Source organism: Saimiri boliviensis, chromosome 2, assembly GCF_048565385.1.
Source record: "Saimiri boliviensis isolate mSaiBol1 chromosome 2, mSaiBol1.pri, whole genome shotgun sequence".
NCBI classification, from domain to species: domain Eukaryota; kingdom Metazoa; phylum Chordata; class Mammalia; order Primates; family Cebidae; genus Saimiri; species Saimiri boliviensis.
The window spans coordinates 234,736,055-234,880,233 of NC_133450.1; the positions used below are offsets into that span (position 1 = coordinate 234,736,055).

A 144,179-nucleotide genomic window follows, 5' to 3' on the forward strand; every position below is an offset into this window, starting at 1 on the left:
GCATGGGCTAAGGTTTTGGGTCCCAGGAAGGACTCCCTGCAGCTAAGTGGGAGCCCACGCCAGGCCGACAGCGAGCCCCGACGAGGGAGAGCGCCTTGCACAGCCGCTTTGTGAGGAGTCAAAGATGCAGAGGAAATGCTGGGAGAAATGAGCACAAGCAGGTCTCTGAGCTGTCGGAATTCTGTGCATCTGGAAGCTGCTTCATCTCCAACTGAGGGAACGCAGTCCACAGAGAATTCCAGAAGTCTCCAACCGGGGAATGCTTTCTCTTCCACTGAGCAGAACGGTGTGGAAAACACCCATGCAAGAACACGGCAGATGCTGAAATGGTCTTGGGGAAGGGGAGAGGGTCCAGCCTCAGCAGGTCTTGCCCTAATGCACAGCACATTAAACCCACCCTGCAAGGCCCACAGCGGGCTGCAGCTGAAAGCTCTTGTATGGGCAACAAAGGACGAACACCCAGGTTGGGTTTGCACCCACCGTCTCTTCCCTCAATGTGGCTTCCTGGGTGCAAGCACATAGCTGGTTGGACCCCCACAGCAGACCTAGGCCAGGTAAGGCAAATGGGTATCCTTAAGCTACACCCCAGGGTCCCTTTCTCTATCTGCAGAGAACAGGTGGTCCTCAGCCATCTGGGAGCAATGGGAAGCCTGGAGCGGGTTCTGTACAGATCATATAAGAACAGGGCCGAGGCACTGCGGACGCTCATTCAGCCCGGGATTCCCAGGATGGGGTTGGGGTGGCGAAGGGCTCTCCATCTACAGGGAAACCTGGGCTGGGCCATGTAACTGCAGGGCATTGCCAGAACCAGGGTCACCATGGGCTGGACACTCAGAGGCTGTTCCGGGTGGGAGTCCACACTCCAGGCCCGGGGCAGTGCCTGCGGCAGAGCAGAAACCCTGCAGATGCTGGTGGTCTGCAGCAGACTTCACAGGGCAGAGCTCAGTAAATGCCTGTCGTCTTCGAATGACTGGACTTGGAGGTTCTACTGTGCATGCTGTCTTTCCAATCACATAGAGAACTTCCATACAGGACTTATTCCCTCACTCATCCTGGCATTCCTCCATTCACGCCCTTGGTTGTTTTATTCTAAGGTACGTCCTTATCCGTAATAAACACATGAAATATGGCCGGAGTAAGACATTCTTCTGCAACAGTCATCGGCATACGGATGGTTCAGAGGTATTTAAAAAGTCAGTGTCGGCTGGGCACAGTGGCTCACGCCTGTAATCCCAGCACTTTGGGAGGCTGTGGTGGGTGGATCATGAGGTCAGGAGTTCAAGACCAGCCTGGCTAACATGGTAAAACCACATCTCTACTAAAAATACAAAAATTAGCCAGCCGTGGTGGCATGTCCCTGTAATCCCAGATACTCAGGAGGCTGAGGCAGTAGAATCACTTGAACCCAGAAGGTGAAGGTTGCAGTGAGGTAAGATCGTGCCACTGCACTCCATCCTGGGCAACAGAGCGAGATTCCATCTCAAAAAAAAAGAAATTAATGTTGATGACCACCACTGTCCTCCCTGCATAGGGTCCCCACTTCACGTGTAGCTATGTACCCTTTAGGAGTCACACCAGAAAGCCATGAGCTCTCCATACTGAGGTAGTTTTGCCTCTCATTCCAAAGGTGGGCTGAGAGGATACCCCTGTACCTTACATGTCACCTGGATGCAAGGTGAGCCTAGAGGGGTTGTGAACTGGAGTTAGGGCACTCATTTTCACCCTGGAAGCCCTCTGGGAAGCCAGCACCCACTGAGGAAGATGGCATCGCTGTTTTCATACTCCACAGTGAATTATACAGCGACTGTGGCTCAGGTGATGTGGAGGGCACAAGGTGGCATGCCTGTGGCCTCACCATAGGTAAGGGCTCAGGTCATCTGGCCACTAACTCCTGTCCTCGTGTATCTGGGTGCTTTGGTCTATGGAACCCATGTCCTGAAGAACCCATATAGAGCTTCCGTCCAGGAAGGTTCCACACCCTGGGCATTGCAAATGGCCATGGAAAAATGGTAGCTGCTGAGAGTTATTATTTCTAGAGCCAAAGTGATGTGCAAATATATAGAAGGCCAGTGTTATTATTATCATCATCAACATCTTGTGCAGAAGAGGAAACCAAAGCTCAGAGAGGCTAAGCAACCTGCTCAGTTTCACACAGAGGGTAAAAAAAAAAAAAAGCATTTTTAAAAGATCCTCAGATTGAGGTGCTCTGGAATCCATGGGCATAGCTCACCTTCCTGTAGCATCTGAAAAGCACTGGATATAATAGGGAGACAATGAAAGTCTGCACTGTCTCCCTCCTCACCCTGTCTTCCTCTCCTTTGACAACTGTGCCCTAACTCCAGCTCAAGTGTCTCCAGTGAGTCCACATCATGACAAAACTGAAAGTTAAAGGTAAAAGCACTAATTACCCTCAAAATAGTTAATTATTATTTCACTGAATTTGTTTAATTTTCCCACTGTTCCGGGGATCTTATGATTTATAAGGAGCTCTACAGATCTAGGAGGAGGTGTGTCCTCTGATCTAGAATCGGAACGAATAGAACATATAGAGATAAGTGAGATTTTATTGTAGGAATTGGCTCATATGATTATGGAGGCAGAGAAGTCCCATGATCTGCCGTCTGCAGGTTGGAGACCCAGGAAGGCAGGTGATGTAACTCACTCCTAGTCCAAAGGCCTAAGAACTGGGCGAGCTGATGGTGTGTCTCAGAATCCAAAGGCTCTAGAACTAGAAGCACCAGTGTCTGAGGGCAGAAGGTGGGTATATCAGCTCAAGCAGAGACAGTGAATTTGCCCTTCTTCTGCCTTTTGGCTCTAACCAGGCCTTCAGCGGATTGGATGGTGCCCACCCACGAGAATGGATCTTCTTTACTTAGTCTACTGATGCAAATGCTCATCTCTTCACAAAGTGCTCTAACACACACACACACACACACACACACACACACACACACACACACAGAGAGAGAGAGAGAGAGAGAGAGAGAGAGAGAGAGAGAAACAATGTTTTACCAGCTATCTGGGCATTCTTTAGCCCAGGCAAGTTGACAAATAAAATTAATCATCCTAAGTCCATTTCTTGTCAACTAAACACCAAAATGTATCTTCTTAAACCATTCTAATCTTCAAATAAAGACAATACCAACGACCTGCTCTCTGCCTAATTATCCTGCATACAATCCAAAACTCACCAATCCCTTCCCCACAGGAGAAGGCACGAGCCTTGAGTGATGTTTACTCTTCTCCTTGATATCTCACAATTTAAATACTGTAATGTAAGACTGACAATACTTCAATATTCATATAAAGGCAATGTATTGTGTGTTACAGGAAAAGGGAATAAGAGAGGAAAGAAAACAAAGGTATTTGCTTAATTTATATACACACAAATGTATTTTTAACAAAACAGGGAGAAAATACTCAGGACAGTTACACTCGCAGTTTCCATGACAGATTAATGGTCACAGTAAGTATAACCACCTTATTCCTTATTCCACTAACTCAGTCTATATTCCCTTTGCCTTCAGCAAGCCCCTCAGGTGGTTATGAGTTTTTACCTGGCGGAGTGACCCAAACCTTCATTCCTGAATTTTCCACTGAGCTTAGTCACAGGGCAGAGTAATACTAACAGATTCCCTAAGGAATTTCCTGTATTCCAGACATAGCCTTCCTTGCTTCCATTGCGGAGCGGCAGTCTAATTTCCCTTTAGTGGTCAGGGTAAATCGCCCCAGCCAGCACCCATCATTCTCTTCCTAGCCTGTTGACTCAGACACAGGAAGAGCCCACATTGGCTGGGTGACAGTCTTCAGTTCCAGTTAAAAGTTAAGGAAGTTGTAGAAATTATGGAATCATTGTTGCGTCTCCTGGTGGGCACATCCTTCCTTCTGGAGTGAAGACATTTAGGCTAGCAGGGCATAAAGTGGGGGGGAACAGGAAGCAAAAATGTTGCCAGTGGGTCACTAGGGGTGATGGTGAGGGGTCTGTCTCTTGTTTCCACTCCCTGATTCCAGGCCGGGTGAGTCCTGGCTATGGGATGAACAGCAGCATCGAGTGGAGGCTGATTAAAGTGTATAGTTTATGTCCCAGAGCCAAATCTCCCTGGACAGGGATGGAAACTGCCCAGAAGAGCCGTGGGGAGCTGGTGATTTCCTACATACAGCCCCATGTTTGGCTTCACGGTGATGTGCCCCAGTCAACCCCTTACCTCTGTTTGGTGCTGTGGATAGGACTCCTTATCCGTTAGCTGAAGGGAGGTGAGAATACACGCGTAGAAACACACAGCTTCTCACCACCCAAGGACTGCGTCACTCCTCTTGACATTCCTCACATTTCTTTTGGATGTGCCAAGAAAGTGGCTCACCTTTGGCTTTGCTTCATGTCTGAAAATCAAGAAAAGCCGTGAACCAGCCTGCAGGGGGATCTGCTCAGGACTGCGGCTGGTGCCCTGTCTGGGAAGGTGCTAGAAGGCTGGGCTGGGACTGCAGTTGAGCTCAGAGGAAAAAAAAAAAAAAAAAAAAAAAAAAAAAAAAAAAAAAAAGGGGGGGGGCGGGGGGATTCCTGCTCTCGGTCCATTGCCGATTTTTAAAAATTAACTGTCCTCACCTGGACAGCAGAGGCTGAATTAGATCTGAGATTCTTTCGTCACCTCTGTGGACCCTACATCCTAAGGTAGGGTCCCTCCACACCATATCGATTCAGTAGTACATACATTCATCACTTTGTTTTCACACCTCCCTTAATCGACGCCTGGACTAGCAGACTAGATTCCCTTCCTGGAGCTAGCCAGCATCCCCACAGCTGGAATGCCTCTGGGGAAAGTGTGATGAGTCCTTCGGTTCCCGCAGCCGAAGGGCTCCAGGCAGGAGACTAGCCGGCCTGAGTGAGGGCTCCCTTCCAGCTAAAGCATGCTACATCCCATCTCCAGGGACCGAAGACTCCAAAATGACCGCATCTCAATGTCAAACTAACAGAAACAAGCCCATACCACGCTGATCTTCAGCGAGAGGAGTTAGAGAAACTCATTCCGACCCCCTCTGCTGGACGACACTGAGATCTCAAAGATTAGAAGTGGCTTCCCTGAATAGACCAGTCATCTGCCAATCACTTATTTTGAATATAAATCACATAAGACATTATTTCTGTGCCTGGTGGTGCCTCTTCTTTCACAAAGGTAGGCATAACCCAGGAGGTCGCCTCCCTTCCCTCCCAGGGGGAGGGCCGGGACCAGCTCGTGCCCGGGTGTAGGCTGCCATCTCGTGGGCACTCGAGGGGTAGCACTGAGCGGCTTTGCCGTCTGAAGCTCTGCTCTCTGGCCCCAAGCGAGCCGTCCCTGTGCAGAGGATCCCCAAGCGGCTCCCTTCCTGCCGCACTCTGGCCAGGCCTTCGCACCCCATACCAGGGACTTGGCTCCATGGCTATTCCCTCACTTCCTGTCCTTTCGCTTTTCTTTCCCTCTGTCTTCCTGGTAATGTTTACCGTTTAAAATTGGCCAGCCAATTTAAATCCCCAAACTAAGGACATGAAGCCCCCAGGGTGAGAGAGTGCAGCAGCAGAGGGCAGGATTTGCCACTACTGCTTACTCTGAGGATCTACCCTGGGGAGGGACCTTCTGTCTGTAAAACCCAGCCCTGGAGGGGTCTACACCGTGAAAAGTGGAGCGCAGGGTTCTTGGTCTTACCTTGAGGTTTCGGGAATAAGCACTCATTAGGGATTGAGATTCACGCCCTGGGTCCAGGAGCTCTGGATGGGAGGCTGTCTTGGATCACGTCAGTCGCTGGTCATTGTAAAAGGGTGCTTAGGGCGCGGCGGTGGGCTGGAACACGGTGGCTTTGAAAGGGCCCACAGCGTGGGAACGCAGGTGCCTTCCTAATCCAGTCACCCAGCTGCCATCCCATGCCCAACAGACCCAGAAATCATGCTGCAGATGTTGCTGGGTGCCTGTGACCTCGGCTGCTGGCCAGAGGGATGGCGCTGGAGTGGGAGACGTGGTGCCACACTGGGCTTCCCCCAGCTTCAGGTTCTGGTCAGATTTCAGGGACAGCATCTCCCTGGCTCCTCCCCACAGCACCAGGAGACATGGATGGAGTGGGACTGAGCAAGGCAGCTCCATCCAGGGGACTTGTGTGGTGGAGGCAGCTCTGGGATTATAGCTGTCCACCCGGGGTGCCCTGGCCTTGCAGGGTTAGAGGGCAAAGCCAGAACATGCTGGCTGGATGTGGCCCGATCTTTCTGCCAGTCTGGCCAGACAAACCCACACAGACAGGCCGGACACCCAGGGAGCGGAAGCTGGTTAAGACATGGCCCTGGGCAGATGGGACCCTCATTCTGTCACTGTTTTTTGAGAGGGGACCTTGCAAACACCAACCTGTGCCTTTCATCTGCCCATTCCCCAAGAACAGTCTCACATTGGGCGTTGTGTGTCATTTTCACAGGGACCATCAGGTTTTGCAGCAGACAGCGGGGCAGCCTCGGAGCCCAGCATTGCCCACCTGGCCTCCCCGGGTCCCAGCTCCATGCCTCCAGGTCAGCGGCTTCATGGGTCCTGTCCCTGAAAAGCCCATGGGGTTTACATGGGGCGGGGCAATCCCCAAGTGGGCAGGGGGAAGAATCTGTCTTCTAGGAGAGATCCCCCATCCCCATCCCGGTGACTTCTGGGCACCTGCCCTAGCCACCGAGGAGAGTAGCTGTGAGGGGCATCCAGGTTGTAAATACAGCTGCTAAGAGATGAAAGTCAGGTGACTTGGATGATCCCAATTATCTGGCTGATGATGGGCACCCTGGGGCCCATGCAGGCTAGAAGTGGGGGCTGAGGGAGAAAACAGGGTCTTGGGCTGTTGGAGGGAAGGACCAGGGTGTCCTGCCACACCAGCTGGGTTGAAAGTCATCAGGAAACACCCACAATAAAACACATTTATTGATGTTAATTAACCACGGCTGAGATTGGCTGCATCAGTCTCTTAATTCAGACATCCTCACCCGTCAGTGTTTCTCAGCGCAGACACCACTAGGCAGGGGTAAACAATGGCAGAGGGACAGAACGCTGCCGGCACAATGATCGTTCCTGGAATCTCCCACCCCCAATGCTGCAATGACCTGGCCAGCTCGCCAGGCCAGAGATGGCCAAGGCTTGGCTGCACATGTGGGGGATGCTCTCCGCACCCTGCAGGCAGAGACCAGGCAGCTGGGGTAACCCAGGAGAGAGTGGCAGGGTGGGCTGCCTAGGCCCCTGGCTCTGAGATCATGCTCTCCAGGGCTCCATTGCTAAGGTGGCTCTGCTGAGCCGCTACTACCAGGACTGACTGGGGTGCAGGGACAGCCAGTTCTGGCTGGGTCCCCTCCCAACATCCCCCACTTACACATCGCTGTCCACAGAGCCAGGGGCTCACTGCCCACCCCTCCTACTTGCTCGTGATTCTGACCCTGCAGGTTTGGGGGTCTGTAGTGGCAGACAGTTGTTCTTCTCCTCTCTTGAGCCTCAGTGTACCCCAAGTGGTGAAGAGAGCAGGAGGGCATGGGGCGGGGTGCCCTCACCGACTGATGGTGGTGTCCTGGAGACAGTTAGGCAGCAGCTATCATTTTCAGTGAGGGCATATGCCCTCTCACCCAGCAAGTCAACACCCAACTGTAACACACAGCACACAGCAGGTGAGCATCCAGCTTCCCCCACATGGCCTCAAGCAGCTTGTGGCGGCTGGTCCTGGGAAGTTGGCTCTGAGAGGCAGTGGAGATGAGGGTTTCATCCAGGACAGCCCCTGGCATGCATGCCTGCCACAGCAGAAGTGAAAAGCAGCTTTGGATACCCTCACAGGAGCTCTGGATCTAATGCGGTCCACAGAATTGCCCCAGGTGGGCCAAGATAAGCACACCTGCACACACCTGCACACACCTGCACAGCCCCATCTCCAGCAGGAGCACCCCCCTCAACCCCGGCCTCCCGCAGGAAGTCCAGCCTGTGACATGAGGCTGCAAGGTGGTTTAACATCTCACCAGAAGAATTCAGGACCCTAATGATCAGGCACCCCCTTGGGCCCTGCGAGAACCCAGGGACACTTTCCGCTCAGTCTCTAGTGCTCCTCCCAGTAGCCCTGGCTCATAGTTATTGTACAGCTGAAGGCACTCAGGCTGGGGGCCATCTTCCGCTCCTTTCTGGGACATACGTTCACATGACTGTGTATTTGAGAATAAGAGAGGCATTTTGGCCTCGTGCCCTTGAGCCTCAGCCTCTCTCCTGCAGCTTCATGGGTGGTGGTATATCCACATATGTTTATTCTTACAAACGGCTCCAGACTGGAAGAGGTGCAGGACCCACAGAGCTGGAGGTGCTTACCACCTGAACCCCTGAGAGTGTCTCCCTCCTGAAGGCCCTGGGTCTCAAACCAGCTAGCTGCTTATTTGACCTGCCCAGTAGGCTTTAGACAAAGTCAGCTGCCAGGCCACAGCCCAGAACCAGGAGCCAGCCTCCAGGACGTTCACAGCCGAGTCCCCAGTGCCTGTACTCAGGTGGAGCCCATCTGCATTCCCCGAGAGAGATGAGAACCGCAGCCCCCCCAGCCTCCACGGCTGCAGAACCTTTCCTTAGTTCAGCTAAAGACACAGTCCGTGTCCACTGCCATGAAAATTCAGGCTTGCAGATGGTTGGAGAGGTGAGTAAAGCAGGGGTTCACTGGGTAAAAAACAAGACAAAAGGAAAACAGGGAAGACCAGAGTCCCTGCTGGAGAGGCTCCCTGCTGCCGTCCTAATCCCAGGGTCCACACCTGAAGGGGGGGCGGGGCTCCTCCCTGCTGCACAGATCATGAACTTCCTGAGGCTCCACATCAGTAGGCAGGGTGATTGGAGTTTTTCGAGGGACCCCTTCCCACCTGGCTGACTCGTTATAACCCACTGAGGCAGAATCTGCTTTTTAGTAAGATTCCAATCATCGTCAGCCACAGGGAGGTGTGAACTGTGAGCCCCGGAGCCCCTTGCTCCTTTTCGGAGTCTCCCTGTGCACTTACCTCGGGGGTGCGGGGAAGTGGGGGGCACGGCCAGCATGGCGGGGCAGCCGAGCTGGGGCTTCCTGTCAATGCCTGGATTCGCTTCCTGTCAATGCCTGGATTCACTTCCTGGTGGTGGGGACTGGGCAGCTTAAGCTGTAGACGTTGATCGTGTCGCAGTTTGGAAGCTGCGAGTTTCTTCTGAGGCCTCTCTGCTTGGCCTGCAGATGGTGTCTTCCTGTCTCTCTGTGTCCTGCCTACGCAGGTTTCCCCTTCTTCTAAGGACACAGAGTCCTGCTGAATTAGAGGCCACCTTTATGACCTCATCTTAACTTGATCAGAGATAAGTTAGAGGTCTGCAAAGTCTCTATTTCCAAATAAGGCCACATCCACAGGTACTGGGGTTAGGACTTCAACAGCTTTCCAGGGCGCATGGTTCAACACCACTTTACCCAGAATGTCTCAGCATGGGCGGGCCTGTGTGTCCCCTCCTCCTGATGTGCCAGGGCCACCCAAGGCCAAGGACAACGAAGCCAGTCCCCTGAAAGACCCCAGCCTCATTCCAGCTCCCCCCAGGTCTTCAAAAGGCATCTTCACAGCTTGCTGCACAGACCCAGGGTCCGGCTCTGGGGGAACCAACCACCCTCAGTCACTCCCCATCTGCCCCCTTCCACCCCCACCCAGTCACAACTTCCTCTAGCTCTCCCCTGCGCCCTCTTTCTCTCTCTGCCTTCTTATCTCCCTCCCTCCCTCTCCCTCTCTCACTCACTGTCTCACTCAGTCCTCTCTGAGCTAGGAGTGAGGCCTTGATCTGGGTCCACTGGGGGCGTGCCGTTCACAAGCACTTGAGATGAACCAGTGCACAGGACAGGGTCCATCTGCACAGTGTTATGAGCTCAATTACCTCTGCCCGTCACCCCCTGCCAAAATCATACGTTCCAGTCCCAACTCCCAGAACCTCAGAGTGTGACCTTTGCTGATGTCATTCGCTAAGATAAGGTCATACAGGAGTAGCGTGGGACAGAGGGAGGACCACGTGAGGAAGCAGGAGAAAGGCCATTTGCAAGTCAAGAAGAGAGGCCTCAGCAGGAATCAATCCTGCCACACTTTGATCTCAGACTTCCAGCCTCCAGAGCTGAGACCGTAAATGTTTGCTGTCTACACTGCTTTGTCTTGGCAGCCCTATCAGACTACTACTGGCAGAGAGGCAGACAGGGAGTACTGGGTGTCACTGGATCCAGGGGATGCTGGGGACGTGGGGCCGGCATGCAAAACAAGATCTTGAAGCTTGGCCTGATCACCACGCCCAGCTCTATGGAGGTGGAGCAGACATGATCTGAAGAACCCATTTGGGAAAGGCCCATGAGATGTGAGCACAGAGCCGCCGGGCTGGGCCTTATTCTCTGTACCGACTCCAGGGCAGGTGACCCCACATGTCTCTGCCCAGCAGAGTCTCTGCCCTCAAGAACTCAAAGCCTGTTGGAGCCACAGGTGAGACCCCGGGATGCCCAGCAATGTGGGTTCTGCTTCAGCAGGTAGGAGGGGAGTGACGAGGCGCCAGGACCCCTGCTATGAATCTGACCTTGATTCTATCCACAGGTGGCAAGGCCTGGGAAAAAAAGAGGGTGGGAAATGTGTGGGGCCCACAGGGGGCCTTCTGGGAACATGTGGCTGATGATGAACCAGTGGGGGCTAAGCGCCGGGGGTCTCAGCCTGGTGATGCAGAAGGAAGGGCTAAGGATCCAGGTGGAAGTGCTGCTGGGCTCTTCAGAGCATGTCCCTGGCAGGTGACTGCTTTCCTGGTTTTGGTCACTCCCCATCTGCCTCTCTTCCACCTCTACCCAGTCACAACCTTCTCTATCTGTCTCCTGCCCCTCTTTCTCTCTCTGCCTTCTTATCTCCCCCCTCCCTTCCTCCTTCCCTCCCTCTTCTTCTGTCACTCACTGGATTCAAGCGATTTTCCTGCCTCAGCCTCCTGAGTAGCTGGGATTACAGGCACACGCCACTACGCCCAGCTAATTTCTACAGACAAAGTCTCACCATGTTGGCCAGGATGGTCTCGAACTCCTGACCTCTAGTGATCTGCCTTCTTACAGAGAGTCATACTAGCGTAACCATGGATTCCTGATGTCAGCTCAGGCCCCACCCAGCATCCAAGCCCTCTATCTGTGTGACTCTGCAGACAGAGGTGAAAGGATGTGACCAAGCTTCCAGCTCTGTTCCTGGACATGCTGAGCTGACACTCTGGGCGTGGACATGGACCTCTCTGTGCTAAAGATTGGCTGTAGATTCCTGTTCTTTCACAGAATGTAGGTCTCTGAGTCACAGAAAGGAGATGAGGTTTCACAGGGAAAACTACTGATCTGGCTCTTCTACCAGCCAAAAGAATCAGAGACTTTGATCATGTAGCCAGTTTGGAATGTATGGGGCATTCGGTGATCCAGCATTCAAAACTTCAGGCCAAGAATGAAGAAACCCAACCTGCTGGAAGTTAGATCTGGGTCTGACCCTCAATTTCCTATACCAGGGTCCCAAATGGTTCCTCATTCCTAAGGTCCAAGCCCTGAGAGCTGGGAAGAGTAGCAGTGATGGCCTCACATCCTGGTACATTTTTTCTTTTTCTTTTTTTTTTCTGAGACCAAGTCTTGCTCTGTTGTCTAGGCTGCAGTGCAGTGGCACGATCTTGGCTCACTGCCACCTCTGCCTCCTGAGTTCCAGCAATTCTCTCACCTCAGCCTCCTGTGTAGCTGAGATTACAGATGCGTGCCACCAAGCCTGGCTAATTTTTATATTTTAAAGTAGATACAGGATTTTACCATGTTGGCCAAGCTGGTCTCAAACTCCTGAACTGAAGTGATCTGCCTGCCTCAGCCTCCCAAAGCGCTGGGATTAGAGGTGTGAGCCACTGCGCCCAGCCCCAGTACACTTTTAAAGATTTCCTGTGCTTGGTCTCTGGCCCCCGTCCAGACCCATTACACCAGGCTCTGAGGGTACAGGGCCTGGCAACCAGCATTGTTAAGGCTATGTTATGGCGGCTTCTAATGGGCACTTGGGCCTGAGAACCAGTGATGTTCTAGGAAGAAACGGGATCTGCTGCTTCTTTTCGGTGCTGTCTACCAAGTCAGCAGTCAGTCTACTGGCTTTTTCATTTGTAAAATGAGGAGTTAATAATAGCAACTATTTCTAAAGCTGGTTGTTTTTAGACTTAAAATAGAAAATTTACCTGAAAAGGCTTTGTGAGCTGCAAAATATTATGCAAATGCAAGTTCTATTACAGGGTGTTCAAAAATAACATAGCATGCCTCGATTCTATTACAGCAAGCTAAGGCATTTGCATGTGTGAGCAATGTTCTGGGCATTCACATGTTTTGATGTTTTGATTGTAAAGTCATTTACATGTTAGCGATGAGCTGCTGGAGGGTGTTACTGAGCGTACTTTGATCCTTGGGTACTCACCTGGGTGCACTCCAAACGCTGAGAACGGGGAGAGGCAGACAGTGACAGCCAGACTCCAATGTCACTGTCAAGTGACGTGGATGAACAGTCAAACTGGTTTTTCTCCTTCAGAAGCCTGTTCTGGCTTTGAGGCAGCATCTCTAAGAACTGCCAGTGGCCTGAAGCATCAGCCAAAACCTGGGAAGGGTCCCTGCCCCACTAGCCTTCCCAGGAGCCTGGCAGGGCATGGTTTTGAGCCACACTGGGCATTGGCAGCTGCTGACAGTGCTGAGTGCTGGGAGCCATTGGGCTGGCGCCCCTCCTTCAGGCCATGCGGCAGGAGACCAGAGACCGCAGCAGAAGCAAGAGGGATGGAGCCTGTATCGAGGCTCCAAGCCCGCTTTCCTCTTGGCTGCTTCTCACTCCGGGCTGCGGGCAGGGCAGACGCTGTCTGAAGGAGGACAGGCATTCCTGGCAAGTCCAGGTTCCATGAGAAAGCACCCACAGGTGTGAAGAGGGTGTTGCTCAGCACCCTCCCACCCTCTGTGTGCCCCCGAGGGGCAGGGGCAGGGTTCCTTCTTTGGGCAGTGCAGGAGAGGCAGACGTTTCCCTGTGATGGAGGCATTTGGCTCTCAGGAAGGCTTAGGTAAAAGTGTACTGGCCTGTTTGGGCTTCAGGGACCTAAGTCACGACCTCTCCATTCTTTCATTTTCACTGTGATAATGGCGGCATCTATTATAGAGCGAATCGCAGGTGGTCTGAGATGGGAGTAGGGGCATCACGTCCAGATTGCGAGATGGAAACCTGGTTCTGCACACTGTGATCCCAAAGGGGGAAAACGACCAAGCTTGTTAATAATAAAAGGTCATTTTCACGTTGAGAGGAAAGTTGACAGCATAAGAAGATCTGAAAAATAAAAGGACAAAGACATCTGCTTAACAGACACACACACCACACACAGGTACATACACACCCCCCACACAGGTGCACGTACACACACCACACAGGTACATACACACCCCACACACAGGTACACGTACACACACCACACACAGGTACACGTACACACACCACACACAGGTACACGTACACACACCACACACAGGACACATACACACACCACACACAGGTACACGTACACACACCACACACAGGTACATACACACACCACACACAGGTACACGTACACACACCACACACAGGTACATACACAAACCACGCACAGGTACACGTACACACACCACACACAGGTACATACACACACCACGCACAGGTACACGTACACACACCACACACAGGTACATACACACACCACACACAGGTACACGTACACACACCACACACAGGTACACGTACACACACCACACACAGGTACACGTACACACACACCACACACAGGTACACGTACACACACCACACACAGGTACATACACACCCCACACACAGGTGCATGTACACACCCCACACAGGTACATACACACCCCACACACAGGTGCACGTACACACCCCACACACAGGACACATACACACACCACACACAGGTACACGTACACACACCACACACAGGTACACGTACACACACCACACACAGGACACATACACACATACCTGCAGATATACACAGGCATACCCACAAGTACACATATATACCCCACGCACAGATGCACACACATAGACATATGCCACATAAACATGCCACACACACACATACACACCACACACAGACATAAACATGCATATGTACGTATATAGTAGCATCCCTACGTACCACGTGCACACACTACACACAGACACACACATGCCACACATATACAAACACAGATACACCACACACAGCTACACACATAAACACACACCATGTATGCATGCCAACATGGGCGCACATACAGACACTCCCCAAATCACATGCACACACACCACGAACAAATGCACACATACCACAGACAGACACACACACGGACTCCTGGGGGGACATTACAAAAACATACAGGTCCCACCAGCCAACTTCAGACAATGCGTTTTAAAATCCTGACACACGGGAAGTACTGACTCTGAACAGGACGAACTCACCGGCCCATTTGCTTGGCAGGAAATGAAAAAAAGCGTGCTGTAGAAGATTACTATTTAACCCTCAATAGTAAAGAACTGGCTGGGCGCGGTGGCTCGGGCCTGTAATCCCAGCACTTTGGGAGGCTGAGGCGGGTAGATCACGAGGTTGAGAGATCGAGACCATCCTGGTCAACATGGTGAAACCCCATCTCTACTAAAAATACAAAAATTAGCTGGGCATAGTGGCACACGCCTGTAATCCCAGCTACTCAGGAGGCTGAGGCAGGAGAATTGCCTGAACCCAGGAGGCAGAGGTTGCAGTGAGCCGCAGTGAGCCGAGATTGCGCCATTGCACTCCAGCCTGGGTAACAAGAGCGAAACTCCGTCTCAAAAAAAAAAAAAATGTTAAAGAACTAGGGTGGTGCTGAGAAAAACATTCATAGCACAACATTAAGGAATGAATATCTTATTAATTTTAAGAGAAGATTGAATAAGTGTCTACTGTTTTGAATGCAGAAAAATAAGCCAATTAAAATTGCTGTTTATTCACTGCCATACTTTAACTGGGTGACATTTTTCTTTTCATGAATCTCCTCTACTTAAATTCTCTCCATCTTGGAAGGGCTACCTTGTTTCTGAAGTGAGCAAATCCTACTCAGATCCTGGTCCACTGATGTCTGTCCACGGAGTCTTTCTTCACCTCCTTTCTGTTGAGATTCCTGCCATGTACACGGGAGCGTGAGGCATAAAGTCTCAGTAGTTGGGATTGGCTTGACTAAGCATCTTGTTTGTGTGTGTGTGCGTGTGTGTGTGTGTGTGTGTGTGTGTGTGTGTGTGTGTGTATGTGTATGTGTGTGTGTTTGAGACAGAGTCTCCCTCTGCTGCCCAGGCCGGAGTGCAGTGGTGCGATCTCAGCTCACTGCAATCTCTTCCTCCCAGGTTCAATCAATTCTCCTCTCTCAGCTTCCTGAGTAGCTGGGATTACCGGCACATGCCACCACGCCCAGCTAATTTTTTGTATTTTTAGTAGAGATGGGGTTTCATCCTGTTTGTCAGGCTGGTGTCGAACTCCTGACCTTGTGATCCACCCACTTCGGCCTCCCAAACTGCTGGGATTACAGGCGTGAGCCACCGCACCTGGCCTTGTTTTCTTTTTTATTTTGAGGTTGGATAATGAAGGAAGCAAGAAGAGAGGGCAGAGAGGTGATGGATGGAGGCGCACTGGGCAGCTTGTGTCCCTAAATTCTGACCGATGCCCTGAGGGACAGCATGTTGCTGTGTAAGCTGCAGGGAGCTCTCTGGCATCCCCAGGAACACATCCGGTGTCTGGAAAGTGTGCTTTACCAGGCGCTTTTGGTATAAGAGGAACCATTGCTACAGGTGTCACTTTACAACCTCTGGGTTCATCAGGAAATGGAAAAATAATGTCCTGTGCAGTTGGTGAGGCTGACTTGCCTACTCCCATGATGATCACTTTCTTTCTGGCACAATCCACTTGATAAGGATTCTGGAAAAACTGTTTTCTTGATAGGGATGGGCCCTCCATTTCCTAAACTGTTCACTACCCATGGAGGCTGAAGTCTTTCCTCTACTCCTGTTTCAGGGAAGGAAAGAATTGAGGCAGCTGTTTACAAGCAGGGAGGTGTTCACCTCACTGTGTTCCAGCGAGCTTGGTTGACAGAAATTTATGATGTCATTTGATATGGGCTGCAGAGAACAAACAGTATGAGACGTTGGCTCTTTTTTTTTGTGAATGAGAGAGTTATTTATGAACAAACTACGTTTTTCACTCATTGTTCCACAGTTTGATGATAGTCATGGAAAACTGAGTTATTAAAAGACCTGAAAGGTTTGCTGAAGTTTAGTTTTATAACTCATGGCTTTGGTAAAATAATGCTTAATAAGGAAAAATAGCTCCTGGAAACATCCCCAGCTGAGCGGCGTGTGGGCTGTGAGCATCACTTAGCTGTCTAATGCCCCATGAGGGGCAGTGGTGGCAGCGACAGTCTGTGAGGTGGGGGTTCAGGCAAATGCCAGCGTGTGCAGCCATCTGTTGGGATGTGATGGGCACTGAAGTGCAGGCTTGCTGGGTTTGGTGGGAGGGGCCCTGAGAAAACGTTCTTCCTTTCTCCAGCTTAATTTTGCAAAGCTACCAAAATCACAAGTGGCCTTAAAAAACACTCTCTAATGAAATGTGAAATTACATACACTTCTATACCAAGATGCCATCATTTCTTCTTTTTCTTTAGAGGAAAAATTGATTCTATGTGTCCTGGAGAGAGAGAGAGAGAGAGAGAGAGAGCGAGAGCGAGCGTGTGTGTTTATGTGTGTATTTGAGAGAGAGAGAGCGAGAACATATGATTTGTAAACTAACCTTTGAGAATTGACAGGACAGGGCTGGCTTTCCAGTTAATAAGAACACGGGGCTGGGCGCAGTGGCTCACACCTGTAATCCCAGCACTTTGGGAGGCTGAGGTGGGCGGATCACCTGAGGTCAGGAGTTCAAGACCAGCCTGACCAACATGGAGAAACCCCGTCTCTACTAAAAATACAAAATTAGCTGGGCATGGTGGCGTGCACCTGTAATCTCAGCTACTTGGGTGGCAGAGGTTGCAGTGAGCCGATATTGTGCCATTGCACTCCAGCCTGGGCAACAAGAGTGAAACTCCATCTCAAAAAGAAAAAAAAAAAAAGAACACTGATACTTGCTTCCTTGGTGTGATTTCAGGGGACCAAATGACCATGGCCCTTTAGAGATACCTCCCTAATGCTCCATAAGCACATTTCCCAGTGAGTGTGGAGGAACACCACGCTATCATGCTAACAGGTATTGAGCACCTAGTGGTTCTGTGGCCAAAGAAGTCAGTGAAATGTTGAGCTAGAAAAGCTCCGTGAGAAGGTCTTGATTGCAGTGCTCCTTGGAGCTCTTAGGAGGTTAATGAGTGCTGGGAATATGGTTGGCCATGTTTTCCAAGTTATTTAATCAGGGAAACTGCGTGCTGTACAGTGTGTCTCCACCTTCCAGACATTCCTGGAAGACACTTAGTGAAATGTGTTTTTGTGGGTTTCTCCTTGGAAATTTCAGGCCACAGGAGACAGAGCATGGATCAGGAAGGGGTGGGAGGTCCCCAGCACAGAGGTGTTGGCGGGCAGTCTAACACTGGAGGGGAGGTGCTAATTCAGTAGGGTTGCTTGCCCTGAAGCAGGGACAAATGTCCACCCTGAGGCCACCAGCCAGCAACCAAGAGAAGAAAAGAGACATTGCATTGGCAATGATAATTCGAAAACCCAAATCTCCCTTTTTTAAAGTGCTCCCTTCCTCCCCAAAATGAGAGCACATTCATTGACCAGTTCTAAAGTCCCCGGCTAATCTCCGAAGGACAAGCCCGGGGGTTTTAAACCACCTCTCTGCTGCAGCTCAGGCTCGTGGTAAAGCCATCTCACACTGCAGTGCAGTGACACATTATCACAAGAGGTCCCCCTCCCTGGGGTCGAAGCCAAAGTCCAGAGCTATTTCCTGAGCCATCCCGGAGCCTGTGCCGCCTGCTGCCCACAGGATTCCTCCCAGCAGTTGGCCAGTGGCATAACAACGCAAACCATGGCATCTACGGACATTTTTCAAATAAGGCCACTGTGCCGTCACTTACATGTGTCAGTGCAGGCACCCTCATCTGAAATTGTGGTGCTCGGGGGTTCAGTTTATAGGACATGCCCAAGGTCAGCGCTGGAGCCCAGTCTGTTGTGTGCTATGTTCTTCTCTGACTTCAGGGCACTTCACCATCCCACTGTATTTGGAGCAGCCTCCTCCAACCCACTGGGCTATTGGGCAGTCTGTGTCCTTCCCATCTCTCAGCTGACCAAGGGAGCCTCGGCCCGGCCAACTTCATTGTTTCCTCTAAACCTAACTTGGATTGGCAAGAGCAGAGAGGACTGGTGAAGCCAGGATGGAAGATTGTGAGGGAGAGTCCCATACTGCTTGAGCCCGGAGAGGGGCGAAGACGGATACAAACACGAGGGTGTGTCTGCTGCAGGACAACTGTCTCACATGGATTTTTAAGTGGATGTTTGGAGCGGGGTTCAGTATGTGCGGTGCTGTGTGTGTTATGCGTATGTGCTCGTGTGGCGTGTATGTATGGCATAGTATGTATGGCATAGTGTATGTGTGCGGTGTGTGAATTTGTATGTGGCAGGTGTGTTTGGTATATTTGTGTACTGTGTGGTGTATGCATGTTCTGTGTATTTGTGTGCATGTGCGTGTATGTGCGCTCATGCCTGCATATGTGTATGTATGCGTTCATGTGTGTACATGTATGTACATGTGCACACATGTAAATGTTTACGCGTGCATTTGTGCATGTGCTTACATGTGTGGATGCATGTGTGTGTGTTAATGTATGCATGTTCATGCCCATGCATGTGTGTATATGCATGTATGCATTGAGACATATTCATGTGTGCATATGTATGCATGTGGGCATACATGTGTGCATGTGGATATATATGTGTGCATATCTGCGCATGTGTGTAACCTCCTTAGAACAGGCAGAGATTGGGGTTCTGGAACCCTTTGTCTACCCCAGTTCCCTTTAGGCTGTCTTCAGAGAGAAAGGGACAGCTCAAAACCCACAACCCTGCTTTGGCCTGATGGGGGATTTTGGGTCTCCTCAGTCAGCCTTTTATAAAACAGGCCATGGGCTTGAAGGCCCTTGCTGAGTAGATGCTCTGCCCATGAATAAAACATACAGGCAGGACAGGGCCCTCCCGGCTGGGCCTCCCCTTTCTGTGTGGTGGAATCTCACAGACAACTTTGAGTGGCCTGTGCAGATCTACTTTTATTTTTTGGTGATAGGATCTTGTCTGTCACCTGGGCTGGAGTACAGTGACGCCATCAAGGTAGCTCTTCTGAAATGAATGGCAAACACAACACACTGCTAACCCGTGGAGGGAGCTCTTTGCAGGGCTGGGAGGCCTGACAATGCAGCTACCCACTCTGCATCATGGCTTATTTCAGCCTTGACCTCCCAGGTTCGAGTGATCCTCCTGCCTCAGCCTCCCAAGCAGCTGGGACTAAGGAACGCACCACCATGCCCAGCTAATGTTTTCATCTCTGCAGAGGCAAAGTCTTACTATGTTGTCCAGGTTGGTCTCAGACTCCCGGGCTCATGTGTGAGATCCTGCCTTGGCCTCCCAAAGAGTTGGGATTATAGGCATGAGCCACTGCACCCAGCCAACACATTCACTCTTTTAGGACATGGCGGCGACTTCATGTTTTAGAAAATATTCAGCTACTTCTTTGACAACGCTGCTAGCACTGTTTGACAGTGTGACTTATCACATCCTAGTAACTTCCATGAAAATCATCACAAAGCTCGTTTTAAATTTTTATTAAAAATCACAATTTTTAAACATGTCCAGTGACACAATGTAGCTCTTCTGAAATGAGTGGAAAACAGGACACGCTGATAACCAGTGTGGGGGGAGCTCTTTGCGGGGCTGGGAGGCCTGATCATGCAGCTGCTGCCTCTGTATGTAAAAATCCAGGCCGACTTGCAGACGTCCAAGTGAAGTCAGCATCCAGCAACTACAGGCAGGGCTGGGTGACAGGGCGTACAGGAGGACACGCTTAGATGACGACACGCATGCAATGGTTTTCAGCACTGAACACACTGTTTTCTGTCATAGACACATGTGGCCCTGCTGGGGGACAAGAGGTTCATGGCCTCAGCAGCCAACGTGATGGTGCTAGGACAGTCTGTCTGTTCATGATGCTCCTTTGTTCCCCGCTAAAGAAGGACCATAAGGTAAAGGCACCTTACCTTATGCAGTGATCCCAGGCCCCAGGGAAAAGCTTGGTTTGAATAATCCGAGGGGCAGCCTGGGTGTGAGAATCCAGCCCAAGCTAGCTGCTCTAGAAGCCTGGAGACCTTTCCCAGCTTCCCAAATGTAGCCCTTCTCACATGACCAATCCTTCTTCAATTAAGGTGCCTTTCTCTGTTTGCCCTCCTTTGTGGCTACAGGGGAAGGATAATTATTCCCGACCACAGGACACAATTTGCGCTAGAAAAGACTTTCTTGTGTTGGCCACAGTGGGAATTCTGCACACAGGAGCCTGCTCCACCAAGCGGAGCACTCAGGAGATTGTTCGAGGACAGGGAGAGCCGGCTGGGCTCTGTAAGGAGGTGAGGCCCCTGCCCCCTTCTCGCCTCATCACATTCCAGATATTTGGCAACACCAGCCTCCTGGGAGGGGAGAAGTACCGAAAAAGAGGCCAAAAACCACACAGAAAGAAGACAGAAAACTCCACACACTTCCTACATAGGTGCTACTGTATTCCTATGAGCACGGGGCCTGTGTTAAAGACACCCTCAGGAAGTTACAGAAGGAAGCCACCAAGAGTGCAGCCTCACAACCTCTTTCTACGACACGGTCACCACTTTACCAAACCTGGCACATCCAGCCTCTTCTTTCATAATTCTACACCGGTTTGTGGCCTGGCAGACAGATATTTTGTCTTTCTAATTTCAGCGATTCTAAATGTGTTTTGAGAAACTGCTCAGCACTCTCCTCTCAGCACTCAGGGCTTCTTTCTTTAAAAATATGATTAAACCACCAGATAGGGTGATTCAAAAAGTGCATGTGGCTTCTAAAACCTTCTAACCACAAGTTCTGTGAGTGACTCCTGTCTCCTGTGGCTGAGCATGGGAACTGATTGCCTTTCCCCATGCCTGCATCCCCTGTGAGAGGAGAGTCTCCCTTGCTGTCTGTGGCTGTCCATGCACTTTAAAATGTCTCAGGTATAGCTGAAGGCCAGAGGGGTCCAAGTTTATTTATATCTGCTTACATAAGAATAATGGGTAAATTATCTCTTTAACTTTTTTTTTTTTTTTTTTTTTTTTTTTTTTTTTTTTTTTTTTGAGACAGAGTCTTGCTGTGATGTTCAGGCTAGAGTGCAATGGTATGGTCTAGGCTCACTGCAACCTCCGTTTCCCGGGTTCAAGTGATTCTCCTGCCTCAGCCTCCTGAGCAGCTGGGAATACAGGTGCGTGAAACCAGGCCCAGCTAATTGTTGTATTTTTAGTAGAAATGGGGTTTCACCATATTGGCCAGGCTGGTCTTGAACTCCTGACCTCAAGGGATCCAGCCTCCTTGGCCTCCCAAAGTACTGGGATGTCTCTTTAACTTTCAAGAGCTACAGCAAAACTGATATCAATGGGTGATGACTGGTATAAGATCAAACATTAAGTCAAGGATTAGTTAAGACCAGAAAAGAATTCTCTAGTCTTGTGTCTTCAACCCAGACTCACACTCCAAAAGACCTATTTGTGGTGAGGCTCAGCGTCTTTGGCTTGTTATGAATTAACTCTTTCTATGAATTACCACTGTCCCTAGACGCCGGGGAACAGGCCTCCTGCCTCCTCAGTGAGATGCTGGAGGACAGACCTCTAGCCCCTGCTATGCAACCTCCATGCAGAGCTTTATTTACCAGTCACCAGGTCTTCAAGACAGTCTGCAGGAGACAGGATTTCAGGGGAGAAAGTAAACCAAGCCAATTCATTCAAATGGTCCGCGTTTATCACAAACATATGTCTTCCACTTCGTAACGGAGACGGCAAAAGCAGTATCCAGGCATTTTTTTTTTTTTTCCCCTTTCCCTATCTGACTACATGCTTAGAAACTGCACTGGTCAAACTTGATTTTCTTTTTAAAGCCTCAAAACACTTTTATTGTCAGGAAAGCTTTTTCAGTGGCCAAGGATCCGTCTCATGGGCTGTCAGAGCCACGCTGTAGAAGCAGTTAAATTCCTCTGCCTTTACCTTCCCTTCAGGAATCACATGCTAAGGCATCCTTGAGCATCCGGAAAAGGCTGCTTGGGGTGAGAATGCTCTTGGCCACCCTGCAATGCCCCTGGGCCTGCTGAGTAACAAATACACCCCAGGATCCAGAGAAGGGGAAAGACATGAAAGGGATTTGGAAACAGATTGTAAAAATAACCTGTATGAAAATCACGCAGACAAAAAAACCAAACAAATCTACCTAGTCCCTTTGACCCTGCCATCTGCCTTTTCTCCTGGGACGGCCTTTGCTTTGCAGAGTATGGGTCCTGGGACAGGCTTTGGGTGACAAGTCACGGGCATGTTCCATCCAAGGCTGGCTCTCCTGACTGGCAGAAGGAGGTGGCCGACAATCAATTCCTCTGGAGACATTTTCCTGTGATTGCTCCTGTGATCAAAGGCAGCCACCAACAGGTACGGGAGCGGTTAGTTCACCACGTCATAGTAGTAATTGCGCAGCCGCAGTTCCACCGCTGCGAAGCCGGGCCGGTTCTCCACACTGGAAAGGGAAGAGATGCATTATTGTTTGTCAACGTGCTTGTGAAAAAATGCCCATCACAAGCGGGGCCTCTGCAGGCAGAGTGCCAGCAGTGCCACTCCCTGGGGGCTGACTCTAGGGCCTGCAGCTCACAGTGTGGGCCCTGTGTCCCCCACCCCAGGGTGACCAGAGGCTGTCAGAAATACAGTGTCAGCCCACTGCAGACCTACAGAACCCATATCTGCATTTTAACAAGACCGCCAACGATTCACGTCCACCTTGAAGTCGAAGACATATTGCATTACGACGGGCAGCCTTTCAGCTCCAGGTTCAGAGGCTGTCGCTTTGTGATTTAGCAACACAGGTGTCTGAAAATACTTGGCAAATGTACTGCAGATATCGCCAATGTTTGACCATAATCTTAAGAGTAGAAATATAAACACAGCTTTAATTCTCCCTTTCCACGCTCTAATTGATGGCTCTGGAATTTGTGGAAAATGGCTGTTGATGTGGGTTCTTATTAAAACTCAAAACATGTCAGGGCGGAAGCAGAGACCCTGGGCTTGTCTATGATCCACCTTAATGTAGCCAGGTCTTACTGCCACTGCTGGCCAGGGAGGCACCGAGGTCAGTGAACTACAGGCAGACGCGTTAACAATTTGCAGTCTCTAAACAAACACTTACAGACACTTCTGTTTTCTCTTACACAGACGTCCTGCACAGATCAGTTAGAAGCAAGTATTAAAACCCTGATAATCTATCCTCACTTAGAAGTTGTTTTTCTGATTTTGCAAGATTTCTGGATATATTGCAATTGGATGAAGTTGAAATAAAATAAGTGAAAGAGTGAAATAGAATGTGAGGTTAAATTGCATGAAACCATCCACATTCAACCATTCTGACCTATGTCAATGGCAATTTTGTATGGTTCAATGTCAACACAAGAGAACAGCCATAGAAAGTGCATCAGGACGAAGAATCACTCATCATTATAAGAGCAGAGTGGCTTCTACCAATTGTCAAATGGCATCAAAATACATGGTTTTCCCTATAGCTTTCAATAGCAAGCAAAATGATAAAACTGCTCAAATTGATCAGTGTGGTCAACCACCTGTGGTGATGTCTGGGGACACAGGCCTCCCAGGGTGTCACTGAGAGGGGCCTTGTCTCTTGCCACCAAGTGTGTTCCAGGAGGGGATATGGTGGCCAACACTATAGTACAGGAGCATGCAGAGAAACCTGCATCTACCCAGAGGGACAGCCTCTGTCTTCCTCCTGAACGTCTACAGTCAAAGAGAATGTACTTTAGCATCTTTGCAAAACAGGGGGCTCTGCTCCGACTTTGGGGATCCAAATGGCACAAAGTGCCCCTTTGGATCTTGCTCTGGGGGATCACCTGCCCAGCAGCCCTGCAGCAAACAAACGCAAGGAAACAGGAATACAGACTCATCCTCAGGAAAAACACCTGGTCAGGTCTCCTAGGAAATCTCTCCTGTACATCCATGGGAGACGCTGCCTCCAGGAAGCTGGGACACAGCTGTGCTTCAGCAGCAGGAGGGTAATGCAGTGCCCTTGCGTGCCCAGCTTCCTGCCCTTCTCTGGCCTGCCTTTCTGCTTTCGGGCCGGAGTGCAGTTTCTGCTCTGCCCCTCGCGCCCGGCGACCCTCCTCTTCTCCCCTCATCCCTATACACAGTCTCACTTCCCAGCCTGCAGGTCTCAGCTGCAATCCCTCAAGGTGGCCTATCTGGAGCCCCTGCTGGAAGTGTGACCCTCCCTTCCCCATAATTCTCTGTTCTCTTTCAAAGTTCCCAGTGTGTGATTTTATATAAAATATATGATCTTCATCCTGGGTTCCTGGCACAGAGTTCCTAAAACTCTTGGAATTTCCTGAGTGTCAGGCTGAAAGCAACATCTTTTGCTACTCATAATAAACCCCCTTCAATACCTGGGTTCGTGCTGATGAGAGAACTTCTCTCCTTCCCTTCTTCTCTCCCCTCGTCTATCTCCCTCCCGCTCTCTCTGTCTGTCTCTATATCTCACCTTGGAGAAGGTGGCTGTTTACAACTGAGGAAAAAAATGAAACAACAAAGCAAACAAAACAGAGAATACGCTAGGACCACCTGGAGTCCCTTTGCTGAACCCGCACTTTCTAGAAGCTCCAGTTGCTTCTGTGCCACAGGCAACTGAGAAACGACTTCAACACAAGGAGGCTTTGAAAACCCCACGCTTGCGTGTGATAGCCTCCATGCCCCGGTGCCCTCCTTGCTTTGAATTCCCACTGGAATCGTTCTTTTCCTAAGACACACCATAGGACACACTTCTTTTTAGCTTATTGTTTATTGCCTGACTGCCCCAGCCCCAACTATAAGGTCTGATAAGGACAGGATGTGAGGCATCTGGGAGGCTTGCACCTGAGGTGACAGCCTGCACAGCAGGGGCTCCGGCCATGGCCACAGACCATGTGAATGACCCAGTGCTCTCAGAGGACCTGCGGCTCAGAGGAAAGCCTTGGGGCTGCGGCTGTGCAGGGAGCCAGGGCAGATCTCACCAAAGTCCTGAGAACTCATGCTATATCTTGGGTTTATTAGTCTTTAGACAGGAATTTGAGCCACATCTAGATCCTCCCTGACTCTCAGAGAACCTTGAGAGCCCAGGAAGTTTCTCCATTGGGCAGAGGCCCCACTGGAGGGTCAGGACTGTTAGGAGACTGCGTTTTAGGATCAAGAGCACCAACTTCTCTCCATTTGCAAGGCCTTTTCCCACTGGTGTCTTTAATCACCCTGAGCATAACTTGGTTCTGGAAAACACTACAAGGGAAGACTTTTCTGCTTTCCTCGGGGCCAGTGTTTCCCGCCTGGCTTTCACGCTGCCTCCTTGAGTGACCTGCACAGGGCAGAACTCTAATGCTGTCTTTCTCCCTTGCAAAGCGAGAGGGTGAAGGCCTGAGGCCGTGCCATCACCAAATATGCCAGATTGGTATACTGATTATTTTGAGTTGAAAATAGTGGATAAATTGTAGCTTCAGAAAGGACGAGCTGACCTGTGTCTTTGTGCCTGCAGCAAACCACAAAGATTCCTCTGGAAAGGAGATCCTGTACCAGGATGAGAAAATGGCCCTTATCATCAGAGGCTGGGCACTGGAGCTGCAACGGGCCTTAGTAAGCTTATTTAAGAAAGTATCCCTTATCTTCCACTGGCTTTACACCCTCCTCGTATCTCCTAGTGACTTCTCTAGAAAATCTACTCCTTCTAGTCAGATTTCCTTTGTCCTGTCATCTCTTAAATGCGTTCCGTCACTGAGGCTGGGAAGTCCCTTTGAATTCCCTCCAGGACCACACCCTAGAACTGATGACAAGGCCTGCAGTGGGGGACCCCCTGCATCTTCTGGGAGGCCTCAGGCAATAGCCCAGGTTACCAGGACCAGCCCCTGGTGATTCTGAGTTCTCCTTGTGGCCCTGCTCCAAGGAATCTTTTCCTTTTATTCATTCAGCTGCACCTCGTTGAATTTCTTATGTTTAGACAAAGTGATACAGGAGCTAGAAATAAATTATTTAGGCAGATAGTGAGGGTAACAGAGTCCTTGGTATGGTTTACTTTTAATGAAAAGCAGCCCCCAAATCATCTTTTTTCTAACAAAAAACAGCCTGAAAAATCAAGCTGCAAGCATAGATAAGCAAGCTAAAAGCTCGTATAGGTAAATCTCGGCAGCTGTGCCAATAGAAGAGGGATACTTGGAAGCCAGGGAAATTCAACATGGAGGTTCCCATTCCATCTTCCTTGTTGCCCATGTGCAGTAAAAAAGCAGGCAATAGGGCTCCAGCCAAGTAGAGACACCATCTGTGTAATAAAAGATTAGGGTGGGGCAGCCAGTTTCTTTGTGTGCTGTGTAAATGACACACCCGGTCCAACCAATCTTTGGGCCCTATGTAAATCAGACTCAAGCTCCTCTATAAAACCCTGTGCATTTCAACATGGAACCGAAGAACCACTTGGGGGCCCCTACCTCTCTGTGGAAGAGAGAGTTTCCTCTTTTCTCTTGCCTATTAAACCTCTGCTCTTAACCTCACTTCTTGTGTGTCTGAATCTTCCATTTCCTTGGTGTGAGGCAACGAATCCAGGTACTACCCCAGACAAATGCTGCTGCTTCAAAAGTTTCTGAATATCTCCCCACCTCCCCCAACCCTGTGATTTCTAATCTGGGGCACAGGCCATCATCATGATTTCCTTTTGACTGGGGCTTGTGCCCTGTAGCTGACTCCTCTAAGCCTGCAGGACTCACTGAAATATACCCTGGCAGCGTGAACTGGGGTGGGAACCAAGGGGAAAGACATTGCTTGCCTGTGAACCTCATTCACGTTCCATCTTAGATCTCCAGGCTGGAGAATACGTTTTGTAGGAATGCTCTCTTAAGGAGACTGTTCTACTGCTCTGCTTTGCTGTGATTCTGGTGAATATCCAGTGAATATCACAGGAGACGGCTTTCCCCGTTCTCCCCCTGGTGGACCATTCTGGAAATAACAGGTTTGTGCGTCCGTGGAGGACAGAGGTGGGCCCAGCAGCCCCCATCCTGATTCCCTGAGTCTCAAGAAGGCACCACAGCCCAAAGGGTATTCAGCAGCCTCACTGCACCCCTCTGGGAGCCAAGTGGGAGGTGGCTCCCCTGGCTGCACCAGCACCCAGCCCTCTCCCCCGCCACCCTTCACTCCTCACTGTTAAACACGCACCACAAAGAAGAGTCGACAGAAATAAATAGCTCAGCATCCACATTAAATGTAAAACCTCTCCTCCAGCGAGTTCATTTTTAATTTCAAGTTTTTGCATTTGTATCACAATGATTTAATCTCTATCCTCTGCACCCTCTACAGGAAGGGAAGCCTTGCAAAGGGAGCCACAGGGAGGACCAAAGTACACTAGAAGTAAAGGGTCAACGGCCGCCATGTGCCCGAGGGCTGCCCTCCCCAGGTCCAGTACTGCCAATGCCTACCTGCCAATGGTTCTGACCACTCTAGTTTGGGCACTGGGAGAATTAAGCCAAGACTTAGGAATAAACATCACCCTAAATACATGAAGAACATTCCCCTCTTGCTAACACTTTGGTGTCCCTGTAGCACTAACACTTGGGGTTGGAGAAGATGCCCGAGGGCTGAGGCCAGGCCCGTCTCCTGAGCCATGGCAGCAGCAGGGCAGGAGAGCATCTGCCCAGTTTGCCCGCTGCCTTTGTGGCTGCCCCCTGGGTGGTGTCTAGATAGAGATTCTTTCCCTGCCACTCACAATTGTGGTAGAATGATACTCCCAGGGTGGGGAGGGTTGGTCTCAGAATCCCAGGTGGTATCTGCAGCATTTGGAATAGCCCTCAGCTTTCAGGGGCTCTGGCAATGTCAGCTGTATCTGAGGGCAAACCTGATTTCACAAAACATCAAATCCATGGCCAGGATTTGTGATGTCCTCCTGATCACAGGCCACATCAATTCTAAGCAGCACGGGCTCTGTGTGCACCGTTCAGTACCAGGGAGCCGGAGATGGCGGCTTGGGGTGACCGTGCTACACACACACAGGCGGGCTGCTGAGCCTGGGAAAGCTGTACTCCTAATTTTCAGGGGCAGTGCGTTTTCCTTCCCTGCTGAGCTGCCCTGAACGTCGCCTGAGCACTTCCACTTCAAGGACTGGGTAGATTCTAGGGAAGTGCAACCTTAGCCAATCCGTCTGTGAGCTGTCCAGAGTCCAAGGTCACGCCTCACTGCTTATGGTAATCAGAAAGTCAGGAAAGTGTAACATCTCCCACCGAGTACTTCTGCTATCCTCTATGCCAAAAATGGTATCCAGCCCCAACCTCCTACAAACACCTTTTTACTTTAGCCGCCCTTCCCCGTCTCCCCACCTTACTTACGTTTACGTCTGGACACTTGGGTTAGAGCCCCCATCTAGACTTGGCTGTTAGGCACTACCACATGTAAGTGCATGGGCCAGAGAGCAAGGTCTCTTGAAGCAGGACCAGGCCCCACCACTGTTTGTTCAGCAAGGGGGCACATGACTGATTCATGAAAAGATGAACTTTCTGCTTCTTTTAGATGCCCAGCCATTTCACCTGTCTCCGGAGCATTCGAGCACATCACAGACAGTGTCAGGTACTCACTCGTACGTCCAGCACAGGTTCATGAGGTCGTACATCTCTCTTGGACACCCTGCAGGGCAGCCCATCCGCTCTCCCTTCTCTAACATCGCGGTGACTTCACTTCCTTTCATTCCCTACAACATGCAAGAGACACATAAGCTTCTCGTTTTGTTTTTTTGTTTTTTAAACTGTTAGCCAAAGAAAACAAAACAGCCACTCCGAGGCACGGAGGAGGAGGACACGTTGTACGGTTTCAATTACATAAAATACAAAACCAGGAGCACTTAATCTACTGTGTGTGCAGAGGAAACAGGGCTTTGGGGTTCTGTCCTTCATCTGGGGGCTGATTTCATAGGTATGTTTCATTTATGGAAAACCACTGTGCCTCATCCTAAGAGTTGTGCCCTTTATGGTACATATATTTTAATTGAAATATCTAAAAAACATTGTAAATAGTCATTATTTCTACTTCAACTCTAATGAGTAATGATCTGGGTCTATATTTGTTTATGTTGACATGCAGTAACACACAACGGAAAAACACACTCCTCAGTGAGCATCAGATATTTCGTTCTCAGTTTAGGATAGACGGAGGGCGCATTAACTGCTTACTGGTAAGAGATAATGAGAGGCTCAGAGAGGTGCTCAGATTTTAGGATTTTCAGGTCCCTGTAAAGACAGTCTGGTGCTTATCTGTTCTAATGGCCACCTAGTGAGAAAATGAAGCAGGGGCAACTTACACGATACGGCTTCTGCCCATACGAAAATGCTTCCCACATCAACACTCCAAAGCTCCAGACGTCACTTTTGCTGGAGAACTTGTAGTAGTTGATACACTCCGGAGCGTACCACTTGACAGGCCACTTCCCATGGGTCTGGGCCTAAAAGGAAAGCAGAGGGAGAAGTTCCATTGAGAATAAAATTGTGGGTCGGGAGTAGTGGCTCATGCCTGTAATCCCAGCACTTTGGGAGGCTGAGGAGAGCAGATCACTCGAGGTCAGGAGTTCGAGACCAGCCTGTCCAACATGGTGAAACCCTGTCTTTACTGAAAATACAAAAATTAGCCAGGTATGATAACGAGTGCCTGTAATCCCAGCTACTCAGGAGGCTGAGGCAGGAGAATCGCTTGAACCCAGGAGACGGAGGTTGCAGTGAGCTGAGATCGCACCACTGCACTGCAGCCTACAGTGACAGAAGGAGAGACTCCAGCTGAAAAAACAAAACAGAAGAATAAACTTGAGTACACTCATGTTCATAGCAGCATTATTCCCAATAGCAAAAACATGGAAACAACCGAAGTGTGCTTCAGCACATGAGTGGATAAACAAAACACCATCTATATAGACGATGGAATAGCATTCAGCCTTAAAAAGGAAGGGACTTCACTACAATATGGATGAGCCTGGAGGACATTATGCTGAGTGAAATTGAGACAGGAGAATAGGGCCTGGAAGTGGGACTTCCTAGAATTAAGTCAAAGAATTGGATGAAATGCACAAACAAGAATTGAATGAAATGCACAAAGAATTAGACTTCCTATAACCTAAGGACTTCCTAGAATTAAGTCAAATGGAAAGACTTGAGCTATGACGGGAAATACTCTCTTCATTTACACAAGGTGTACACCGAGTATACACAAGGTGTAAATGACTTTGTAACATTACTTCATCCTCTTCATTTACATAGTGTGTACACCAAGTAACCAACGAAAACCTCTAAGGGTATTTAAACCCCAGAAAATTCTGTAACCGGGCTCTTGGGCCGCTATGCTTAGCCCGCTCCCACCCCGTGGAGTGCACTTCTGTTTTCAATCAATCTCTACTTTTGCAGCTTCATTGTTTCTTTGCTTTGTTTGTGCATTTCATCCAATTCTTTGTTCAAGACGCCAAGAAGCTGGACACCCTCCACTGGTAACAAAATAAGCCAGTCACCAAAAGACAAATGCTGTATGGTTCTGGTGAGGAACCAAGAGTAGTTAAATTCATACAGACAGAAAGTAGAATGCTGGTTGCCAGGGACTAGAGGGGAGGGGAGAATGGGGAGTTAGTGTTTGATGGGGACAGAGTTTCAGTTTAGCACTGCTAAACTGTACACATAAAAATGATTAAGCTGGTAAATTCTATGTTACGTGTATTTTATCTCAATCTTAACAAAGAATAAAATCCTGACCCACAAAATGCTGTGTGTGTTTAGTTTGAATTTTAAAGATTTTATTAAATCTTAAAAGCTGTAAAATTCTTTTTAAAAATTTGAATATATACATATGTGTGTGTGTGCATGTATGTGTATATACATGTATTTATTTTTTTGAAGATTCAGGATAAAATGCTTGTATCTTTTAGTCTTCTCTCATCTCTTTTTTTGGCCACACATAGCTTCATGGGACATGTAGATGGCAACAGACAAGTCAAGCCTGAATATTACTTTATGGTTTTGCTCTAAGAAATATTGGGCTGTTCATAAGTATATTTAAGTACTATTGTGCATTTGTCCACAGTTTTAAGCCAGTGCCAATTATTTCATTTTTTTGTTTTTGTTTTTTAAATGGATACCAAATATCTTACATATTTACAGGGTACATGTATTTGCTACATGCATGGAATGTGTAATGATCAAGTCAGGGTACTTGGGGTGTCCATCACCTTGAGTACTTATAATTTCTACGTGTTGGGAGCATTTCAAGCCCTCTCTTCTAGCAACTTCCAAATATACAACATAAAGTTGCTAACTTAGCCACCCGACTCCGCTATCAAATGTTGGAGTTTATTTGTTCTGTCTAATTGTACATTTGTACCCATTAACCAACCTCTCTCATCCCCACTCCCATCCACACACCCTTCCTAGCCTCTGGTATCTATCATTCTATTTTCTATCTCCATGAGATCAAGCTCTCTCTCTCTCTCTCTCTCTCTCTCTCTCTCTCTCTCTCTCTCTGTCTCTCTCTGTCTCTCTGTCTCTCTCTCTCTCTCTCTCTTTTAGCTTCCACACATCAGCAAGAACATGTGCCATCTGTCTTTTCTGTACTTGGCTTATACCATCTAATATAATGATCTCTAGTTTCATTCATGTTACAGTAAATGACATAATTCCATTCTTTCTCCAGCCAAATAGAATTCCATTGTGTGTGTGTGTGTGTGTGTATATATATATATATATATATATATATACACATATATATGTACCACATTTTCTGAATCCACTCACCCATTGATGGACACTTAGCTTGATTCCACAACTTTGCTGTTGTGAACAGTCTATGATAAGCATGTGAGAGTGTGTATTCCTTTGATACACAAGTTATTTCCTTTGCATAAATACCCACTAGCAGGATTGCTGGATCACACAGTAGTTCTATGTACAGTTGGTTTTTATTTTGAGCAGTCTCTCTACTATTTTCCATAGACTATACTAATTTACATTCCTACAAACAGTGTATAAGAGTTCCCTTTTCTCTGCATCTTTGCCAGCACCTGTTTTATTTTATTTTATTTTTTTATTGTTTTAGTAATAGCCATTCTAGCTGGGGTAAGATATCTCATTGTGTTTGTAAATTGCGCTTCTCTGATGTTTGATGATACTGAGCATTTCTTCATATACCTGTTGGCCATCTGTATGCTGATTATACTTCTGTTTCTATCACCTTGTGCTGCACTATTTTAAAATTTTGATCTTACAAGTCATGAATGATACAGCCATGTGTTTTATTTCAAGTTTCTTCTGAATTTTGAACTGATGAAAAAAGTAAATCTTTGACAAATCCTAAATGCAATGAAAGTTAGCCTCTCTCTGGAATAACCTAACACTTCTCCTCTCAAGGGTGGTTCCATCTATCCCATCCTTTGAAGCTGGCAGGCTGCGGCTGCTCTGACCAGTAGGATCAGGTGGAAGTGACCCTGAGGCAGTCTCTGGGCTTGCCCTTATAGGCCTGGCAGCTCCCACTTCCTGTCTCTTGGGTAACTGCTCTCAGGGTACAGCTGCCATGCTGTGAGGAAGCCCAGGGACCCCAAGGAGAGGCTGTGTGTAGGTGAGCTGATAGCCCTGCAGAGATCCCCAGCATGGGCCACATCTAACCAGCTGCTCAGTGGCTGAGTAGCGTGAGTGAGCAGAGTGGAAATGGTCCCGTTGCCTCTTGCGCCACCGTACAAGCCCCTGTGTGAGCAGATGCACCAAGCTCTGCCCACCTGACCCTGCCCACACAGCAGGACTGGGAGGAAACCAACACCTGGTGGTGTTTTAGGTGCTAAGTTCGGGGTGGTTTGTTATGCAGCAGTGGATAAGGCGACCAGCATTCACGTTTCATTTTTTTTCTATCTCCTCTGTGTCTTTGTTTCAGACAGGCTGTCTTCTCTCTAAGATCATGATGAGGTCCTGATGAGGTACATCCAGCATTGCAACAGGCTTCTTTCTCCAGCACGTCTCGTGCTGCTCATCCTAGGCTGCTCTCTCCTTTGCTCCATTTTCCTGTTGTCTCTATCCAGGCTCCTGCTGATGCCCTTCTCACAGTGGCTCACCTCTGAAGGGGCTTCCCTCTGGAAAGCTACTGCATGAAGAATGGGGTGAGGAGGGCCAGCCTGAGCCCTGCTGTTCTCCCGCCTGGCCTTTGTGCTCAAGACAATGGCGTCCGCCTGCCTGCCTGGAAGCTCGGCTCTTGTGACTCACCCTTCATGAGGTCCCTTTGCTGGCTGAGGTCCACCATTCACCATCACCCACCGGTCCATGAACTGCCTCTCAGGGAAAGGTGAGTGTCACTCAGGGTGGGGTCTGTGACCACTGCAGGGTATGAAACTCAGGACCCCATCTCCCATCCATTAGGTAGATTTTCAGGTTCTGCCATCTATTTCTGAGCACGTGGACTTCACCAGAGACCAGAAGAGTTGTCAGCCTGCCCTCGGCACCCTCTTTGACTCAGTGGGTCCCAATTCCATCACATTTTCCAGTTGGTCAACATAGACCCTATATATACACCATGGATGAATTAATACGAAGATGAAGCTTTTTAATTTTTTCTTCTATTAGTTGTTATTGGTTCCTTTGAGGGTTCAGAGAGGGGTCAAGTCATATCAGCAAGGGGATTGGTCACTGTAAAATTATTTTTTAGGAAGTCCAAACCTATACGCAGAACTAGTTTCCACTTTATGTTTTGCTGGAAGTTTATCTTTAATTCTTGATAATCTCTGCCTCACCAAACTAAGGGGCATATTTCTTTCAGCTTCAGTCACATAACTCTCTAGATCTGTTCTTGCCAGCACTGCATTTGTTTTTTGACACTTCAATTCTTCTGGGTGCCAACTAAGCCAGTAGAACAATTTCTGCATACTTAGTGGACATACATAGACGATGAGCGTATTTGATAAAATTTCACTTCCTAACTTTTACATGTATAGATGGGTGTTCATTAGAAGGTTATTTTGGAAACACTCCAAGCTGCCTGCCCTGGAATGGTGTTCCACCAGATGGTATGAAATGTCCTATCAGAAAAGGATGCCGTGGATGAATCTGGTTTGAGAGAGGCAGTGCAGCAAAACCCTCCGCTGAGATTCACCAGGTTGAGCAGCGTGCAAAGGGCTTGGGGGAAATCCTGCAAGAATCAAGCTGCCTATTGCAAACCTTTCAAAGGAACTTAGCGAAGGAATCCCATTCTCCTTTTTTTCCGAAATGAATCATCACTTAATACCTTGATTCCTGATCATTCCATGAAACATAATTTAGAATATACTACTCTGAGTAAATCTCAAGGTGTGATATATTAAAATATTTTTATTTTTTAAACAATAAAATCAAAGATTATAAGAACATTTCTTAGTTTTTTTTAAGTAGCAAAACTGCTTTTTGAAACTCTATCAATAATAAAACAAACATACATGTATCTTGTGTTTTCTGCCGCCCGCTGCTCTGAATATGAGCTAAGTTGTGCTCACCTTGTAGTAGCTCTCATCAGCACGCAGCGCTTTGGAAAGTCCAAAATCACTGATCTTGGCATAATGCTGAGTAACCAGCAACACATTTCTTGCAGCCAGATCTCTGTGCACAAAATTGCTCTCCTCCAAATACTTCATGCCCATAGAAACCTGATGAACCAGTTCTATGATGTTCTTATCCTTGACATGTCTGAAAGTCACAACAATATCATCAGCTATAGGAGACAGTGACCCTTTCACAACAAGCAACCATGCCCCTCACGAAGGCAGCAGGCGAATCTATGGCTTCTCTCTAACAATAAAACTCACAAGTGGTGACAGATGACTTAATCAGCATACAGCTGTTCAGGACTGAATGTCATTCTCCTGGTGTTCAATGGGATAGAGTTTCCTGGCATGTTTGGAATTGCAAGAAAAGCAGTATAACAGGGTGGTCAGACCTGGCTCACAGAGAGCCAGGCACACCTCCAATCTTTGTTCCACTATCGCACAGGTCACAGAACGAACCCCGAGTCTCAGTTTCTCACCTATGAGGTAAGGGTAAGAACACCTCCCTTCCATGGAGACTAAAGAGGCAATCTAAGTAGAAACGTAGTGCAGCAAACGAGGCAAGCTTGTGGTTATCATTCTGTTTTACTCCAGGTGAGTTTCACCATCTCAGCAACAGCTTCAGATGAGAAGAACACGATTACTCCCTTGATGGATGTAATCAATTAGCAGCGATTGGTATTTTCAGAAGTCATTACTCATGAGAACATAAGGCCAGCCAAACAGATAAGATATAACTGTCACCTCTGAGAAAAACGTTTCTTTTAAATGTTTCTTTAAAAAGAAAGTGTTCTTCCCAGTGAGAAAGGAGATTCGTCGTCAAGATATTATTCTAAGGCGGAGTCTATCCCTGGGCCAAGACTGAATGAGCACAGGAAGAAAAGAAAGACAAAACTTTCAAATGAATTCTTCTCTGAACGACCAGAGCTAACAGAGCTGACGCCAAAGACTGCGTCTCTGTCTGTCCCTCTGTCAAGGAACCTGAGTGTGGACCAATAAGGGAAGGCACAGGAGGGTGGGAAGGCTCCCTGAGGAGATCAGGCTGCTTGGCCCATCCAGTCATGGGCCCCCCTCAGGGGATAGATCCCAGGCCCGTGGGAGCACCCGACAATACCTGTTCTGCTGCAAATACTTATTGAGGGGACCGAGTTCTGCCATCTCCATGACCAACATCCAGGACTCGGCCTCACATATCCCGATCATGCGCACGATGTACGGGTTGTCCAGCTGCTGCATGACATTTGCTTCTCTTAATAACTCATCTTTAAGAGCAGGGTCATTAGCCTCATTTTTCAGTATTTTCACAGCCACTGTTTTCACAACTCTGCAAGAGAAATCGTAACGCTCAAATCAATAATCAAAATGCCTCACTTCTAGATAATCTTCTTTTATGAAGCATAATCCCCACGCAGAAATAGTCCCATGGAAATACCTGCCACAGAGTGGAACTGTGTCTTCAGAAGCCTGTAATGAATGGCCAGCCTTCCAACTATACTCGCTTATTTTATAGACAATGAGAGTAATACCCCATTATTAAAAATGAATGGTGGTGGCTGGGGCTGGGCATGGTGGCTCATGCTGACAATCCTAACACTTTCAGAGGTTGAATGGGGAGGATTGCTTGAGGCCAGCAGTTCAAGATCAGCCTGGGCAACATAGTGATACCCCATCTCGAAAAAAAATCAGCCAGGCGTGACAGTGCAAGCCTGCAGTCCCAGCTGCTTGGGAGGCTGAGGTGGGAGAGTCACTCGGACTCAGGAGTTTGAGGCTGCAGTGAGCTTCACTCTAGCCTGGGTGACAGAGTGAAACCCTGTTTCCAAAAAAATAAAATAAAATAAAAAGAATGGTGAAGAACAGTACTGAAGAATGTCCCAACCAAGCAAAAACCCTAAATTGTAAAGTATTTAAATAACTTGTAAATAAACCTCACCAACAGTGACATACATGAGTTCCCGTGGCATCTTGTGATTCACCAGCTCAGATTATGCGTAATGAATAGGTGGATATAAAATGCCTTTAGTACATGTTGAAAGTGAATTTCTAGTTGCAGAATTTAAAAGCACGCATTTAAATGCAATAGATTGAAAAGGTAAACAGCTCTCCTGAGAGAAACCTGAGAGAGGTTAAAGAAGACCTAGTCAAAGGAGGGATGAGCTGTGTTTATAGATTGAAAGACTCGATATTGTAAAGGCATCATTTTGCCCCAAATTAACCAAGAGAGCCTCTCTTCTCCCCAAACTTTCTTTCTTTCTTTCTTTTTTTTTTTTTTTGAGACGGAGTTTTGCTCTTGTTACCCAGGCTGGAGTGCAATGGCGCGATCTCGGCTCACCGCAACCTCCACCTCCTGGGTTCAGGCAATTCTCCTGCCTCAGCCTCCTGAGTAGCTGGGATTACAGGCACGCGCCACCATGCCCAGCTAATTTTTTTGTAGAGACGGGGTTTCACCTTGTTGACCAGGATGGTCTCGATCTCCGGACCTCGTGATCCACCAGCCTCGGCTTCCCAAAGTGCTGGGATTACAGGCTTGAGCCACCGCGCCCGGCCTTCTCCCCAAACTTTCTAAATGAAATTATGTCCACAGTCCTGTCTCTGTTAATTCACAAATTTAAGCAGAGAATTAAAGATCACAATCTTTCCTGAACTGAAAAATCTTATGATTATTAAAGAAACATTTTTAATCATTGTACAAAATGACTATGATATACAAACCTATTTTAAAATAAGTATCACAACCAATTTTGTGTGTAGATATATGTGCTCCTATATATGCTTGTGAATGTATACACATCCATGTTTTTGTGTGTATATATGCATGTGTGTGTATTATATATGTATACACATACATATGCACAAAAACAAATGGAAGGGACAGATTGGAAAGCAAGCATTTCTTTGTTTTTTTCTTTCTTTCTTTTTTTTTTTTTTTTTGAGATGGAGTTTCACTCTGTTGCCCAGGCTGGAGTGCAGTGGCACCATCTTGGCTCAGTGCAACCTCTTCCTCCTGGGTTCAAGCGATTCTCCTGCCTCAGCCTCCTGAGTAGTTGGGACTACAGGCATGCACCACCATGCCCAGCTAATTTATGTATTTTTAGTAGAGACAGGGTTTCACCATGTTGGCCATGCTGGTCTCAAACTCCTGACCTCAGGTGATCCGCCTGCCTCATCCTCCCAAAGTGCTGAGATTGCAGGCATGCGCCATGGTGCCCAGCCGGAAAGCAAGCATTTCTGTGTATATTTTTGTCTATATTTTTAACCTTTGAATCATATAAATGACCTACTCATGAATTTCTGTTAAAAAACGAATTCCTTAAATTTGAAATAGCATGAAACAACTACATTCAACCACATTCATATTAGTATACCAATTCAAAGAGAGGGTGTGTTTCAAAGGACATTAGAAACCAGTATTTTTATTCTATGCCAGATACCTTCCAAAGACCAAAAGAAATACAAAGACATTTTATAAATTTAGCAATTTTAATTGCTATATAATACGTATTGTTATTTGAAATCATAGGATAGAACCAATAAACAATTTTGCTAATCATATTTGGAACCAATAATTTTCTCAGTAAGAAAAACGAGGCATAGCTATAAAATCGAAGAAAATAAATGTAAACACTGCATTGTTTTATAACAATCATTTTATTTCAGTTGATTGAAATAAAATCAATAGACTGATTTTTTTTTCAATTAAATAATACATATGTATGTGTGTGTACAAATAAAGCTCTACAAATGTATACAGTCAGGTTAGTTCACAGCAGTAGTGTTTAATTAACAGTAGTGCTGGCGTGGTATTATCCAAATATGATGCTGTTCTTTTTTTTTTTTTTTTTTTTGGTTTGTTTTTTGAGACAGGGCCTTGCTTAGTCGCCCAGCCTGGAGTGCAGTGGTGCAATCATGGCTCACTGCAGCCTTGTCCTCTTGGCCTCTTGAGTAGCTGGCATTATAGATGTGCACTACCATGCCTGGCTAATTATTTTTTAAGTTTTTTGTAGAGACAGGGTTTTGCTATGTTGCCCAGGCTGGTCTCAAACTCCTGGCCTCAAACAATCCTTCTACCCTAGCCTCCCAAAGTGCTAAGATTCTAGGCATGAGCTACTATGCTAGATTGATGTTTTCATTTTCTTCTGTTTCTGCTTGTTTCTATTTTCTAATTTTTCATAAGGTACACGTACTATTAGGTTGGTGCAAAAGTAATGGCAGTTTTTGCCATTAAAAGTCATGGTTACTTTCACTATAGTGTACCAGAAATTAACAAGAATGATAGCATTAATTTAAAAAGGGGTTAGTCATGCCAGGTTATATGTTGTTATTCTCGGTAGCGTCTAGAACTTGGGCTCATGTGAGGGTGACAGCGGAGCAGTGGGGCATAGTGACTTACTTTTTCATTTGGTAGTAGCCTTTTTTCACAGTTCCAAAATTACCAGAGCCCAGTTCTTTGTCTTCCAGCGTCAGCAGACTTCGATCCAGGTAAACCTCCTTGGGTCTGATCTCCTCGGGGTCTGCGTAGGGGCTCTCGTACACCTCTGTGTCCATGGGCAGTGCTTCTCTCTGGGGGCCTGCAATGCAGACAAGAATCATACAACCTGGGGCTGGACCCCACAACAGGATTGATCCTTCCAAGAACATCATGTTCACGGGAGTGTGAACTCAGAGCAGCATCAAGGTTACAAGGGACGAGAAATTCTGAAGAGTGGACGTTTCCAGTGTCACCAGGTGAGGGAGGTGGGAAAGACCATTTCATTCCAAAGCATTACCACTGCTCATGGGCATGGTGTCTGCTGCCTGCCACTAGATGTGTCTCCACGGCTCACTGTGCTGTATTGAAATCACGGACATGGGGTGGATTCGTGACCCAACTCTACAAACTGACAAGGGACCACGCGCTTCGCTCCGTGAATGTCCCTTGAATGAAAGCAAGTCTCACCTTTTTCTGCAGTCCAGGGCCCAAGTTCCGGCTCATACGGATTGAACGACACAGTACTCTCTGGCCGGTTCCCTTGGGCGGGGGAGGGCTAAAGTACAGAAAGGACAACGGGTCATTTTTTTCATCTATACAAATGTTAAGTTGATCTGCACAATTATTTTTTAGAAATCACGCTTTAACATTTGCAGGAAAGACAAAGGAAAGAATTAAGAAAGACAAGAAAGAAAATAAGGCTGATCTCATTCTTAGGGCAATTATTTGGATACTGCAAGGGCGAAAGCAAGCTTGTGCTGCTACAACTCAAGGGACCCTGCGGGGTGTTGAGAGGATGTGGTGAGAGTCAACTCAGCTGCCTGGATACGGCTGCTTTCCCACTCACCTCCGAGCACATCCTATTCCCACCTGCCCAAGGTCACTGATGATTTGCACGTTCCCCTTGGATGCATTTGCCTCCTTTAACTCATGCTCTTCCATTTCATAGTCTATAGAAGCTATTTAAAGAGGGGAATTAGTACTTACTAGCTGCTCCCACCTACTTCCCAACTCCAAACCACGCATGTTTTTCTAGTCTCCATCCAGGTCTTTATCTTCGGTGGAGATGCAGCAGCATTGGGGTGGATGCCAGAGGGTGGCACTGGTCAGTGACTACAGGTCCCAAGGGAAGGCCAGCTGCTGCCACCTAGGTGGCGATGCACCTGCCGCCAGGGTTGCTGCTGCTGGAAATCAGTGTCCCTGTGAGACTGGGGCTCCTTTTTTGTGCAGCTGAAAGAAGGCAGTTCTTCCGAATACCCACAGCAGGTAACAGGGGCATATCTGAGATAAAGTTTTGCAGCCTGTTAACGGCATCCTTCCCTATCATGTATTTGATCCACATCAGTTTATATCATGAAACGACAGGGTGGGGGAATCTACTCCTTCTTATCCTAAGGACTTTCCCTTTTCCCTTTGACAAGTCTATCTTGAGTTTTCCTGACCCACCCTTTCTTCCAAATTAAAACAAGATTCTGGCTTCTTGTTACTACATTTAATTCACAGGAGAACCATGATTCAGATGCTTCTTTTTTTTTTTTTTGGAGTGAATTGAGTCACAATTCTGTACATCGCTTGACCTTCTCAGTGCCCGAACACTGACCACAAAGAAATGAGATGCTGCCAGATTTTGGAGAAAGTTAAAGAAACAGAGACATTAAGCTTAACATGACAGTCACTTATCTTACGACACACACTAAATCCTCATCTGCCTTATTAATATTACAAGCCCAGAAACTAAAAGCAGAATAATGAAGTCACAATGCACCTCTAAGGCCACTAAGTCATTATCTCCAAACACCCAGACTTCCTTCTTTCACGCCGTCTGCTGAGCACTTAAGAGGCAGGCACTGCTCACCATGGCCCGAGCCCACTGACGAGGGTAAAGGACATTTCTTGTTATTGTAAAAATGATGTCGATGAGATCCATTTTCTCACAGACTACCTCAGCATTCTTACTAAACTGATTAACAGAAGAAACTGTGAGACATCAAATGAAAATAGAATATAAGTTCCAGGGGGCATAGACATTTGTTCACCACTTTGGGAGCTGTGCCACATCCACAAGGATGCTCCATAAAAATGTGTTGGACAAACACACGAATGAATGGATGGGTGAATGAATGAAAATCACTTCTAAAACCAGGATATGCAAAGTATAAACTAACGTGCTTTAAAAATTCGCTCTCTGTCGAATCTTTATGCTAATGAAGAGAAATAAGAATGAATAATTCCAAATGACAATCTATTTCTTCTAAACATTTACATATGATTACAGGACCGTGCTGTGGTTTCACTTCTGGCTTATAATGCAATTACCTTTAATAAAACTGTCCTAACAGAAACTGGGCGATGGCCAAGGCTTTCCATCCTCTTTCGCTCAGTTGCCTCCCACAGCCAATTCTAGGCTGAAAATAGTTTTGTTTTTTTTAAAAACCTATTTCAGGGTTAACATTTACTGTCATTTCAACTCCTTTGATTTTCCTTGCAAGTAGGCACATTCTGAGATCCAAAGACAAAACTTGAACAGACATGGAATTAAAGGATGTCCTCAGATTAGCCATCACAGGCAAGGGGAGGGACCATCACCGCTTCTTGATGTAAGATCCTCTCCCTCCCTCTGAGGACATTATCCTGGGGCTACAGCCTCTCCGCTGTTTTCCAGACCAGGACGACTTCCAAATGGCTTGTTCCAATTAAACTAGAATGCAATTCCCTGACATATGAATCCTGTAGGGAAGAATTTTAAAACAGACATGGGGTTGTCGAAATATGCTGAAAAGGATACTAGGGAGTCAGGAATCGGTAAGAATTAGTAGTGATTGACACAGAGAATCTAAATTCCTGGGCAGGAATACTTTATACTCTCACTGGCAGTGTGTTGTTCACCCGTAGTCTATCTTGGCTTATGGATAGGGACACGGATGGGAGATCTTCCTTGGAAGTTCAAACTCCACGTTTACAGCTAAGGTAGCTCGGGGCTTCATTTCCACGCTGCCAAGCACAGACCACTGTGTGATGATGAGCGTTTTAAGCCAATCCACAAAGAACTCTCATGTCTCTCAGTAACACCACATCAGCTCTCTCCTACCCAGAGTCCTGGGCTCCCTGCCCCTATTTCTTTCTGGTGACTAATGAGACAGGAGCAAAGGATGATACCACAATTGGAAGAATGCAGAAGAAATGGGAGGCTTCCTATTGAGTCTGTTAAAAGAACAGTGAGTGGTTTCCTTATGATAAAGATGGAGGTGCAAAATGCACACTTTATCTTTCACAAAGCGCTTGGTGAATAGGCAACTTAGTAGAACAATAACCAAAACAACCTCCAAAAGAAAATGCTCAGTTATAAATAAAAATTTGAGGAGTTTGTAAAGAATGAGCACAGAGGCATAATGATAAATTGTAAAAATATTCATTTTTTTAAAAAAATAATTTTTAATTTTAATGAAAAATATATTGCCGGTCTACATTATTATTATTTGCCTTTTATTATTTATGTCTGCATTTGCATTTGAGAGCTCTATTCTGTCCCGATCAATAAGTGTCTTCTGTTCTGCACAGTAAACAACAGGTGTAAATGAAATGTTGACCATTTCATTTTCCTCATTTTTACCAATACTCAGAACAGGCTCAAACCCACAGTCCACCACTAGATGGCACTAGCCACCTTAGCTTTCTACCTTCCGAAAGAGCAACGGGTGACTTCCTTGAATTTTATAAATTCAGGTAATGACATCACTCTGCAATAATAAGTTTGGTTATAAATTATTGTCCTTGATTTCCTATTGGCAAGGTTTAACTGCAAATAGAAAATGTATTTGGCAAGCATTTTTTTCAGTGCCTATGTTTAAAAGCTGGAGACCCAGAAATGAACAAAATAGGAAAAAATTATTGTTCTATGTAACTGATAGGCCCATTCAGAGTTTCCTGATTGTCAAGTATCCTAACATCCATTTATTAGATGTTAATTTTTACTCCCAGATTCTTGGGACATGTTCAAATTAGTAATGCAAATGACAATACAGTCATCAGTCATCACAATAAAAGAAAAAAAAAAGAAAAAGGAAATCAGTAACATACTTAAAAAATATAAACAAAATTAACTTAATAATACAACTACTAGTCTTTAAATGAATTAAAGCCCTCCCAGTATTAGTCCTGGAATTTTTTCCCCCAGTAATGTAGATAGCAATACAGTCATCAGTCATCACAATAACAGTGACAAAAGAGCCAGTTGGCTTTAGAAATATTGGCTGCAATAAACTAGGTGCGCTTTCCTTTTTTTTCAGTGGAATGACTCTGGTCCACTAGATCCCCGCAGATGAGGGTGGACTGTTGGTTGGGAAATAAGCTGCTATTAGCCTTGCACTGAGATCAATGAAAATCAGTGAAAATAACACCTGACCTCTGCAATTACTCTTCTCTTACAGCAAAGATCTAAAATCTCTTCCTTTTTCATTGTATGAAAGCACATTTTCTCAAGGGTCTGGTCTACCAAGCAAAAAGGGTATGACTTGAGAATGTTTCTTTCTTTTTTTTCTTCCCCCTGAGCCCTGTACTTAAATGTAAGTTTTAAAATATTATAATCACCAACGTATGTGTTGGAATAAAACATGAAAAATGGGTTTTAATTGGAAATTCTGGGACACATTTCAGTTTAATCTTCTTAGAGGATTTACCTTTGAGATGCGAAGCTGAAAAGCTCCCTGGAAGTCTTTAGGGATGGCTGCTGTTCAATTTCCACTTATTTTCCATAAAAGGATAAGGTCCAGTGCTTAAAGCAGCAGAGAAACATATTCCAGGACTACTACTGGGTGGGGTTTAATTCATTTAAAGACTACTAATTGTTTTCTTAAATTTGTTTATATTTTATAAGTATGTTACTAATTTATTTTCTCTTTTTTTCTCTTTTCTTTCTTTCTTCCTTCCTTCCTTTCTTTCTTTCTTTTCTTTCTTTCTTTCTTTTTTTTTTTTTTTTTGATAGAATCTTGCTCTATTGCCCAGGCTGGAGTGCAGTGGCATGATCTCTGCAACCTCTGCCTCCCAGGCTCAAGTGTTTCTCCTGCCTCAGCCTCCCAAGCAGCTGGGATTACAGGCACATGCCCCACACCTGGCTAAGTTTTGTATTTTTAATAGAGATGGGTTTCCACCGTGTTGGCCAGGCTAGTCTCAAACCTGACCTCAAGTCATCCACCCGCCTCAGCCTCCCAAAGTGCTGGGATTACAGGCGTGAGCCACTGCATTCAGCAGTGTTAGTGATTTCTAAAGACAAGTTTAAAATGCATCAGCCTGTTAGTAATTTTATGAAAAATTTAAATTATCTGAGTCATAATCATCTTCAAATCAAAATATACTCTTCATTAACTGTCTAGATGCTATAGGTAATTCAAATTCTAACACGTATTTTTTTGTGCCTGAATTATTAAAACAACTACTTGCATTGAGCAAATTAACAAGTTGAAGAAAGTTATTTATCTCTTAGCTAATGAGATGGGATATTTAACATAATTCTCACAATTCTTTTCTCATGACTGATTACATAATGGAAAGTTCCCCGTGTATTTGGGAAAATATACTTATTAGCTCTAAATTATATCTGATAAGCAATTAAAATATTTATAATCTATAGCTTAAACTATATAATCTTGACCTTTTAAAAACTATCTATCAATATTTTTGGCTTTATATATTATTAGTAATACTTATTCCCAGCTTCTTATTTCTATAAAGAATTCAATGACTACTTTAAAGTTGGTTATACATTTAAATAGAAAGTAAACTCTTTTTTTTTTTGCCAGAGAGGTATTTTCACAATATTAATCAGATTAATTACTCTCTAATATTTAATTCTGTTTTAAAAAACTGATTAAAAATTTTTAACAGGTTCAAATTTAAAAAGATACAACAGAGTTTCCAATGAAAAGTGGGGTTTCTTAACATTCCCATCTCTTATTCTGGAGGCAACCAGCATTGCCAGTATTTTCTGTATTTTTCTAGGATACTCTATACGATCTCAACACATTCTGTATATGCGTGTGTGTGTGTGTGTGTGTGTGTGTGTGTGCATGACATTGTCTTTTACAATTAAAATTACATTTTGGAAACAATTCTAGATCTCAGCTGCCTCCCATAGTAGCAATTTTACTGTAACTGATTTCATTTGTTTTCCATTGATAGGCATTTAAATTATTATCAGACTTTGTCAATTATGTAATTTTGGAATAAACACTTTCACATGTACGTGATTTCACATAAATGCAAGAATATCTGTATATACTTAGAAATAAAATTGCAGAGCTTTTCTTACAGATTTTATCATTTCAGACTTCTCCAAGGAAGAGTCAAAGTGCTTATCTACCATACCTTTACTGCAGTGTTATCAAGCTTTTAATTTGTGGGACAGTTTCATAGGTGAACACTTGAGCACCATGGTTTTAACTTGCATTTCTCTTCTCATGAAGTTAAACATTTCATATGTATAAGAACTATTTATATTTGCTTTACTATAAACTACTACTAATATTCCCTGCCTATTATCCTAGTAGACAGTTAATATTTTTCTTATTGATTTATAGAATCTCTTTGTATATTAAAGCTATTAATCTATGTGTCAGCATTAGCGCTACTTACTCCCAGTATCTTATTTCTCTTTTGATGATGTTATGGTTCTTATCCATACATATATTTCTTTGTTTTTAGATGGTCACATTTACTGATATTTTCTTCAACTTTCTTTCCAACAGGTTCTCCTGCAGTCTAAAGATATGCTAAAACTTATTTTCTAGGTATTTCTTTAGCCACTGTGAGTGATCTGTGGGGGTGTTTTGCCTTGGGTAAACATGGAAAACAGACATAGTTATTTTATTCAGGTGTAAGATACACCTTTTCTTCCTGCATTAAATTTTTTCTGTTCTATAGTCAACATGATTGAGAACTTTTTGAGTATGACTAAACTTGGAAAATTTTTAGTAAATAAACTCTCAGGGGTTTTATGCCTTTTATTTCTGTTGTTTCTAATAAATACTTTAGGCAACCTAATTCATGAGTGGAAGCTAAATTGTGTGCTAAAATGTCATAAAAACACCAGTTAATATAAAAATAAAAAGAATTACTGATAAAAGAATCAATTTTACCCCACTGATAATGAAAGTAGAATGGGAAAAAAAAAGCAATCCAAACACATTACATACACATATTTTGAAGGAAGGAATGAATGAGTCATTATAAATAGAAGTCATTAAAAAGAACTTATGTTTATTCTCCCTCAAAATCCAATGATAGAACAAAACATGGAAATCGGTCAGATGTCCACATTACTGCCTCAGAAAGAAAAGTGGTTTTTCTAGTCCTCAGACTGCATCAGTTCTTTACATATCACATTAGCAGGTCTGTGTTAGACGTCTAAGCCATAATGAAGCCACCATGCACTGCCTGACCTCACTGTGCAGCACACCTCACAAGACCTTGGCGTTCCCTCCATGGCAATGTAACTTACATAATCAATTACCAGAACAATGCAACACGTGATTCTGGCCACCAAAAAGTAAATTGGCCATCTTTGAAAAGATTTTCCAACTTGACAATGAGCTATGACAGATGACGCCAACTGAAATGACTTTAAAATGATGCTTGGGCAGAGAAAGCAAGCTCACACTGATGGACTTCCAGCTGACGGACTGAGGACCCACATGAAAAGCACAGGCTGTACCTGGGGCGCGGCTGCCCAGGATCCGCAGGTGTGAGCAAGGGCAAAGAGGCCTGGAAGCAGAGTGGCAACAGGTGGAGGGCAGCGCACACGTAGGGCAGGCTGGGCGGGCGGGAGCTGAGTGCAGGTTGGTCCTACCACTTAGTTGGACAGCAAGCAGGGGATACTTTAGCACCTTTCTGTGGCCAGGCTTTGGGAAGGAGTATGATTTGATTCTTGAGATTATTCCACCCGCTGACCAAGTCTAGAAACCGCAACAGCAAAGAGGAAGAGTAAATGTTTCAGAAAACAAATACAGGATCCCTTCCATGACATGCTACTTAAACTTGCTCCTATAATTGCACTGCTAACGCCCTCCTGCCCCTGCCCATGAGATCTACCACGGGCAACATCTGATCATTGGGAAGGCTTCTGGAAAGGCCTGCCACTTGGGGAGAAGGATCTAGAAATATATTTGGGAAATATGTTCCACTGAAGGCTAAAACATTAGAGCTGTTACATTCACTAGCTCATGCTTCTTGTGGAGTTACTAAGTCACGAGCTCAAGACAAACCACCCTAAAGAAACTACACGTAGATCTGAGTGCTCAGTTGTATTGCTTCTTCATGGTGGGTGCTGGTTCCATGGTGGAAAATTTTGTGGAAATTCATTGAGTTGTATACTTGGGGCCTCTGCATATTTCCATATATATTTTACCAGTCAATTAAAAAGTTATTCCAAAATATCCAAGTTTTTGAAGCCATTGGGTGATGATGGCTAAGCACAGGGCTTGACATTCTTTTAAGAGTTCTCAGCCCTAAGCCCTCATCCATCTGAAGTGTATGGATCTGTCTCATGGAGCCTATAATATTAGGGTAAAGTTGCCAGGCCTTCGAGCCTTGAAAAGGGCAAAATAAAGTCACACCCCCATAAAGGAATTACATTTTGATCCTAAAGTTCACTGATATCTTAGCAAATTCAAGTTCCCTGCATTTGATAACAAGCACTGCCCCTGGACAGCCTCCCTTGTTTCAATCTGGGTGGAGCACTGAGCAGCCAATTGTCCCTACTGAAGGCAATATTTTGCCTCCAGGACATATATTTGGCTTTCTGTAGATTTTGTTTTTCAAGTGTTACCAAGCAAAAGTGAGGTGCAGAGGGTATACTTCACAGATCGCATTAAAAGGCATAGAAAGTCCATATGAAGTCCCCAAGAGAAGAGCAGGAAAAGAATTCCTGCCTAGAGCATCAGTCTGTGCCTGATCTCCCAACAGGCTGGAGGGAGGAGACAGCTGGGGTTCTGTGGATTACACACGTGTGTTAACATAGATGGCTCAAGGATGAAGTTTAAAAATACGTTCCTGTTTCTCAAGTATTGCAAGAGGCCTATTTCTGACTTAATGCTGGGTTTCCTCCTCGTTGTGTAGATTCTCCAAAAAATGAAGAGAATTTCACCTGGACAAGAAGTTAAGAAAATGTGGCTAGGCAGGGAGTGGTGGCTCATGCCTGTAATCTCAGCACTTTGCGGGGGTCGAGGTGGGAGAATAACTTGAGGCCAGGAATTTGAGACCAGCTTGGCCAACATGGCAACACCCCATCTCTACTAAAAAATACAAAAATTAGTCGGGCATGTTGGCAGGCACCGGTAAGCCCAGCTACTAGGGAGGGTGAGGCATGAGAATGGCTTGAAGCCAGGAGGCAGAGGTTGCAGTGAGCCACGACTGCACAACTACACTCGAGTCTGCGTGACATGAGACTCTGTCTCCAAAAAAAAAAAAAAAAAAGAAAGAAAGAAAATGGGACTAGTGTATCACTAGCAGTAGGCTGATTCTGCCTGATACACATCAGCAATCCCAGCTCATCAAGGAGTACGTTTTGAAGGGCAATCAAAATCTCAATGACCACTACTCCTGTTGGCTCAAACTTTATTTTCATTTGTGATTATGAATATGCAACAGCTTCTCATTCGGTGGTGTTCCTAACGACACTTACCGCAGGATGGGAACCTGGAAGCTGTGGACGACCTCCAAAATTAACATTATTTCCTGCTTAGAGAGAGCATGGACAATTACCGCTCTGTTTGTGGAAACCACTTCCTACCCCTCCCCACTGCAGATCGATCAATGAGATCAGAGGTGCTCTGCTTGAGAAGGGAGCACACTTTTCTCTTTTGATCGTCTTTTACTTTTTCCCACCTGCAATTAAGACAAATTACTGCTAGTTGCAACTGGCAATTTTTGGATTCATAATATGCAAAATTGGAGTGATCTGACATCATTATTAATCGATCCATAAAAAGAAGTCCTTCTCCAACCCGAATCTGCAATCAGTTAAGTCTAAAATGAGGCTAATTGTCACTAATAGCTCAAAAACTGAGACTCCAGTGTCTCGGGAACTTACCCTGGGAGCCGATTTTTTGACATGGGACTGTAAGAACTCTTAACAAACCATCTGCTTTATAAGAATAATGCTCGACCAGCTGAAAGAGAAAAAAGTAAGGAAGTGTGGTAAATAACAAGGTCAGGAAATAGAGAAATAGGGACTGAGAGCTGCCGACTGACTGTTGGGCTTTCAAAGTGACCCCCAGACACGTAAATGCTTTTACGTGCATAAGTTTACTCCACAAGGGTGGCTGGGGAAGTGGGCCCACAGCTAGGGATCGTCCCTCTTGGGCAAGGGGCAGCAAACTTTTCCCGTAAAGGGTGAGAAAGAGGTACTTTAGGTTTTGGTGGGCCTCATACAATATCTGTGTCTGTCTGTCTATCTATCTATCTATCTATCTATCTATCTATCTATCTATGTATTTATCTACTTGTCTAAAATTACACCTTTAAAAGCCTAAAAACCATTCCTGTCAAGGATTATACAGAAACAGGCTGAGAGCCAGTATTTGGTCTGTGGGTTTGCAGATCGCTGGTCTACAGTAAAGAATACTGAAATAGAGTCGTATAGAATCACCAACTCTCTATGAAATAGCACTGGGGCCCTGGAGTTGGGGTAGGGTACACAGGTATCTTACGATGCTGTCAAGAAAAATCAACAGAATCATGCATGGAAAATTGGAAGATATTGCTGGTATTTTTGATGTAGTTTCCTAAACACAGTGCCCAGAAAATACACAATGAGAAAGAATTTAATTAGGGCTGAATGCTATGATCTACCAGGGGAATCAATAAAAATAGTAAGGAGTCTTGGGAAGGACATTCTCAATAATTCGAGATGCTTAACACTACCTGAGTGCTCAGCCTTTGAACGCCCTTTCTGGAGAAGGTGAACGAATGGCTGTTTGTAAGTGATGGGGCCTGCAGGGGCCTTTGTATTCCAGAAGGCAATATTCCCTACAAACCCCCCTCATGTGCTTTGGGCCTCAAGGGTAGAAAAGTTAAATATTTATTTGGATCAATATCATTAAAAGAAAGCAGAGCCTGTGGTCGATGATAACACTTGCCAATGAGCCATAAGATCAAAAGACAATGTAAATGTAAATGTTGTGACTAATATTTTTAATATGACCATATCTAGCATTTTGATTTTCCAATTACAGCATTAGAAACCAGATCACATTGGGATGTAGTAACTTTAAGTGCTTTAAAGGGACTAAGGCTCCATGGTCTCAGTTTTTGAAAAGACAGGATTTTTGGTTGAGTCTGACTGCATGTGTGGCCCCAGCTGGGCCTGGGTGAGGAAATTTGAATGCACCCTGATTACGCTCCTCACCCACACATGTTAAAGGTAGCTGGTGCTCTGGGACAGCGGGGTGGTGGCAGAGTGGTTGGCTTTCTTTTCTCCCTGTCTCTGAAACTACTACAGTTTATAGGATGCTCTGCTAAGATGGTGCATGAAGCACTGTTACTGTTATTTCCTTCATCATCAGCCAGTGTACTTGTGATGCAAAATTAAGACAAACAATCTGTGTGCACTGCAATTCAGGAAAAGCAGTGATGAGCATTATTTTAGTGCTCATCAGTGCCTAAGGAACTTCTGAACTGCGAGTTGTTTCAGGGTTTGCTTATTCCTGGGTCAGGAATAAGCACTTTTTAGACTAGGGCTGTGGCAGTGTGCATGTGCAGCAGCCTGGAGCCTGGGGAGTATGCTTCCTAAATTTAGGATGTGTTTCCTAAATTGCCTTGGTTTCCACAGGAGAGAGACTCAATTTACAATGAGGAGAGCACCTGACATTTACTGTCTATTTCAGCCTCTTGCACCACCAGCAAAGGCCTGCTTAGCTGTTCCCAGGCCTCGTTCCCTGGCCACCCATGCCTCTATTTTGTGTGTCGTTGTCTGAAAGGCTGTTCTGGAGTCTACCCCGGTTATCCTAGGAAGAAATATTTTCTAGCTCTCCAAAGGAGGGTGTCTCGTTAAAATCTGAACACAGCCCTGCACGTACATCACCCTGTGGCACTGAGGACTGAGTCGCCCTTAACAAGCCATGGAACCTTCATTCATCTCACAGGATGGCCCCTGGACCAGTGCTTCTCAAACACGGAAGCCACCTGGAGGCTGAAAAAGGGCTCTGATGGGAAGGTGGGACAGGGACCCAGGTGTGGGTACAGGTGTACGTTTCTCACGAGCTCCAGGGCTGCTGCTGGCCTGGGGACCACACTGTGGACAGAAGGTGGTCCAGTTTCTCTTGTATCTAAGAGTCCATGGGACAAGAAGCCCCATGTGCCCTGTAATCTACCCACGAGGTGGGGAGAGGACACCGGGTACCTGCCACAGTGTGTCGAACTTTTTCCCCTCTGGGATGGAGAGCTTCCCCGTCTTGTCTTTGTCAATGCGATAGTGCAGCACCTTCCCTTCATGCAGCAGGCACAGGGCGTAGGAGCCGTTGTTGTCTCTGGCTCTGATCCTGGAAAGGAGGATGGAGCGGCATCATCCCCAGGCCTGCCAGTCCCCAGTAAGACCCTGGGAGGAAGCTCCCTGGCCTGAGTGGTCAGCAGCAGCTCTCTGGGGGCCTGTCACCTGGCAAGGCAGCCAGAGAGCAGTGTCTGGAGCCTCAGGGTCAAGGACTTTGCCCAACCTACCCAGGAATGCCCAGTTCACCACTCAGTGATGATGCCAATGGGTGAGCTTGCAACAAGAAAATTCCAGCAGGTTGGTGATGAATGGACAATGGCTAAGATCTAGCAGGGCCCAGGATCCCTGGGTGGTGGTCAGGAAAGCCTGGTGCTCGGTAGCAGTGATGCTGCTCAGGGTGATGAGAACGGAGGATCCATGGACCCTGATTATCTGCGGAGCCCTTTGGACTCAATGTTTCTTCACCAGGGCCTGCATTTGGGTCAGATCCAAGATGGACATCTCCACCACCTAGCTTGGGTTAGGGGTGGGGTGTCTGGTGGGCATTTTAACCAGCCATCTTCTGGACCAGAGATGGAGGGATGTGGAAGCTTCTGTTCCCCAGGGACTGCCTCACTCCCTCCCACGCTCCCATTGCAGGAAAGGGCAGCAGGGCTGGACTTAAAACATTTTCAAGTGATGATATTGTCAGGTAAGATCCCCAGGAGACGAAAATGGCATCTACTGTGGGGTCAAGAGAGGGAAATGAAACCAGAGCTGTGCTGGCCGTGCTGACCAGCCGAGGCTCTGTCTTCAGGGTCATGCTGGGCTACACTCAGCACTACCCCCTGCCCCGGGGCCTAGTGAACAGAGATGTGGGAGTCTGACGCCAGGCAGGGAACAACACTCCCACTGCAGTGCATGCGACGAGAGTCTTCCGACTCACGGAGGTGAGAGATTCCCTGGAAGACCTGTAGGATTAGGGGAGGTCAAGGTTTCGGTGGAGGCTGAAAGGGCATGAAATGGGTGCAAACCCCCAATTTAGCTTCGTAGTCACGTCCACAGCATTCGGATCAGAGTTCAGATCTCATTTCTGCCCCCATTCTCCCCTCTCCACAGCTGCAGCCCTTTGGTTCATGAGATCTGAGACTCTGAGAGTAAGTCATGAAGTCCCGGTCCCTAATAGTTGGGAGGCGTAAAGGGCTGTCCAAATGCCACAGCGGTACAAATGGATGCATATGCCTGTAAAAGTTGGCCTTGAAAGAATGATGACCATATACCACTCCAAAGTATTTCCTATGGTTTAATCTTTCATGTCTGTGACCTCAAGGTCATGGAAATAATACATGGGATCTGAACCAGGTGCAGTGGCACACACCTGTAATCCTAGTACTTTGGGAGGCTGAGGCAGGAGGATCACTTGAGCCCAGGAGGTCAAGACTGCAGTGAGCCAAGACTGTACCATTACACTCCAGCCTGGGTGACAGAGTGAGACCCCCATCTCTACAAAAAAAAAAAAAGTAATAATAAATGGGATCTGAACTCGAGTTTCTGAATCCATGTCCAATCTGTACTACTCCACCTTGCCCTATGCCTTGATTGACATTTTCTTATTAAAACGGAGACAGACAAGCACAGGTTGCCCTGAGAGATGACGCCATCAACCTCATTAGACATCTGACAAACGCAAATGAAGATCAGAGGGTCGCACCATTCCACGCTCTTCAGACTGGTGGAAGTTAGAAAGATCATTCTCCATGCTACTGAGAGTGGGGAGCAGCAGGGCCCCTCCTACGTTGTTTGTGGGAGCATAAACAGGTTTACCCACTTTGGAAAACAGTTTGGAACAGTCTCCCGAGACCGAACCTATTCATGCCGTCATGAATGAGCAATTCTACACTGAGGTGTATGAAATGTGTACACTATGCACCCCAAGCTACTTATACCAGCTTCGTCTGTGTTTATCAAAAACTGCACACGACCTAAGTGTTCACTGACCACAGAGCAAGTGAATAAATGGTAGGAATTCACACAATACAATATTATAAAGCAATAAAATGAGCAAATGGCAGCTATACAAAGAACAGATGAGTCTCACAAACATAAAACACGCTCCATGCTTCCATATACACAAAGCCCCCAACAGACAAAAGCCACCTGTTTTATTTAGTGATGTACACCTAGGTGGTAAAACTTAAAAAAATAAGCAAATGAAAAATAACAACACAAAAAAGCAAGGGCGTGATGAACACAAGAGTTAGGGAGGTGGTGCCTCCCAGGAGGCGGCCGGACAGATGGGTATGAGTTTGTGAGGCCGGAGGGAGCTCCTGCAATGCTGGGTGCATTTTGTTTCTTGGCTGGGCCGTGTTTGCTTGATCATTCATTAAGTCGTATCTATTTAGTTATGCACTCTCATGTGTTTTATATTTCATAATAAAAGCAGTATAAAAAGAGAGCGAGTATCAGGAGGAAATACAGAGGAACCCAGAGGTAACGGAGAGTGCCCTTTACTTTTGAACAAGCAGTTTCTGCAAAGGCTCCCACTTCCTTGAGGCTCCTCAAGAGGATGGGTCCTGCAGGCAATCCCCTCTCTTCCTGTGTTCCACCAAGCAGCCCTGGCCAGCTCCTGGTGACAGGTAACCGGCAGGTACAGGTACTGACCATGGCCATGTGACCTGTGCAGCCCCAGTAGCAGGTGGCAGGAAATGAGAGCAGGGAAGGGAAACCCACAGGCCCAGCATCTGTAGGTGGCAAAGACCAGAAGGCTCGTGACGTTAACCACCAGCAACTGTGAGGTATCTGCTGGCTGCAGGCAGATCCTGGACCAGGCTACTTTTAATCAAACGTGGGAGATACACTGGTTTGGAAGCCTTGCTCCTCGCCTTGGCTGCGTCCTGTTGCTGAGAGCTCTGGCTCGGTGGTGGCATCAGCACACCCACCCAGGCTTATGGCTCCACAGACGCCTAGAGAGGGCGTGCATACAAGCAAGACACCCAGCTCCTGTCTGGTTTGCCGCCTGCTGCCTTCGGGGTCAGCTGGCCTCAGGCTGTTCACAGAAGCCTTTGAATATTTACAAAATCTTTTCCCAAGTAATTCTCTTGGGAGGAGTCAGTTAACAGATTTGTGTTTTGCTATTGCAAAGCCTGAGATTTCCAGGGATTGAGCTTGAGCTTGAGCTGATGCAAAGAAGCTGTCCTAACTGGCTTGAGACGGTCCTTAACCTGCGCCATGGCTACTTTCCCAGGGTGGGCTGCCTTGGCCTCGGGGGTGAGCAGGCCTCGAGCCTCACAGATGCTACAGCACTATGCAAAGGGTGAGGCATGCTGACTCTGCTGGGGCATGACCTGGAAGGGCTGGACCCCTTCTCTACCCTCCTGGACCCTCCTGGGAGAGAGAAAGTATACAGAAGAGATGCCTGGTCACCAAGAAGAAAGTGAGGACACAAGAAGTAGTGGGACACTGAAGGTGGCCTCCCCAGGACTACTGGGACACTGCCTGTATCTGCTGTAGACAGAAACAGAAAAGCTGGGCACATTCCAGCCCACTAGGTGTTCTCACTCTGCCCTGCCATTTTTTTTCCACGGCAGAGTGGAGCATCACTGTGTCAGTTGCCCGACTCACACAAGGGGAAGGAAGATGCCTGGGATCGGCTGTGTGCATCAGATGTGCAAAGGATGAATGCTCACTGGGGCTAAGCTGGGCTGGGCAGATGGACAGGGGGCCTGCGCTGGGTCAGGTGGGTAGTCCTCAGCCATCTCCCAATAGCGGAGTCGCAAGACGAGCTGGGAGAGGAGAAGAGAAAGATGTGGGAGCGAATGAGGTCCTGAACAGCATGCATGCCAGTAAGAGGCAGGAGAAATGCCAGCTTTACTGATCCATGAAAGATACAGATAATGCAACTTCTCAGTGCCTCTGCCTTGCACTGTAGCACCACCGAGGCACACGTGCATTCCATACAAACAGCAAGAGAAGATCAGTACACAACCCCTATCTGAGGCCATGCCAAGCTATTTTAAAACACCTACCATTTAAGACATGTTATTACAAATGCACTCTCGTTCTCTCCCTCTGCTTTAGTTCATGAAGGTGGAATTAGTGAATGCATCCTGTCTTCCAGCTTCAAGGAGACTTTGATCAGCATCAATGAAGTGATACTGACATTAGCCTACAACTCTCTTTGAACTTTTAAGTTCAGACAGGTCATGACTCTTTATGATGACCTAGGTCTGCAAAACCGCATTTGTCAAATAAAATGGCATACTTTGATCAATTATGTCAGCATATGAGAGCGCTGATGGAACGGAGTTTTTGTTGTGGGAAGGGAGGCTCGTGACAGCCAAAGTCTCATTCATCAATGAACAAAGAGATGGTTTTTCTAAGCCCCAAATTCACTTTTGAAATTGAAGTATAGGACAAGAAGTGAGCTGAAACTTGAACGCAAATGTAAGTGGCAAATAAGAGTGATTAAAGTGTGTTTGGCCAAGGTCCAATGCTAATACCAGCACAGCAGTGGACAGGGACAGAAGCCTAGGCCAGCAGCACAGTGAGCATCTGGATGTGGGATTCCCATCTTAAAGCAGGGACCTGTAAAGAGGAAATCCCCTTCAATGCTGGAGGAAAGCGTCCGCAGCATTGGTTACTCAGAATTCCCACAGATAAACATTAATCAGACACAAGCTCAGAAGCATCACTGAAAACGTAAGGAAGAATGAGTTATGAGAAAAGGGGTAAGGAGGGAAAGAGATAGAGATTTGAATCCCCCAAAACTTTCAGTAGTAGAATAATCAGATATAGAAAATATACTATGAAATGTTTAATAAAATAAAAGATGGAACTATAGAAATTAGCAACCAATAAGATACTCTAGAAGTGCCCAAGAAATATTTGAAAAAAAAAATAGAACTGATAGAACTTTTTTAAAAAATGTAATTTAAAAAATTCAGTGAATGAGCATAAAAACAGATTGGACACAAATGAAGGAAAAATTAGTGAATTAGAAGGCAAATGCTATGATGTTACTCATAGCACAAGACACAGAAAAGGCAAGGGAAAATAAAAAATATAGAGGACGAGCTGAGAAAGTCAAACATGTTTAGTAGGAGTCTCTGAGGGAAGAAATGGTAAGAACAACAGAGAATAATATTTGAAGAAAAAGAAGCAAGATTTTTTCAGAATTGATGAAAGAAAATAATTCAGGGATGTACGAAGCAGAGACATGAGAACCACTGGCTTAGCTTCGTACTCATTACTTAATTCATCTCCACAATGACTCAGATAAAACATTAGTTTCCCCATTTTATTACTGAGGAAACTGAGGCTCAGAGAGCAAAATTAAGTTGTACAAATCACAGAACTATCAAGTGGCAGGGCTTGTCTGACTCATGGCCTGAATTTCATTACTATCTAACATAAGTTTCTACAAATAGATGCAGTTTCAAGGTTAACTTTATCGGAAACAGTTCAATAATACAGTATTTGGGCATTCTGCAGGAATTTCAACTGCAAATTTAGTTACAGACCCTCCAACGAACTATGAAAATCTCAAATGATCATAGTTGTTTATCTAACCCATGTAGGTAACAGGGATCTCAAACAGGCTCAGACCATGTCCCCAGACCAGTGATATCAGCATCATTTGAGAGCTTGGCAGGAATGCAAATGGCTGAGTCCTCACCCAGACCTGTGAATTAAAAACTCAGGGAGTGGGATGCAGAAATCTGTGTTTTTGCCAGCCCTCCAGATGGTTCTCTCTCTGTCTCTCTGTCTCTCTGTCTCTCTGTCTCTCTCTCTCTCTCTCTCTCACACACACACACACACACACACACACACTCCTGTGGACCTGTGCACAGCCTGTGGAGCCCAGCTTAAACTACTGCATCCATTCTCCATCGTTTCTCTGAATTTAGGGTTGTTTCCTGGTCATCTACAACACTAAAACGTGTGTCCTTAGGGACTGTCTCAGTTTCTCCGAGAAATGGCATATACGTGAATAGATTTTTTATGACTCCCTTAATATTGAGTCCCACTTGCACTGCAAAGGATTAATAACACCTGTTTCCAAAGCAAAGCAAGGTGTCTCCTCTTAGGCAAGCCACATGGTGGGATGGGGAGAGAAAGGGTGTGGGCATTGGTGAGAGGTGTTGTTCTGATGGTCAAGGTGACAGGTATGTTATCTGGTGTCCCCAAGCTGGGTCACACTCAGGGCATGCTCCTGGACGAGGGATGCTGCATGGCTCTGATTTGCACATCCCTGGTTCTGGAAGACACAACTGTTTTTCTTAAAAAGCCATAGTCACTGCATCTTCTAGTCCTCAGCTGCATAAAAAATGGTATGCAGGCCGGGCGTGGTGGCTCAAGCCTGTAATCCCAGCACTTTGGGAGGCCGAGGCGGGTGGATCACGAGATCAAAAGATCGAGACCATCCTGGTCAACATGGTGAAACCCCGTCTCTACTAAAAATACAAAAAATGAGCTGGACATGGTGGCACATGCCTATAATCCCAGCTACTCAGGAGGCTGAGGCAGGAGAATTGCCTGAACCCAGCAGGCGGAGGTTGCGGGGAGCCGAGATCGCGCCATTGCACTCCAGCCTGGGTAACAAGAGCGAAACTCCATCTCAAAAAAAAAAAAAAAAAAAATGGTATGCAAAGCTTCTCTGGACTGTCTGTTCTTATGGTTCATGGGTTTATCCTGCAGGGTCACCCATGGAGCCCGTAACTTAAGATACACAAATGAGCTAGTGAGTAAATGTGTGTGTGTTGCATGTGTGTGTGTGAGACAGAGAGGCGGGGGTGGGGAAGAAGTCAGGGGATGGGAGTGTGTGCAGACTTGAGGGAAGGGAAGGGGAGAAGAGAGGTGGAGATAACAAGTGTGTCATACTGCACCCGGAAAATGGCTAGCACAAACAGGGTGACTCAAAGATGACAGTGTTTATTTCTTCTCAAAAGGGACAGGGGAAGGAAGGTTAGGAAGGCACCTGGATTTCAGCTGCAGAGCACGTAAGAACCAGCCACACGGAGTCGATGGTGGCATGGGGGCGGGGAAGGGGTGGCTACCGAGGCCTCTGAGGACAAGCCGCACTCGTGACTGGTCCCTGCTCTGAGGGATTTCTGCACTATCTTTCTATCTTATCCAGAATCCTTGGAACAAGAGCTTTCTGGGGATGGTTTTAGCTAATGTATTAAAGAGCTATCATGCAAAGGAGCACTTTCAGGTCCCGCTCGGATCATGTACAGCAACCACGGCCTGAGTGGTGGGCTTTGGGCCCACTTAGCTGCAGGGGACAGTGACGTTCTTGCAACTTCAGGACCCACCAAGTCCACAGGCCATAGCTCCCCATCCTCCTCACTCAGTCTTCAACACGCATGGCTCTCAGCTCACCGAGACTCACAACCTCCTGGGCCTCCTCTCTGACTCAGTTTCTCTCCAGACATCTGCAAACTACTGGGCCTGATCACAGCCCAGCTCTCCAGGTGCCTCTCCTGTTGTGAGCCCTCAGAGAGGCCACCCTCCTGCATGCTCCACACTCAGGGCGGCTGAGCAATCAGGGTCTCTCTCAACACCTCATGGTGTGGCCTGGGGCAGCCAGGTACCACTCCCTCCATCACCCGGACAGTCTGCCACCATCCAGGAAAACTCTGCAACCACCCAGAGAATCTCAGGGCACCAAGATGGTCTCAGGGCACCACATGACCTGCCTCCTGGCCCGTGGTGCTGCCTCCTGGGGCTCTGACTGAGGCATCCACCACTTCACTTCCTTCCCTCTCCTGCTGACATCCAGGCCCGCCCGGGCCACCACACCCATGTCACCCCCTGAATCTCTAGCTGCACTGCTCTTGTGTTGCATCTGCCTAGTGAGGTGTCCAGCTCTGCCAAACCCAGGTAGCCCACTTGCTCTGAAGGCCACTTCCCAGTTCCCACTGTTAGCAACACACAAGAAGATCATCCAGCCTGGGCACCTGAGACAGGCCCGGTGACCCATGCTGCCCCTCCTCCTTTCCAAGTAGTGGCCCCCATTCAAGTTAACAGCCAGAATGTTCCTCTACGCAGAGATGTTTCCCATCAAGATGATGTTCAAGGTGCTGGGTTGCACTTGTGAAGGCAACAGCCCAAATCTCTGCCCTGGTGTATCCAGAGCAAGTGGGAGTGGGGACGAGAAACAAGTAAATGAAAACAACGAAAAAGAGATCAGGCAGGGCAGGCACAGTGTCGTGGTGGAGGGACCTGCTGGCACGCACTGCAGACTTGGTAGCACGTCAGCTCAAATGTGTCATTCTGCCCCTGCAATCAAAGTTGGGTGAGGGCAGGGACTGAGGTCTGACTTACTCCTCACAGTATCCAAGTCCCATCACAATGCCTGCGGCATGTCTGCTAGAAGATCTGCATCTTCTGTTGAATGAATATTTTTGTAACTTTTTTTTTTGACATAGTACACTTCTAAAGTCAGAAGGTATAAACTGTAGTTAAAATGGCTTTGGTGGCTCATAGGTTGGACAACTCTGTCCATAAATCTGAAATACTATCTTTTATTTCAAACATGAATCAAGCTATTTGGAGAGCAGCCACTTATGTGTCCTGAAGGTCACCTTGAACTTGTTCTTGGCTTTGTAAGCTCTACAAGGACTCTTAGCCAAAAACAATAAAATATTGACCTGGATGCTAAGCACAAAGAAAACAACAATTTTCTTTTTAAAATTTTGCCTGACATGAACTTTTTAGAGCATTTCAATTCTAAGAGCATTTGTAAGATGAAATGAAGGACACATCCCATTACAGTGTAGCAGCACGATGCGTGCAGGAGAATTGACTGAGCACAATGGCAATAAACCACACCGCGTGAACCAAGTGGACGAGGGTCAGAGGCAGGCTGATCTTAGCCTCCTCCAGACAAGGGAGGCTGGCAATGTGACTACACGGCCTTAGGTTCTTGTACAGTTTGTAAAAGATATTTTAGTCACAGCCAGGGAAGATTACTCTGTTCTACTTTAACTTCCCCTCCCAAATTTGACAAGGACTCCAAAAATGAACATGACATTACTAATAATGAAGTGTGAACCTAGAGGAAGGACCGAATGGTCTTTTTTTTTCTATATAGACAAACATATTACTAAGTTATTGTTGAGCTAAGATGCAGTCAAACACAGTGAAGTCAAGAACATGGAGAAAATAAAAGGTGTTATAGAGACGGGCCAAGCAGTTAATTAAAATATTACATTATCTTTCTAAATGTTGTGTGCTTGTAGTATTTACCAGCCTTTTAAAAATTCTAATGTATTGAATTTTTTCTTAGTCTAAAAAATACTTAGTCTAATAAATAATTACTTCTATTTATACCTAATTTACATTTTTTTCAAAAATAAGAGTCTTCAGATTGTATATGCTTCAGACACCTCAATACTGGACCTTCCCTTTTGGAGAAAGGTCGTATAATTTTTAGAAAGTAAGCTTTCCTTTCTTCCTTCCTCCCTCCCTCCCTCCCTCCCTCCCTCCTTCCTTCCCCCCCGCCCTCTTTCTTTCTCTTTCTTTCTTTCCAAAGTTTCACTCTTGTTGCCCAGGCTGGAGTGCCATGGTGTGATCTTGACTCACTGCAACCTCTGCCTGCCAAGTTCAAGCGATTCTCCTGTCTCAGCTTCCTAAGTAGCTGGAATTACCGGTGTCCACCACCACGCCCATCTAAGCTTTGGTATCTTTAGTAGAGAAGAGGTTTTGCCGTGTTGGCCAGGACGATCTTGAACTCCTGACCTCCGGTGATCCACACACCTCAGCTTCCCAAAGTGCTGGGATTACAGGCGTGAGCCACTGAGCCTGGCCTTTGTTTTTTTTTTTCCTAACAAATACATTTTTCACAGAGAGCTGTGACTAACTTCTCAAAATAGCAAACTGTGTTGTCACACAAGGCCTCTGGGGGCAGGGGATCTCTCTCCTCACTCAGCCCCTCTCTCTTGTCTTGGTCCCTGACATCACCAATGACGCAGCACTCTGACCCTCACCCGCCAAACGTGAGCTGGAGGACTCCCCTTCCAGTGCTCGCTTCTGGCCAGCTAGACCCCAGAATAGGGCAGGGCCGCTATGGCAAAGGCCAGGTGATGAGCATCACTTCTACAAATGCTGCAGACAGCTGTGAGGGGCCGCCACCGCCTGGCACTGCGCAGCCCTCTGCAAAAAGCCTCTGTTTATATTTGTTACTCTTCAAGTACATGTGCAAAGGCCCTGTAACTACTTCCTCAAAGTCACTCCTGAATGGTGTCAGTGAGCTGTGTGGTCAGGACACAAGAGGGAAAAGCTGACGGATGCCTGTGTGTTCTGAGATTTCACATGGACACGCCCCAGCGCCATACTTTGCATGGGGAACAGGGTGGGGCCCGTGATCGTGGAGTCTCTGGAGATGGATTTGGTTGCTGGCTGCTGTTTCTGCCTAGCTTCAGACAACATCAGGGACCTGGTTTTGCCTTCCAACCTTAGACAAGCTCCTCCACACCTGAGTTCTTGTTTGGAAAACTAGGAATTTAGCCCTATTAAGTGGTGAATGACCTCTGGCTCAGGTGTGCTGACACCATAAGTGGAATTCACGTGTAGTTCACAAGGAGAGAAAACTGGGATCCGAGTTGAACAGTATCTCCCAGACATAATCTGCTTTCATCATCTGCATTTTGAACTGCGTTACCAAGGATTTATAATCGGATCTAGACCCCCAAAATAGGCTGCCTTACCCTCAGTGTTTTCAAGGGCTGTTTGAGCAAAGGCATTTTGTGATGGCCATGGTGGTGCATGTGTTTTAGGAGTTCTTTTTTTTTTTTTTTCTACCTTTTAATCCAATTCTTATCAATACCGCTTTCCATGTAAAGTGACATTCAGGCTGAAATGCCGGCATCTGAATGGTGAAGACGGCATATTGGTACTCATATTGAAAGTGTGAAGAGTAACTGCTGGGGTTTTGTTGACCCATATTATCCACCAAACTAGTAAAATCCTCTTGATTAGTTTATGGCTTGCAATGCAGAAATAAACTTCCAACTCCCTCTGTGAAATAGTTATTCTTTATTTAAGTCTGTCACTTCATAAAAGCAAAAGCCTAGTGTGAATCCTTTTATGATCAGACGGCGACTCTCACTCTATATATTCACAGCCACTGAGTGGAAATAAACACAGGTCCTGCAGACTGAAGAACAGAAGGGAAGGATAAGAGGGACCTGCCTGGCCTTCTCACCTGCGGAAGAATGACTCACGTGCAGAGATCATGGTTCAGCTGTGATGCAGGGACAGGAAGATGGATGACCGGACATTTGGTGTATGCTGTGTATGCATCCAAGTGTGGTCAAGGCCACTGCAGGTGAATGTGCCATTCCCTGGGCGGGGATGGTTTCTTGCTGCCTTCAGGCCTCTGCTCAATGGTCTCCCTAGCAGCAAGACCCTCCCTCCCTCCCCACGCAGCATTAAAAAAGCCCCAGCACCCCGCCCTCAGTGTGCTCTCTGTCCCTACTTAAATGCAGTTCTTTCTCACTGTTCATTGTCCTTTCTCTCACTGCAATGCAGACTCCAAGAGGACAAGTGTTTGCTGATTGAATTCTCCCTTCCGGAAGTCCAGAATGGTGCCTGGCACTGAGGGTTTCACGCAACTACAGACTCCGGTAATGTTGGTCCATGGATGGATAAGCTGACACGATGATCGGAAAGTAGACATGAGTGCATTCTCTAGGAGACTCTGAATGAGGGCCCAAGAACAGTGGGAAAAAAAGAGCAGCTAGCTCGCTGAGGACATCCAGCAGTGACTGGAATCTAGTTCTGACTCCAAAGACCCTGTGCTGTGGCTATTCATTGCAAATAAGGGACATTTTGTAAAACTCTCTGCAAGTAGGGCCGATTTGGATGACTCAAAACCGGGTCTGGGACTTCCTGCAACTTTGGCCTGACCCAACAGGGGAGCATAGGACAGACTCCCGCAGTGAATCAGGAGCTAATGCACTCACACCGAGAGGGAAGCCACAGGATCTAGTGAGGGTTTTCAAGAGTTCCCTGGAGACTTTTAGCTCTATTTCCATGAAAGAAACACACCTGGACCAATATCTAGGCAACCTGCACTTGGGAGACATTGTATTCACGGATGCAGACCCTGCCCCGTGCTGGAAGCAGGGAAGATTTGCACCGTATTCAGTACAGTGGCGAACTCCCCATGCTCTACACAAGCATACACAACCATATTCAAACACTCACAGTATAACATGCCTACTACCCTTCAAAGAGGAAGGTTTACACAGCCAGCAACAGCTAAGAACCCCAGCCAGGTTCTGTAGGAGATGAAAGTTTGCCAAGAGGTGAAATTTCCAGGGTGTTTCCTCACATTTTCTCTGTTAAAAACACCGTAAGATACCCTGACAAGGAGACTTCGCTGGTGCTCATGATGGAGAAAGAGCAGTGAAGACGGAAGAAAAGCTACACACATGATGATCACATGCTCTGTGCTGTGCACATGGTGCCTATTTTCACTGAATCCTCAAGACAGTCACAGACCCAGAGGAGCAAGGCCTGGGGAAAGTTTCCCCACAGCCTAAGGTTCTGCAACCGTCATGGGAACATGCACTCTGAAGCTGGCTCTTGCTGCCCAGGCTTAGCTCTGCTCTTCCCTCTCACTAATGCCCCGCCTGATGCCAGGTCTGGGCGTGGGGTGCTATGCACTGGCAGTCCACGGGTGAGCCCTGCAGGTGTGGAGGGAGTACGGGAGGGTGCGGGAGTGCGCTGTGGACAACGCAGGGGAGAAAGCCTTGGAAGTTATCATCGGGGAGGTTGGCAAATATAGAGTGATAACTGGGCAACGTCAAGGCAAGGTGGAATAAGAACCCAGGCCAAGAGAACAGCTCAGGAGGGGCCGCCGGGCGGAACTGCAGAAGCCCAGGCTTCTCCCCACAGGCCCATGCCTGGTTAGCTCTGACGCCAGCTGAATAGGAAGTACAGCAAGTTTGAGACTCTCTTGTATAAACCATAAGCCCCAGTGTCCACGGACATGCGCTGTGAGGACAAATGAGATGTCGGTCTGTACAGGGCAGACAGGGAACAAGGCATGTTCGTCCAACAAGCATTGCACCTTCCTGCCTTCTGCATGGGGTTTATACACGTCCCCGGGAAAGGAAGGAATGAGCAGAAGTCATGGCCATGAAGGGCACAAACTGCTGTTTTCAGGAATAGGTAACTCTGAATAAAGAAACGGCTTTGTGGCCAAAGAGGCTATGAGCAGGCATCCTAGCCAGCAAGAAGTCAGCTAGTCTCATGGTGAGGATTATGCTATTTTGGGCTGACTTCACACCCCAAGATGCTGTGTGCACAGTCCCATGACATTCATGTTGGAAATTATTGCTGAGAAGATGGTAGAAGCCAAACCTCAGGCAAATTAGCCATAGGTGCAACCACTGAGGGGAAATGTCTTCCCCTCCCGCAGCATTCTGCCGCTGGCCGGTGCTGCACCCCACGAAAAACTATCACTCTACACGCTGCCACGTGGCCACCTGGGCCACTCTTCCTTTTTTCTTCTTCTTCTTTTTAAGAGTATCGTGTTCCTTTTCTTTCTTTTTCTTTTTCTTTTTTTTTTTTTTTTTTGAGACAGGGTCTCACTATGTTGCCCAAGCTGATCTCATGCCAGCCTCAAACCATAGTGAGATCATAGTGAGGATCAAGCGAGCCTCTTGTCCGCCCCTCCAGAGTAGCTGGGACTACAGGTGCATGCCACAGCACTCAGCTAAGATCATTTTTAAGATACGAGGTCTGATGGTAAAGTCTGAGGAATCTTTAAATGGATAGACATGCAGAGACAACACTTCTAAATCTGGGAAATGTTTACAAAGTCAGGTGGGGGTTCATCGACGGCCTGATCATGAGACTGCATCGCTGTTTCTGGTTGTTTCCAAGGCAAGCATCTCTGTAGGGACACTGAGAGGTGACACACACAGGGGATTATTTCCCCCAGGGACAACTGCCCCGCTGGGCCACCTTGACCAAAACAACTCCCGGAAACAAGATTGACACCTCCCAAAGACAGTTCCTTACCTTCTCTGGACAACTGACTGCCCAAGTTGGGCTGTATCTCAGAACCTTCTACAATTAGATTTATATTGAACCACTGAGGACAGCAAACAGAACCCAGGATTCAGACAGACCTGCTAATGATCGTGTGCCTACGGCTGAAGCCCACGGACCTGCACTCACCACTCACAGACGCTACTCCCAGGAAATTTTCCTTAACGTCCTTCCTGCTGACACCTTGTTTCAAGTAAAAATAGAAGTAAAGTCTGAGATCAAGGGGGTAGTTTGAGCAAACTGCAGTTATTTTTGTTTTAATTGGATAACCACAGGATTTGCTATGCATTCCATAATTTGCCTTTAAAAGGAGAACATGGGGCTGAATTACATCTTCTTTACATATTATGTCCCTCAGCGCCCCAAAAGAGTGCTCATTTAGAACAGACTGCGCAAAATAAAGACTGGGTCACAAGTGATAGCTTCAGTTAGAAGTGTCTTTAGAACAGGCAAGCATGCACGTTGTTCAATGACAATGCATGGCCCCTTCCCAGGGTCATGTGAGGCCAGTCATGGGGAAGCTAAACTATTCCCAATTGTCCACATAGGCCTGGTGGCAGGAGGAGAGGGGAAGGTGGAATACTCACAGGAACTTTCCGTTTGTCTTTGATCCTATCAAGACAACTTGCTCAGATTCTTCCCGAGTGATTCTTCCGTGGAACCAAGGCATTTTTTCATGGGCTGTGGTGGCGATCAGCTTCTCCAGCTGAGGCTTCTGACTGATGATGGCCTGCTCCAGAGCCTGACCCTGCCACGTGGAGAGCAGAGCAGAGTAAACCATACAGAGGAAAATTGAAAATGATCCAATCTGTCTCAAGTCCTAGCATGGTAAAACAGAATCAAACCTCATTCACTCATTCATTCAATAAATAAAACCAGAAAGACCTTTACACATTACTTAAGTACTTTCAAGTGTATAAATAAAAATAATATGGCTGGGCACAGTGGCTCACGCTTGTAATCCCAGCACTTTGGGAGGCCAAGGAGGGTGGATCACTTGAGGTCAGGAGTTTGAGACCAGCCTGGCCAGCATGGTGAAACCCTGTCTCTACTAAAAATACAAAAATTAGCCGGGTACAGTGGCACATGCCTGTAATCCCAGCAACTCAGGAGGCTGAGGCAGGAGAATTACTTGAACCCAGGAAGCAGAGGTTGCTGTGAGCTGAGATCGCGCCACTGGACCATAGCCTGGGCAACAGAGTCAGACTCTGTCTCAAAAAATAAAACAAACAAACATACATATCCTTTGCTGTGGTAAAGCCAACTCTTTCAAAGTTTTATCCTGCAGATGCTACATACAAGTGTCGTATATGTTAGGTCTAGAGCAATGTTATTAACAGCGTTTATTCATAAACGGGAAATGTGTCCATCAATAGGTACTAGTTAAGTAAACTGTGGTGCATAGCAAGTGATACCAGACAGCCAAAGAATGGGCAATGCAGCTACTATAGGTGTTGACACAGAAAGTTCTGCAAGAGATATTAGGAAGCTATGAAATTCAGTGCCTGTCAATGTGTACAGTAGGACCTTGCCAGCTAAACAGAAACCAATCAATATCTATCAATGCCTCTCCGAAAAGGCCCTCCACGTGCTGGGTAACCGTGTTTCCCTGCAGTGGAGAAACTCACATTGCTAGCTCAAAGGGGCCCACCCTCTCAACTGTGGCTGCGAAAGAGGAAAGGCTCGTATTAGAGAGAGGTATTTTTTTGGCCAAAGTTGATGCCTAAGGAGACGGTTGTGTTGTTTGGGCACACAGCGCACTTAGGTATAGGTGTTGCAGCAGCTGGGAAGTCTGTGTGGGGCCACAGGGCCCCTGCGTCCAGGTAGTAGGACCAGCTGTGACCCACCTGCAGATTCCACGTCTGCTTCACATATTCCCTGATGAGGTTTTCCTTGAGGTCCTCAAAGGGCCCAGTCTTGGGCTGCACGCCCTGGGGCCGGTTGAAGGGCTTCTTGAGGAGGCAGACCAGGCCATCGGACTCCTGGGAGTGGTAGTGGCAGAGGTCAGCGGGACTGGCGTGGGTCCTGCCACCGGCGATGGCATAGGTACCGTTCAGCTCCCGCTCGATGGTGTAGTGATGTGCCTTCCTCCCGTGGGCCACGGACAGCGCAAAGCCGCCCAGGTAGTTGCGGCTCTGGCGCAGCAAATAGAGTCCGTCACTCATGCCCCCCTGGACCAGGTAATCTTCTGCCTCCTCCCGGGTGATGTTGCCGAAGAAGAAGGGCAGGTGGTTGGCGCTGTCAGCCATGCTGCTGCTGGCCATGCTTCAGGGGCCGGAGGGCGCACACCTGCGCAGGTGTCCACCTGGGCAAGACAGAGAGAACTTTGGTGAGGAACCCACGTGGCAGGGAACGTTTGCTAAAACCACTCACATGCTTTTAAAGTGGAGGCAAACCCTTCCGGCTCTGAACAGAAGCACTTTCCTCTGTGGCCCTCCCAACACGCTGTTGTCTTTCTGCTCACACCATCATTTTAGTTTCCAGCACGCCCTCTAAATAAGCTAAAATCAGAGCAGTTGATGAAAGTGATCAAATTAAATAATTCTTTTTTGGGAGGTTGGTGGGGAGACAAAGAATTCTAAAAATACACACACCACTAAGAGAAGCAAACAGAAGGACAGTGGTAAAACAGGACTGTCGGGCTCACCCTCAGGGTCCCAGCAGCACACAGGAGGCAGAATTGACCTGAACACAAGCCAGCGGCTCCTCCCGAGTCCAGGCAGCTAGAGAAGGCTCGCTCCTCATCACAGTGACAGTACCAGGGAGGACGCTACCACCGCCTCACCCACCGGGGCTGCGAGACACCGCCTGGAGCAGTCAGTCACACGCCGGTGCTGAGCCCCAGAGGTGAAGTGAGGCCACATTGAGGGCCCACACGGAACTGCGACTTGTGGTCACCACACGGTCTTCCCACCTTCAGCCCAGGGCTGTGACAGCAACAAGAGTAACACCCTCCCAGCTCCCGGGGCCTGGGGCCCACAGGCTGTCCCCTCCCCGCTTCTCCAGACCACTTCCTGGGCACCGCCACTTCCCATCAGCAGGGCCCGGGTTAAAGAGATAGTGGCGGTTCCCAGCCCACGAGGACATCTCAGCACAGTAAATAAATACGTCTCAGAAGCAAAAAGGAAGGTGGCCAGTGTGTATTTAACACGGAGAATGTTTCCTCTCGGTCATGGTTATAAATGAGAATACTACATATTGCCAGCCCCAAAAGTATCCAACGAGGCACATTTTAACTTAAAGGGCTGGTCATAAATGGGAAATTATCTAGATGACTTCATCCAATTATCCAGGGAGCAAAACACATGCCCCTCATGCTCCACACACACACACACACACACCCCACACCACACACACACACCTTATACCACATGCACACTACAGACACACACCACACATGCACTACACACACATACCATGAACTACAAGCACATTGTGCACATCACACTCACACCACACAAATACATACACACCTCACACACAAAATATACTACACACAATACATGCTATACTACATACACACTATACACACAAAACATATATGAAACACATCACACTACTATATGCACACTATACACATCACACTACACACATACTACATGCATGCCACACACACTACGAACACATACCACACATGCACTACACACACACCACGCACACACGTTATACCACATGCACACAACATGTGTGCCACACACACTACAGACACCACACACGGACTACACACACACACTGTGAGCTACAGGTACACGGTGCACATCACACACACACCATGCACACAAACTACATAAACACCACACACACACACACACACAAAATACACTACACAAAACACAGGATACACTACATACATATTGTATACACAAAACACATGAAACCTATCGCACCACTACATGCACACTACACACATCATACTACACACACACACCCCATACCACACACACACACTACATGCATGCCGCACATACTACGAACATATACCATACATGCACTACATACGCACCACACACTATAGACATCACACACAAACTACATACACACCACACACAACACACTACAGACATCACACACCAAATGCAAACTACATACACACTACACACACTACACACACCATACACTGCACACACACCATACACACACAAACTACATACACACTACACACAACCCACTACACACACCATACACAAACTACATACATACTACACAAACAATACACTACACATAACACACACAACACTATATACACACGACATACACAAAACACACAGGAAACACATCACTACATGCACACTACACATCACACACGTTACACACACACACCACAAACTACACCACACACACACACACACCAATACTATACACAACACACACACTACATATACACTACACACACAAAACACACACATGAAGTGCACCACACCACAGACCCCACACTACAACAATGTGAAGCGGTTTCTTCTCAATCTGCACTCTCCTATAGGGGCTACAAAACGTAAAAGTGTCAGCCTGACACAGGCAACAGAGGTTTCCCCAGACGGTATCCTCACGTCAGTTCTCCTGGGCAAGCCCCTCATGAGGCGTGGCTTTTCTTATAATTTGAGGATATTAATCATCATTTCCTGGCTTACCTCTCATTGCAGTTGACTATCAATTTCTTTTCTTTGTCCAACAAGTTTCCAAAAATTCATCTCTTAGCAGGTCTTTTTGTTTTTAAAAGTATATCCACATTTACTTTTGAGTCTAAGAATGCTGGTAACAAAAAGACATCTCTGGAAACGGTGCTCTGGGAGTCTCTTAAAAGAAACACTTCTCTTCCGACTGCTTTCCCCTCGGGCTAAACTTTCTACAGTGCTTTTGTTGCAGGTCAGCCACGGCCCTCAGCCTGCCTTTCCCCCATTCCACCCTTTTCCTGCAGTGGGTCTTCTCAGGCCTCCAAACTCATCTCCACCGTTTCCCTGCAGCCCAGCCCATCTCAGACTTCCACATGGTCTGGGGGCTCTGACACACCCAGGGCCTGGGGAACTGCTGTTCCTGCAACCCCGACGATGCAGATGCTGGCCTCTGACACCATCCGAGACCGGGCTTTCTATCTCCTCTGCCTTCCCTGCCCGGGTGATGCTCCAGCTGGGAACCCAGGAGTCCTCTGCAGGCCTTGCATTCGCTGGAGTTCATCTTCCAAGTGCCCTTGGTGCATGCTCCTTACTGCCTATATCCATGACCCCTGCCTGGGCTAACCCTGTCCCTTCCACTGTTGCCCTTCACCCCTCACCTTCTGCCTCCTGCTTCCTAACACCTCCCTCTCCAGCTGCCCAGTCCTCCCTCAAAGCACACCTCAGCCCTCCCTGCCTCTTCCAACATGCCCAGTCCACAGACCACGCTGGACTGCACCAGGATGCTGTGGCTGGCCCTTCCCGTCCTCACCACACATGCCTTCCACTGGGGAACGCAGCTCTTCCCCCGGCCACCTCTGTCATCCTTGCAGATCCAGCTCAAAGACCCCTCTCATTATGTACCTGGCCCTGATGCTCGTGTCCCCTCTGCAGGGCCCAGGTTACTTTCCATGTAGTTGCAGAATAGCAGACTGCACCATCAGCTCCCACTGAGATAGCAATTTTGTAGGAACAAAATTTTAAATAAAATGTGAGCAAATACTTTTTAATTTATATAAATCTTAACATAGCTACGATTTTTAAAATTCATTGGCTTGTCCCTAATAAGTACATGGCTGCTGGCACTCGGGCATGAATCCCATGTTGAAGTGAATGGAAAGGAAGTGAGACAGGCCGTGGCCAGGTCTCGGGGAGCAACTGCAGGCCTGCAGCAGCCTCCAGCCACATGCCGGGGACACTCTGTGTGGCTTTGATGGTGCATTGCAGAGACATTCCCAAGCAGGTGGCAGAAGAATGCACTGCTCTCAGTGTCAGCACTGATGTGGCTGATGGCCCTTTTCTGGCCATGTGACTTCCTGTGCTGGAGCTGACCTGGCTGTGTTGGTGGTGACGGTTTGGGCAGAATCAGTGGTTCACTGCAAGGACAGTTTATGGGACGTTTTTGGGCTATTCAATTGGGGGAATAAACAATGTCTGCCGCTGTGCATACCTTCTCGGGACGGGCACCCACCGGCACTGACCTGGGGCCTTGTTCTGGTCTCCAACCTCCTCTTTCACAGGCCCCCTTGGCAGGAGATGGCCATCTCCAGCCACTGCCCACAGTGACCCAGGCTGCTGTTCTCAGCTCCACTTTTCAGATATCAGCACTCAGTCAGTATGGAAAATCCAGTCTCACTGTTCACTCAGCCATTGTCTCAGCCACAGCTGTGGCATCTCTGCCGCCCCCACCACCTGAGACAGAGACGGAGCCGGCGACTTTCACCTGTATGCATTCCTCCGGCACACACGGACTCAGCCTTTCCAACTGCTGCTTTTGCAGCTCACAACCCTTCACTCTGACTACAGGAATAGCCCATGGCTCAAATTCTCTTTAGCATTCCCTGGGACCATTTTCATCTCAACAGTGTTGAGAATTTGCCCCCGTTTTTGTTAATTCAACAATCCACTTATTTTTTTTCCACATGTGAAACTACTTCATTCCAAAGCACAAAAATGAGCAACAAACTAGGGCCCTCAGCTCCTCCTGAACTCCACCTGCACCCCTCAGCCTGCTGGGTCTGGCACCTCAGTGCACACCTGTGCAGGTGGCGTTTCAGCAAGGAGGGTCCTCAGGTGTCAGGTGAGCTCCTCAAAGCACTGCAAATCCCTTGCTCTTTTGAGACTTGTTGGTGACACAAGGTAAATGTCCACTTAGTAGTAGAAAGTGTTTTTTTGTTTTTGATTTTTCATGAAATGACCTTTTGTGATGTCCTAGGCTCCATACCTCCCTTCCATGCCTACTTTTCCTCCACAGCACATCTCCACGAGGCGGAAGCCCTTTAAATCATGATTCAGTACTGAATTTGAGTGTTATCTTACTCTTCCCACCGGAGGGCCAGCTCTAGGAGGCAAGAATGAGATGACCTTGTTCACTGCCACATCACCATGCCTGGAACAGCTCCTGGTGCAGGATAAGTCATCAAAAATATCTGTTGGTTAACAGGTATTGTACTCCTCTCCACTGAGCTCCTGGTCTGCACGTCTGCTTACGTCCCCCCTTGGATGTGTAACAGACAACTTGACCTCCACATACTCCAGACGAGGCTGTTGACTCCTCACGCCAGTCCCTCAGCAAACCTATCCCTCCCTCAGTCTGCTAATTGAGGAAATGACACGGAGCACTGCAGTTGCTGAGGATGAAGCCCTAGAGGCTTCCAGGAGTCTTCTCTCTCACCGAGTCAGAAAGGAGCGTATTTTCTACCAGAACCGTCGGCCACTCACACTGATGCAGGGAGACCATGAGCTTGTGCAGGGGCTGAATGTATCTGATGCAGCCACAGGGATAAAGAACTGCAAATCAGGTTAGATGAGCTGCCCTCCAGGGTCCTCTCAGCAGCTTTTCTTTAAAATATATTCCCAAGCCGGTGTGTCTCCTCATAGCCACTGACGCTGTCCTGATGGGAGCCACCGCCATCTCTCAGGTGATGGAAATCTCACGTGGTCCTTCCTGACCATTCCCTACCCCGAAGGTGGAGTGAGGCTCACAAGGAGCCTCTCCATCCACATCGCATTCCAAACCTTCCTCCCTGGCCCACAAGGCTCTCCTCGGCCAGGCCTGAGCGCTGCAGCCTCACGTTGCTCTCTATCTCCACCTCACTGTGTTTCCGCCTCCGGGTCGAGGCCTCTCCTGCCTCCTTCTTCCTTCTCAGGCCTGTACTCAGCTCAATGTCACCCCTCAGAGAGCTGCATCATGATGATCCAAACTCAGGTGCTGCTTCCACCTACCTCGGGAGCTCCCACTCATAGCTAACCCCTCAAAAGCATCTCTTACCTTCATCGTTTCAACACAAACCTGCCCTTGCCCTAAAATGTGAACTCCAAAGGTCTGGAGATTTTACTGCCTTGTTCATGCTTCGGGGTTTGACCAGAGGCTGGCAAAAGCCTGCTCAATGGAAACATGTTGCTCTCTGCATTTTAGAGTTTCCACAATGAATATACAGTTGACCCTTGAATAATGTGGGACATTGACCCCCCACATGTGATAAAAATCCATATATAACTTTTGACTCCCCCCAAACAACTAATAATCTATTTACCAGAAGGCTTACCCATAACATAAATAATTTTGCATGTTATATGTATCATATACTATATTCTTTTAGTAAAGTAAGCTAGAGAAAAATGTCATTAAACAAATCATAAGGAATAGAATAAATATTTATAATACCGTACTGTATTTATCAATACCATAAATTTATTGTCATCTGTTTATAAGATGCCACATCTATCTGAAATGTCAGGCAACCATGGCTACAGATTTCCATCTACAATCCTCATCAAACAATTCAGCTGCTTCTTATAATGTCGTGACTCCTCGGGAGCACTTCCAGCCTCACTGTGACCCTTCATATGAAACCCATGGTGTCATTCAAGTTGTACGGTATTGCACTAAACATGAAAAATACTTGAGAACCACAAGAGATCACTTATTAAAGATCACTTTACTGCAATACGCAATTTACCTGAGAGATGAACTGCTCATGCAGAGATGATGAACATCACACAGTAATTTAGGCAGGTGCTTGCAACTCTTGAGCGTATCACAATAGCAATAGGAAGTGGCTATGAAATTATCACAGTAGCACAGTGGGTACCGCAGTTCATTTTTTTATGCAGTGATGATTTAATGCTGCATCTTTATATCTATTTACATTTCCCTTGATTGTGAATGGCACCATATGTGGTCTATAAGTGTTTGTGTAAGTTTCGATAAATTTTAATTTTAATAATAGATTTGTGTATACTTTACGGTAGTAAATGAAAAAATAGACTGCATGTATTTTGTGCATTCATGATATGCTTAACCTGTTCTTAACATTTTTTATATTTCCGGGCTGTGCAGTTCATCTGCAAGTTTTTAAAAATTGTCAAAAGCCTTCAAAAATTTTTCCAATATTTTTGTTGAAAAAAATCCACATATAAGTGAACCCACACGATTCAAGCTATAATGTTCAAGGGTCAACTGTACGTTGCTTTTGTTATAAAAACGTTAAACAGGCAATTGCTGTGTGTCCAGATGGAGGCTCACAGGGTCAGAGTCAGAGAGCCCCAGAAACTAAGCTTCTAGATACCCCAGCCCTGCAGTTGCATCAGATGGAGCTTGGTTCCCACATGAGCTCCTGGCCTCTTAAGGGAAGGGAACTCACTCCACTATGTGCCTGATGCTTCTGTTAGAAACACTTTCTTACCTGATTCCCCATCTCCCCGTCCCCATCTCTCCTCCTCCATCCTCCCTCTTCCACCTGCCCGTGGGACAAATAGAACACAGCCAGTTCTGCTTCCCCAAAACAACCTGCAAATGCTTGCTCTTGGCGGTCACTCCAAGTCAATGCATTCTTCCTGGCTTGACATTATTTCAAGACCTCTCACTGTCCTGGTCATTTTGTCCAAACAATTTCATATCGCCCAAGCCCCTCTTAAAAGTGCACCAGCCCCAGTGGTGCCCCAGCCGTCCAGCATCCCCACTGGGCTTCTAAAGAATGAACAACTTTTCCCCCACCCTCAATTGGCAAATTAAGACAGCTGCCTTTACCCTGCACCCCCTCCTTATGATGGTTTCACCATTCTCCATCTGGCACCATTCATCACATTAGCTCGGGGTTACTCAACCTTGGCACTCCTGACATTTGCACTGGATTCTTCTCTGTTATGTGTGTAGGGTCAGTGCTGACTTGTCCAGTTCAGGCTGTTTAGTAGCATCCCTAGCCCCTCCCCACTAGATGCCAGTGGCACCCCATTCCCAATTCATGACAGCCAAACACCATCTCCAGATATTGACAAGTCTAAGTTACCCTAAGTGTAACTTACCCCTGACTGGAAACCACTGTGTCAGCTGCTGTGGACACAAATCTGATGTGCCCCTTCTATTGCTCTAGCCCAGGGGTGTCCAATTTTTTGGTTTCCCTGGGCCACGCTGAAAAAAGAAAAATTGTCTTGGGTCACATTCAAAATGTACTAATACTAACAATAGCTGATGAACTACAAAAAAGAAAGGAAAGAAATCTGATAATGTTTTTAAAAAGCTTACAAACATTAGTTGGGCCACATTCATAGCTGTCCTGGACCACATGTGGCCTTTGGGCCACAGGTTGGGTAAGCTTGTTCTAGACTTTTGACCAATAAATTAGATGAGCAAATATTTCCCTATATAATTTGTTAACCTCATCACCATGAACAAATAACAAAGAGGGCTGGAAAGGAATGGAACCCCACAGAGGTGGTTCTACTGGCCCAGAGAGCAGCAAATCCAGGGGTGCGGAGATAAGAACCGAGAATGCTGGTGACCCATCCCAGCTCCTTGTGACCTGGGCACCACAGCACCAGAGTTCCTCGCTGGTAAAAGAGGATGACAGTATACCCAAGCCATTGTAATTAATGGCAGTCGTGAATGGGGAGTGTGGAGGGGTTCCCAGGGCAACTGGACCCTCTCAGGTGGGAACTTTGAATAGACCAGAGAAGGATTAAGTCATGGTGAGATGAAGAAGAGAAAAAAGAAAAGCATGGGCAGCCCCACACGTCATAAGAAGGCACGTGTGTGTGTGTACACGTGTGAGCATGAGGTCAGGAGACAGACAGACATGCCCACCCTCACCTGAAGATGGTGGAGAAAGTCAATGGAGGCTTAGACCGAACCAAAGACAATGCTTCCTTACCTCAAAATCCTCCCTAGTGCCAGTCAGGCTTTACCTTGCATATGATACAACATGAAGAGTTCAATCCAGAAAGGAGCCGGATTTATTCTACAGGCTTTGATTCTTTCTGCCCCACACCCAAGGAGCCCTGCCAGCCACCCTCCTGGAGCCCGCAGAAATGGATGAGCCTGTCATATCCCACCAGCATTCTCATGTCTTCCATATGTTTTATTTAAATCGTACTGTATCCTTTTGCACTTACTGGCATGTTTCAATCTTCTCTTCCAACCAGACTTCCATGGTCCATTTCCCCTATGTCAGGACTAAGGCTGACTGTACAACCTTTGCCCTTTAAAATGCATTTAGTTGGGAAACTATCATTTATGTAGTTCTACCTTACCAGGCAGCAACTTTACAGATGAAGAGCAATAGATCCATGCTTGCCACCATAAGCACAATGTTTCAGATACCCTTTGAGCTAAGTAAGAACTCATATTTCTAGGGGCAGTCTGATGGGAAGATTAGGCACAGATGCTCACACCTGGGCAAGCAGAGGAACAAGCTGTCCAGAGCCCATCCCTCTGGCAGAGGAAAAACTCATCTCCTACAGAGGAACAGCCAGCATGAATGCCAACATGATGAAGAGGGGCTGAGTTCTACAGGCCCACCTAACACTCACCCACCCAGCTCCTTGTCCACCTTGGAGTTTTAGTTCTTTTTTTTTTTTTTTTCTAGTCTACGTTCCCCAAACCCACTAGAATGTCTGACACCCATTAGTGTATGTTTACCATTTTCTTCCATACTGCCTAGAACAAGGCCACTTTATGTATGGGTCATCAGCCTTCAAATTTTGTTGGAGAGTTAAAATGTATACATGGCAGGCAGCCTCCAAGATGGTACCCAACAATCCTCACTTCCTGGTACTCCCGTCACTTGAACACAGATTGGCTGACAGCAAAGTGACAATGTGGGGTCTCTGAGGCTAGCTCATGAAAGCCCTTAACACTTTTCTTCAGCGCTTGGATTGCTCATTCTGGAAAAACCAGATGCTTTGTTGGAAAGATGCTCAAGTAGCTCTTTGGGGAGGCTCGTGTGGTAAGGAACTGAGGCCCCTAGCTAATAGCTGGCACTCAGTGATGAGCTGTACAAGCAGCCACCTTGGAAGAGGATTCTCCATCCTCTGTCAAGCCTTCAGATGAGACTGCAACCCTGGCCCGCACCTGACTGCAACCCTACAGAGGGCCTGAGCCTGCCCAGCTGTCTCAAATGCTTGGCCTGCAGAAATTATGAGCAATAATCAGTGATTATTGTTTTAAGCCACTAAGTTTAGAATGATCTGTTATGTAGCAACAGATAATTAATATAGCATGTGCAATGGAGTTGGGCAAGAGAAATAGTGCTTAATAGATATTTAAATGAATATGTGAATGAATTGTTGACAAATAAAGGCGGGTGAGCGAATGAGCTAGGTGTTAGAAGCTGGGCTCCAGCAGAGTCAGAAGAAGACTTTCTGGTATTGAAGAGGTAAGTGGAGGTAGAATAGAGGTTAGGAAGGAAGGAGCTGAGCCCAGGGTATGCTTCCGGAAGCTGTCTGCCTCAACCTATGTCCTTCATGTCGACATTTATCTGTAGAAAACAGTTAGAGGCCACGGTATCTGGGCCTGGCACTTACAGATTATGGGAACCAGGATCAAAGGCTGATGCCAAAGTTCAGGTTAAGTTATTGCCACTAATAACATTTTAACTCATACATCTTCATAGCGTCATTTCTCTTCTTTGCCCTCTCTCAATTTCATCAATATCACTACTTCTGGCTCTATTCTCTTTCCATCTTATGTATGAAACAAAATACAGTTGCTTCTTGTTATTCACAGTAGTTATGCTCTATAAAGTCACCATGAAAATTGAATTTGCAAATCCTGAACGTTGCTCCTAGGGAAATATGGGGTTAGGTTCTTGTGATCTTCTGGTTATGACGTTTTTGTAAATCAGTCAATACAGAATCTTGTTTTCTGTGTATTTCTATTTAAAGATATTTACTTCATATATATTGTTGATTCATTAACCTTGAACTCACGGTCAACAGCACAGTAACTCATGCCTGAAAGTAGCTTCCTTAACACACATATTTTCTCCGTAAAGCACGTCACAGCCTTCTTGCACTTAGAGACACCAGACAGTAAGTATGTTAGCACTGTGCCTGGGGCTATTTTAAATAGCAAAATCACCCCCAAAAAAGCACAAAAACGCAAAATACATGGACTAAATGGGTCATGACAAGAGAAAATGTGTTTATAGGAGCCAAAACAAGAAAGCAATGTCACTGTGCAACCTCAGCATCTGTGTTGGGTGACTCAAATTTGTCACTGATTTGGGCATGTCACAAATGACTAAAAAGTGCTGTGAATATTGATTTTGGGGTTGCAAATGAATTTAAATAAGTAGGTGAATGTGGAAATATGGAATCCATGAATAATGAGGACTGATGATAAGTAATTTCCCTTCCATCACCCCAACCTTCCCTGAAAAGACCCAACCTCATCCATAAAGATATATAAATTTGTCGTGGGTGTTTTGGGAAAATAGTTTTTTCTATGTAAGACTGTGTTCTCAAATATGTTACCCTTATCTCATGAAGCTGTGTTCATCTTCTAGCTTGGCATGAAACCAGAAGAGGTAGCCTATGTCTCTGTATGCCTTTTTATTACCCAATCTGTCCTAGTTATCAAGGGGCCTCAGCCCTGAGATTCCAGCTTCTGCTTTTCTTTAAGACCCACTGAAGCATGGCTCCTGCAGGTGCTGCTCCCTCCCCCAGCCCCCTCAACTTCCTGTAGTGCACATTTCCAGCAGTGCTTGGCAATTGAAGGTGGTTCACTTTCACATCCCTGGGCCATCAGAGCCCTCCTATCATGCAGACTGAGGTGACAGTCGGGGAGATAAGCGGTTCTCTGGGAAAAGACACCTGGAAACAATTGCTGCCATATCTATACCATTTAAAGGAACAAAATCAGCACCACGCAGAAGGATATTCAGGCTAATCACACTCAAACCACACAGCCCCCTCAATGCAAAGCAGCCCTGTTAAGATGTGCCTGGTAATTTCCTCTGAAGCTTGAAGCTGAGAAAATTAAGTGTAAAAACTTGGGTGAAAGGAAACTTCATCTCTGGGTTAGATTAATTTTCATAAGAAAGAGGAATGAGCCTACCCAGAGGGAAAAATCGATCTTGCTGGGCTGGTCCGGGACTGGCTGATTAGTTACAGAGAAATGACCAAGGAAGGGGCGATATGGTGGGACCACCCTTCCCAGCACCAAGCTGTGCAGACGACCGTGTTTGACTTGTCTGCAAAGGGCTGGGGGCAGCGCCTTGTGTGGCAGGATCCCACGGTGCAAAAGAGAACATGTGGACACAGACCTGTAGCCTCAGCATGGAGGAACAGACCCAGCTTCAGGGCCTGAGGTGGCCTCGCATCCACTCCACTGGCTTCATTAACAGATGTCACTTGCCCTCCAGGACACCATCCTGAGGCCTGTCCCCAAGCCTCCCTGACGCCTGTCTGTGCATCACACCGCACAGGGCTCCTGATCTCCAAGGCACAGCCTTACACTGTGCACGTTCTGCTGAGGAGTTGACTTTCCTACATTTGCAGGAAGCATAGGAGACTTCTTAGTATACAGAGATACACATTTCAGAAATAAAAAATGAAGCTAAGGATGGCAGGCATGAGGCATGATTTTTACCAATTTTAGAAATGGAGGTATATTGAAATACGTGAAAACATTCTCCAAACCTTCAACACCAAATTCTCTTGCTGTGCCTTCAGAACTTAAAAGACTTGAAAGTGCATCAAGCAAAGGCTGATCTATCTCAGCCAAAATGTAGAAATTTTCAAGCTCCGCGAGAGACACTCAGATCTCTTTTCTATGCCCTCTTTGCCATAATTAACACAAATAACAGATATTATGCTTTGGCGTCAACATAAATGTTAACTCTCAAGAGAGTTGGTTATAAATAAACAACCAGCCCATCTGGTGCATTTAATTTACAATCTAAATGACTGATCCGTTCAATATGCTTGTTGAGCATCTATGACGTGCAAGTCATTATGTTAGGTGCCATGTGAGAGAAAAGTGAACCTCTTTCGACCCTGAAAACAGGTAGGTAGAAGTGGCTCACAAAAGGAAGAGAACAAGGATCTGGTCCAAGGGTCCCGCTTTCATCCTGGGGACTACGTGATTTCCAGGGTCTCTACCATCCACACCTCTTCTTGCCTCTAAGTGGGACTGGCCAAAGCCACCTGCAGATTCCAGTTCTTGGCGGGACTCTGGCTCATGAAAGCCCACATGTCCAGTTCTTCCTGTGTGTGGTCTTCAGGCTGCCCCAACCTCAGACTCCCTTCTGGAAAACAGGGTCCTGGCCCCACCTCAGACCCAGTAAACAGGGCATACAGACAAGAAGTGCACATTTTGATCAGCCTCCCAGGTGATTTTTAAGCACTCTAATGTCTGAGAACCTCTGCTATAATCCAGTATTGCCCTGTTCAAGTGCTATAGCGTGAGAGGGAAACAAGTTCACCACATTCACCTCCAGGATCAGAAAGAGAAGCAGTCAGGAGGTGGGCCAGAACTGGGCTGCCACTTGCCATGGATGGAGAAGGGAGCCAGGGAGGACAGTCAAGTCACTGTGCTGTGCTGGTGACTGGGTGGGCTGCAGGCTTCACTTGGGAGACACCTCTGCAGTTCTTCTCCACCAGGAAGAAGTGCATGCCTCAGCACACAGACGTGCACAGAGGAGGGGGAATGGATGCACAGACAACTGGTAATTAAAAGGAGCCAGCCTTTGTGAATAATTAACTGAACACTGGGTTGCAACCAAGGTCGCCACTTAGCAAAGTCCCTTGCATGTTCTCTTGAGCAGAAGAGGACAGGGTGGGGTTGCAGCCAGCGGTCTGGGGACCATATTGACCCTGAGTGGGGCCAACAACATCTCCCCAGTGAGCCGCACCATCTACCATGTCCCTGAGCCACCTCCTCATTCAGTCTTCTCTGGGGAAAAATACCAACAACCCACAAGATGCTAGACAAAAGAATTCCCATTGAAGATGCCCGATAGATCTTACTGCCTTGTTTTTATCTAGGCAAATCACACCGGGATGATAACAGCAGCAATGTCACAGGCTTTCCTTGATCCTGCCCTGGCACCCATCCCAAGACCCTTTCCTACTCAAGCAAAGGCTGATCTATCTCAACCAACACATAGAAATTTTCAAGCTTCACAAGAGACACTCAGAAATCTCTTTTCTATGCCCTCTTTGCCATAATTAGCACAGATAACAGATATTATGCTTTGGTCTCAACATAAATGTTAACTCTCAACACAGAGAGGTGAGGTCACAGCGGACAGCCATGACAACCGCCAGCAGACCTGACATCGCTCATCTGTGTCTTCGCGCCTTGCTGAAATTTCCAGCTTGCAGGCTCTGTTTTATTTTTCTATCACTACCTCACTAGCATAACCTTTATGGGGGACCCTGCATCTGCTAGAGAAACCAAAATACCTACTTAAGCAAAAAGGACACAGTGAATATGGATTAAGACATATCTAGAGTTTTAATGAATGTCTATTAAAAAAATCACTAGCATTCTTTTTTTTTTTTTTTTCCAGCCAGTTAAAAAATAATTGTGGGTGACTCAGGACTGCAAGATATTACAGAAGCTTATGATGGTCTCCTGAGATTTTATAATTGTTTTTCATAAACCTGAGGCATAAATACACCCAATGCTTAAAAGTGATCAAGGTTGTAGGAAGCAGAGAAGGATGGTTTAGCTGCATCATAACTGCAGGCAAGACAGGATGGCAAACCACGAAACCCTGCAGCTCGAGACAGACACGTGCTCCGTGGGAAAATGCTGGCGGCAGAGGAGAGGAAGAGCAGGCACGAAACCAAAGAATCTTTCCTACGGATACCCGCAGATGTGCAGAGCCTGAGGTTAGGATTTCTAAAAAGGCTTGATTCCCACAGATTTGACCTACCTCCCTTTCCCGGATTCAAATGCAGGTCTGGAATCCCAGGCGCTGGGGAGTATCGAATGTGGAAAGGGACGAAGCACACAAATCCGACAGGAGCGTTTTCAAAGGAAAACAGCTGAAACAGAGAGAAAGCGCAAGGCAGGTATCAACAAGCCGGAGCGCTTCCTGCTGCTGGACGACGCCTGCAGTTAGGGAAGTGGGCTTTTCCTCAAAGTGTCAGCATGCAAAACAAACCAGAAAGCAGAAGTGTGAGGTCCCCAGAAACATGGGGCCTCTTTTAATTGCACATTCAAAACGAAGTAATGCTCTGAGACCTGGATCCCTCCAGAATACACACCAGTTTAAGAGCGAATCAGTGGACATGGTTGTGCCACTTAGTGCTTGGCCAGCCCGGAAATGCCCGTTCCCAAGCGTTTTTACCCAAATGAACTTGGTCTTGAATTGCTAGGATGGGAATAGCAACATTTTCCTGATTATTTTATGTTTTTTAAAAAGTCCTACAGCATAACATGTATCAAATTCAACCAGAAGATTGAACCAAATAGGAAGGGTGTCCTTGGAAAGATCTTAATAGAGACCTTAAGATGCTAATTCCCAGACAGGAGGCTGAAAAAGTCAAGCAGAGATGGTCTTGATGGCAGAAAGGCCAATGTGTAGGGCAGAGGAAGGAAAGATGCCAGCATTCTGCCCCCGTTCCCAGGCATGCTGGGCAGACAGCTGTTTATGATGCTGGCAACAGATGCAACTTTACAGAGCACCTCTGACCAGCTACCTCAGGGTACTCTTCAAGCATCTACTAACATTCCCATGCTCTGTGAAGCAAGCAGCTTTTGAATTTCCCACTGCAGTCTGTGATATTCCCCACACTCAAAAAGAGCGAGAAGCTCAGCCAGGGTCCACTTCACAAAAGGCCATAAAACATCACTAGAAATGCAAGATAAAAAGGAATCCTCTCCAGAGCCGTGGGAGCTGGAAGGAATCATGTTGATGAGTTTACTGGGGTGGGATTAGGAGCCTCGTGAGGCTAGGGAAGTGTTCAGAGAGGCAACTGTAGACAATCTGCACCTGCACCCCAAACTTGTGAAAAGGACAGCTTTGTGAAAAACAGCTTCTCATTTTATAGAAGATGAACTTGAGCCACAAAGAGGTGGGGTGCATATCTTTAGTGCTGGCCAGAATAACCACGATGATGAAGGTGTTGAGGATAACGCACAACAGCTATTCTCTCAGCACTTGACTCACATGGTATCAACTGATCTGGAAAGCATCCCTGGTGATGGATACTACTGTTATCCTCAATTTAAAGAGCTGGCCATCGTGGCTCAGGAGGGTCAACTGGCTGGCTGAAGAACACACAGTAAGTGGTGGAGCCAACCTCTGAAGCCCGTCTCTTCTCTTAGCTACCGTCTTCAGGTGGTGGTGAAAAGGCGCTCAGAGTCAACCCATCCAAATGCAAGCTTGGGGCTTTCCTGCCTAACCTGGAGATCCTTCTTGTTCCCTGGAGCTGGGGACAAGAAGCTGCTGCCATGTAAGAAGTGCCTTTCACCTCCTTCCGTGATTCTGAGGCCTCCCCTACCACGTGACACTGTGAGTCCAACTAAACCCCTGCAGTTTTTAGCAGCAGAGTGAAAACAAACTAACACACTGTGCGTAGGACCTCAAATGGCCATGAGAGCATCGTGGTTGTTTATCTGGGGAAGCAAAGTCTCACATTCAGAAGCCGTGAATACTGAGGACCGACCACGTATCATCTCACATAAGACTGCTGTGCGTGGCTCAGATTCATCCTTTATTTTGAGTGACTTCTAAGATATTCACGAAGGGCCTCAGTGGTCACCAGCTGGATGGGAAAGTACAAATGACTGTAAAAATCAATACAGAGATACTAATACTTAGAAAATTATAATACCAGTCTCAGCTCCTGATAGCCATATCTCCCTGTAGTCATTTGGTTTTCTAACACAGTGTTTCCTGCTACTCTCAAAAACGTAAGTTTTATTTACATATGCCAAAAATCAGCTGATGGCATGAGAAAACTCTGCCCGGTTTACTGTTAGAGGGTTGATATTTGCTGTCTGCAAGCTGCACAGCGGAGTCAGCATAATTCCTGCAGGGTAGAGAAGGCCATGCAGCCTAAATAAGGGGCACCAGAGGGGCCTGAGCCTGGCCTCCTGCTCACCAGCTAGCCAGCCCTGAGCACATTACACTCGACTTCCTTATCCACAAAAGGGTGTAGCTGGAAAAAACCCTATGGTTGCTGCCACGAATAAATGAGATTATGCATGACCCAGGCGGCTCCCATGCTTTTTTACGATCTGACCGTAAACAATTCAAGTGCAGGGAAGCATCCCAGCTGCTGCGATAGCTCCCCCCACCTCACCCCACCCCGACACATGGGAGGCGCCCCATAACTCAATGTGCCGAATGGATCAAAGCCAACAAAATGTCCTGTCTGGCCATCAGAGAGGCTGGCGGAAGCATCGGTTTTGATGCCACATGCTCTAGATTTCCCTCTGTAAGATAAATATCAAAATATCAGATTGCTTGAGTGTTGGCAGAGACACTACCTCCTCCTCTCTGAAATGACCCTGCAATGAGAACCCAAAAGAGAAATACAATGGAACCAGCAGGCACCGCTGATTCCGAGCAACTATGCGTCACAAGCAGAGCCAAATGCAGCTATGTTTGCTCTGGATTGTGAAGACCTTAGTAGGGACCGGCTGCTGTAGACTTCAGCCAAGGCCTGTGGAAAGGAAGGATCTACACAGAATGGAAAGCCAATCATTTCTTTTTTTAAAAAACAATTTATTTTATTTTATTGCATTTTAGGTTTTGGGGTACATGTGAAAAACATGCAAGATTGTTGCATAGGTACACACATGGCAGTGTGATTTGCTGCCTTCCTCCCCATCACCTATATCTGGCATTTCTCTCCATGCTCTCTCTCCCCAGCTCCCCACCCCCTGCTGTCCCCTCCCTGTTTCCCCCCAACAGACCCCAGTGTGTGATGCTCCCCTCCCTGTGTCCATGTGTTCTCATTGTTCAACACCCACCTATGAGTGAGAACATGCGGTGTTTGATTTTCTGCTCTTGTGTCAGTTTGCTGAGAAAAATGATTTCCAGGTTCATCCATGTCCCTACAAATGACACGAACTCATGGTTTTTGATGGCTGCATAGTATTCCATGGTGTATATGTGCCATGTTTTCCCTGTCCAGTCTATCATCGATGGGCATTTGGGTTGGTTCCAGGTCTTTGCTATTGTAAACAGTGCTGCAATGAACATTCGTGTGCACGTGTCCTTATAGTAGAATGATTTATAATCCTTTAGATATATACCCAGTAATGGGATTGCTGAGTGAAATGGAATTTCTATTTCTAGGTCCTTGAGGAATTGCCACACTGTCTTCCACAATGGTTGAACTAATTTACAGTCCCACCAACAGTGTAAAAGTGTTCCTATTTCTCCACATCCTCTCCAGCATCTATTGTATCCAGATTTTTTAATGATCGCCATTCTAACTGGCGTGAGATGTTTAGAGTTTTGGACAGAGGAGGCTCTGAATGGCTGGCAGACTCACTGGGGAGAAATATGTATTAAACCAATTCATTCTCTGTCTTTCACTCTCTGTCTTTCTCTTTCACACACACACACGACATTATTGAGAAGGGAGGAAATATTCTGGTAGACTGGAACACATCCCAGGCCCCTCCATGACTTATTTCAAAGATGAGAATCCTACCTTGGGTCTGCACAATTATGCTAAAAGAATTAAAGAAGAGAAGCAACAGGAGAAATAAATGACAACAGATATTCACTAGAAAAATGTCCCAAAAGGCAGATGAAGTCATGACCACACTAACAGACGTGGAATCAAAGAAATTAACAGAATAATATTTGGTTAAAATAACAGCTCAGAAGAGAGGAAGGGGTAAGAAGAGACAAAAATGATAAGCTGGCCGGGATCAGGGGAAAAGGCCAGAAATGATGGCTGTTATATCAAGCAAGGAAAAGTTAATGGGCATTAACTCTGCAGGCAGCACAGGGGACAGGGTCTGAGGAGCTTGAGAAAAATGAAACGGGAATTAACAAAGACTTCAGGAATTCAACAGAAAAATACTCAAAAGACAGAGAAGATCTAAAATACATGAAATTAACGCCTCTAGAATAGAGAATTGAAATAAAGGAGTAGAACACATTTAAAGTTATGAAATTTCCAGAAATAAAACAAGTCTTGTCTTCAGGGGTTAAAAGAGCACCTTTATCCAGGAGCCTCTAGAGCAGTGATGTGTGATCTTTCAGCCTCCCTGGGCCAAACCGGAGGATAAATTGTCTTGAGTCACACAAAAAATATACTAACACTCATGATAGCTGATGAGCCACAAACAAAAAAATTACCAAAAAAACCACCTCATAATGTTTTTAGAAAGTTTACAAATTTATGTTGAAAAGATATCTGTACTCCCATGTTCACTGCAGCAGTATTCACAATAGCCAAAATACAAAATCAACCAAAGAGTCCATAAGAGAGAAACGACTAAGGAAAATGTGGCACACATGCAATGGAATACTATTCAGCCATGAAAAAGAAGGAAATCCTATTGTTTGTGATAACATATATGAAGCTGGAGAAAGTTATGTAAAGTGAAATGAGTCAAGCACAGAAAAACAAATACCTCATATTTATCTCACTCTAAAATGACTGAACTCATAGAAATAGAGAACAAAATAGTAGTTACCAGGAGCTAGGGAGTGAGAGGATGAGAAGATGCCAGTCAAAGAGCACAAAGCTGCAGATAGAGGATTAATGAAAATCATTTATGTTAATGGGTATGTTCATTGTCTTAATTCAGTCCTTCCCACCGTATAGACACAACAGCACTGTGTACCCCATAATTATGTAAGGTTAAATTTGTCCCCCAAATTTTTTTAAACATTACTGGACCCCAACCTTCTCCTTGGAAACACATCAAGCCAGAAGACAGAAGAGTAACATCCACACAGTTCTCAAAGGCGGCAAACGTGTCCAACCAGAGGCACATCATCTGGCTGGGCTCAGGGCTGGCAGTGAACAATTTCGGGACTTAGACCAAAGTGACTGTGGAACATTCTGATGTCTCTGTCAAGAATCAGAAGAACAGAAGCACAGCTCTCCACCTTCTAAACACTTGCTTCCAAATCGCTCCATCTAGTTGTGTCCTAAAGCTGGCAGTGCCCAGCCCAGTGCAGCCCAGTGCAGCCCAGTGCAGCAGATGCTAACGGCGGCCTCTGCTGCCTATGTGGTTCTCATGGCCACTAAACAGAACAAGTTCCTGCTTCCATTAGTAAGCTCAATTCATAAAAAATAAAAATAAAAATAAATAATAATAAATAAAAAAGAAAGAGAGAAAACAAGGAAAAGCTCCAGCTGAGAGCAGTGGCTTTGCACCCCAGCTGCAGGTTAGGATCATCCAGGATGCTCTTTTCCCAGCCCTAACACTCAGAATCTCCAGGGGATGGGCCCAGGCATCGGTATTTCTTGTAACACTCTCTAGAGAGCCTAGTATACAGCCGTGATAGATAAGCAGTTGCCCTAGAATTATCTAGAATTATCACCTCTATGTGGAAGGTTCTGGGGTTCAAAACTGATCCAAACAGAGCTGACTGCTGAAGTCAGCAGCAGCCCAGGCTCCCAAGTAGAGGGAAATACCCACAGAGCTGAGCACAACATTCCCTGATCTACGTGGGTCTATAAGGAAGTCATATGAAAGGCATCATTCACGAAAACATTTTCGATGAATGAAAATGTTGACTCCGTTTTTAGACATATCAATTTTGTTAAGACAATAATTCGGGAAGAAGAATCTTGATTGTGTCTTTCGTGGTAAGTGGAGTCTGAGTGCTGGTTGTGAGGGGAAGCTCCCCCGGGAGGGGGGCACGTAACTGCGCTTCCTGGAGTCAGGCTGAATCATGAAAGGAAGTCCTATAATTCACAAGCCCTTCAAAACGACTTCTCTTGTGGTGTTTTATCTCTGCTCAAATTAAGCAGCACAGGAACTCCAGGGACAGGCCAGCCACACATCTCTGCCCCAGCGCCCAGAGTGAGGCAAGACTGAAGCCCACAGCCTGGGGGTCCCCAGGGGTGCCGCTACCTGATCCCTTCCCCTGCCCAATGGGGTGCTTCAGGATGCTCCACTCTCAGCCCGTCTTGACTACTTACAAAATGAGCAAATGGAAGGCATTCCCAGAAACAAACATCTTGTTTCTTAGACTTGAAAGTACAGACCAGGGCCAGTTGCTTGGCATTCTATTTTTTTTGTTTTGCCTTCACGAGAAACACGTTCCCTTTCTCATCTTCTTTTCAAAATGGACAAATCCATCACAGTTTCAAGGAAACTATGTTGGATTTTTTTTAACTGAAGAGAAAGAGACCAGGACAAAGCCTTTCTCTCTTCCCTCAAAACTCTCTTGAACAAAAAACTGGTTTGTTCTTTCAGAAACTATTATGAATTAAGAGTGTTTATTCCAAGGATATGTGACTCTGTGGCTTTCTCCCAGGCTGTGTGACCGTTTGGAGGACTCTGCAAGAAAATAACTGGAAACCATGTCAGTTCCTGGTGACTGAGCAGTAACATCATAGTGCGTGTGTATGCACGTGCATTGTGTTGTGTAGGTGAACGTTACAGCCTTGAGGATGGAGGGCCAAGCCAGAACCCTATGGACAAGACTTATGGTCTCACATTTAAGGAGAGGATACTCTTGGTGCCCTCATCAGTTCCCAGGATCAGATCCTCTTAAGAAGATTGGGAGCTGCAGGTATCAACACGCGGAATAGTGGCAAGAATTACCGTGCATTTAGACAAGGGGTGGCACTGAGAGCTGGGAAAGGAGAGAGGAGGGTGGAAGCCTATGTCCTTCCTGGGCTCCTCAGGGGTTGGCCTGAGAGCAGCTTGGTGTCCAGCTGACCTTGCTGCAACAATGGAAATACCTGTTCTACTCTGTCTGACACAGACCTACCACCCACATGCAGCAACTGGCCCCTGAAAGATGGCCAGGGTGACTGAGAACTGAATTTTAAATGAAATCTAACATTTATTTTAAATGGTTTTATGTAACGGAACAGTCAATGGCCTCACGTGGCTAGTGGCTCTGTACTGAACATCCTCAGTCGGGATGACAGAGCCCAACCTGATGAGCTGCATCTTATAAACACACCCCCCAGGACCAGAGTGTTTGATCCCGGTACCTCTCCCTTTCAGAAACCCCTCCTACCTGGGCCAAACTTGAAGCCTCTGGGTTTTCTTTTTATGATGGGGGTGACACATTTTTCTCTATATCCAAGTCATATCTGATATATTAAAATATGAGAAATAACTTTAAGAGTATCCACAGTATGCAAAGAGCATGTCATGCTGGGAGCAGAATATATAAAACTCTCCAACTAGACATTTTAAAAGCACAAGGGCCAAAGTCATGCAACGAAGTCTTTTAGAGCTTCTGAATAAGATGCCACCCAGGTGAAGTGACCTTGTCTAGTGATTGGGGATGTGAAAGTGGAGGATGACGTGCCCCGCCCTTATGTTGCTTATTAAATCCAGCAGGGCCCTAAACACACGATTAGGATCTAGACACAACTTATTTGTCTATGATACTGTCGGGCAAGAGTCCCTCTGTTTCTGTGACCCTCTCACAAAATCTTTTTGCTTGTAAAAGAACCCTCTCTTCAGTTCCCTGGTAACCAGTAGCTATGTGTCCTTGACATTCTGCATTCAACCTGAACAGCTGGCAGAGGGCCTATTCTTTGCCAGCCAGTCTGACTGGTGTTCTGCATAGAGCATCTCTGAGCTTGATCACAACCCAAGGGTTACGTATCTGTAACATTATATTGGAGACGGGTAGTACCAGCTGCCAGCAGTTTCAAGTGAAGGATGGAATCTAGACCCTGGGGCCTGGTCTGCTTCTAACAGCCACTCTGCCCCCAAAAGGGAGGGGCCACTTCTTGGAACTGGACATTTTAGGTCAGAGCCACAATTCTAGAGATTTTATTATAAAGTATAAACACAGGGGCAGGTGATGAGTCCAGGGGCTCTCCTGGGCAAGTATGGCACAGTGCGGGCAGAGGCAGCTGCGGTGGGAAGGGAGCAGCAGCAGCCCATCCCCTAATGACCGACAAGATCAGCCCTTCAGGTCACCGTCAGTTGCAGTCAGTGAGGCCCAGAAGCCAAGCCACAGACACCAAGAAACCATGGCCCAAGCTCTCAACCAGGAGCAAAATTGCTTACATCCTTCTCGTTAGAAAAAAAACATTTCACACCAAGCATGTAGATGACAAATGGTCTGAAGGAATCAAGCACAGTGGACTAAGAATAATGTTAAAAAAATCTTAAAGACCAAAACCATTCAAATCATCTTGTGTAGAAAATGGTACAGGTGGGTTTTTCTATCTGGCCAATGCCCACATTCTTCCTCTGAGAATTATTTCATGTGCCTTCACCTCCTGCAAGTCTTACAGTTGTGTGCTGAGAACACACCGACATTCTTACTCTACCACCCTCCTCCGAAAATTCTGCAGAGTGGCAGACCTTAGGAGAATGTAAGTTCCCATGGAAAGGAGTGTTTGCAACAGAAAAACACAAGCTCTCTCTCTCTCAATCTGACACACACACACACACACACACACACACACACACACACGCACACACACACACACACACGCATACACACATCAAATGGGGAGGGGCCACTCTGGTCTGCCCAGTATCTTTGCAGTCAAAGGCACACACAGCTGCCATTATACCCAGCATATCAATAAAGCTCAATTTGGTGACCGACACCCCCTCCCGCCCTGTCAACCTTTAAAGATGTGTGTATGTGCCATAAAATCCTACTAACTGGCTGTCAAACAGTGGACCTCAGTCCTGGCTGCTGCCCTGGGTGAGGTGGAGTAGGAATGGCTTTAAGAAACATCTGAAGGCAGGCTGCACACCAGAGCACCCCAGTCTCCTTGGAGGTGGCCTGGGCTTTAGGACCTGAGTGACAGAGGGTGCACGTATGTTTGAGACCACTGCTGTATACCTTTGGGCAAGCTGCTGAACCTCTCAAAGCCTCACTCTTCATTGGAGGACAGAGGAGTGCCAATAGTCATGATGCATGATGTATTTCTAAGTTACTTTTCTTCCTGGTCTCATCCTACTTACTCTTTTATCCCAAGCAAACTTTATTATTATCATTTTTCTTAACTGAAAAAAATACACACTCATGATCATTGTAAATACTGCATGCACATCAAAATAAACAGGATAAAAATACAAATTTCACCTTTTTCTTGAAACCTACTCTACTCCCTCCTCCAAATAGCTTCTGCTCTTAATTTGGTGCTTACAATTCTAGGTCATGCTACATATTTACACACACATATGTACACACTGGATACATTTGTACAGGCAGACATGCATCTATACACAGTAAACAACAATCCAACATCACTTATTATGTACATGCGTGAGTTTTTTATTTATTATTTCTTTACTTATTATTATTATTGTTTTTGAGAAAGGGTCTTGCTCTGTCACCCAGGCTGGAGTGCAGTGGCATGATCTAGGCTCACTGAAGCCTTGACCCCTTGGACTCAAGAGATCCTCCTACCTCAGCCCCTCAAGTAGCTGGGACTACATGCACATACACCACTCCAGGCTAATTTTTTTTTTTTTTTTTTTTTTGGTATTTTTCATAGAGGTGGGGTTTTGCCACGTTGCCCAGGCTGGTTTCAAACTCCTGAGCACAAGGGATCCGCCCACCTCGGCTTTTCAAAGTGCTGGCAGGAGCCATTGCACCCAACTCAGCATGAGTTTTTTAAACAAATATAATATGTTACGTCTTGCTTTTTCACTAGTCTAACTTGGACATCTTTATATTTGGTATATGACAATTCCACATTTTTTAGAAGCCTGCATAGGATTCCAATATATAAATCAACTGCACTTCCCTTAGTGATATTTCTTTTTCCTTTTTTTTTTTGCAATTATAAAATAAAACGTTGCAAAGAATTACTATATGCATATATATTTTTCTACTTTTGTCAATTTATTTGTGTAATAGTTTCCTAAAAGTGAAATTGTTAAGTCAAAGCATTTGTGTTTTAAATTTTAAAAGATATTACCAAATGGTCAGTGCCTGTCTATATTTTTTTCTTATTAATAAGACTCAGTGCATATAAAAGCTATTGATGCTTTGCAACAAGCATTGAAATTATATATATCTTACCATTTTTTCATTTATTTATATATTTTTTTCATTATGACAGGGATTTGCTTAAAATTTTAGGAAATCATACTCATCATAAGATTGATAAGATTATAAATTCATATGTTTTATCAGATTTAGACAGGCCTCTTCACGATCATTTTAAAACTCACCTAAGTTTTCTTTTAATAGTTTTATGATTTCAATGCTATAGATTTATTTTTTTGTTCAGTTTAGAATTTATTTTGTTATAAAGAGCAAAGTTTTGGTTTTTTTCCAAACGGTCTGCGGTTTCCACAAGACCATTCATCCACGGCCCTGCGCCTCCCCTGCCGGGTGTGGAAAGCCTCCCTTACCCTCACGCCTGCGTGTTATCCGGGCCTGGGCTCCACTCCCCACAACAGCTTCACCTTACAATTTTGTGGCATTTGTCTTCCTTAACACCTTTATCTTACATTTCTTCTCTGAGTCTTCTCGTAAGTCTCTCTCTCTCTAAGTTTTTGTAAATCTAAAGTGAAAGAAACACTTTTGTAAATCTAAAGTGAAAGAATGAAAACTAAGTTTTTGTAAATCGAAAAAGGCGATGCGTTGGGCTGTTCGAGCGGTCCAGTACATGGTGCTTTGTTATGAAAGCCCAATCTGACCGATACTCCAATTCCACCATAACAGACGTTGACACAGCTTCCAGGGTATTCTTAGAAGAGATAAGCTCTGAGGAATACTTTACACATAAGTCTTTGGGGACACTGCTGGCTTCTTTGGGGATATCATCCCTCACAAATACTTGCCTTTCTGTCTTCCTTCTAGCCTCAGTCCTTCTCCCCAGCTGCCAACCTGCCTTTCCTTGACCAAATCACTGAAGTCCCACCTACCTCACCAACACTGCTATAACAGGAGGGAAAAGGAACTGAAATCTGTCCACACCCCGACTTGTATTCCAAGCCTTCATGACACCTCGTACTTCCCCTCCCAACCCTCACGACAGTGACGCAGGCAGAAAGCAGCAGTTCTGCCTCAGAGGGGGACAGACACCAACAGGGAGGTCGGATGCAGGAACCACAGGGACACTCGTGGCTCGGGGCTTGGCGCTCACTTCACACGTGGCTCTAGTTCACTCTGGATAGTAACTTTATCTCTGTGGAAGGAAGGCATGCCGAAAAGCTGCAGCTGTTCTCACACGCACCTCTCATTGGTTTGAGATTGTGTCTAATTCCTATGGTATGTGCTTAACTCCTCAATGCAAAGGCTACAAAGATCATAATAAGTTTTGCATAAACATCTGTAAAGAGTAAAATCGGCACGTCTGACACTGAGCCTGTGTCCTCCCTCTGCCTCTCCAGGCTTTCCTGAGCTGCTGACAGGACTGTAAACCTGCCCATCACTTAGGCTGGACAGCAGGTCCTCTTTTATACCTTATTAGAGTAGCAGATAAGGATTCTGGTTCTGGATTACACATGCCTACGTTCAAGAGTTCTAATCTCAGCAACATCACTTAGTAGCTGGACAAATCCTTTTGCCTTTCTGAGCCCATCTCTAATCAGGTTGAACTATATCCTACGCATATTTAAGCAGGCTTCTAAGAAATCTATGAATTTGGACCTTCAGTGTCCTAATAAGCAGGACAGACTTCATGACGGAGCTACATGACCACCGGAACCAATTTGGGGAACCTAACACGGAGGCCTGCTGTGCAGCCTGCTCTAGCCGGGCTCTTCCCCATCGTCCTCACTGTGACTTCCTTCAAGTAGCCATGACCATCAGCTGATTGGTGTTGCTAACAAAAAGGAAGTGGTGGCCTTCGACCTCAAGCATATGCACAGCTGTAAATGCAGAGAAGGGGAAGAAACAATATTAAAAACAATATTACGGAAAATGAAGCCATGGCATGCTGAGGAGCTGGGGAGATATTCCATGAGTAGCTTGACAATGAATGCTGTCCTTGAAAGGCATGAAGCGAGACAGGCTCACACTGATGGGGGCAATCACAGCCCCCAATGTAGGCAGGCAGCAGTGTGGGGGTTCAAGGTGGGAGAAGACCCGTGGTGGAGTGCCTTAGAAGTGACAGAGACCTAAGGAAGGAATGGGAGGAGCAGGAGGAGAAGGGAAGAGTAGATGCTCTCTAGCTCCAAGCAAGTGGCAGAAGCCCCTTGCAGGAAAGGATATGTGTGTGGCTCCGTTTGAACAGGGAAGGCACAGCCACATCCACAAAGAACAGTGGACTCCTGCCACCCTCACACCACACACACCAGTTACGAGCCTATCTTACCCGGTGCACATCCAGGCCTTGCCCTCCTCCTATCTGATGCGGGATAGGCTGCAAGAATGCAGCCTTAAAACACTAACACCCAGGGTACCTAAAAAAAAGACCAGCACACACCTGGAAATGCCCAGTACATCAGGAAAGCTGACACCAGGGGAGAGAGGCACCAAGCATGCAAACAGATGACTTGATGCCTGAGGAGACGGGGTAATGGTGGACTCAAACAAGTAATAAAATACACAGGAACCTAATACATCACTTAACAAAATCCCAAAGAAGTAACTACATTCCTTGGAAATCAACCACGAAATAATCACAGGAAAACCAAGTTGATAGACTGACGAACAGGATGGAGAGGGATGAGGGACTTTCTTGAGATAAAGATTAACTTGATGGTTTCATGAAAACACAGTGCAAATGGCAAAGGAGAGGGAAAGAATGAAAAGAAAAAGTGCATTCACTACAGCCCTGTTTATAATATCAAAATTTAGAAAGACTTTGACATGCTATTCTGGACTGCCATAATAAAATATAATAATCACTGAATATGGAGACCTCCTGCACCCCAACATATTGTTAATAAAGTTCTAGAGTGATAAAAGTATTAAGACATACACACCCCACTACTATATCTTCTGAAGATGTGCACAAACACATGAATCCACTTTAGAAAGGACGAAAGATAGAAGAGAAGAGCCCCAACTGCTCTCGCACAGCGGGACTGGGGGTGGGGCTGGGACTGAGCGTGGAGGTTGAGAAGGGCTTTTCTGTTGCTCGCTGTATCTGAATCCCTTATGAAAGGATATGCACTCCTGTCTCAGTTACGCAATTGGAAAGAGGATACGCAACTCTTCTAAAAGAAAATATTAGGAAGTTCTCCCATCTTGGAGGTCAGAGAAAATAACTTTGGCAACTGCAGTTGGTCGTCTGAAACCTGTCTGGATATGCCCTCCCTCCAAGACTGCAGGGCAGATTCCCAGAGTCAGCCCACCTGGGAGAGGCTCTGACAGTTATGTCAGTTTTAACCACACACCAGGTACCTGGCACATCTCTGTTAGGTATCACGGCGCAGCCCTCTGTGACTGCTCCATTGACAAAGCCTTCAAGAATAGCTTACAAATAAAGAAGGGGGATTTGGACCCCATGGGGCCTCGGACCCTTACTCTCAATGACTATCTACAAAAATATTCCATAAATGTGACTTTGAGGCACTGTACCAACCAAATAATTCATATATTGTTAGCATTTAAGATGAAAACGATCACAACATTCTGCCTCTACCAAGCAAAGCCTATGGAGCTTGTAAGGGAGCAGCAAGAGGTCACGCAGTGTTTGCCAAAGAGGCTACGGCAGAGCTGGTCCTGAAAGCCTAAGGAAAAATACACAGCAGGGTCACAGAAGCGTAGGACCACTGGCTGAGACTGGTCCTCTTGGAGAATCTCTGTGCATGTCACCTGCACAGAGGCTCTGAAGATGCTCATGATATTTAGCCCCGCTTGCTGCACTTTATTCCATCCAGCATTTCTCACGCTCACTTGAGCAAGCTTCCCAGGGAACTCTCTGCTTAGCGTTCCACGGTGTCCACTTCAGGAATCAATCAAGGAAATCGAGGAGAAGGCCAGCAATCTGCTTGAGGTCTCGTGAGATCTCCATGTCCCCAAAAAAGAAACATTCTCATCACTCAGATAATAAAATGGCAGGGTCGTATCAAACACAAAAGTGACGTTGACACTGATGTAAAATGTAGATGCTGTTAAAGTCGAGTTAAAAATCATCTTTCATTAGTGATTCATAATGCACCCTGATGGCAGAAATCAAAGGAGTTCTATGCTGCAGTAAATAAATAACCATAGAAATAAAAGGCTCTGGAGAAATGTTTTCAATAATTACGACAGTGGATTTACAACACGTAAAATGTAGGTGAATGTTGATAAAAGGCCTTCGTACAACAAAGGGTATGACAGACAATTTACAGAAAACATATTTGGTCAACAAATATTCCCCATAGGGCCAGGCACAGTGGCTCATGCCTGTAATCCCAGCACTTTGGGAGGCTGAGGCAAGAGGATTGCTTGAGCCGAGGAGTTCAAGACTACTCTGGGGAACATAGAGAGAGCCCATCTTTACCAAAAAAAAAAAAAAAAAAAAAAAAAAAAACCACACCAAATACCACCCCATATATTCTTCAGGTATTACTATACGTATAGTAACACTGAAGAGCAACTGTTAGACTAGAATAAAAAGATGGAAGTTTCCAGAAAAAAAAGAAAGAAAAATGGAACTGTGAGATTACATGGCACATCTGACCCCATGGAAAATGGTGTCAATTGGCACAGTACAAACTAAGAAAACACAAAAACAAAGCAAGGGTTGGCCCCAGAAAAAGCAAAAAGGGGAACAAGAAAGAAAATGAACTCACATGCCTTGCCTTAGCAGTGAACTGTATTTATATAACCATAATAAGCACACACCAAATAACTTCTTAACCTCAAGTGAGAGAATACTCGTCCTGGGACAGTGTGGGAAGGAGTGGAAGGTGTTGGTGGCACAGGACCGCCAAGTCCTCAATTCTCAGTGTCAACAAACACTGTCTAGAATTAGTACACCAAAAATAAAACTGCAAATATGCCAATCGTAAGGAAATAATGAGAATTCTAGAGGAAATAACTCAAAGCAGTACCAGAGGATGGGAAGAATGAAAAGAGGAAAGCATTACAAATGAAAATTAAGCAAAAAGAGAAATTAAATTAGGTCATACCAAACATTTGCATGTCAACTCAACAGGAACTGATAGATGTCGTATTAATAAATTACCAGGTTGACCAAGGTAAAATAAGGATGTATCGGTTACGAGAAACCAATGGAGAGCAAAAATGAAAGGTCACATGTTGAACATTCAAATGCTACTTATAGTCAGGCAACGTATACCTAAGTAAAGCAATATTTAAACTGAATCTCTGCCCTTGGCCCTCCCCCTGTTGAATTTACATTCTCTCCCCAATTAACAGTATCCGGGTCGAGAGCCTCCCTCACCCGGGCTCCAGTCCAGGCTGCCTGGGTGGACCTGCAGCTTGCCTACTTTTCACTTGGGTCAAGATATCTCCCACTTTGCACCCAGCCTAGAAGTCCACTGTCTTCCCACACTTATGCTCCCTTCCAGCGCTCCAGGACAGCAGTGACTGCAGGCGCCTTTCCAGCTCCGAGCCAGGATCCCAGTTTCAGAGCTAGACACCTCTGAGCAGAGACAGGAAAGCTCACGGCACTCCTCAGTAATCTAGTCATCATCACCTTCTTAACTGTCTTTGCTTGTTCCACCACCATCTGCCTTTGGCCAGCTGCCAGAAATCAACACGTGGTTTCCCAGAAAGAAAAGAATCAAGGGAACCATTTTTGATTTGTTAAACATACTATAGCCTAAACAAAATATTCTGATTTGGGGTATCTTTGGTCTTGGCTAAATTCAACTGTCTTTAAGATTCCAGTTTAACCACCTTTTAAGAGACGTAGGACAAAACTTACACAATTGGATTCATAAAGGAAAAAAAATTCAGATGGATAAAAGCTAATATTTGGTCAGATAAAATTATAAGCAAATAGAAAATTTCCCTGATCACATCATATTAAAATGAATTAACTTTCCTAAAATCCAGTCAGACTAGTTCTTAAAACATTTTCCCACAATCCTTCAGTAGAAAAACCATTTTTCCTAGGATTCAAATCCAACCTGTCTAAGTCTAAGTAGAAGAGGATAAGGTACAAATCAGGCAATCTGTTTACAATCTCTCATTAGGACTCTGCCTTCTGATTTTCGTTTTTTAGAAGAAAAAGTAACGTTCAACATGTAGGCTTTTGAAACAAATTCTACCCCAAAGGCCTAAATTTTTGGTTTTTTCTCCACTCAGTTACAGCTAAACCAGTCCAGAAGTTGTGGAAAATGTTAAAACCTGCAAAGCAAGAGTAGAAAAGTCAGGGGGTAGTTGGAAAAAACGTCTACACAGGGAAAGTTGAGAAAGTAAAAACTAGCCATCACTTAGGTGTAGATAACTGATACAAACCCAGCTGGTTGCAAAGTTAACAGGAAATAATATTTCTTCCATGGACAGACTGCAGCTGTAAAGGGTGGCAGTAACCCCGTTTGTGAGTAACTTCTGCTCTCTTTCTCTAAAATCGTAGACTGTCAGAAACTCTGCTGTTTGAAACTATATTACAAAGATGAAACATCTGCTCTTACTTGAAGGACCTTTATTTTGATCGATACGATTGAAAATTCAGTAAAATCTTGCTATTTTAGACTCCCTTAAGGGAGAGGAACTGCCCTTCTAATTACTGGAAAGTGTGAAGTATTGTGTGAAGTATTGAGCAATATGAATGCACTTTGCTTTCAAAAGCAAACCATAGTCCAGTGGAGTCTAATACAGACTCAGTCCATCATCTCCAGCTCTAGAAAGCTCTGAAAAACAAGACCTTTTTTTTTGGTAAATTTTAGAGAAGCCCTTGTAGTGATAACACCTGCTCTAAACAGACACACAGCTATTTATAGTCTTCATTTATTCCCCTTAGTAAGAATATGCATGTTGTTAAATGTGAAAGTGCAGAAATATTGATGCATGGAATTACAGGATTCTCTCCAGACTATACTGGAATGGCAAGTAATCAGCAGCATCAACATGCGTGTTTACCTCCCTAAATTCTGTGCGATGTCTTTCTCAATTCTCAGATTTAGATTTTTTTTTTTTTTTAGGACGGAGTTTCGCTCTTGTTACCCAGGCTGGAATGCAATGGCGCGATCTCGGCTCACCGCAACCTCCGCCTCCTGGGTTCAGGCAATTCTCCTGCCTCAGCCTCCTGAGTAGCTGGGATTACAGGCACGCGCCACCATGCCTAGCTAATTTTTTGTATTTTTAGGAGAGACGGGGTTTCACCATGTTGACCAGGACGGTCTCAATCTCTTGACCTTGTGATCCACCCGCCTCGGCCTCCCAAAGTGCTGGGATTACAGGCTTGAGCCACCGCGCCCGGCTCAAATTTAGATTTTATGTTTTAATTCCAAATTCTGAAAAAGCTTGAATTCCAAAATACACTTTGGCACAAGCATGCTGGATAATAACCATGGGTAAACAATGTACTAAATAAGTGAAGTTCTACTAAGAAGTCTCCAGTTTAAAAAACAGAGTGATTAGATCTGCATTTACAATATAAATAGCAGCCTAACAAAGATGAAGGTGAATCATTTCTCAAGTGCAAATCTAGCAATAAAATAATGTTTCTACCAATTTCATCTCTCAGGAAAGGTAAAGACCTAAAGTATACACCCCATCTTTATCCTAGCTTAAAGCATTCTAGTTATTAAAACTATTCTAAATCCTATTTTATATTTCACTTCAAATACAGAGGCTTAAAAAAAAAATCTTCCCACAATCCATCAGTAGAAAAAATCTCTTTTTTCCTAGTGTTCAAATCCAACCTATTCAAAACCAAGGAAGAAGTGTAAGAGGATAAGACACAAATCAAGAAATTTGATGATAATCTCTCATTCAAATACACTTTCAAAGTGCACTTCAAATACAGGGAGTGAGACAAATAAGTTTCTGTTTTAATGCAAGATTTTTCTAAATACATTAAAAGTGCCATTCAGATAGAACAAAGTGATTTGACAAAATAATTTTCACTGACAAAGATTTCTCACTTAAAACACTTAATAATTTACGTGTATTTAAGCCTTTTAGCTCAAAGGTAGTTCTATCTATGCCCTGCCCGGACTTTCACTGGGGAGGACATCAATGTATTTAGTTGCATTCAATTAAAATGCTGCCTGTTTAAAGGCAATGAATGTGTCCCTACTAAGACGAAGTCAGATGCTAGAATCAATTCAATTTCTTCCAGAAACTCTCAGGGATTAAACGATTCCTTTTCTATTTTTTAATATGAAGAATCAGAGATGGTATATCTCCAACTCCTTGTTTTACTACAGACTCAATGCTTTGAAGGAGAAGAAGAAAAGGAGAAGAAGAAGTAGAGGAAAAAGAAAAACTTCCAGTCAACAGTTCTACTTGAATTCAACTCAATCTTCGGTAAGTCAGGCAAAACTCATAAACTGTTTTGCAACAGCGTTTCCAACGTAAAAAAAAAAAAAAAAAAAAAAAAAAAAAAAAAAAAAAAAAAAAAGATTCAAACTCTCACTTCTCCAATTGTCTTTCTAGTCCTCGAACATTGAAAAAAATCAAAGAATCGATCGCATTTGTATAGTTTTCAGGTGGGCTTAAGGTTTTGGACCTATATTGCCCAAAACAAACAAAAACAAAACAAAACAAAACAAAAAACAAAACAAAACAAAACAAAAACAAAAACAAAGAATCACCCTACCTCTTTACTCAAGTTTACATTTTACTACGTAAAACTTTCTTGTTCTCCAGGTTCATTGGCTAAGTAAATTACTTGACAATGAAAATGTATTCACCAGAGTAATCATGCTAAATTTTAGTAGTGGTTCAGAAAGTTTGGTGTTTGAATGCAACTGCTGTTTCTTTCTGTAGTAAAACATTTGTCTGGGCTTATAAGACGTCTGGACATTTCTACATGGAGTCACTCTGATCACTACCGCGGCATTTCCCCCATGGATTGGTGTAAATGGCCAAAGGACAATGTTCTAGCTCCAAGATCGAATTCCTGGCTCTGTGCCTCATCCCAGCCTCGCGGGCCGCGACCGCACTTTCCGCGCTCCCTGTGGGCCTGGGCGCGCCGGGGTCCAGGGTCGCTTTCCGCAGGTTCAGAGCTCTGTCCCCTCCGCCCAGGCCCGGGCCCCTCTCTCCCGGCGCTGCTTCTGGATCCCGAGCGCCGGCAGGATCAGGAGCGAGGCTGGCGGAACCCACCGTATTTAGTCTCCTGGTTTCAGCCCTTTTCCCTCCGCGGTGAAGGCCCTGCGGGCACCTGCCCGGTGTGACTGGGCACACGAAAAAGGCAGAACAAGAAAGGGCATGAACGCGGCGCGTCGTCCCCCGAAACCCCCTCCGCTCACCAGAAAATTGGCACCGGGGAGGGGACGCAGCCACACCTACCTGCGCCAGGTGAGGCGAGGGCGGGCGCTTGGGCGCAGCCGGGGCTCAGCCGGGGCGCAGCGCGGGGCCGCCAGCTCCTCCTCGCTCTTCTGCCGCCTGGGTGGCCTCAGCGCCGGGCCGCGGCGCTTCCTCATTTTGGGCAACTTCCTTAACGCGCCCGGGCAGGCGGCCCGCACTTCCTCCCAATGTCGCGCCCCGCCGCCTGGCCCGCCCTGCTGACCGCGCCCGTGCGCCCGGAGCTGGGCGGGCACGGGCTGGAGCCCTGGGCCGGCCCGCGGGATCCGCCCAGGCGCGGCACCGGCCGAGGAATCCAGGTGCGGCGCGCCGCTCTCCTCCCGCCGGGCCGGGCGAGGGCCCTTCGCAGGCAGGGAAGGTGGCACTGCCCGCCACCTGGCCCGCAGCCGTTGCCCTCCTCCCCGCCAGCGCGGTGGCTTCTCTCACTGCCCAGGCCCCACGGACACTCAGCGGCCCTTGCCATTGGCTGTGCAACGCTGGGGTAGAGACTCCACTGCAGGGCATAGTCGCCGGAGGGGGTATCTGGGTCACCAAGCCAACAGGCTCCAAGCCACCGTGCTGGAGCACTCAGGAGGCCGGGGCAGTGCTGAGCGGGGCCCCGCAGGTGAACAACAGACTTCACCGAGCACCAGTGGGCAACGGAGCGCGCCGCTTCTGAGGGCTTATTACTGAAGACTGCTTTCTTCGTACCACGACGGCTCTGACGTCTACAGCCAAATAAATTAAACGTAATCCTTTCCTATAGTCCTAAAAATGGTGTTGACATACCTGCCTGATACCCTTCTCTCAACTCATCCTCCTTTTCCTCTTTAAAATGTTGGACATTCCTCTTTAAAATGTTCCCACAAAAACGGTATCCAGACCTTCTTGATAAAACCGACTGGCAGTGTCTGTTTTAAAAAAGCTTCACTCTCAGCCAAAATGCGAGAAGCAAAATAAAATATGTATAACGTGCTGGATTGTAATTGCCATGGAGAAATTACAGGGATGGGACTGTTTACACTTGATGGAGCCCTCAGCCTTTTCTGCTTCCAGTGTTAGATTTTAATTCATTTTTAAAGCTGTTAAAAGAAAACTTCAGCTAGATTAGATTTAAATCAGTTTGAGAAATGAATCATTTGGGAATGGGACAGCTTCCAGAATCACAGCAGATTCCGAGACTCCAGGGATGCCTCATGGTCAAAACAAATTTATAGACAAAAAAAAAAAAAAAAAAAAAAAAGAGGAAGATGTGAACAGAAATCAGAAGTGACAGTAGAGAAACAGCTGAATTGGTTACAAGTTGACATTTGCCTTGTTTGAACACTTAGCAGTTTCTGAGTGCTTGAAGTATGGCCGCTGGGATTGGCCAAGACTCAGCTGTTGTTACAGGCCCCATACTCCTACTAAGTTAGATTTTCAATCTTGTCTGCCTATTAAAGCTAGGTTATAGTTCAGCCACAAGGACTCAAATACAGAAGTATGGAGTCCTTCTCAGGCCACATTTAGTTTGCTTTAACAATTCCCCTTCCTTTGGTCATTTTCCCAATTTTGAGAGATTGGCCAAAACTTTAGCATCGATGTCACTATCACCATTGTAAATGTATTTATATAGTCTTGAAACCCACTGGGAAACAGTAGAACAGTGGGTTTTGCAAGGAGGGAACAGGGAGTAGTTAGAGGGTAACTCCTTATGGCGGAACATCCTGTTTGCAGGGAAAAACAAAACCCAGTCTGTTCTGGGCACATTTAGCACTAGCGACTCCATTTTGGTTTGGTTTGGTCTGTTAGGGACTAGTTCATGAGCTCAGTTCAAAACAATGGCCTCCTGTAATTTTGTTTAATAAAATTCCCCCTTTTTGTTCAGGTTCTTACTTAGGTGAAAGTGTGATCGAAACATGCTGAGGAAAATCATCATGTCATTCATAGATTATAGTGTCCTCATGGTTGCATATTTCTTTCAGCTTTTGCTATTCCAGTTGACAAAAGACCATTTGGCAGTCTAGAGATGGCTGTGTGCAAACATTTAAAACCTTTGAGAGAATACAGTGCACCAGGGAGACTACTGTTGTGACTACCAGGAGGATAATACCAAGAGTTTGGAATACGCTCCTTACCCAGGATCCCCAAAGCCAAATCACCTAAAATCAAACAGATCAAAGAATGAGCTAGTTAAAGAGTGTACCTACTTAACTAGGTGGTCTTTTCATTTATCCCCTACAACTGAATCTGTATAGTACCCAATGTATTTCTCCATAGACCACAAGTGCCTGTAGCCACGTAGATACTTCTCTGTTTAGCCAATTCTACTATTTAGCACAACTTTCACAAAAGAATTTAAAATCTGTGTGTAACCATAGCCTTTACAGTAGCATCTGCTAAGGGCCTATCATGAGAGATACATTTCTAATCATTGCCTCTTTTCCTTCAAACCATGGGAAAAGAGCCTAACAAATGACACCTTTTTTTTTTTTTTTTTTTTTTTTTTTTTTTTTTTTTTTTTTTTTGAGATGGAGTCTCACTCTGTTGCCCAGGCTGGAGTGCAGTGGTGCAATCTCCACCCATTGTACTCTGCCTCCTTGGTTCAAGCAATTTTCCTGCCTCAGCATCCCGAGTAGCTGGAACTACAGGTGCACACCACCATGCCCAGCTAACGTCTGTATTTTTAGTAGAGATGTGGTTTCATTGTATCAGCGAAGCTTGTCTCGAACTCCTGACTTCAGGTAATCCATCTGCCTTGGCCTCCCAAAGTGCTGGGATTACAGGCGTGAGCCATCACACCCAGCCAAACGATGCCTTTTAGAAGAGTGAAGGCCTTCTGGCAATGTTCTCTTTGACCCATGATGTGGGTTGAGAAGTGAATTACTGTTTTGTTTCTGACTGATTATTAGGCAATGTATATGCTATTAAAATTTCTCACCTGCATGGGGCCTTCATCTTTTATCTATCAAACTATAAGATTTTCCATGTATAAAGCTGGCTGAAAAAACCTTCACAAATAAAAGTATACCCCGTAAGTACACACCACAGACCCTATTTAATTTCTATTATTCATACAGCCATAATCAAGGAAAAATGATTCAAAGATAAAAGTTTTATGATAGTAGAAGCCTTGATCCATGACCTTGGGAAAAGCTGCTCATATCAAGGATGCTATCTTCTTCTCAGGAGAAATTTCCCTGCTTAGCTTTACCTTAAGGGTTCCAGTGGGTATGCAGTTCCAAGAGCATGGAGGGACCCTTCTCAGTTGTGACATTATGAACCCAACGTTAAAGGTTCCGAAGTTTTACTATAGTGTGGATGGCAAGGACAGTCTTTCTCTCACGTTTTCAGAAGATCCAGACTTTGGCATCTAGATTGTAAAAGGGTTGATTGTCCTCAGTGAACCATAAAAAGCTTTCTTTACCAGGTGAAAATACACTGTAGCATAATAATCTACTGTTATAACATCAGCCCTCTTGCATGGGAGAGCTTTTATACAACCAAAAACATGCATTGAAAGTGACAATTGAATAGAAATCCCTTTATAAAATGTTTAAATGGCCCATCAGGTAACCAAATATACCTGAAGCTTTGATTGTCTTCCCAGGAATATGAATTTAACACACCAAACATTGGTTATAAACTTTATAAGTCACCACACCGATATATTTGATTTGAATTATTTTATCTTTTCCATGGTGAGTCATGGATTGCAGAACTTTTTTTTTTTTTTTTTTTTTTGAGACGGAGTTTCGCTCTTGTTACCCAGGCTGGAGTGCAATGGCACGATCTCGGCTCACCACAACCTCCGCCTCCTGGGTTCAGGCAATTCTCCTGCCTCAGCCTCCTGAGTAGCTGGGATTACAGGCTCAGCCTCCTGAGTAGCTGGGATTACAGGCACGCACCACCATGCCCAGCTATTTTTTTTGTATTTTTAGTAGAGACGGGGTTTCACCATGTTGACCAAGATGGTCTCGATCTCTTGACCTTGTGATCCACCCGCCTCGGCCTCCCAAAGTGCTGGGATTACAGGCTTGAGCCACCGCGCCCGGCCGCAGAACTTTTAATAACAATAAGGACCCTGGAAGGACAAAGTGGCTGTCCTGGTTCTCCATGAGTCCATGCTTAACATTGGACTTATGTCCTCTCAAATACCAGTTGTTTCTCCAATTGAGGTGCATAGCACTGGTAACCAATGGGTTATCATAGGTCATTTAACTTAGACCATGGAGTTCATTTAAATTGTATCTCTAAACGGTTTTAGTATTCACTCATTTAGCATGAAAATCTGGCAAGGAATTGTCTTGGTATTTAATTTTTGTTCTATTTGGGTTAGCAGTTTTATAAACCAGTCAGTCTTTTTATGAAAGTTTCAGGAATTCTTACACAGTTTAATTCTTGTGGAATTCTCACCCATGATATGATGTTAAAGTAATTAGAAACTCGGATTCAAGAGTGCTTTTCAGGATCCTTTCCATCCTTTCATGAACCTCCTAAAAGACGCCATATTCTAGGATTTTGCGTGCTTGTGAAGTTTCCAGAAACTGCATCAGTATTATGCAGTTAACCGTGGAAATGACTTTAAATAGTCATAGTTAAAGACATAATTGATAAGGAAATTTGGCCATTTCTGTGATCTACAATAACTTAACATATTAATAACAACTATAATTATCACCTGATTAGTCTGAGTGGGGCAGTCCAGCTCAGGCATCTCGCCAATAACCTAGAGACTCTCCTCAAGTGGGACTTGCTCAAACTCCTTCCCCTGGAGCTCAGTTTTTATTTGTTACAATGGCTCGATCCTCAGACTTTACTCACAGGCTGCCTCATCTCTAAACAGTGGAATAAGGTGATAAGTGCCTGTACAGAGGTGTGGCAGACTGCATGTAAAAATTTGGGCTGGCAGATAGATGATTCTGTTCAGGATGCTTTGCACCGGAAGAAGGTTTATTTGAAGGCTATTTTGAGAATGAAGCAACTGGAGGACCATGAAGCCTTTGAGACCTCATCATTAATTGGACACAGTGCCAGAGTGTATGCACTTTACTACAAAGATGGACTTCTCTGTACAGGGTCAGATGACTTGTCTGCAAAGCTGTGGGATGTGAGCACAGGGCAGTGCGTTTATAGCATCCAGACCCACACTTGTGCAGCAGTGAAGTTTGATAAACAGAAGCTTGTGACAGGCTCCTTTGACAACCCTGTGGCTTACTGGGAATGGAGTTCCGGAGCCAGGAAACGCCCCTGTTTATACATCTTTGATCCTTGATGAATCTCTCTATGAGATACATTCCTAGGAGAAACGTTGAGAGTCAGAGGCGATGCTATTTTATTTGCGACACTTAGTGCTAAATTGCACTCAGGAAAGATTCAATTCCGGTTTATACTTCCAGCTGGTATGGGTCGTGCTTGGTGCAGGGGTGCTCTCTGAGCCTGCTGTGGCTGAAACCGAAACCACACTCTGCTTGACCAGCAGGGAGCTGCATCTGCCCCAAGGAAGGGGTGCCTGTCCCTTCATCACACACAGGTTCTACAGGGGCAGGCAAGCTCCTGGTGCCAGGCTGTGAGGGCAGGCATTCTACTACTCAGAGCAATTAGCTCCAGGCATTATCAATGTTTTCATCCTGGGCAGGGTACAATGCAAAGGCGATCCCATTTTTGTTTCTGATTTGTATCATTTTAACTATAGAGGTTGAATACTATTTTACATGTTTGTTGTTGACTATTCATATTTATTTCTTTGGTGAAATCCTTATCAAATTTCTCAATATTTTTTATGATATACGAATCTTTATTGATTTACAAAGTCTTAATGGCTTCTGTGCTTGTCAATTATGTTTTAACATTTTCTTGAGTTCACTCTTCAGTTTTCTCTTATTCATTTATTTGTGTCGACAATATGATTTAAATGTTTTATGTGGAAAAAAACCACCTATGATTTCTAGCTTTGATGCCTTTGTTATCCCCAAATATATAAAAATGCTTACACCTTTTGATTTTTTGAGACAGAGTCTCACACTGTCGCCTTGGCTGCAGTGCAGTGGTGCGATCTCGGCTCACAGAAATCCCTCTGCCTCCCAAGCTCAAGCGATTCTCCTGCCTCGGCTTCCTAACTAGCTGGGATTACAGGCACCTGCCACCATGCCCGGCCAATTTTTTGTATTTTTAGTAGAGATGTGGTTTCACTGTGTTGGCTAGGCTGGTCTTGAACACTTGGCTTCATGTGCCGCCCACCTTGGCCTTCCAATGCACTGGAATTACAGGCATGAGCCCCCGTGCCCAGCTACCTTTTTACATTTAATTATTTATAATACATTTGGGATTTTGTTTGGTCACAAGGGGCAAGATGGACATTCTATTTCATCTTCCCTAGTGATTAGTTAATTTATCCAACAGTCCATCTTCTCCTCACTGATTGGCAATTAAACTTTATCAAATGCCAAATTGCTTATACGCTTGTGTTTAGTTCTGGTGTTTCTTTTGTTTTTCTTTGATCTATCTAATATCCGATAGGTGTTGCTGCTTTAATTACTACAGCTTTGTAATTTTGCTTCATTATAATTCTTTTTCCAGGATTTGAAAAACTCTGAGGGCAAAAGCTTCTCCCCTCACAAGATGAGATCTTAACTTTTATTATCAGTACACATAGAAAATACATATGTGTATGGATTCATAGATGACAGATTCTCTGATTCCGTTTTAAGGATAACTCAAACCCACCAGTCATTACTTGGCACCGTGTTGAGGGATTCACGTTTCTATTTTGAGAGTGGGATGGGCGGCACTCAGCACCTCAGTGTGTGCATCATCACGGGTGCAGAGATCCCCTTGAGGTGTCAGCTCTGCTCTGGGGCCAGTTTTCTCCATCCATGGGGTCAGAGGTACATCCAGCAGTTTTGCTCCTGGGGCCTGTCTCTGGGATAGAAGAGGTTTTAGAATCTCTAATTTATAGTTTTGGAGAATTCTAATATTCTAATATTTATAAAGTTCTTTCACAATTTCTTTTTTTTTTTTTTTTGAGTATTGCACTGTTGCCAGGCTGGAGCACAGTGGCACGATCTCAGTTCATAGCAACCTCCGTCTCCTGGGTTCAAGCAACTCCCCTGCCTCAGCCTCCTGAGTAGCTGGGACTACAGGCACATGCCACCACATCCAGCTAATTTTTTGTATTTTAGTATAGAGATGGGGTTTCACCATGGCCAGGATGGTCTCGATCTCCTGACCTCTTGATCCGCCCGCCTTGTCCTCCCAAAGCACAAATTTTACTTCCTAAGGTGTGTGTGTGTGTGTGTGTGTGTGTGTGTGTGTGTGTGTGTGTGTGTGTTAAGGCTGCCTTCTGAAGTTAAGACATTGTTCTTTATGGTCACACAGTTTAGTTGTTCAGAGACTACTATTACCAGCATGGCAAAGTGGCCTACCGCATTGACCCTGGAGCCAGATTGGGTTCAACTCCCAAGATTATGACCTACTAGCTATGTGACCTTGTGCAAGTTACTGAGCCTCTCCAGGCCTTGGTTTCTTGATGTGTAATAGACTCTCCCTCTTGCATCTGGGCTGCCCTATTACTGTTTTGACCAAGAAAGTGTGGCAGAAGTGATGGCATTTTAATTCTAAGCCTAGCCTTTTAGAGGATGGACAACTTAGGTCTTGGTCTCTTGGAGCCCTGAACTGCCATGTAAGAACTCCAGAGACTGCTGGAGAGGCCAAATGGTGGGGCAGAGTTGGGGGTGCCAAGCTGAAGCCAGTCTTCCCAATCCTTGCCAAGACCAGATGTGTTAACAGCCTGGAAGCCACCTGATTTCCACAGAGTGCACCTAGTTAATGCCACGTGAAGCAGAAGAATCATTTAGCTGAGCTCTGCCTGAACTTCTGAGTGACAAACCATGAGATAGTTAAGAATGATTGTCGTTTCAAGGCACCAGGTTTTGGGGTAATATGTTACATAGCTTACCTAGTAATAAATAACCAGAACAGGTAGTGATATGAGGGTGTGCCTAGGGCCAACTTCATAATCTGTGGGGCCTAGTTCAAAATAAAAAATGGGCCCTTGCTCAAAAAGCAGGATAGAATGACCATTAAAAGCATTAAAATAGAAAACTTTTTTTTTTCTGTTGTCTCTCTCACGTTGTCATCGTGTTTTTTAAAATTTTGCTATTTAATGTCATTCTAGGTAAATAAAAATAGAAATGATAAATTATTAGCATGGACTTTATCATTTATCTTTATATAGAATTTGCTATGCCGGTTTCATATGTAAATATAAAAACATTGGGCTTGTAGGCAGAATCATCAAAATTACACAGTTTGTACTCTGTAGCTCTTACGTGCCTATGTATTTCACTCTTTACCAGAAGAGTGGTGACGTTGCACAAAACTAACTCAGTCGTTCCCATTCCACTTCCTGCTATGTGCACGAGCACCAGCACCCTCTCTACCTGTGGCTGACCAATGCATGAGAAAGCTCTAGAGGACAGGAGCTCTAGATTGCTCTATCCTTCCTTTTCTGTCTATGCCATTAATTTCAGAGTAAGTGGTTGACTAATTACAGGGAAGCAGCCCAGGTCAGGAAGGATGTGATAGGGTGCTCTGGTTGTGCATTTTTCTTATAATACCATTGCCTTCTTTCTGCATTTGAAGCAGGTACTGGTTCTAAAAGCACGTATGGCCTCCTGTGGCTGTCCATACTCCTTTTATCCAGTCACAGGTGTAACATGATTCCTTTATACTTGTTTTGAGTCTCACCGAACTCCATACATCCTGGGTCCACAGGCATTCTGTGCTCGTGGCATTATGAGTGGAGTGGGCTAATGGGCAGCGAAACACAGAGGTGTTCATGCGTGTTGTGTATACTTCCTCTGCTCATGCAAGTGCTGAGTTGTCCCATTGCATTCTACTTACCAAACACAAGTTCAAAAATATAATTATTAAGACTTTCAAGAAGACAACAGCAGAGCATTAACCTAACTGTGGGTCCCTATGTGGCTGTGTGTGTTGTACGTCTGTGTGGTTGTGGGCTGGTCCTAGCTGTGGCTACCCCTTTCTGTAAATTTTTATGAACCCATTATAAGTCTATGACTGGTGCAGATGGTGAGCATGTGAGTCAAGATTGTTCTTTTGGGGGTCCCACTGATGATGATGGCATCATCAGCAGATGGGGCACAGTCTCCTGAGGCCTGGGAGGAATCTGTCCCAGAAACCAGGGGGTGGGGACTTCTGACTCAATCAAGGAAAGATTGTCAAGGAGAAAGTCAACAAAAAGTGAACCTTCTAATTTCAAAAATATCGTCGTCATTCCATTTCAAATTAAGGGACTTGGAGAAAGGGGAGTGGGGAGCTCGGTGTTTCATGGGTTCAGTGTCTGATATTGGGATGATGAGAAAGTTCTGGGGATGGATTAGCCGGTGATGGTGAGAAAACTATGTGAATAAACTGAACACCAATAAATCCTGTACTCAAAAATGATTAAAATGGTAGTTTATGTTAAATCTCTTATACCCCAATAAAAAGTAAATAAAGTTTTGTTCCCAGTGGGCAGGTGAGTAGGGGAAACTCTCTTGCCACCTCTTGGCAAGAGCCTGAGAAACAATGGGCACATCAGCAGTGTGAGCTCTTCCGAGGGCAGTGCTGACAGCCTGGGAGGCTGGTGAGTGTAGCGGGGGCAGGCGCAGGTTCCGGGTCCTAGAGCATGAGTGTGGCAGGCAGCATTGACTTCTGCCTGCCTAGGAGGGGTCCTTGAAGGTGGGCCTGAGTGAGCAGAGGTGAGCTCTGTGTGTCCCGTACACAGCAGCAGATTACTGTCCACCTGTGCGGAGAGGGGAGAAAGCCATGATGATGGGAGCTGGTTTGGCTGAGAGTTTCCAAAGGCCCAGGAGCTATTTAACCTTACATCAAAACACAAAGGACAGCTCAGGAGAGGCCATCACACCTGCCTAATATCTGCATTTTTAGTAGAGACAGAGTTTCACCATGTTGGCCAGGCCGGTCCCAAACTCCTGACTTCAGGTGATCCGCCTGCCTCCATGTCCCAAAGTGCTGAGATTACAGGCATGAGCCCCTGCACCCAGCCTTCATTACTCTTTATTACTCTTTTTATTATTATTATTGTTGTTTGTCTCTGCCTGTCAATCATTCCGCTCATCACTCAGCTGACAAATATCACGTCCTGAGTAGATACTTGTAGAATGAATGAACACAATTTCACCTCAAAATCTAAGGAATGGAGGGACAATGGTGGAATGGCAGGTCAGCGTTTTGTTTCAAAGTTTGTTGAAATATTGGGGCCAGCGTCTTTGTGGCCCCCAAGGAGTCCAGAAAGTTTTTGGGTCTGTGGTAAACAAGGAGGAATTTTTTTGTGTTAGTTCAGAAGCACTTCATATGGAGAACTTTGTCGGAATATATATATATCTATATATGTATGTATGTATCTCCTGCATCCTAAATCAAACAACTCAAGTTGTTACAAAGCTGTAAAAGCAGGATTAAATAGAATTCATCTAAAAAATGTTTTTCAGAGGGTTAACTAAATCTAGCCACCAATGAAATTTTTTCCCAAAATGACAACTTATCTCAAAAATATGCCAAGTAATATTTCTCCTGTAAACAAACTGAGCTCACATCTACAGGTGTCTGATTTCTTTGATTCAAGTGATCTCTGACTTGCGGGTACCCCTCAGCGCCCAGCCTCAGCGCCCAGCCTCATCCCTCCTCTTCTCCCCTTGGACTCAGTCCCTTCTCCTGAGTTGGGAGGTCGTCTGGACCGTGTCCTCGCCATCTGTGTTGCTCCCTCCCCACCAACCACGTGCATTTGCTCCGCCGTCTCTCAGTGCACTTCCCCAGGATGCTCTGGCCACACTGATCAGGTGTCTCCATCTCTGCCCCTTCTCTTTCCCCTGAGTACTGTCCAGTGTTTTCGGGAGACTGTGAACTTCTTGTGAATGCTAAATACTAACAGCTTCTCAAAATGAGCCCGCATGTTCTAAACAGAACCTGCAGTCAGGATTCCAGGGAAGATCAGCTGGCTCCCACCCCAAAAAAGCACTTTGCTCTGTAAAGCATTTTCTGCGGAACACCAAGCTCACTTGGGGCCTTGGAAAGACATTCAGGAAGGGAGTTACTAAGTCTGAGTTTCTGGAGATGTTTTCAGGAGAGATGAATTCACTGCAATCCTTGGATTATTGTTGAGCTTCCAGAAAGGTTTATGATTGTTTTCTTCTGCCCCAAAGGATTAGGTCTCTGAATCAGTAGGGAGCTTCATGGGAGAGATCGGGGGAGGATGGAGGATGTTGATGGAAGCGAGAAAGCCTGAGGTTGTCCTGCACTTTCTTTTCTCAAAGTAATGAGAAAGGCCCACATAAGTGCAGGAGCCATGGCCTTAACCCATCACTACCACATGTTACAGGAGACAGGACTTGACCATCCTCCCACAGGTCAGAGCTATTGTTAATCAAGGTGACAATGCAAGATGCGTTTCCCACTCCTGACTCCACCCAGTTGCTATAAATGGAGCCCCTTGAGTGCTGTTAGCTTGTTTCGAAACTGGGAGACAGTTTAGCAAATGTTTCATCACAGCCAATATTTGCTGAAAATACTAACACATTCCCCAACCAAAAATGAGTCACTATAAATAACTCAAGGGCACTAGTCCCGCTCCCCACATGAGAGAATATTGGTTCCGAGTAAATGGGGCCATATTTAAAGATAACAAAAGGGATAACATGGGAGACGATGGTGGGATTAGGATCCCAGTGACTGCTCTAAGTATATTCCGTCTGGCCGAGTGGGTTTCAGTTCCTTTATCTAGACAAGGAAATGCTCCTCATGACTGGCAGAAGCAAGAAAAGGTTTTCTCATCAGCTCTACCCCAAGGCTGCCGAGTCACTAGACTTTAGAAGACAATGTCATCAGTGATCACCGTTAGCAAGGAGCTGGTTTCTGTCGTACTGTGTTGTTGCTGATAATTTTTGTTACAGCAACTGCAATGTAGAAGACTTGATTCAGGGACAGCAGAAACCAAAGCCTGTGCCTTTGAGGAGGTTACCAGCAATGAACTAACACCCATTCTCTGCAGGAGGAAGCTGGAAATGGCAAGAGGTATCACCAATGGCTAGAGCCCCAGCACATGGGTCATGACTCACGCTGTGCAGGTCAACTATGGGCCCCGCTTCCTCAGGCCTTAACTGTGGATCATACGCTTGATTCTTACCTTTCACATACAGCCCCAGTTGCTAGGATGCCTCTTGAGTCAATGAGCTCTTTGGTCTCCTCTTTGGCTTGAGCAAGGAAATGATCTGGCTTCACCACCAAGAAGCTGAGAAGCACCCAAAGGCTTCTTTAGGCAGGTGGCAGGACATGGGTGTACCCTGCAAGTGCTCCTAGCAATAACTGAGTTTTTGTGCCGGAGGCTTTGGGTTTTCCAGCTCTCGACCTAACATCCCCAAATGTTTGGGTCCAATTACTTCATGAATAATAGGGTGAAGACGCCACCCCTGCCAGTGGGGAATGGGTTCCTGAGAGCTGGGAGGCCCGAGTCAGATCTTGAGACTCTTCACCAAGCAGGTGCTGTTGAGCAAAGGCAGCAACTCTCTCTCTCTCTTGCTCTCTCTCTCTCTCTCTCTCTCTTTCTCTCTCTTTCTAGGATCTAAGAGTATAATTGTTGAGTCATGGAGCAGATGGCTGTGTAAGGGAAAGTGCCAAAAAGGTTCCAAAGGGGTTGTATCATTTTGTGTACAAGATTTGTGCAATGTATGAGAGCTCCAGTTGCTTCACATCCTTGCCAACACTTAATGTTATCTATCTTTTAGTGAGGGGATGGTACTGTCTCACTGTGGTCTTAGTTGCCCTGTTGACCAATCATGTTGAACATATTTTTATGTGCTTATCCACTCCTCTGTTATTTTTTATAAAGTGTTTGTCCAATATTTTGCCCATTAAAATTAGGTTATTTTTCTTTTGATTGTTAATTTGTAGAACTTTAAAAGATAGATTCTGGATTGAAGTCCTTTGTTAGATATATTTGAAAAGTCCTTTGAAGATATATTTGGCATATATTTTCTCCTAGTCTATCGCCGCCTTTTTCATTTTCTTATCGTTGCCTTATGATGAACAGAAGTTAATTTTATTTAAGTGAAATGGAAGAATTTTCTAATTTTAAGATGAACGCTATTTTTCATCAGCCTAAGAACACTTTGCCTACCACATTCGATAGTCTCTTATCTTTTTGAGAAATTGTATTGCTTTTTTGTTTAATAGAACTCTGATCCATCTTGAATTAATCTTTGTGTTTAGCGCAAAATAGGAACTAAGTTTTAAATTTTCTACACAAATAACCAGTTGTTTCAGCACTATTTCTTGAAAGGACTTTCCTTTTCCTTTTTCCATTACTTTGATGCCTTTGTAAAAAAATCTCTTAATCGTATACAAATGGGTCTACTTCCAGACATTCTATTCTGTTTAGTGATCTATTCATCCTTACACCAATACCATACTGTCTTGGTTACTATACTACAGTAAGACTTGAAATTAGCTATTTATTCCTCCATTTTATTTTTTAAGAGTGTTTCAGTTATTGTGGGTCTTTTTCATTTCCATATAAATATTTAAAAATTCACTTGTTAATTTCTATAAACAAGTCCTCTTTGGATTTTAATTGGTATTGTATTGAATATATAGGTAAATTTGGGGAGAAATGATACTTTAACCATAGTTCATCTTTCAATCTATGAACATTATATAACTCCATTAATTTAGGTTCTTTTAAATTTTTTTAGCAATGCTTTATACTTTTCAGTGTACAGGTCTTACACATCTTTATTTACTTATTTCTAAGTATTTTATATTATTTTAAAATGATATGTAGTGTTTTGTAAATTTCATTTACCACTTTTTATGGATAGTATATAAGTATGCAATTGAAATGTATAGATTTACTTTGTATCCTGAGACCTTAGTAAATTCACTTGTGTGTTACAGTGGTTTCTTTGTAAATTCCTTGGAAATTTTTATGTAAACAGTCATGTCATCTGCAAATGGAAGAAAATTTTTTTTTCCTTTTCCAGCTTTATATTTTTATTTTTATTTTATTTATTCTTTTTTTTTTTAATTACAGAAGGGGTGGAGATTTAATGTTGTCCATAGAAAGACGTTAATGCCAGACTGACAATTTAGTTATGGTTACAAACCGGAAAACCATGCCATTTGGGCTAATGGAATTTGAAGTTACTAGAAAAAGACAATAGATTTTTGATGCAGAATGACAAGGCTTATCTATAACATGTCAACGTTTTCGACGGCTCTGAAATTTATAAATAGCTGGGGAGTTCACTGTTTCTTTCTTCACCTTCACTTTCTGAGTTTTATCCAGAAGATCTTTGCGTGTTTGAATTTTCTGAGCAATAACGAACAATTTCTTCTCTCGTTCAATCTGCTGTGTCAGGCAGTTATATTGCTTTTGCCTTTCTTTAGCTATTCGCTTAAGTCCAGTCTGATGGGTAACTCCTTTCGCTTTTTCCTTCTGCAAGGTCTCTATCCTGGGCCTGTTAAAGACTCTGTGGACTAGTTCCAGGGCTGTTTGCAGGTGAGTTGCAACATCAAACTGTTCCACGTCCTTTTTGGTGTCAAAAAAGAACACATGCTTGCTCCGTTGCTTCCCCTGGAAATGCAGCAGATGGAGCTCTGATTTTAGTCTTTCCATTTTCTTAGCTTCTGCAACCCTTTTCATTTCTATATATTTGACATCCTGAGTTCTCATCGGCTTTAGTTGTTCTGGCGTTACTTCTTCCTTAGTCTGCTTAATACCATGTACTCCATCCTGGCGTTTAACCCGAGTCATTTTGTAGTAGAATTCATCTGGATTTTTTTCAAGAGCCTTCTTCCGGAGAGCTCTGAGGTATTCTTGTTTTTTTACGGTAGTCATCTGCATGAAGTTTGTAATCTTTCTTTTTCTCTAGGAGGCCCAGATGTTTTCGAAAGCCAGGCTGGCTTCACTCTCGGTGTTCCCGCTGCCGGGACTTAGCGGCCTTCCGAAAAGCCGCTGCCGTGTCTGTACAGCCTTGGAAAAAAAAGCTCACTGGACAACGCCGACTCTGCACTCCCTCTGCCGCCGCCCTATATTTTTATTTTTATTTATTGTTTTTTTTTTCTTGTCTTATTGCAATGCCTAGAACTTCCAGTGCAACCATGAGTAGAACTGATGGATGAGAACATTTCCACCTTCTTTCTCATCTTAGGAAAAAGTGTTCATGTCACCATCAATATGACTCTAGCTATATGTTTTCTGTAGACGCTCCTTATTGGTTTGATAAAGAATCCTATTTCCTTACTGTTAAGTATAATTTCTCCAAGAATCTTTGAGTTCTATTTTCAGTTGAAGGACTTTTAAAATGCCAATAAATTTAGAAAGCATTATTTCATAAAGAGTGCTAATTATGTTCTGTTCTCTAAGCATCAACTCGTTTAATCCTGAAATAAGGTCAGGGTGCTATTATTTATATTTTCTGGTAGAGGAAACTGATGCACAGGTTGGCAGAGAAGTTTCTCAAGGTCAGACATCTAGGAAGTGGCAGAGCCAGACAGTCTGGCTCCTGAGATCATAGGCTAGCCTGCCCCCATAACCTCATGCATGTGGTTTCTGTAAATTGCTTCTGCCATCACTTGCCCATCTGAAAGTAGCAGATGCTACTGAAAAACACCTTCTTTTGGGGGTGGGGAGAAGATGACTGCTAAATGTTTTAGTAGGAATACATTTCTACAGCATAGATATAGCATCCCGCATTGCAGAAATGTATGTTGACCTAAACTACATATTCATATATGTGATTTCCCTTTTATTTCCTCAGAATATTTGTTTAAATGAGGGTATTGATTTCATTCTTCAAAACAAGTTTAAGTCTTATTTTTGTTAGTGGTTACCTCCATAGCTTTCCATAAAATATATGTTTTCCTTAACTCAAGAGATAAGAAAGCAAATGTCATCATGATCCAAAGCAGTTTCTTTTCGAATGTTTTCATTGGCAAGATAAACATATTTAGTTTTTGTAATCACTACACTGTATGTTCTTTGCTCTTTTCCAGTACGATACTATGTATTTTATACACAGCGACAGTAATTGGCATGCACATTTCTGTATGCATCGATATGTGTATGTGAATTTATACATATACTCAGTCTGAAAGTGTATTTTGCTTAGGTGTGAGGTAGTAACATGGCTGCTATTTCCTTTGTGTCCACTCTGTGTAGGTCACCCGGGGCTTTATATTTATTGTCTTTAATTCTTACAACAATTTTGCAAAATATGTATTGTCAGTCCCATGATCCAGCGAGAATTTGGAGACAGGAAAGATTAATCACTCCGTTGAAGGAATACGGGTAGCAAGTAGTCAAGCCGGGATTATTTCTGGAATTTCAATCCACACCCATTAGTGGTGGTGATTTAAATGATTCTTGTGCCATGGCCCTGGTGCTATGTGGTTATTCAGAAGGAAGGACACAGATAGGACAAGCATGGGTGGTGAGGCAGCATGCGGGCAACCCTTGCCAGCACATGTGCTGTTTGGTGGCCTGAGGTCCTCAGTGAACATGAACCCCACCTGCTCAAACTTGTTTACTGGAGTCACCGCTCACTCAGCAGGATCTAATGGGAATGCCCTCACATGGTTTTGGCCACAGTCCTGAGAGTGTGGCAAACCACATAAAAGGGGAACCAGGCCTCCCACCAGGTGCCCAAGGGTGTTGCAGAGCTCATCCGAAGTCCCAGGGTCACATCTTTTGTTTCTCTTCAATGTGAGTGCTGAGAAGACTTGCTTAGCATGTGGTGCTCAAAAAAATACTTGGGAATGAATGAACAGAAAAATGACATGGTTCAGTCATTAACAGCCCTTGCCTTCTAGCCTACTGCCACAGCCCAGCTGCTCATGGTGTATGGAAGGGAATTTTCTCTTCACTTTGACAGTTGCACTAGCTTGACATGGCCTTTCAGGAATAACACCTGTGCTCCCCTCCAGGTGAACTGCTCTGTGGGGGCAAACATGAGCCGAGCGTTAGGCCCAGCCACAAGGAACATTTCCTTGTGTGGAGTGGTGGGGTAGGCCAGGCGCAGCATCAGGGACATGTGTCCACTGAGATGGGTTATGGGGGAGGGCAGGAGGCTTGGCCTGGGATGACTGCCCTCCTCACCCCGAGGCAGACAGGTGACTTTGGGTTACTATGCTAAGCCCCGAGAGTTTTCAGTTTCTGAATCTGTAAGGAGGAAGTTGGAGTAATAATAACCAACATGTGTTAGAACATGAAGTGTCACGTACTCTGCTTACGACTTTATGTGCATTTTGTTCTTTAATCTTTGGATAAGTTGCCCCATGGATTATTGCATCTCGTATATGGGAAACTGAAGCCTGGAGAGGTTGACAACTTGCCCACGATGGCACAGCTAGGACCATCAGAGCAGAGCCCAACGGGAGCCTGACTCCAAGCCCGCACTGCCTGTGTGACCCCCACCATACCGATAGCTCCAAATGCACTTCTGACCACCTAATCATGCCCCTGGAGAGTGAGAGACTTTGCAACTGTAACAGCCTGACTTCACCTTTTTTGCAAATATCATGTATAATTTTCATGAACTTTATTTTTTAAAATATGACTTGATTCCCCAGAGGCTTTCCCTACCTGACTTGGACTCTGATGGCCAGCAGAGGGCAATGTCGTCTCAGGGAAGCGCCCTCCCTTCCCCTGGCCCGAACCACTTCTGGCAAAAACCTGTCTCAGCTGGATAGGGCCTAATCTTCCTGGAGAGGATTTGGAGGATGCATAGCAATAAATTCAGATGAAATCCTGTCTCAGCAGCCAAGGCCCTGCCCGGCACACATGGATCTACCTTCTCTTGTTTGTGGCCCACCTTCCTGACCAATGGAAGCAGCTTCTGCTTGGATTCCGAAGGGAAAACCGATGCTCCCCTTGAAGGCTGCTTTTTTGCATAGCAGAGAGCACATTATTTATGCTAACAGTAAATCCATGGATTCTGTCTTCTAATAACTGGTTGGTTATTTACTATGTGCCAGGCTTTATTAGAAGTGCTTTGCTTACATTAATTATCATAAAACTCTGTAAAGTATTTGCTATTACTTTCTTCATTTTACAAATAAACTGGGGGACAGATGATTCAAACCACTTGGCCCAAGCTAAACAGTGAGTAAATGGTACTATCTTGTGTCCGATTCAGATTTGTAATGAAGGAAACCAAAATAGTTCACCCCCAAATATCCTTCTTAGACATATTTTGAGATGGCTGTTCAGAGGGCCTGCAAACTGAGGTGGCCCCGCAGAGCTGGCCTTTGTGGGGAGAGTTGCATCTGTGCAGAATCAGCATGGTGCAGCCAGGCTTTTTCTGAGGCTCTCCCTTGTCCAGATCAAGAAAAGATCAAGAGTCTGACACCTTAAAGTTATGAAATAAATGTTTGCCGTCTATTCTCTCTGAGGACTGCTACCTGTAAGGTTTCACCTGCCTGACCAGACCACCTTTGGGGAGCCAGACCTCCTTGCCATCATAACCTGATTTACCAGCACAACCAGTTTTTGGTCATACTCCAAGCCCACATGTTTTCTGTAACCTTAGGCTGTGTATAGGCTGGGTGTGGTGACTCATGCCTGTAATCCCAGAACTTTGGGAGGCCAAGGAGGGAGGATCACTTGAGGCCAGGAGTTCAAGTTCAAGGCAACATAGCGAGACCCCATCTCTGCAAAATAATGACAAGAATTAGCCAGGCATGGTGGCACAGGCCTGTAGTTTCAGCTACTCAAGAGGCTGAGGTGGGATTGCTTGAAGGATTGCTTGAGCCCAGGAGTTTGAGGCTACAGTAAACCATGATCTTTCCATGGCACTATAGCCTGAGTGAGAGCGAGACCCCATATCAAATAAGATTTTAAGAAGCTAGCGTACAAGTGTCAACCACCTTACCTTGGAGATCTTTGTAAGATTCGGTACACGTTAATAAATACGTGTGCCTTTTCTCCAGTTACCCTGTCTCTTGTCAGTTGATTTTCGGTGACCCTTCCAAGGGCAAAGAGGAAGTTTTCCCTTGGCACCCACAGGAACAACTGCCCCTCGCTACCTTCTCCTTCACCGTTTCAGAGGACTGGCCACTCGCCAAAAGGCACAAGAGATTCCTGAGTCCCTCTTTTTCTCATTTGCACTTGACTTCGTTCTCATAACACACACCCAGCAATGTCTTCTACATAGTTTTTTTTCCCCAGTAAAACATCTTGTGAAAAATCAAATCGGATAGTAAAAATGTTTTTAAAAGTCTCAGGGCTGCTTTCCTTAGAGGTTGCTGCTACACAGCACTAAAGAACACGCACAGAGGTGTGAGAGGGCAGTGCTGCGTGTGTGCCGTGGCCCACCTTAATTAGACTCTTGGTTTTGCAGAGAGCATCTCAGGCCAGCACAGACGCAGAATTTCTGGTTCAGTGCAGTTGGCTGAGTGCTTGTGCTTAACTCCCCACCCTCCCACAAGAGACCCCACTGACAATGATTTCGAAAGAGGGAACAAAACGTCACTGCAGGCACCACTGGAGGTGAGGTAGCTGGTGGGATTTGACTTCGGGCCAGACTGAAGACTGAAACAGGGAAGAGGCATGCCCACCAGCAGATGGTTTACCATTGCCATGGCAACACCCGGACGTTACCACTTCTTTTCTAGAAATTTCTGAGTAATCCCCCCTTTAATTTGCAGGTAATTAAAAGTACACATAAATATAACTGCAGAACTGCCTCTGAGCTGCTCCAACACACTGCCTTTGGGGTATCCTGGCTCTCCAAGTGCAGTCACAGAGCTGTAACACTGCTGCCTCAATAAAGTCGTTTTTTTTTTTTCCCCTACCACTAGCTCACTCTCGGATCCTTCCCTGAGTGAAGCTAAGAAACTTTCCAAGCTAAGCCCCAATTTTGGGACTGGCTTGCCCTGAATCAACTGGCATTCCTAGCTGATCTCCCAGCCTATGCCCTCCAAGAAGCCTCCTTAGTGCCCCATTTCTGAGGAGGGTCCTGCCAGTTCTCTGACAAAGGATTCCATCCCAAGGTCATCAGGTAACATTCATCCTTATCCAACTAGATCCGGCCTGTATTTCTTACCGCTCCAAAGAGTAAGCCCAACCAACACCTTCAGAAGTGGACCCATATCAGCCCCTAAAAGTCAACCCTGTGCCCATTGCAGGAAGGAGCTGACGAAAACTGGGGAGCACTTAGAGTTCTTGTGTTACTATGTCTGATTTGGCTTTATTTAACAAAAATTTGGGCTAGTTTTCAGAGAATCCAGAAAAGTTTGTGAAGGAGTTGTTTTTTTTTTTTTTAATTGACCATGCTCTTTAATTTAACTTGTCATGACTTGCAAGTATTATCATCCGCTTGGTGTACCATGGAAGAAATGCAGTGGGAAAAGGGTGTGGTTTAGACAGTCAATTACGACAAGGCTGGAGAAATAACTCAGGGAAACGATGAAAGGCTCACTCTGTTTCAGGGTCATTTGGTTGGGGCACTCAAGAAAAATAACTTGTACAGATCCAGACCCCTCAGAAGGGCAGGCTCTCCTGGGTATACATTTTATTACTCAATCTTCCCCTGACAGCAGGGAAAATGCTTCAAAAAGTAGCAGCAAGGGGGCTTCACACCCCCATAATCCAACTCTTAGACATGACTTTTGGGGTTTACAACAACAGTGACAGAGGGGAAGACGCAAAACCAGAAGAAATAGCCAAAAAGTACAATTATCAGTAGATGCTTTAAGCCCCCTTCCTCCTCAGGGTTACCCATCCCAAGAAAGTGTCACAAGATCAGTGTCTGGAATGCCCAGACAAGAACCCCAGATGAGAGCCCCCGCTGACTGGCCCCTGAGCCTGAATCAGTGCGACTACTATGAACAAAAAGGGCCATTGATAATGAGACTGTCCTAACTGTCCCAGGTGAGAGAGAGAAAAAGTTACCCACCAATTCTAGAGCTAACCTTCTTCCGCTAGCCCCAGTATGCTGTTTTGCTCAAGTAAGTTTACTAGGGATCTTGCACCCATTACTCCACAGACAGCTTCCTGCAGTGGCAGGCCAGAGGCCACCTGAATATTTTTCTTCAGTGTCCATGCTGCTGTGTGATCTCTCCAGCAGCTCAGAGATCAGGTGTCTCCTTTAGTGACACAGTTTGCCCCCTCCCTTCCCTATTGGCTGCTACGAGATTCCCTTCCCTGCCTCTTCCTGTCTTCCATGCCTATTGGGGCAGATAAAGTTTGGCCAGGTAGACAGGTCCCAGTTGTGTAAATAACTTGGATCGTTTTATCTTGAAGAGTGGATTTGTTTGATGTGTTTGTTCATGTATATAGACAAGTACTGTGGTGCGTCTTGTGTCTGGCATGTTACCAGATGGGCTTATGAATAAAAGAGCAAGAATAAATTTCACAAATAAGACTAGTTTGAACTTGTTTGAAAAGAATGTTGTGTCTTTTACAATTAACTTTAAGGTAAATCACTGTTGTTTGTAGGCTTTCGACTGGTTAAAATGGCTTCAGATAGCAAATTTTTGTACAGTTGAAAACCTTAAAATTGTGAAATGGATCTCATCTACGGAATGCCAACATCTGGTGAAAAGTTAATGATTTCTTGCTTTCTAGGTTTATATAAAATGTGTCAGGGAAAATATATTCTTTATTGGGAAAAAGAATAATTTTTGTCAAATTCAGAAGTCATTAAAGGGGAGGTTCAAATTATAAAGGAACCAGTGAGTAGAAAAAAAGAGAGATAAAGAAAGCTCTAGATTAAAATATATATATATATATATATATTTATATATATATATATATTTTAATCTAGAGCTTTCTTTATATATATATTTATATATATATATACATATACACACACATATATGTATATATATACACATATGCATGTATATATATATATAGATATACACATATGCGTATATATATATATAGGCAGGGAAGGTTATAAAGAAAGAGTTATTTTATATAAAAAGGATCTTTTATAGTAAACTCTTGTCCTAGAGTAAAATGATTGGTTATTTAAGAAAGAGTTAGTGTAGGACAAGTCAAATGTCCAAGCATGTGGTAGATGGTGTATGTCGTGATAAGTGATATAAATTGTGATAAGGTTCATGAAGGGGAATTTATTAAAGGAATTTTGTGTGTGATTAAACTAGCTATAATTAAAATAAAATTGTTTATAGTAGACTTTCTACAAATAGTCTACATGTCAAACCAAATTTTCTTAAGTTATTAATTTGCTAAATTACCCAAAATTTTGCTTTTCAGTTTTTTAATCTATTTCTTTTAAAAGCTTCTTGTTCCTCAGACTCACATAACTCTCTCCTTTAGCCTTTTCATCAGCTCCTGTGACATTTTCTCTTCTGGTTCCAACTTTATTGTGGCCTGATGCTAAAGTGTTTTGTCTGAGTGCTGTATAAAAGCTGTTTTTTCTCTGATACAACTTGATTCTATACTCTTTTTTTTCTTGACATTTCTAAATTTTCAGTGTAATCAGAAAACTTTCTCAGTTCCCCTGCCAGACTCATAATCTTAAACACACTTTTCCTGCATCTGATTAAATTCAAGTATTATGTTTTTCTTCATCAAACTCAACTTTCAGGTTATTTAAGTGGACTTCCCATAAGGAGAGGTAATCATACTGCCAAGGGTATTTAACTTTGGATAAATAAGTAACTATTGCTTGCAATAACCTGTAGTTCCACACTGATCAAATATTTTGGGCCTTTAACACCTTTGAAAAATGCCCTCAGAATTGAACCCTAGTTTAGATCTCTTGCTTGTTGCTGGGATTTATTAAAGCTATAAAAATTAATCACCACAAGGTTATAAAATCTTTTTACAGCTTCTAGTTGGGTCATGAACTCCAGTATCACCACCTCCAGCCCTCTGTCAAGTTCCTTATCAAGTGCTATTAACTAATCCATGTGCTGTTAAATTACAGGGCTTTGATTCCTGGGTATGCATCCATAGCTCATCTAGAGATGGCACCAATTCCTGCCAGTATCTGATGTCAAACTCAAGTTAACCAAAGCCTTGTCTTTAAACCTGGGCAAAAAAGACAATCAAAGTAAACTGCTTTCATGAGACAGAGACAAGCTTGTATTCATTTAATAATTTTGTCTCTAACTGAATTAATGTAACTTATTCTATGCCTTGATACAAATAATTTAAATGTTTAGCTACCCATGAGCTTCCTTTCCTGTCATTCTCAAAACTAGGCAGGGCTTATGACCTTTTTGCTTAAAACATTGCTAATTCGTTGTTTTGTTTTTATCTAGTATTTAAAGTGATTTAATCCCTTCAGGCTCAGGAACTATAGTGGAATAAATGGGCATGCAAGATTGCAAGGACTGGGTTTTGAGGGATAAAATTAATTCAGCCCCTCCAAATCAAAGAAAGGCACACAGATGCCTAAATAAAATGCTTGTGTTTGCTATAGCTAATAGCTACAAGTCAAGATTACAGTAGCTCAATGCACAGAATGTATGGATAAGTCAGTTTTATAATCTTAGTTTTGGCTTTTAGTTTTTGACTCTTCCATTACTTAAAATGGTTTTAAGGGCTAATGATTACCTACTTACCTCCATTCTCATCTGGCCTAGAATGTTGAATTGACCATGAGTCTTTTGATTCTAAGTCTCTCGGCCAAAGGAAATACCCCTTCCACACACACACAAAATTCTAAAAATAACTAACTCAGGCTATGACCAAAACAGGGGATTGGGCACACCTCATTATGCCCCTTTACAATTTAGGCCAGGTTTACAAGGCCCTTTAAAAATATAGAAATAAAGTATTGCCTCCTCCCAGAAGACTTAGTCTTACTAAAAACTTAAAAAGAAAACTACCCTAAGGGACTGCAGCCAAAATGGAAGGGTGTTTGTGAAGTGTTGCTGAGTAGCCTACTAATGCTAAACTTCAGGGAGTAACTAGTTGGGTATACCTGTCCAGTATGAAACCTATTTCTTATGTGTTGCAGGCATAAAAGGAGGCCACCACAGCTACACCTGTGAACCTTTAAAAGACCTCCACTACCTACTTAGAAGAATCAACACTAAGTCAGAAGTGGTAATGTGATGTTGTGGATGGAAATAGGCACGTCAGTTTTTCTCTTTTTCCCAACTGTAACACTTCTTTTCTATTGCTTTGGCCAACCATGTCTCCCTGGGAAACACCTCTTTTGCCATTGTTGTGTGTAGAGGCCACTCTAAGGCCCAACCCAACATTATGCTGTCACTGTTAATTCTGTTGGCCTGTTGGCTCCCTCAATTATCCTGATCCAGTGTGGGTGGGAACATAACTCTATAGTAAATATATCAAAAGTTATAGCATCAGGGAATCATCTTCATGCTTGCTGGACTTTTCATTAATATCCCCAGGACACAGAGTTCCACCTTCTGGCCTATCTGGAAAATCTCACAGCCGTGTTCCCAGACCTCCTAACTAACCATGTGATCCCAAAGTTCCCAGACCCCTACTTGCTATGTGGACCTCTCCCCAACCGAATGGATTCCACCTGAACCACCCCAACCACTATCATCTGCACCTGGGAAGTTGTGTATCTATGTCTCCAGTGCATTAGTGATTCTATCTTTTGTGCCCTCTGTAGTATTAATGACAGAAAAGAAGAAGCTTCCCTGTGAAGCTCTGGTCCAACTCTAGTTGCCAAGTTCAAGCCTGCAGTAAGGTAAATAGGGTTCCACTTGTGAGCAAGGAGACCGTATATGGTGACTTATCCGAGATCGGAACATACAGGGGAAGAACAACTGCCTAATCTGGAAAGGTGGGAGCACTGCCCACTCTGGAAAACAAAGATTGTTCAACCACCTCCACCAGAACAGGGGAGGAACATTTCCATAGACCCAGTTTGGCAGCAAAGGATAGGTGTCATGCCCTGTAGGGCCTCCATTTGAACCCCATTGGGGCCACGAATGGGAAGAAGTCATACCCCATAACCATGCCCAGCTTCCCAAGGAGCCACCTGTTCTTTTAGGAGTAGTTTTCCTTGTTTATCAAAAGCTTGGAGCGGAGGTAAATGTAATAGTTCCAGGTAAAGACAATGCTGGCCCAAGGCTTCAAACACATTCCGTCTACTGACCCAGAGAATAAAAACGTTCTGCCTCTGGGCCCCCTTGACAAGATATCCAGACATTTTTACTCCTCTGATACTAGGTAGGGCCTGTTCCCCCCAAATCAGGAGGAAGCAGTTACAGAAAATGGGCCTTCACCCTTCTGCAAGGAGAAGTATCTAATCTCTGTGCAGGGAACGAGGTGAGAGGCAGAACCAGATGAAAGATGTCTGGCATTTCATCCAGACTGGATGAAAGACTGGCTGAAACAGAGAAGAGCCACTGAAAGCAACTCTTCATGAGACACGCTCACCAATGCCATGGTGGTTTACCATTGCAATGGGAATACCTGGAAGTTACTGCTCCAAAGAAATTGATGAATAACCCACCACTTAATTTACACGTCATTAAAAGCAGGTATAAATACGACTGCAAAACTGCCTCTGAGCTGCTACTCTCCAAATATCACCTTATGAGGTAGCCCTGCTCTGCAGGAGCAGTCATGGAGCTCTAACATGGCTGCTTCAATTAAGCTGTTTTCTTCTACCACAAATTCACTCCTGAATTCATTCTTTAGTGAAGCCAAGAAACTTCTGGGCTAATCCGTAATTTTGGGGGCTCACCTGTCCTGTATCAGGAGGGCATTGTCAGCTGCCTACAGAGGTGCTCTTAGAGCAAAATAAAGGGAATTTATAACCAGCACGGAATCCAAAAGATGATTTCTTCTCTTTGGATGTTTTGCTCCAGCAAAACAAAGGTGCAAACAAACAAAGAGAGAGAGAGAGAGAGAGAGAGAGAGAGAGAGAGACAGACAGACACAAAATTATTTTAATTTGCCAGTGGTTATTTCCATAGCTACAAATATGTTTGTCAATTTCTTGAGTTCTTCAATTTGTTTCCTTAGATTTCATACATTGCCCATCAATAAAGATGCTTGGATAGCTTTTTTTTGGCCTATATTTATCATCTTTGTCTCCTTTCAGTTTTTTGATATGAGTTATTTTTGTCTTTCCTTTAGTAATCTTGTAACTTCAAACATCATCCCAAGACTCTATTCCTTGTTTGGTCCATTTTGACATACCTCCGTTGACCGCTCCCATCCCATATCTCATGTGAGATGAGGGGTTCTCAGGTCTACAATTCCCTCTCAATTCTGGCCATATCTTTCACTTCATCAAGTCTCATAGCATTTGAATTTTGTTTTGGTATCTGTGACAGAATAAAAGCTGCAGCCATGTCCACCTCAATTCCCTGAACCCATGAATGTGCTACCTCATGTGGTAAAAGGGGCTTTACAGATGACAGATGTGATTAAGTTAAGGATCTTGAGAAGGGGAGATGATCCTGGATTATCTGCATGGGCCCAAGGCCATCACAAAGATCCTTATGAGGGAAAAGAGGCAGGTGGAAGAGTCAGAGGCAGAGAAGAGGTGATGACAAAAGCTGAGGTTGGAGGGATTGAAGACCAGAACCCAAGGAATGTGGATGGCCTCTAGCTGCGAAAGGGAAGGAAACATTCTCCCCTAGAGGCTCCAGAGGGAACGCAGCCTATCATCAGCTTGCTGTAGGCTGGTGAGAATTTTGTCAGACTTCGACCTCCAGAATTCAGAGATAACAAAACTAGTGTTGCTGTAAACCACTGGTTTACAACAGCTATAGGAAACAAAAACAGTACCATAATCCTGCTGTTCTGTCTATGGGTTATGGTGCTATTATGTTTAGGGTGGCTTATGCACATTCTCTCGTTTAATTTTCTCAACCACCCTGTCAATTAGTATACCATGATTTCTGTTTTATAGCTGAAAAATCTGGAAAAAAAAAACCCTGAAATTCAAAGTTTGCATACATTGGTAAATGTCACATAAGTAATGAGTGGATATGGGGCATATCTCCAGGCCTATTGAAGATCAAGTCCTGGTACTTCAGGACCAAGGCTTCTAAAGGGGAGAGATCAAAATTCCCTTACAGGGCTTACTGTTTACCAGATGAGATGTTTGGGGGCTGGAGAATGTATAAAAATAAACAAAATATCCAAATGTTCTAAGGGAAGGGTGGTGTTTCTTGGACCACTGTAATCACATTGCCCTTTTTTGACAACCCTAAATCTAGGAACTCTTTGTGTTTTCCTGTAAAGCACGCAAGTGCTTGTGGAATAATGAGCAGCCTGGGACAGCCCAGCCTCTTCACACAGAGGTAAAACCAGCATGAGCATGGACAACACTCTTTCCCATCAGCATTTATTCAAAAGCCAGGGAAGTACTGGCTCTTGTCATCTGACCAAACTAGGGTCTTCCTGGCATGGCAATGCAAACACTGACACCTGGATTGCACAAAGACAAAGTGAGACCTTAATTGCAGGACACAAGGAAGGAAAATTGGGCAGTTCATGCTTGAGACCTGTCTTCATCTCTTCTCGCACCACTCTAAAGAACTACCTGAGACTGGGTAATTTATAAAGAAAATAAGTTTAACTGGCTCATGAGTCTACAGGCTGTACAGGAAGCAGAGTGACTTCTACTTCTGAGAGGCCTCAGCAAGCTTACAATCATGGTGGAAGGCAAAGAGGAAACAAGGTGTCTTACATGGTGGGAGCATGAGGAGAAGAGGGGGAAGGGGCCACATACTTTAAAACAGCCAGATCTGGTGAGAACGCTCTCATGAGACAGCACTAGGGGGATGGGTGGAACCATTGAAAACCACCACCATCATTCAGTCTCCTTCCACCAGGCCCCACCTCCAACACTGGGGATTGCAATTCAACATGAGATTTGGGTGGGGACACAAAATTCAAACCGTATCAGGACCCTATCTCCCTTACATGTATTTTTAAAGGTGAGGGGGCAGAGGTTACAGGCAAAGTCACAAATCAATACGTGGAGGCTATTCATTGGTTTGACCCAGAAACGTGGGACATTTTCAATGGCATGGGAGGCCCAAAAGTCACAGGTGGATTCAAAGATTTTCTGATTTGTGATTGGTTAAGCAAGTGAAGCTCTGTGTAAAAATTTGGAAACAGCAGAAATAAATGTTAGCTCTGACCCATGGGTGTGACCTCCTCCAGGCCCCTCAGGTAGAAATTTGCAATGAAGAATGGTCGGTAGAGTTCCTTCCTCGGCTCTCCCTGATGTGAGGTCAAACAAGGGAGATGCAATAGAAAGGAGGTCTGGGCCAGTAGAGTCACTGGGTGAGGGTCTAGGTTTCCGAAAAATAATAAAAAGACATGTGTTAAGATGTTATCTTCAGTTTCTACAGGGAACCGAACATCTTCTGACTCTGATTTCTTTGGCTATTATTTTTAGCTCTGAATTTCCTTCTTGCTTATGAAGTCTCTCATTGACTTTTCAGGGCCAGCTAGGTGCCTGGAATATTCCTCAAAGGAAATCAGGAGTTTCCTGATTTCCATGCTTGGTTTGGAGGCAGGGTACCTGGCAAGCCCGTAAGAAGGGTCCTAGCTCTGTCTCACTCTGAGGACTCCTCTCTCTGAAAACTGGACCAGCTTTCAGAGACGTGAAGACCTGGGCTTTTCCCTAAAGAGGAAACAACAGCAAGGCAACAAGAGAATGGCAGCACAGTGTTTGGGGGAGAGTCCTTCGTTGCTTTGCTGGACAGGAGACGTCCCAGGGAGACAGAGTCACGTGCCTGGTGGGTCTTCACCTTGGAAGTGAAGGTGGCGGCTGCCTTCCTCCTCCTCTCCTCTGTCACATCTTCTCTTTCTTTTCCATTCTACTTCTTCCTCCTCTTTCGCCCTGATTCAGCATTTGCTATTTTATCTCCTTACTATTTCTCTCTGAAATGATATCCCTCTGATTATTTCTCCTGCAATATTTCTCCTCTGTCTCCTTTGTTCTCAATTTTTTAAATCCCTCTAGGTCATCCTCCTAAATGACTGGGTAGAATCTGCACCTGCAAAGAAACACAGAAGGATTACAGACTTTACATCTGATCACTTTTTACTGAAGTTTATTTACAAGTAGCTCCTAAGTAGTTCAATAAATTATTAAAACGAAGTGTGAACTTGTAGTGATGCCCATTGCAACCAACGTTTTAATAATATTTCTCACATTTTGCCTTCTAACCTAGGTGGGAGCTCATCGTTAATTGTATTTTTTATATTCAAAACTTTTGGGAAAAAATTTTCTTAATTTCTCTGGTAAACTACATTTCTTGTAAAAAGCAACCTCACAGTTTTCATCAGAAGTCTGATTAATTGCCATATTATTTGGGCTTATAAAATGACCCTTTCAGACTGTGAATATGACTACATTCACAAATCCATGTATATTTGCAGAACAATTCTATATTATTATGGTAATAACAAGGCTGCCATCTCTTTGCTATGCAAATTTTATACATTGTAGCTGAGTAAATACTTCCTCTCTGCTTACTGGATTGATCTGAATAACAAAGATGCAGAATGCAAAAAGCATGCAGCTCTGATAGGTTTGGCTGAAGATTTCTTATAAAGAAATTTTTGGACTTAAACTATTACCCTCCCTAAGAGGCTTAGCAGCTGTCTCAGTGGAAACAAGTCTCCCAGGAGCCTGGGATCTCTTGAAACAAAATTGAGTTTGCATTTGGCAGTAAGATCAAACCTCGAAAGTCTTTCTTTTCTTTTTCTGATGCTTTCATCATGAAGAGGCTACACCTACTCCCAGCATCAACATGTCTGCACGCATATGAAAACAGGTGTTCACCACAAGCTATGCTCATTGGTAAAAATCGTCACTTTACTTGCAAATATAGACCAGTGGGTCCATTTTTGGTCTAAACTTTTAGCCAGCTGCTTCTATGGTAAGGCAGAGGTAGATGGTGTTTGGGGAATATACCTGTCTTTGCATAATGAAGGAATATAACTATCTTTGTTGACAAAGTGTCAAAATCTGTAAAATATTGGAGAGATTTATTCTGAGCCACATGTCAGTGACCATGGCCCATGACATAGCCCCAGGGGGTCCTGAGAAAATGTACCTAGAGTGGTTGGGCTACAGCTTGGTTTTATGCATTTTAGGGAGACATATGATATATTAGTCTGTTCTCATACTTCTAATAAAGACATACCCAAGACTAATTTATAAAGAAAAGAGGTTTTTAATGGACTCACTGTTCCACATGGCTAGGGAGGTCTCATAACCATGATGAAAGCCAAGGAGGAGCAATCACATCTTACATGGTGGCAAGGAAAAGAGAGCTTGTGCAGGAGAGCTCCTCTTTATAAAACCACCAGATCTTGTGAGACTTATTCACTATCATGAGAACAGCATGAGAATTCATGATTCAATTACCTCCCACAGAGTCCCTCCCATGACATGTGGAAATTGTGGGAGCTAAAATTCAAAATGAGATTTGGGTGGGAACAGGGCCAAATCATATCATAAGACATCCATCAATACATGTAAGATGTACATTGGTTGGGTCCAGAAAGGTGGGAAAACTGAAGAGTAAGGGGCTTCCAGGTGGATTCAAAGACTTTCTGACTGGCAATTAGTTGAGTTTATCTAAAGACTTGGAATCAACAGAAGCAGGTGCCTGGGTAAGGATAAGAGGTTGTGAAGACCAAGGTTCTTATGCAGATGAGGCCTCCAGGTAGCAAGCTTCAGAGAGAATAGATTGTAAATGTTTCCTATTGGACTAAAAATGGTGCCAGCTTCTTAATTAATTCTCTCCTGGATCAAGGAAAAGACCTGGAAAGGGAAGGGGATTCTCTATAGAATGTAGATTTTCCCTACAAGAGACAGCTTTGCAGGACCATTTTGAAATATGTCAAAAAAATGTATTTTGGGTAAAAGACTTTGATTTACTTCAGGGCCTGACATTTGTCATAATGATTCTCACTGCTACAAATAATCTGTTCTGCCAGTCATAAGGTCTCTGTTTTAATGTTAAGGCTGATCAGCTGTGCCTGAATCCCAAACGGAGGAAGCTATAATGAGGCACACGCGATGACCCATCCACACCATGTCCAGAACCGATGTTTCAGGTTTACATTAGAAAGCCCTTGGCCAAGAGGAGGGGTCCATTCAGTTGATGGAAGCCTTAGAATTTTATTTTTGTTTTATAATCCTCAAAACCATCAATGGCTAGTCAAATCCTCCTCACCTCACATCACTCTGACTCTGAACTCTTCTGCCTCCTTCCTTCACTTTAAGAACCCTAGTGACAAAGGACTTCAGGAAACACCACCCCTAACACATGCCACTTTCATATGCTGATTTCTTCAAACAGGGTTCATGGGATGAGCAAATGCAGACAAGGGCTTTCTCTGAGTTCAGCTTGTCTGCCTAAAGACAGATCTCAATTGTCATGAATTCTCTCCCTGGGAATCTTATCGACCAGAAATGCACTCTCCAGGAAAGGTGAACATCATGCCCACAGTGACTACCACATGTTCTTCTGACAGCTGCTTTTATTACTTAAGAGGCTTTTATCTTCATAACAAGACAAGCATGACTCACCGTACAATTCCTCCCTCACAATTCCGTGACTTGTGTTGATATAACCCCAAACCCTGCTAGAAGCCGAAGCCCCTATCCTTTTTTGTAGTTCGGAATGCTAATAAAATTATCAACCATGGAATCTCATATTTTGTGGGACTCCCATGTGTATGTACTGATATGGTTTGGTTCTGTGTCCCCACCCAAATCTCAACTGGAATTGTAATCTGAATTGTAATTCCCACATGTTGGGGGAGGGACCTCATGGAGGTGATTAGATCACGGGGGCATTTCCTCCATGCTATTCTTATGGTAGTGAGTGAATTCTCATGAGAGATGTTGGTTTTATTAAAAGCATTTCCTACCTTGACTCTGCACTTCTCTTTCCTGTTGCGGTGTGAAACATGTACCTTTCTTCCCATTTGCCTTAACCATGATTGTAAGTTTCATGAGGCTTTCCAAGCCATGCAACACTGTGAGTCAATTAAACTTCTTTCCTTTAAAAATTACCCAGCGTCAGGCAGTTCTTTAGAGCAGCATGAGAATACAGTAAATTAGTATCAGGAGTTGGGTGCTTATATAAAGATACTCAAAAAATGTGGAAGCCACTTTGAAACTTGGCAACAGGCAGAGGCTGGAACAGTTTGGAGGGCTCGGAAGAAGACAGATGTGAGAAAGTTTGGAACCTTCTAGAGACTTGTTGAACCACTTTGACTAAAATGCTGATAGTGATATAGACAATGACATCCAGGCTGAGGTGATCTCAGATGGAGATGAGGAATTTCTTGGGAACTGGAATAAAGGTGACTCTTGCTATGAGTTAGTAAAGAGACTGGTGGCATTTTGCCCCTGCCCTAGAGATCTGTGGAACTTTGACTTGAGAGACATGATTTAGAGCATCTGGGGGAAGAAATTTCTAAGGGGCAGAGTGTTCAAGAGGAAGCAGAGCATAAAACTTTGGAAAATTTGCATCCTTATGAGGTGATAGAAAGAAAAACCTATTTTCTGGGGAGAAATTGAAGCTAGCTACAGAAATTTGCATAAGTAACAAGGAGCCAAATGTTAATTGCCAAGACAATGAGGAAAATGTCTCCAGAGCATGGCAGCCCTTCCCATCATAAGCCTGCAGGCCTAGGAGGGAAAAATGGTATTGTGGGTGCCATCTTGGAAGTAGAGAAAAAAGCCATTACAAGACATCAAATCTGCTGTACCATGATCTTGGAGTCCCAGCCTATACAACTATGAGAAATACATTTCTATTATCTATATATTACTTAGTCTGTGGTATTTTGTTTTAGGCGCAATAATGGACCAAGACAGCAGGTCTACTAAACACTTAACCATTAAGAAGGTAACAAAACAGCATTCCAGACAAACTCTAAAAAAAATAAAAATGAAGAAGAAAAAGAAGAGATGGGGGAAGAAGAGGAATGGAGATGATGATAACTTGAAATCTTGATAATCTTATTTTACAAGTTTGAATTCAACTAAAAAACTGTTAAAGAAACAAAAAGCAGGATTTAGGAAAAACAAACATTTGTATTCCTGGTCCTATAAATCATTATGCACCAAACAATACGACATTAAAATCAATAAGACAAAAATAGTAGAAAAAAAATATTAACAAGAGATCAAGTACTCATTGTCAGTTGACTACTGTCTTGCTCAAATAAATAAAAGTAATAGTGACCCAAATAACACAATTAATAAGATGGATAAAATAATAAACACATAAAATCCATACTTGATAAAAGAGAATACACTTTATTTTCAAGTGTTCCTTCACCTTTTATAAAATTTACCCTATATTGGGACAAAAACCAAAAAATTAAATTACAAAATATATTAAAAACACACAAACAATAATCCCTGTACACAATTTAGTAAACCAGAATTAATAATAAAAGAAGCAAAATAACTACAATTCCATGCACATTAAAAAAACTGCCAAAAAATTTTTGTGCCAAGGAAGAAACAAAATATTAAATTGCAAAATATTTAGAAGACAATGGTGATAAAAATTTGCATATGAAAATTCTGAGCTAGAACTTAAAAAATAAAATTAATTAATTAAAAAGTTAGAAATTGTAACGAATTTAAAAAGTTAGAAAAGGAGAAAAAAAATCCTTCCAAGAAGGAAATACTAAAAAAGAAATAAAAAAATAGAGACTGGAAGAACAAAGCTAGTTTTAAGACTCAATCATACAGGGAAAAACTGCTAAGCCACTAACATACTTAAGAGAAAAAATCCAATAGCGTGAAAAGCTCCAAATCTGGAATTAAAGAGAAAAGAAAGAAACACCATCCTGTATACAAATAAAAATAAAAATTCAGGGAACAGAATTTTTAAATTGAACTTTTTATTTAAAAATAATTGTATATTTATGCACAGTTGTAAGAAATATTACAGAGAGATCCTGCATACTCTTTATCCAATTTTCTTTAATGCTGACATCTTGCCAATCAATAGTACGATATCACAATTAGGATACTGACATGGAAACAGTCAAATACAGAATATTTGCATCACCACAGGGTCCTTCATGTTAACTTCTTTATTTCCTTTTCTCTTTTTCTTTCCTTTTTTTTTTTTTTTTTTTTTTAGACAGAGTTTTGCTCTTTCACCCAGGCTGGAGTGAAGTGGTGCGATCTCAGCTCACTGCAACCTCCACCCCTGGGTTCAAGTGATTCTCCTGCCTCAGCCTCCCCAGTAGCTGGGATTATAGGTGTCCACCACCACATCTGGCTACTTTTTTGTATTTTTAGAAGAGACAGGGTTTTCACCATGTTGGCTAGGCTGGTCTTGAACTCCTGACCTCAGGTAATCTGTCCACCTTGGCCTCCCAAAGTACAAGGATTACAAGCATGAGCCACAGTGCCTGGACCACGTTAACCTTTTATAGCCACACCCACTTTCTTCCTGTCTCCAGTCCTTGACGCCTGGAAACCAGTACTATGTACTCCATTTCTGTAAGTTTGTCATTACTAGGATGATATATAAATGGAATCGTACAGTGTGCAACATTTTGGGATTGGTTTTTCTCTCTCAGTATAATTATCTGGAGATTCATTTAGGTTGTTATGTGTATCAGTAGTTCTTTTTATTGCTGAGTAACATTCCATAGTATGGATATTTTGCAGTTTTTAAATCATTCACCCATTGAAGGACATCTGGGTTCTTTCCAGTTCTGAGCTATAAGACATAAAACTCCTTTGAGCATTCATATGCAGGCTTTTTTGTGGAAATAAGTCTTATTTCTCTGGGACAGATGCCGAGGCATAAAGTTTCTGGGTCACATGGTAGTGTATTCTTAGTTTTAAAAGAAAATGTCAAGTTAGTTTTCAGTGTGGCTAGACCACTTTACATTCCTACCAGCAGTGTGTGGAAGATCCAGTTTCTCTACACCTTTGTCAGCATTTGGTGCTGCCGGTACATCTTATTTTAGCCGTTCTGATAGGTATGTAATAACACTTCTTTGTGGTTTTAATTTCCTTAAGAGTGATGATGCTAATTTTTTAGCAGGCTTATTTGTAATCTGTGCATGCTCCTCAGTAAAATGTCTGTTTATCATTTGCTCAAAATGTAAAGTTTGCATTTTTTACCTTTGAGTTTTGAGAGTTTTTACACATTCAAAATGCTAATCTTTTGTTGAATATGTGGCTTTTAAATATTTCCTCCTACTTGTTGCTTGCTTTTCATCCTCTCTAACAAGATCTATGGCGGAGTACAGTTTTTAATTTTGATGAACTCCAATTTATCAAATTTTTTCTTTTATGGATCATACTTTTGGTTTTGACTTTAGGAACTCCTTGTCCAGCTATAGATCTTAAAGATTTTCTCCTACTTTTTTTTGGAATAATTTCATCGTTTTATTCTTCATAATTTAAGTCTTAGATTCATTTTAAGTTAACTTTTACACTATGTATGAGATTTAGTTCAAGATTCTTTTCTGGCCTATGTATGTCTGATTACTTACAGCACCTTTTGTTGAAAATGCTCTCTTTATTCTTTTGAGTTGTTTTGACACTTGTGTGTAAAAAATTAGACATATTTGCATGGTTTTATTTGTGGATTAGGTATGCTAGCACAATGATCTACGTGTTCTGATCTCTCTGCCAAAACCATATAGCCTTGATTAGTGTGACTATAAAGTGACTCATATCATTTGTACTCTTGCCTGGAGTGTGTAAAAGTGAGGAGGCTGTTTCGAGTGATGGGGAGCTTGAGCTAACCTGAGAAAATGGCTCATTCCATTACTGGACATGGCTAGAGGTTAAGAAGCTTTTTCAAAAAGCTAAAGCCAAAATCCATTTTTCATATCCAGTCTTAGTATCCCCAAACTATATTTATATAAAACTTTTTAATAATTCAGATTTCTCCTTAGAACACCTTCTTTAGCTTTTTTCAACTTCATGTTGAATTTACTGTCAAAAAGTGTTCCTCTCATTCCTATAAGAAATCAGAAGAATCACAGGCTGGAGTGTAGTAGCGGGATCTCGGCTCACTGGAACCCCAGCCTAGTGTTATCAAGTGATCCTCCTGCCACAGCTTCCCCAGTAGCTGGCACTACAAGGCACCTGCCAACACCCCAGCTAGTTTTCCTATATTTAGCTGAGACGGGGTTTCACCAAGTGAACCACGATGGTTTTCACCTCTTGACCTCGGGATCCTTCCGCCTTGGCCTCCCAAGGCTTTGGAGGTGGGATTTCCATGAGAGAGGTTTATGTGCAAAGTGACAGGGCTTTCCTGATCCATGTCCTGGCTGATGTCTCTGGCTCAGTGTCCCACATCGGTTGCCTGACTTTTTTCTTTTTTTTTATAACCTGCGGTTCCCCTCCCATGTTGCTCAGTTGCTCAGGCTGGTCTCAAACTTATGGCCTATTTCAACTTTATTATTGTTATTTTTATTGATGCTGTTATCTTCAAGAGTTACATGGCAGAAGCTGCTGCTACTTAGCTATGTAGGGAAAATCTGTTCTCAGTACAAATTTTCAGGATCTGAGAAATTTTTCCCTTCAAAGGAGCATCTCTTGTTAAATGGTAACAATTTTAAAAGTAAAGAGAAAGAAAAAAAAAATACAGTTTTCCAGGAATAGGCATTTGCCGGATTGCTGGCATGACACTCTAGTGACTTCCTGGTGAGGCCCGGCCTGTCCTGGCACAGCAGGGTCTCGCTGTAACTCAGACATTCCAAGGGTATGGAAGCCATATTCACACCTCACACTCTGGACATGATTGAGACAAGCAGGGACCCCCCCCACCCCCGCCACCTTTGGGATCAGCCTCCGCTATGCCAAGTCAACACTCTACTTGAACAGACTCTGATTTGGAAGAGGCAACTGCTGGAAACCACACTTCTTAAACAGCCTGGGTGACAGTCCCTGAGGCAGCATGCCACCATCTCTGTCTTGGTTCACCTTGCCCAGAGAGGCGTGACTGCCCACCCTCGAACCCTGTGGGGGTCCGCTGGTGCTCATGACTCTTCCTGAAAAACGAACTTAAGACGGCCACATTAAGCAGCCTTTTAACAAGAAAAACACGGCAGCTGTAGCTCCGGAGCTACTCCCTTGCCAGCATTTTCACATTTTGCCTTTCTCATGGTAGAAGCCAGTCCAGAGAAATTCTGTGATGGGAACATGGGAGGCATCACCCCGCAGAGCTGTGGTGAGTTGTGGATAAGGCTTAGGTGCCAGGCTGTAAGCATTCTGAGCTGGGCTTGTTGTTTTTAAGTCCTGTATGTGTATGCAGCAGTTTGGGTGTGTATATATAGTAGCATTTCAAAATGGACATACTGGTTAACTGCCTACCTTGGAGAGCGGCTGGGGCTCTCCACCCTGTTACTCATATGTTAGAGACGTAGGGAGCTGCTCTGCTATATGCCTTAAGCCAATATTTACTCATCAGCTCATTATTTTTTACACGGCTGTGGAATAAACCATTTTTACAAAAATAAAAACAACAAAAAAAAGCAAGGTGTTTTGGTATAATACCTTTTCAGGTGCGTGTGGATAGGTGGCTGCATGACCAGTGGGCAGGGGGCATGTCTCAGGGTCTTCTGTGACCTCACTGAACTTTCGGACTGTACAGTTTTCCAACTTGCCATATTCATGACGGGTTTGCCTTTAGCTGCAACAATAAATTTTTTTTTTTCTAAAGGAAAAGAATGCAAGATTCGCAAGCAGTAACATACAAATAAAATCTTACAGTTATAGCACATTACAATTAAAAAGCAAATTCCATTTCAAAATTTTATTTGCTCATTTCATCACATAGAAAAGGCAGGTATATTATTATTATTCCTATTTTATAGATAAGAAAAGAGGAATTTAAATAAAGTAGGTGATCTCTATAAGGTCACCAAACTGGCAGATCTTCGTTCTGGCTGTATCTTAACAGTTGTTTGATCACAAAAAAGTCACTATTTCTTAATTCCAGTTTCTTCGCTTGTAGAAAGCTATGCCCTGTTCGTCAAAGCTACTGTGAAGCTTTGCTTGGCCCATGTTGATGAAGTGGGGTCAATTTCTGTATCTGCTATTGACTGCTGCATGACAAAACACCCCAAAGCTTAGTGCTTCAAACAAAGACACATGATTTCTCGTGAGTCTGAGGGCTCACTGGTCTCCAGTGTTCTCAGTTGGTCCCTCACCTTGCTGCAGTTGGCTGCAGTCGCAACAGGGACCTTGCTGGGCAGCCAGGCCTGGCTTCCACATGGTCCTTTATTCCAGGCTTTCTCCTGTATTTTTGGAAGTGATCCACCATGCCAAGGCGGAGTGAGCAAGGCCATCGAGGTACCTGGCCTCAGACACTGCGCCTAATCTGTCCCATCAGATGCTGTTGCTGAAAGCAACGGGTAAGGCACAAGTTCAGAGGATGTGGACATAGCCTCCCCCTCTTGACGGAAACAGCAGCCAAGTCTCTTTGCAAAAAGGTGTGTACACAGGGAGATGAGATTCACTACGGGTCACCAAGGCAATAATCTACCACCTGCTACGTTCTCACCCCAACGACTCATATTCCTTCCGAAGATTCCCAAAATCTCATCTTGCCCCAGCATCGGGTCCCTGCATATTTGAACAAGCCTGAGATCTGATGTGACATTCTCCCACTCTGTTGTCTGGGTACAGCAATTAAACCCAAGCTCCTCAAGTCTACCAAGGAAGGCTGCTGTCTAACTTTAGGAAGGCATCTAAAAATTAGTTTACAGTTATGCCCAGTGTGTCAATATAGTTAATGCTCACATTAAATATGTAGTAATGCAGCCACTTGAAGCCAGCGCAGTGACTCACCTTGTCCCAGTGAGGCAGGACTTGCCCTGATGAGTGATCAATGCTCTCTATTAAAGCCTTCCTGCTTCCTTCTGACCCCGAAAACTTAGTATGCAAGAGCTACACATTCTACGCGCAAAGGACAACCACTCCATAGTGAATTGCTTTTATAACCCTTGGCATTATCTTCCAGTGAATCGTATCCTGTAAACAGGAACCTCATGAGAAAACATAAATGAGCAATAATCGTTTCCTGTATTGGTAATCAGATAAAAGTCCCGATTCAGTTTCCAATTGCTTTAACGTGCATAAAACTCTCAGTGCATCTATCTCAGAAAGGCAATTCCTGGATTCATTGCATGGATGGGCCTCTTTCAAGGTCTGCAAATAAAATCGTTCTCCATCCTCACTGGGGAGCTCCGCAGCACAAGAGGGCAGCACACCTGCTGCGTGTGTCCCTGCAGGAGCCTTCCTATTCCTTTCTAACATTCCTCTAGTGCCTTCCTTTCATTCCTGTGCCCCTGTCATAGGTATAGCGTGAACTTGGTAGGGGGAGCCCCCTCCTCAACAGGGAGGAACTGCAGGCTCCCCCAACCAGTTCTGCTCTGCAGAAATTGCTGCCGTCTGTCCACCACTTCCTGGTTTGTCACAGCTGGAGGAAACCTAACTGTCCTAAAGGCCACAAACAGGAAAATTTAAAAAAAAAATTAAGGAAGCATCCAGGGGAATTTCTTGGGAGGGCTGGAGATTTGCAGTGACCACAGTCCTCCCTGGGCTCTGTGCATAGAAAAATAACTTCGTTCCCCATAACTCTCATCCCACACCTTTGCTCCACTCGTAGCAAATCCTCTCCAAAGTGATTTCTCTGCTTGTTGCCGTGGTTTCTCATCCCCTCTTTTCTCCCTGACCTCCTGCCATCAAGCTTGGATCCCTACTGCTGCTCTGCAAAGGCTCTCATCACATCCTCCGTAAGTCACCTTGTCAAGACCAGTGGGCTGAAGCTGATCGTGTAAGTCCCAGTCCGAGCCTGAAGGCACCAGAACTGGGAAAGCTGATGTCCAAGAGTAGAAGATGGATGTCCCGGCTTAAGCAGAAGGACAGAATCGGTCTTTCTGTTCTCCTCAGGCACCCAGTGGACTGGAGGAAGCCCACCAGTACTGGGAAAGGCGGTTAGCTTTACTGAGTTTACTGATTTAAAAACTGATCTCTTCCAGAGACACCTTCATAGGCACACCCAGAAATGACGGTTTACCTGTGATGTGGGAATCCTTAGCTCAGTCAAGCTGACGTCTAAAATTAGCCATCACACTCTCAAATGTGCACTCACAGGCGGGTGTCTCAGTGATGCATCATCCACAAGAAGCATTTGTGTGCTATGGAGCCATAAAAACAGTACTTACGCGAAGGCTTTTAAGCAGGTGAATATTGCTTTAGTAATTACACAATTGAGGACCCAGAATTGTATATATAATAGGAGTTAAATACAAAGAAGTCCACCAAATGCTAGCCAGGCTTATTTCTGGGTCAGAGAGTGATGTCCTTTATATACATAGTAATAACTTTGACTTTATATATATAAACAGCTAGATAAACAAAGGCATACGTTTTGTGGAAACTTCCAAGTAAACTGGCTTCTGGTCTTGTTTTTGAGTCTAACAAAGTACTTGTATCTGCGACGGGAGAATCACGTTTCTGCACTTCACGCTTGCCGTGACTCGAACTCTTCATTCTTCTGCTCACCTGAGACAAATGCACATCTGATTGCTTCCTCTGATGTAAAAATGCAGATTCACTGGGCCAGACAAAGGCATAGGTGACTATTACTCTACCCACCTCTCACATATAAATTATGTATTCCATGAAAGGCTGATCAAAGACTCAAAAGAATTCATCCATTTGTCTCTTATGTACCCCCAACTTCTTCTCCCCCCAGTATCCACCCTTTCCCCTTTAAAATACTGAAGCCCTCAAAAACATCTTTGGAAAAAGACACAGATCTACCTACTGGGCATGCATCCTTAATCTTGGCAAAATAAACTTTCTAATGGATTGAGACCTGTCTCAGGCACTGTTTAATTTATAGCATCCGTCAACATAATCACACAATTTTTTTCTTTTTATTTGATTCTATAATGAAGTTTGACAATAGTTTATACAATTTATGATTATTGGAGTTATTTTGAATTGCTTTTAAAAACTGCTAGATTCTATTTTTGAACTTTATTCATAATTGGGATTGACACATTTTCTTTTTAAATTTTATTTTTATAACAATAATGACTCCTCCAGTAAACTGAGGGATTTTACAATGTCTTTTTTATTCTATGGTCACGAATATTTTAAACATCACTGGAACAGTCAGTTGTTTAAACCTTAGATAGAATTCAGTTGCGAAACAGTATGTCTATAGAGTCTTTTTAGGACATGGTATGCTTCAATCACATTTCCAATCTTTTATGAACATTATATTTTCTTCCTCCAATGTATATTTTGATAGGACGTTGTATGTTGTGTAGTCACGGAGTTGTATGTGGCATTCTCTTACAATTTTTTAATCAACTGTATTTGTGACAATGTCTCTCTTTTCATTTCTTAACTTGTGTAATATTTATCCCTTCCTCTTTTCATTCATCAGTCTCGGGGAGATTTATCTATTCTGTTGGTCTTTTCAAAAACAAAGTTTTGGCCAGGCCTGTTGGCTCACGCCTGTTATCCCAGCACTTTGGGAGGCTGAGGTGTGGGGATCACCTGAGGTCAGGAGTTGCAGACCAGCCTGGCCAACATGGCCAAAACCCACCTTTACTAAAAATACAAAAATTAGCCAGGTGTGGTGGTGGGCACCTGTAATCCCAGCTATTGGGAGGCTAAGGCAGGAGAATTGCTTGAACCTGAGAAGCAGAGGTTGCAGTGAGCTGAGATCGCACCACTTCACTCCAGCCTGGGTGAAAGAGGGAAACTCCGTCTCAAAAACAAAAAAACAAAACAACAACAACGAAAACTCAATGAAGTTTTGAATTTATTTGTAACTTTTTAATTTTAAACTTATCAATTTCAGCTTTTATCTATGAAATCCTTCTTATATTTCTTTTTCTTCGTTGCTTATTTCTATATCCTTCAGTTAAGTACTGAGTTATGTTTTAAGAATGAAGACATATAAGATTACACATTTTCCCTTGAGCGCAGTTTTCTCAGGATTTTTCTCCCTTTATTGCTTCCTGACAGTT

General features: G+C 44.9%; 1 protein-coding gene and 1 pseudogene across 8 annotated transcripts; both read right to left on the bottom strand.

Moving 5' to 3' along the window:
• Positions 1-19,829: 19,829 nt before the first annotated feature.
• SYK (spleen associated tyrosine kinase) lies at positions 19,830-102,352 on the bottom strand. Of its 8 annotated transcripts, none has more exons than XM_074395533.1 (15): positions 102,179-102,352; positions 75,789-75,894; positions 67,680-68,137; positions 66,420-66,580; positions 51,703-51,841; positions 49,393-49,471; positions 48,985-49,040; positions 47,189-47,257; positions 39,780-39,867; positions 39,234-39,411; positions 35,961-36,170; positions 34,799-34,988; positions 29,621-29,761; positions 28,902-29,014; positions 19,830-22,789 (listed from the first exon to the last, which is right to left on the bottom strand). In XM_074395533.1, exons 3-15 carry the CDS (start codon positions 68,094-68,096, stop codon positions 22,717-22,719), a joined length of 1,914 nt encoding a protein of 637 aa, XP_074251634.1. In that variant the 5' UTR covers positions 68,097-68,137; positions 75,789-75,894; positions 102,179-102,352; the 3' UTR covers positions 19,830-22,716. The 8 variants fall into 8 exon arrangements, with proteins under 8 accessions (XP_074251634.1, XP_074251633.1, XP_074251632.1 ...); XM_074395532.1 differs by having other exon boundaries at positions 75,789-82,757; XM_074395531.1 differs by lacking the exon at positions 102,179-102,352 and adding an exon at positions 82,646-85,011.
• A 13,872-nt stretch (positions 102,353-116,224) lies between these two features.
• On the bottom strand, positions 116,225-117,194 carry LOC101031299 (putative U3 small nucleolar RNA-associated protein 11 pseudogene; annotated as a pseudogene).
• Positions 117,195-144,179: the final 26,985 nt, after the last annotated feature.

What these genes read in the sequence shown, in the direction of transcription:
- SYK (XM_039475209.2), bottom strand. Translation starts at nt 68,096, where the DNA reads ATGGCCAGCAGCAGCATGGCTGACAGCGCCAACCACCTGCCCTTCTTC. An exon ending in TCAAAAAATCGGCTCCCAGG is followed by an intron (nt 49,041 to 49,392) that starts GTAAGTTCCCGA and finishes GCTCTCTCTAAG; the next exon opens with CAGGAAATAATGTTAATTTT. An exon ending in AACCTGTGCTGGACGTACGA is followed by an intron (nt 22,790 to 28,901) that starts GTGAGTACCTGA and finishes TTCCCTTTCCAG; the next exon opens with TGTGGAGAACCGGCCCGGCT.